The sequence below is a fragment of the Melanerpes formicivorus genome, unplaced genomic scaffold (assembly GCF_026170545.1).
Source record: "Melanerpes formicivorus ecotype bairdi unplaced genomic scaffold, bMelFor1.0.p_v2 SCAF_1, whole genome shotgun sequence".
Lineage (NCBI taxonomy): Eukaryota > Metazoa > Chordata > Aves > Piciformes > Picidae > Melanerpes > Melanerpes formicivorus.
In genome coordinates, this window is record NW_027142353.1 from 56,771,947 (window position 1) to 56,905,423 (window position 133,477).

Consider the following 133,477-nt stretch of genomic DNA (forward strand, 5'->3'; position numbering starts at 1 on the left):
ACTTGGTGGCATGGTTTGGATGATGTCATGGTGTTAGGTCATAGGCTGGACTTGACAATCTCAGTGGTCTTTTCCAGCCTCAATGATTCTGTGATTCTGTGAAAGGGCCTGAGCAGGAGTTGAGACTTGTGCTTATTCACAGCCTGCAGTTCTGGAAACGGAAGAAACTCTTGCACTCTCTCATACTGTTGTTTCCCATAAGACATTCTGCCATCTTACAGCTCTTCTAGATTTATGTTTCCCAATTCAGAAACTTTCTACAAGATGTCTTAAAGAGCTATTTTTTCAACCCAAGAATTCTTTCTTTTCAAATTTTTGTCTAAATCAGTGCATCAAACATGTGACACAACAGCCGGTTGCTGAGGTTCCAATCATACTTTGGTCCATGCAGAGGGGTTTACAGCTGGTCTCTGTAATTTTGTAGAGATGTTCAGCTAAAAATTTCATGATTTGGGTGCAGGGTGATGCAGATGAGTAGTGCAGCTTCCTGCTCCAGAAAGCTGAGGACTCAGGTCTGTTGTGCAGTGCATGAGGCAGGCACGACAGCCTGGCTCGGGGTGGCAGATGGCAGTGGAAATCATGGCACTTCATTTTGCTTCCAACCAGGACTTTCAAGTGGTTTAAAAGACTGCCCAGAGAGATTGTGATTGAGTTTTATTACCAAACTGGCAGTTTGAATTAAATGAGTGCTTGCCACCGATAGTACCCCCTACCAGGAATTACTGCTCTTTCCTAGTCCTCTGAATTAAATTAGGTAAGAAATCAGCTAAACTGGTCATTTAAGGCAGAATATATTCAATGAGGCAGCACTAGGATCTGGATCTAGGATCTGGATGTGTGGGGTGTCCCTGCCCATGGCAAGGGGGGTTGGAACTAGATGATCCTTGTGGTCCCTTCCAACCCTGACTGATACTATGATACTATGACTAACAGGGGAGACTAGGCAAGCTGTCCCCCACACCGGTGACAGTATTGTAACCACAATCTCTCAGTGATGATACGGCACAGGAATATTTCACCACATAGCTTTCCTTCAGGCACAATACTTTCTGACTGTCTTGAACACTGGAAATATTTTGTGATATATGTAGCTGGAAGACTGGGGGGAGAGTTGAAGATGTGTCAAAATTGACAATAGTCTTTTCAGACTCTTCCTCCTACATTTTGGCATAAAGCAAAATCTAGAGCTTAAGAAAACTGTTCTCAAATAACCTCTAGAGATCATTTTAGAACTGGAGCTGAACTTTTTATATGTGCACTTCTAATAACACATCCTGAATTCAATGCCATTTGTTTTTGTAGGATAATAAGCAAGTTTAGTTTTTCACTTGAGCTCAGAGATAGAGGTGGATACTGATGGCACACCCCTTTGCAGAGATGAGTCCTCATGCCCTGAAAAGACACTTGTTCCAACTGAAACCAGCTGCAAATACTCACACTTATTTTGACTTCGTTTTTCCTAGCTATCTAAAAAGATCCCCCTGTCCTTGCTTGAACAAAACATTTTGAAAATGCAGTTGTCATCCATTCTATTCCTCCTGGAGCTGAACACTTTGTTGTTTTTATAATAAATGGTGACATTAGTTCATATCATGTGATTAGAAAGGATTCATCACCCATTAGAGCCCGTAATCGCAGCCTATAGTCTCATTTTAACATTTCTCACTGGCATATCCTACTTGACCCTGCTTACTGCAGCGCTTCTATTATGCTGCCTAAAAGGACCAGAGGACTGCACAGAAACAAAAATGCAGGGGCGAACATTGCTTTCACACTCACAGCTATGTGTGCGGCGCTGTTACAGCTCTAGATGAATAGAAGAAATCTGGAGTCTGGCCAACACCGCTTGATAGAAATCTCCATCTTCCAAAAAAAATGTCCTGATGTGTTTAAAATGAACTGAACAGCTAAACCAGTGAGCAGAAACATAGGGCACCACTCAAGACAACCTGATTTAATATGGTATCAGCTTCATACTTTACGCACTATCGCTGTTTAGTGGCGGTTATTTTCTTTACTGGCGTACTACTACAATATGAAGAGGATAAATATCAGAAGGTTGAAAGCTACTGATTAGGTCTTTCTGTCTAGGCTTGCCATAGGTAATGCAGCAGTGACATAACAAGAGGACACAGTCTCAGGCTGCACCAGGGGAGGTTCAGGTTGGATATTAGGAAGAAGTTCTATACAGAAAGAGTGATTGCCCATTGGAATGGGCTGCCCAGGGAGGTGGTGGAGTCGCCGTCATTGGAGGTGTTCAGGAGGAGACTTGATGGGGTGCTTGGTGCCATGGGTTAGCTGTTTGGATGGGTTGGATTGGTTGATGGGTTGGACGTGATGATCTTGAAGGTCTCTTCCAACCTGGTTTGGTTTATTCTAAATAAAGGTTCATTCTATTGCTTAGGAAGAAATCAAGCTACAATAAAGCAAAAGTGCACTTTCACAGTTACACACAGCATGCTGATAACATGAGGAGAATAGCTTTCATGTCTCTATGGCGTGACACAATCAACCAAACCATGTATTTCTTGGTTTACAGAATCACAGAATCACCAAGGTTGGAAGAGACCTCAAAGATCATCAAGTCCAACCTGTCACCACAGACCTCATGACTAAGCCATGGCACCAAGTGCCACATCCAAGCCCCTCTTGAACACCTCCAGGGATGGTGACTCCACTACCTCCCTGGGCAGCCCGTTCCAAAGGCTAACAACTCTCTCAGTGAAGAACTTTCTCCTCACCTCAAGCCTAAACTTCCCCTGGTGCAGCTTGAGATTGTGTCCCCTTGTTCTGGTGCTGGTTGCCTGGGAGAAAAGACCAACCCCTTCCTGGCTACAACCTCCCTTCAGGTAGTTATAAACAGCAATAAGATCTCCCCTGAGCCTCCTCTTCTCCAGGCTAAACAACCCCAGCTCCCTCAGCCTCTCCTCATAGGGCTTGCACTCGAGGTTTAGCTCTTTCTTTTTTCCTCTTTAAGAGGTCTGTGTATCAAAACAGTGTGAAAATATAAGGTAGAAAGGCGCTGTCTAAAGCTGGACAGAATAAGTTTTGCTAGAGCCAAGCTGCTGGCAGGTTTGTGCCATAGGCTCTCAGGCTCCTGGAGGGGCAGGGAGGTTACTGGTCATGTTGGGGTTTTAAGAGACCAGAGGAGGGCAGACGGTCCTGCTGCTGGTGAGGGAAAGAGGGCTTCTCCTTTAGCACACAGGGCCCTGGCATTCCACTTGCTGGTGCCCCATGAGCTTCCAGATGGGAAAATGGTTAGGAAGCCCAAGCTCAAAAGAGAGTCCAGTCTGAGGTTTACCCTGAACATTTCTATTTCTCTAAACATTTCTATAGTTTCATAGTTTCATAGTTTCATTCAGGGTTGGAAGGGACCACAAGGATCATCTAGTTCCAACCCCCCTGCCATGGGCAGGGACACCCCACACTAGATCAGGCTGGACAGAGCCTCAGCCAGCCTGCTCTTAAACACCCCCAGGGACGGGGCCTCGACCACCTCCCTGGACAACCCATTCCAGGGCTTCACCACTCTCATGGTGAAGAACCTCCTCCTCACCTCCAGCCTGAATCTCCCCACCTCCAGCTTCATTCCATTCCCCCTAGTCCTATCACTACCTGATATCCTGAGAAGTCCTTCCCCAGCCTTCCTGTAGGCCCCCTTCAGATACTGGAAGGCCACAATCAGGTCACCTCGGAGCCTTCTCTTCTGCAGACTGAACAGCCCCAACTCCCTCAGTCTCTGCTACTTGCATTTAGTTATCATTATTCATCATTACTCAGTTAACTCCTAATCAATCTTAATGTTTCCAACCATCAGTTTTCTTTCCTCTTGCCCTCATTTACTCACTAATAAAAGCCTATCTAGAAACCTGCATTGCCCTTTCTCATCTTGCTACAGTTTTCCCTTGTTTTTCTCCTTGTGGCCTGTCTGATGGGGTCATCTGCTGACAAAACTGAAGAGGCAATGAGGGCGAGTGCCAGGTGCCTGATGTCCACACTATCTCATTACAGGTTCTGCTGCCCACTTCTCCATGGCAAACCTGGTTGAAACAGCGCTGGCTCAGAGCACTGTGGGCACTCTTCCCGGTGCCTCAGGAATGGGGATTTTGCCTGGACTTACAAGGGCAGCAGGTCTGAATGAAAGCTGTACGGTGGGTGCACGGTGTGGTTGGAGGGAGGACTGGAGGGAGTAAATTTCCCTCTGTCCTTGTAACTTTGCTCCTGGACTCCAAGCATGGCCACCCGCACACTTCTGAGCTACATCTCTGACTGAGCTAATTTAACTCATCTTCTGAACTGAATCTTTTCCAGCTCTGCTGAAATCCAGGTGCTCAAGGATGGCTGGTGCCCACTCAGTGCCAGGTCTCCTTCCTGCAGAAAAATATCCAAACTAATCTGAATCACACCACCTCAGTTTCTTCATTTTAACCCCCACACTCCACAGTGCTCATTGCTCCTCTCTAAACTGCTCACATTTTCTTCTGGGATTTAAAAACAGTTTCTTCCATTGGCCTGCTATTTAGGCTTGGCAAAACCACACTGTACTCAGGCTTTCCCCAAATCTCTCATAGCCCTGCAAAAAACAGAGAACACAGGAAAAACTGGAGACAACCCACAGTCCAAAAGTCTTTTACAGCTCTCCTGGGGGGGACTTTGTTCAGGTTTTCAAAATCAATCAAAATCTCACTTGCTCATTCTGTAGAGACTGATCATCTTGGCTGGGACATTTTTCACACTGTTTAACATATTTTTCATTTTGACTTCTCAGGCTCAGGTTTCAGAGCTGCCCTATAAATATATATAGAGAGAGAGGGTCGCCTTTATTCCTCCAATGTGACTGATGATATCCTGCCTTTCCATAGCTTTCACGGTCCTATTACAGCTCTGATCTCCTCCTACCTGGACTCAGCATCATGGACATCAGTCAGCCATTGTTCCTTTTTGCTTGTACTTACACTGCAGTGCTCTAACACATGAATAGGGCCCAGTGTGAGAATCAATGTGAACATCCCTACAGCTGTCAGATGCTTCCTCCCCACAAGAAAGGAATCCTTTCTAATCTCCTGCCCACCAAAACCATATCCTCTTTCCAGCTACCACATTTCTTTCAGAATCTATCCCCCAGAGATATTATTTTCTCACTGCATCAGCATTTATTAAGCAAAACTATAGCTAAATGATAATTTCAAGCAGCATTCAAGCACATATGGGGTGGCACTTATTGCCATATCCAGCCTCCTCACACCCTGTAGCACCCAGGCAAGGAAGGGAAATGTAATTACTTTGACTTTCCAGGATTTTTGCTTGCATGTTTGCTTGTTTGTTTCCCTCCCCCTCCCAGATATACAGAAAAGCCATTGTGCAGCCAGCTCAGGACACTCATGTTCACGTGCACTATGAAAACAACCAGATGTGACACAGCTGTTAACACAGAAATGTTCTTCTAACACTCCTCCATGACAGCTTCTTGATTTTGACAGGTTAGGGTATTGCATGTTTACATCTATTACATCTAGAAAAATAAGTACATGAGATGAAAGAAATGAAGACTCTGGGACCTCAGTCATCTAAAGATGTTTGGGATGGAATTCAACTTGTTCAGGTAGATGAGAGCAAATCTGGACTTCTTTATGGTGAGAGACAGGCACTCAAGCAGTATGATTCATCTCATATGCTTCAAGTACCTGCACAGGATTTACAGAGCAGAGAGCCATGCCCCACAACTGCCTGCTCACTTACTGAACTTGGAGGGGAGTGAGGGAGTGAGCTATGGTGAGGGATACTCCGGCATTATGGGAGGGGACTTCCCTTCTCACAGCCCTTAATCACAGCTCTAACAGAGTAGCTACTGACATGCCAGTGATTTAAAACCCTGAGTGATAACTCAGCCTCTCTCACTCCAAAAGCCACCACAGTGCTGTGTCCTGGTGTGAAAAAAACACAATGGTTCTATTTTGCTATCTTCAAGTCACTTAGGGTATCCATTATCCAAGTATCCACCACCTGAGCCTGCAGGAAGTCTGGAACAGGTAAGGCTGAACCTACTGTATGGCTGCTAACAGGCAGCAGAGCACCAACTTTTAGAGGAATTTCTTCCTTCCATTCTTTTGGAATGATCTTGATTTATTTTTTCTTCAGTGCTAGGCTGTCATTGCCAGTACCAAGCTAACGTTGCCAGTACCATGAGTGCTTGGTAGACACCCTGAGACCTGCCTCTGGCTGGAGACCTTAATTCTTCCCAGCCTCCCCCACATCCTTTTTTCCTGGTCAGTGGTTTGGGTGTCCCTGGACCAAACCATTCCTTGTTGCCACTGCTGTAAATTGCCCAAGGCTCTCATTTTCAGTTTGGAGTTAAGAGATTCCATCATAATCTCTTTCTGTATCCTTCTGCCTGAAAGACCCTACTCCTCAGCTGTCCTAGGTATTTGTGGGAATCAAGCAGCGACAACTGAAAGCCATAACCACACAGCTTCAAGAGTGACTCCACTTTTTTTCTCTTAGAGAGAGTTATAAAGGCTTGGTGGACAAGAAAGGATGGGGTGGTGGTGTGTATGTGTCATCCCAACTCACCTGTGGACATTTCCCAAAGCTGCTACAAATGAAGACTATGATCACCACCCAAACCTGCCCACAGCATGGTGCTCCCAGATAGGCTTCTGCGTGCATGTTGCCCCTACAGATGTGCTGTGTGGTCCTGAGCATGGTGTTCATGTGTCTCTGTATGTAAGATCAGCCCTTCTGCAGATGTCCATGAAGGTGGTGTCAGGAAAACTACAGAAAAACTACAGAAACTTTCACACAAGGTGGCAGAGCACTCCCATAGGGTTGCAAACTTTCTAGTCCCAGACCCAGCCATCTCTCCCAGGCCATGAAGACTTGCTGTTATATCCCACTACCTCTCTTCCCAGGCTGATGAAATCACCTTCCAAATCATCACCTCCTGGGGCAGACCTTTTCCAGGCCAGGTACTCACAAGTCCCATGGATAGGGGGGTGGGTGATGGTCTCCTGCAGTGCTCTGCTGCCATAATTTTTCTCTGCTCTGTCAATTAGAAAAGCATGCAGTGTAAAATTCTCACTCCCTTAATTTTTAATTGCATATTTTTATTAGTCTGATTAAAATTTGCTGTGTCTCCTCCTGCTTTACTGTAGCACGAGTATGCCTGGAAAGCGGCAGCAGCACTACAACAGAAACTCAATGAATCATAGAATCAATAAAGTTGGAAAAGACCTCAAGGATCATCAAGTCCAACCTGTCACCCAACACCTCATGACTACTAAACCATGGCTTCAAGTGCCATGTCCAATCCCTTTTTAAACACCTCCAGGGATGGTGCTCCACCACCTCCCTGGGCAGCACATTCCAATGGCGAATGACTCTCTCAGTGAAGAACTTTCTCCTCACCTCGAGCCTAAACTTCCTCTGGCACAGCTTGAGACTGCGTCCTCTTGTTCTGGTGCTGGTTGCCTGGGAGAAGAGACCAACCCCCACCTGTCTACAACCTCCCTTCAGGTAGTTGTAGAGAGCAATAAGGTCTCCCCTGAGCCTCCTCTTGAAATCAGATTGCTGCTTTCCCCCTCATTCTTAGCACAATTATTTAAAGAACATGTTTTGCATGTTAAAAGTGCTATGTAACTAATGTACCTCATTTCACTGAGATGTGAAACTCTGAGACCTGCATTGTTCGTGTCCCTGAGCTTCCACACAGTTCACAAGAATGTGGCTACGCCAGGCTTTCATTGTAGGCGAGGCAGCGATGCGCTGCCGGCTTTGTGAGGCTGCATGTGCCCGCGGGGCTGTCTCAGACAACGCGCACAATGGCAGAAAAAGCCTCTCCTCTTGTCAGCAGCACCCAATTTGTCAGGAGAAGAAAAGGGGGGGGGGGGGGGGGGGGGGAAAGGAAAAATGAAAGAAAAATATTTCAAACAGTTTGCCTCATGTTGCAACAGTATGGATTTTAGTAGGTAGCTCCAATGCACCTTTTTAAAATGCAATTAATACACTATTAATTTAGGTGCTGCATCACATTGTAATTAAGAGCATTATTTTGATTCCCTAAATGCTTACTTTAAAATAAATGCTGAGGGAGTTGGGGTTGCTTAGCCTGGAGAAGAGGAGGCTCAGGGAAGACCTTATTGCTGTCTACAACAACCTGAACAGAGATTGTAGCCAGGTGGGGGGCAACCAGCACCAGAAGAAGAAGACACAGTCTCAAACTGCACCAGGGGAGGTTCGGGCTGGATGTCGTGAAGAAGCTCTTCACAGAGAGTGATTGGCCATTGGAATGTGCTGCCCAGGGAGGTGGTGGAGTCACCATCCCTGGAGGTATTTAAGAAGAGACTGGATGGGGCACTTGGTGCCATGGTTTAGATGATTAGATAGTGTTGGATGATAGGTTGGACTCTATGATCTCAAAGGTCATTGCCAACCTGGTTCTATTCTATTCTACCTCAGTTTGCAGAGCCAGTAAAGGTGTTTCAAAGGCTTGGAATGCCCATTTCCCCTGGAAGTTATGAATCACACAAAAATAGGCTGCAGCAGAGCTTCCAGAGCTACATTCAAATAAGCCAGTTTATGCCGAATTCCCTATCACTCTCATGCATTTATAAGGCCTGCCAGGAACACACCATGACTAGAGGAGCTGCCAGGATTTGGTTGGAGATGTAAAGACCAGGATAAGTGTACTCAGGCATAGCTGGTGGATGTGGCTACCTACTGCAGGACATAGAATAAAAAAAACTTCCACAAAGAAACTTTGCTTTTACTATTTTGCTCTATTAACATTAGGATACAACTCTTGCTGTATACCAAGACACAGGAAAATCACTGCAGGTTCTGATTGTCATACCTGCAGGCCATGATGTCATAAAACCTTGCCAGGGACAGTATGCTCCAGGTCTGCAAGGTTAAGGCAGACCACCTTCTGCAGTTGACATACAGAAGAGCTTTATGCCCAACCTGAATGATCCATGAACATCTGGGGCATCTTGATGCTCAAATGTACCCCTAAGGATTCTGGAAGATCTCACACCCCTCACCTTCTGCAAGACCTGAGGGAAGCTTCCTGGTGGTTGCTTCCACCACAGGAACTCTGTGGGTAGGGTACAGCCATCAGTGTGCGGCTCCAGGGTGGAGCTGTCACTGCTTCACCTCTTCTAGGAGCCTGTTTGAAACCCTGTGTGTTCATTAAGACCTGAATGCACAGAGCCTGCCCAGAGGCAGGATGTCTCAGTGGCCCTGTCCTACTCTTCTGGCTCAAGGCAAGACCTGCTTCTTGCAAATAAATTAACAATAGGCATAGGCTGGAGTGTGTCTTTTCCCTGAGTTAATTTCTTCACTACACCACTGTCAGCTGCACCGAGGAGGTCTATAGTGGACAGTACACTGGAAGGAGCTCATGCAATTTAGCACTGCCTCTCTGCACATCCTAATTAGGGATCCCACCCATACCCCACAGGTATAAAGAGACAGAAACATTTTGATCTGGGATGCACCCACCACTTAAGAACTGAAGATGTGGACTGATCCCATGAGATATTGCTGGATCCAAGGGTGGTGATATCTTACTATCTTACTCTTTCTCTGCCACTATCCTTTCCTCTCCTTGATGGACATAACCTAGCTGTGCCTTAAAGCAACTGGCAAGAAAAGAACTTCTGTGTCTAAACACCTTGATCTGTGTAGCTTATTGTTGTTAGGAAAAAAATTACACATTGTTTCATATTGTTCAACCAAGTCTTTGTTGTGACTTTATTGTCTGTGCAGGACCAGCCTCCTCCAGGGGGATAACAATTCACCTCCCTTATCCACTGAGTGGGATGAGACACCACTTGTGAGTGAGGATCTCTTCCAGTAGGACACAGGAATTGCTTCCTTAGTGAGAAGGAAATAATGACAGAAGCAGCCAAACACAAGAGTAGGCTGGAGAGACATCACCAGGACAGGCATCTCCAGCACTGACAGCTGCACACTGTCTCAGCTCCCAGCCTCCTCCACCAGACCAAATGCAGCTCTCATTGGTGTACCTCTAGTCCATGATGGCAGTGAGGATGCCAGAGGCATCAGGAAATCTTTTTCCTTCTGACTCATGCTTTAGAAGACAAGAGCAACATAAGATAGCTCCCCCTTGACTAAGGAACCTCATTCCTCATGCTGGAAACGGCTGTGCCTTTGGAAAGGCACAGCACAAACCAGTTCATAGATGGTCCTATTTCTCTGTAGCCCTTTGGCTCATGTGTTTCTCTCTGCACTGCAAAATTCTGCCTCAGGGTGCTGCTGCAGGAGGAGAAGGAGCTGGGATACCTGCTACCAACAAGAAAACCCCAAACCCACAAAACAACCAGAAAGGGCTCACTTTCTTAAACAGCAACAACAACAATCTGTTGTTTCTGTGAATGCTCTCCTGATGCAAAAAAACATCCACTCTTACCCAGAAGATTTAGCACTGTCCCATCAAGAGACTGCATCCCAGTGGGTTTCTGCAGAGTAACAAAACACACAGGCATTGCTCTGACTTTGTTAATTTTGCATTCCTTTGCTTGACAGTTCATGGAAGCATCCCTTGTAATTCACTCCTTCCCTACTGAGCTTAACACTCCAAACCCCTTAGTGTTCCAGAAAATCTCTTTCACAGCTTCCTAAGGATCAGAGCCTAGCAATAATTGCAGCACAAAGGCTGGTCCCTTGTTAAACTGACTGCAGATCTACCACGGAACTTCATGGGATTTGCTTACTCTGGCAATGCACTGCAACTTCACACACTGTGCTTCTGGGGATCTAGTTAATGTGAGGAGTTACTTGCTGCTTTGAACCTCCTCCTCCCTCCCTTTGTGGGATTCTCCAGGGAGAACTGGAGGAGAAATCACATTATTTCATGAGGAGACACCAATGACAGATACAAATGTCTTCCCTTGCAGGTGAGCACACTTTTTTTAAACACAGGACATGACCTCTGGGGATGAGGTGGGATTTTATCACAAGAAATACATTTTGCCTGAAGGTCAGCAGAGATGACTGCTGCAGTGTGATGTGATCATTGCTCTGGATGAAGTCACACATTATTTAAATACACAGTGCAATCTACAGATGCCTTGAAGTGTACCAGACATTATATAAATACACAATCTATAGATTCTTTGAAGTGTACCACCTCAAGTACCCTGGCTATAGGAGCAGCCCAGGATACAAGAACAAGCCAGTACCATTGCAAAAGATGCCTGGGCTCTCATCCTCCAATCAACCTGAACTGAACGGACACGCTGGTAGAGAATTACTTCCTTTTCAGTTCCTCCAGCTGACACTAAGCTCATCAAAGACTGCTCTTCCTCCTGCTCTCATTCACACTTTGTCTCTTGTTTTTTTTAAACATCACCTTTAGTCCCCATAAGGTCACTGATGCATCCAGAACTCAGAGGATAAAAGCTGAAAAGCAAAAGCTTTATTTCTTAGGTTAATGGAAATCAGACTAAATCCTTTGGTATTTCTTCTTTTGATTACCACTACAGAATATTACCTACTAGGGTGTCATGCCTGGGGCCAGAGAAACAACAAATAGTAAATGGCTTTAGATGTAATGAGAAAGGGAGAGTTCTGGGATTTTTTTCCTAGAGGTTCTGAGGATGATGATTTTGCCACGACAGCAGGCCCCTTCTTTTTCCTTAGTGACACAGCTTTATCCTGAGAAGCTTCCTCTTGACTATCAAGTATTGAAGAAAGACTATAAATGCAAATAGTACACTTCTATTTCCTTGGATAATGCATGTTGAAAGCAGAATTCATCTTCATGTCTAGAGGAAGCACACTGATAACTCAGCACACGTATTAAGAAATAAAACAGCATTCTGTATGTTAAACCAGAAAAGCTTTTTTAGGGGGTTGGCACAAATAAAATGCTGCTAGTTTGAATCACACAAATGACAAGGACATTCTTGTGGGCTCTCCAGAAAGGGCACAGAGGTTTCAGTTTCATGAATTGGAATTTTAGCGTGAAAATAAACCAGGGGACTTACAAGTGTCTAGGCACAATGTATGACACAACCTACTGAAGCTTTCAACATTCTCTTGCATGGCTGTGAACCAGGATCAATTATTTAAATACATATGGATGAGGCTCTCCAGGCTGGATGAGGCTCTGGCCAGCCTGATCTAGTGTGGGGTGTCTCTGCCCATGGCAGGGGGGTTGGAACTAGATGATCCTTGTGGTCCCTTCCAACCCTGAATGATACTGTGATATATAAATAAAGGAAAAAGAGGCTAATAAATACTAATGAACAGAACTGGCCTTGTACTGGGCAGAGGACCTATCTTTGAGGAGGAGTTCTGAGAGAACAGCTTGCTTGTGTTTGGGAACAACCAGCAGCTAAATTATGTTATTTGTTTTTTCTTTAGGTGTACAAACTCTAACTCAGGAATCACCCACAGCTCAAAGGAGCTGCTTTAATGCTACGTTTTGTTCTTTCCAGACCTCTCATGTCCAGACTCCTTTCCAAAGCTTTCACCTCCTGCACAGCTGTAAGCATCAGGCAGCAGAGGAACCCACATTTTCAGTATCTGCCCTTCTGTCAAGCTCTACCATCTTGGATTCATCTAGGTAAACTCAGTACACTGTAGGTTTAAACTTGGGGCACAACTCTGAGTAGCTCTCAGCATTCATGTCAACAAGGAAAATAGCAGCTTTGCTGATGCCTTGACCTTGCCCTGTGCATCAATGCAGGGTGGCAGCCAGAAATGGCCCTAAGCACCACTTCTCTGAGCAACACTGCATCACAGAGAGCACAAAACTCAGATCATGTCTTACTCATACTTACATCCCTGAGTTTGAAACATTACTTGAATGAGAAATCTAAGTAGAGCTTGAGCTTCTTATTTTATTTGGGGTTTTTTTGTGAACATCTGCAGAAGTTGTTTTGCTCACAAGTATTTCCAGGACTACTACTAGCATTCATCTACCTGGGCAAGACCATGCTTCATGAGGGGAGCTAGAGTTTGGGCAGCTTTTCCCAGCTATAATGAACAAGAGGGCTGTCCTGTGGCTCCCTGCCACATCCTCCTGCCAGTAACAGAGGAAGCGACCCACAGTGTCCTTGAAGGATTCCTTCAAGGCCTCAGCGATCTTCAGATCTTCCCCTTTCATTTTACAAAACAAACACACACTCTTTGTGCAAAAATGGTTGGTTAAACAACGCTGAGATGCTGTGATGCCTCACACCACACTACTTGGGACATAAGACAGCAATTCAACTGCATCTTTCCCAAATTATACACTTGCAAATATGCTGTGACTGCTGTATCATTTGCTTCAGTCCATAATGACAATTACTTCTTGGGTGAAGAAATACACATATTCCCAGAGATATGCATTTGGAAATACCAACAGACTGATACCTTGAAAATGTAACTAGCCAGACTAAGCCCTTTTAAATACATACCTCATTTCTGCATCCAGTGGCAGCATACAGAATTATGCTGGGTGAAATCCTTCAAGACAATTGGAACAGGCGACAGAAGCTCAGCAGGGATGATCAGAGAGTATCAATCAAACCTGTGCTCCTAAACCTTGTTAGTTTTTCAAAACAGATGTAATCACTCTTTTCTGTCCCTTGTGCTCATTCCCCCTGCCCAACAATACCAGCTTGTTCAGTCACTATCACATCTCTCTCTCTCCCCTCTGGAGCTCAGTTACCACACTAGTGTCTCATTCAAATCCCCTCTGGTATTTTGTCATTCTGGGAGATCTGAGGAGAGAAGAGGTATATAAAGGTAACATTAAGTTGCAACTATGCCTTATTGAGGGATAAGGAAGATGTGAAATTATTTCAGTTCCTTCATTGTCCTGAGATTGATTTTGCACCTCAGCATAAAATTGGCTCATGTTGCAGTCACACAATTTCCATCACAAGAAGCCCTGAAGTGACTGGCAGCTTCCTAATTGCACAGGGAAGAGCAAGAGGGAGCACGGGTCCTGCCCTGCCTGCAGGCAGGAGAGGGGGAATGCTGCCTGCCAGCGCTAGCAGCAAGCTGGTGCTCTGCCAAGGCAGAGTTTGCTTGCCAGAGGCTGCCAGCACTGGGTAGAGCAGCACAACGGCAGGCAGTAATCCCCACATCACCTTTGTGCATATGTGAGATGCCTGTTGTGCTTGTGGGTGTCCAAAGAGATGGCTAATTAGTGTTACAGACACTCACAGCAGCCTCACTCACAGTGTTGAAGCACATACCCCATTACACACTGGCTTCAAGCATCTGTACTGCAGCTCATGTTCTGAGGATTTCAGGTTTCAACATTTCAAATTAAAAAGCTGTCAGAGGAAAGACTTATTTTCCACTTGAGAAATTTCAAGTTGCCACACCTAACCAAACCCTTGGGGCCAGTGCATCATGCACAGCAGCCACAGCCCTCAGGAGACTCACACAAACCCTATGGCTCCACTCTAACCATAAACAAACAGCAACTCAGTGTTTTAAAGACTGTTACCATTTGCTGTTATAACCCAGAGACTCATGTTTTATACACCATGATCAAATACTCTCTTAAATCTCAGTAATTTCCTGGCACTAAATGCCTTGATTTTCAGTTTCATTGACAAGTCCTCATGATCCTCAGTGCAAGAGGAACTGAATAGCTCCTACTCCACTTACTTGGCATCATACTTGGTCGTACACGTGGTCCTACACATTACCACATATCACATAATGCACAACAGGAGTGTAATGAGTTAAAAAGTGAATGTTTATAAAAAAATTTAATATATTTAGCTACCATTCCTACCAGAAACAGACAAAAAAGGGAAAGGGAAACAGAAAAACATCTTCTACACGATACAGAAGGCCAACGCAAATGGAAATGGAGTGCATGCCTACCATGCCTTTGCTCTTTTATCCCATATACCTCTTCCTTTTGGGATTGAAAAGTTTATGGGTCACCTTTATTTAGAATAACCTTTATTTAGAATAAACCAAACCAGGTTGGAAGAGACCTTCAAGATCATCGTGTCCAACCCATCAACCAATCCAACCCACCCAAACAGCTAACCCATGGCACCAAGCACCCCATCAAGTCTCCTCCTGAACACCTCCAATGACGGCGACTCCACCACCTCCCCAGGCAGCCCATTCCAATGGGCAATCGCTCTCTCTGTATAGAACTTCTTCCTAACATCCAGCCTAAACCTCCCCTGGTGCAGCCTGAGACTGTGTCCTCTTGTTCTGGTACTGGCTGCCTGGGAGAAGAGACATCTGCCTGTCTACAACCTCCCTTCAGGTAGTTGTAGAGAGTGATAAGGTCACCCCTGAGTCTCCTCTTCTCCAGGCTGAGCAACCCCAGCTCCCTCAGTCTTTCCTCATAGGGCTTGTGTTCCAAACCCCTCACCATCTTTGTTGGTCTTCTCTGGACACGCTCCAGCAAGTCAACATCCTTCCTAAACTGAGGGGCCCAGAACTGGACACAGTACTCGAGGTGCAGCCTAACCAGTGCCATGTACCCCGGAATGACCTCCCTGCTCCTGCTGGCCACACTGTTCCTGATACAGGATGCCATTGGCCCTCTTGGCTTGCACAGCTTCACATAAAGCAAGTCACAGATATTAACAAAAAGAAACTCTGTTCCATTATAGAGTCAGACTGTGAGCATGTTAAAGAATTAACACTGTACACATAGAAATTACTTAACTTTTTGTTCAACAAAATTGCCACAGTTTATGCTTAGCTCAGCATTTTCCTCAATGATTGCACACAACTATTTATAGAAAAAGATTACTAAAAAAGCAGGTTAATTAATGTTTCAGTTTCTCACAGTGAACTGTATTTTCTATGTAATTTGCCTACTGCTGCTGTCTAATTTCCTTAGTATCTTAAGGCTACTAGTTCACCTGTGAATTGGTTCAAACTAGATGCCAAATTGAAGAGATGCAGAGCACATGCTAGCATGGTTTGAGAAGTTAAGGAAATCCTGCCTGAACTAGACTGCACTGCCAGCAGGGCTCCATGCAGACAGAGCAGTACAGTCCCCATGCTGCATTTCTCAGGCGAGCTGTGCACTCGGTCATAGGGACCGCCTGAACAGTCAGGTTGGCAGTTCACACCCTCTAAAGGAGGAAAGGGAAGGCAGATTCCTGACACATATCACAATATCACAGTATCACAGTATAACTAAGGTTGGAAGAGACCTCGAGGATCATCGAGTCCAACCTATAAACACAGACCCCATGACTAGACCATGGCACCAAGTGCCACGTCCCATCTCCTCTTGAACGCCTCCAGGGACGGTGACTCCACCACCTCCCTGCGCAGCTCATTCCAATGACGAATGACTCGCTCAGTGAAGAACTTTCTCCTCACCTCGAGTCTAAACCTTCCCTGGCGCAGCTTGAGACTGCTTGAGACATTAACTTGGAAGCTCTCTGGGTATCATGTGTTTTCCTGCACAGTGACCTGCAGGTAACTCCTTGACACCTATCTAATTCTAGTCCAGCTCCTGACAGCTCTTTCAAAGAAAAAAGAAAATGCATTCACCCTGAACTCCTAATTATTACAAAACTGCATGCCTTTGTTTCTTCAGGACTAAGGCTTTTTTATCACATTCTGTGTTACCTTTCAAATTTAGGAGTAAAACATGTATATTAAATCATGGTGCATTCTTGACTGCAGTACCTCAGCAGTTTGCAACACTCAATCTAAGACGACACCAACTAGTTGAAAAACCTAATTGCTGATGATGGGATAGCTCCATCTTCTGGAATAAAAAAATATCTTCTTGACAGCCCTCTTTGCACTTCTAAACCAAACTTGAATCTTTATACTGATGGAACATGAATCTTGGGTAGAAAATTGAAAACTTTAGGATGATAATGTGGTGTCTGAGAAACTTCAGGAAGCATTAATTGTTTTATGATAAGGCTGGTAACACATGTCCATTGTTTAACACGGCATATTAAAAACTGACCTTACTATTAAAGAAACAGCTGTAATAGCATTTTGAGCAAAAGGCTTTACACTGCTTAAGACCAAGCACTCATTACGAATTCTCAACTTCAGTCCTGATCCAGGGTACTTTGAACTTCACTTAAGTTTGTAGTTTTACAGCAGCGTGTTCGTGGTTAAACACCGACACAATCTTGGAGCGACTGAAGTCCCGGCTGAAATCGCAGCCACAGAGAAGAGACTGCAAGCGATCCTTATTGCTATTTATCAGAACACTTCAATGCATGTTTAAATTAAATACTTCATGTTAAGGACACAACGCTGTTGCCTGGAAAAACAAGCATTAATGAACCAAGTTCTTACACATTCACTGTCAAATGAAAAAGAGCACTGAAGCTGGTAAAGTCGTCTGCTTGCTGGTGCTGGGGAGTATTTCTTCATTTCACAGGAAGGCTAGAGCCAGCAGAACAAAAAAATAATGGCAAATTAAACATGCACATCTACATCTACTTTTGAAGCAGCAGCGTATCTAAAGTTAATACATACTCATGGACACACAAGAATAGCAGAAATTTAAACAAGTTTGCTTAACAAACCAAAGCAACTGGAGCTTTATTTCTCTATATAGAAAGATGCACCCCTATGTGCCTTCTTTTAAGCTAAGGAAAATGAAAAAGCCATGCAGCCCTTGCAAGAAATAAATCTTCAGGTGAAATATATATACATAGATAGTTTCCTCTTTAGTAGATGATTCCTCTCAACAGATGCTAAATGCCATTTAGGAGAGCCAAACTTATGACTACTCTATAGTAGAATATTCTACTACATTTTCATCCAGTACAATAGCAAAACTGTTGCATGAACCACCATATTGCTTGCATCAGTTTAACAAGAGCAAATAAAATGTAAGCAGCTAAACCTGCACGTGGAAATCAGAATCTGTATGCAAAGTTTGCACAATGAAAGGCTATAGAACAAATGCAAGGACTTTTCTTCACAAAAATTATCTTCCAGCTTTCTGTAACTTCACGGCTTATATGGCTTTTGAATGGAGGCATTAGTTAAGAGAATCTTCCCACCCATAGTCAAGTATTGACTGTATTGAAATACAGCAACCTAAGGGCAAACAGAAGGTCAGAATTCACCACACCATATTACCTTAGGTAATACAGTACAAAAATCCCTTTTCTAAGGCTACAAAAGGAGAGATTTACAGTAATATGAGGTACTGGCATTTATGGTCAGAGAAGTAAAGATGGAAAAGAATTATACAGCACTGTCATCAGACATGACATTTCTCTTTTTCCTTCCTTCCCTTTTTTTTTTTGCAGGGTTTTTGGTTTTCTTTTTTACAAAATACATGTCTTGATGACTACATGCTTTAAGCTTATATTCATTTATTTTTTTATATATATATATATATTTCATTTGTAGGGGCAATTGAGAGAGAGTCACAAATAAGGAAAGGACACTAAGGTTTTAATAAGGGCAACCAAAAATAAACAAAACCAAAAAAAAGTGGAAAAAAAAAAAAAAAAGAGAAAAAAAAAGAAGTTTTCACCAGAATAGATTCACATTACAGTACACCAATATTGACAGCATTCTCCTTTTGCCTATTTTTGGTACATAAGATGGAATCTCTCTACATAACCTTATAAGGCTTCAGTAACTAAAAAGTAAAAAAACTATTAGTTTACAATTTATTTAAAAATCCTGAAAGACACAGCAAGTTCTAAACTTTAGTAGTAGTAGTAGTGCTACCCAAACACAACCCATCTGGTTCAAGAACCCATTAAAAGAGCCTCCTTCCAAGGGAGCTTCCGACAGCAGAATTGTGCAATATGGATGTCTCTTACTACGAGGGAAGGGGGGGGGGGGGGGGGAGAGAAAGAAAACCCAACCAACCAACCAAACCCAAACAGCTTACACATGGCACATTCTCATTCGTATTTTCCAATGTAAAAAGTTGCAAACATACCTAGACAAATAAATAATTAAAGAGAAAAAAAAAGAAAAGAAAAGAAAAAGGAAAAGGATCTGAAATGTGTTTGTGATGTATCCTAAAACCACTATGCAGAATAATGGGAAACTTTCACTCATGGACTATTTACACGGTAATACCCAGGGGAGGGTACACACTGCTACAAAACTCATAAAACAAAAGGGTAAACTTGAAATGTTTTCCATAGTAAAGGTCTAGCAGCATGACTATATCTAATGCTGTTCGTTTCCTTGATGGGGTTCTGGGAAGTTTGTTTTAATCAATGTCTTCATCCAGTTCGTAATTGTCTTTATCGTAAATATCTTTCACTAGGAGAACCCGTACGAGCATGTTTTCCAACGTGTTGCGGTCCAGGGAAGTGGCAGTGTACCAGATGGGGCTCTCCACAGAGACAGAGCAGTCTGGTTGCAGATAAAACATGTCCGTCCTCTGATTAAGATTCTGTGGGCTACAAGGGGGAAAACATGGCGGGGTTAGAAAAACAGCCTCGCAGGACAAAACTGTATGTCAGCAGCCCCAACATCCTGCACAGATGAAACTCTTAGACCTACCCTGGCAAATTACTGAAGGAGCTGTGCCAGGTTGGCCAAGCTCAGCTGGTCCTGCCTACTCAGAGCAGCCCAAAAGCAGATGTTTGGGACTTAGCAAGCACGTAAGAGACCAAAGACTCATCCAGCTTTCCAGAATTTGCAGATCTAGGACTTGCTAAACCAGAAAGCACCTTCTAGATATTTAGGAAGCTCTATCAACAGACTGGCAAAGAGACCCAATACTGACATCAGTCATTGCTTGCACTGCTGCCTGCTGCTGCTCTCCCTGAATATAGACTCTGGGGTCCCCCTGAAAATCAAGGACAGTAGTTCTGGGAGAGGGGAAGTAGTAGATTCCCCTACATTGGACAGTTTTAAGACTCACCTTGACAGCATGCTGGGCCATCTCATTTAAACTATACTATTATGTAGAAAGGTTGGATCAGATGATCCTTGGGGTCCTATCCAACCTGGCATTCTGTGTCTTGGTGATCTGTTCTAACCCTGCTACTAGCTGTGTAACTCTCTTCAAAATCCAGCTTCAACTTTTTAACTATACATGCTCTCCAAACCATGACAGTAGATACTGTGAGGGCAAACCAAACCAAACCCTGCACCAACCAGAATTAACTGAGTTTATGAAAAAGGGGTTCTTGCTTTAACACACCACAAGTTGCTCTTTGTTTCTTTCTGTAACATTACATACTTGCACTACTGCCTACACTGTGTGCAAGCTTTCTTCACCTTTAAGTGTAAGATGCTGTTTCCTAACCCATTTGGTCTCACACTTCATTTGATTTACTGCGTTGTAAAGCTTTTCTTTTTAATGTATTAATTTCTGTGTAAATTGGAAGGAAAAATCTAAATGTTGGGTTACTGTTAGATTTTTTTTTCCTACTAAAAATATTTTAAGCAAGCTTTCAAACTAGAGTATTTCAAAAGCATCTACATTTCAGATTCTTGATGACAATATAAAGCAAATCCAGTGTCTCAATCCAGTTCTTACTGAAGAGACAGGGACCTCACAAACAAAATCCTCAGTAGAAAACCTACCAGATCCCTTGCTGGTAATTCTCTGCAGAGATATTTGATGTTTCCAGGCAAAACAACAACAACAAAAAAAAAGATTCAGACTGTTATTCCAGATGGAGTCCCTGACAATTAAGATTGAAGTATTGTGCTGCTCCCATGCATTCTGCACATCTACTCCAGATACAGAACTGGAGATTTCAATGCTTTCATTTTTCAGAAGATCTCAATCCATTCCATTGGCTTAAGTACGTTTCAGGTTACATCAAAACATTTTCTTTTTGTACCTGGTCTACTCTAGACCCTGTATCACACTTACCTTCTGGACAGATAGCACTCAAACATTTTCACAGGGCATCTAGCTGGATCAGACGTGTTTTCAATTTGTTCAAATACTGGCTCATCGTCTTCATGTTTCCTTTTTCCAGTAGTAATTTTATCTTTAAGAAGAAAATCAACAACATCTAATCTATAACTTGAAGTTATTTCACATTTTCCAGCAAACTTTCCAGAGTGGGCAGCCCGCCAAGTACCACAATGTGGTCACCAGGACTACGTAATCAGAAAACTGGAAATGCAACCCGCAGCGTGGAGACCAGTGGGCTCAAAAGGATCTTTTAACACAGAGACCCTGTGGTCTCCATGGACTACACGCTCCAATTAAAAGATCTGAGAGCAGAGAACTGCTAAACTTTATGCAAAGGCAGACCTCTGACTCCTGGCAAGGTGCCCAGATGTCCCTCAAAGAAGTGCAATGTAGATGCTCCTGCAATACTTATTTTGGAACTGCTATAGTACCTTCACTATCAGCTCTGCACAGGGAAGACACTTGATATCGAAGACAAGCTTTGCTTTCCATAGTTAGAGGATTTTTTTTCCACTGTCTAAAAACAGTGCCAAAAGAAAGTCTTAAGTGCTGCTCCACTGTTTTCAGGCCAAAATACTTAGTGTTAAAGTAGAACAGAGTATTCAGAAGAGCAACCGGTGAATGTGATCCTAGCTGTTTAATCCTCCAAAGATAATCTTCTTCAACTCGAGAGAATATTGATCCTTCAAAAGAAAAGAACATTACAGAAAATACAATGAATTAGCCCACAGACTGTCCAGATACAACAAAGTTTCTGTTTATTGTAAATTAAACAAAATGCTGCCAGAAGCCTCTAATAAGCATACTTCATTATATGCTCACACCCCCAAACCCACTGCTTAAAGACACAGACACTGAGACAACCAATGGGAAATACACTGGGAAATAGAGGCAACATCACACACAACACTTTTCTGTTGAATTACAACAGCATTTCTTACGAGGCACAATCATGTTATCAAAAAAATATAAAAAATCAAGGTGCTAATCTTAATTCCTTTATAAGAAGTCTATTTTTGAGTTCATTTTCTTCTGTTCAGCCAAGGCTTCTGAACATCTATACCTTTCTTCTTGTTACTATTAGGTATCTCACTTGGAAAGCACTCCTGGATCATACTAGGATACAGGGAGGGCCCAATACAGAAGCTATACAGAGAAAAGCCAGTCTCAAGAAGAGTAAAGAGGCTGGTAAGGACAAGCTCTCATTCAAGAAAAGAGTGTGAGAAAGGTGGAAGAACAGTGGATTCTGCAGTCAGCACCAACATTGATCTGCTGGGGAAAACTCCTGTTTTCTCCATGAAACTGATGATCTTCCTGAGCTGAAGCCCCATGGCAAGGACTCCTCCCCATCTAGCTGAGAAAGACTAAAATACATAGCTCATTAGCCCCACACATAAAGAACTCAATGCCTGCCTGGCATTCTTCCCATCCAGGGAAAATGAGCAGAAAAGAAATTTAGCTCAGGTAAAAAAAGGTCCAGGCTAAAAAGCCTCTGCTCATTCTTTCTCTCCTCTAAAAAAATGGGATAGTCAATTTAACATTAACAGGTGGTGGCAAAATCAACAGCACAGATTGCCAAGAAACCAGTAAGAACAGGTAGAGTCTTAACTGAACTCTTTAGATGGTATCTTTATGATTAGTAATCAATTAATATTTCAATGCCTAAACTGTTTGCCTGTATCTACAGGCTTAAGAAACCAAAACTATTAACAGATAACAATCATACATGACCAAAAAGAAAATTACCATCTGGAAGTATGCTTGGTTGCCAACTTCTGAGGATTTTATTTAGTTCCTGCTCAAACGTCTGGTAGATTGGATCAATAAATATGTTGTCTTTTCGATTGCTTCCATATAAATACTACAGAAAAGACAGAGAGACACACAATATTTACAGTTCCAGATTAGAACAAATCCTGTGCTATGAAATTCTCTTTCAACACAATGCTTGCACCTTTAGGAAAAACCAGTAGCTAAACCCAAAACATTGACACATTTCCCATGCTCCGCAGTTAAAAGTTACCTCAAATATGATTTATTGTTGTAAATTTATTAACCTGTGATTCATAACCAATCAGACCTGTTCTAACATTTTCTTCTGGAATTACCCCTGTCAGTGAAAGGGGAATCATTAAAAAAAAACCAACTAAATTAATCTTTTCCTCCACCTAGGTATCCAAACAACAATGACAACAGAAAAGCTCCAAACGCTCAGCAAGATTCTTCTATTTCTAAGGAGAACTCTGAACACTACCGAAAGTATCTTCAACACAGAAGTGGGAGCAATGGGTTGTGGTAATGATATGCATCAGTGCAAGACAAAGGACAGGATGGTGCAAGTAGTCTGTCTTTTCTGCAATCTAATTATCTTAACTTTCTTGACCTTACAGACAAACTCTTTCGAACCTTTACCAACAATTCATGGTGGAGGGTTATACTGATATTTGACATGATCCTCATTGAAGGCACTTCTAAGAAATAGAGGACTGGCTTCTAAAATTTTCTACTTCAGTGTTACTTTGCATGAACATGCCTGTTTTTAGTGAATGCAATAAAAGTGACAGGACACAAAAAGTGTACTCACTTCTGGAAACAGTGTTTATTTCTGTACACATACTTGAAGGAATGTTAAACACAGCACTTGTTTATACTAGGGGGTTCAGTCTATCTTGCCTTCCTTATCTTTGCACTTGGTTTTAAAATAAGGAAAAATGGAATGAATACACTTCCTAGAAGTTTCCCACACATCTTCATTTAGATAATTATTTTATCATAGAATCAATAAGGTTGGAAAAGACCTCAAAGATCATCAAGTCCAACCTGTCACCCAGCACCTCATGACTACTAACCCATGGCACCAAGTGCCATGTCCAATCCCCTCTTGAACACCTCCAGGGATGGTGACTCCACCACCTCCCTGGGCAGCCCATTCCAATGACTAACAACTCTTTCTGTGAAGAACTTTCTCCTCACCTCGATCCTAAACTTCCCCTGGCACAGCTTGAGACATACAACACATTTAACTAATTCTTCAGTGCAAAATACTCCCCCAAATGTGCTTGTTTCTACATAGATCAGGTTTGATTTTAGAAAGCAATTCTGAGCAGACAATATAGCTTACTACAACCTTCAGGTGGTTTACCCCTCTGTTTGTGGTCACATTTTTCCTCCATGACTCTTCTTTGTATCTGGTTTGCTCACAGTGGCAGTGAAACTGAAACAAGGCTGAAGGATGGTTCAAAACCAATTCCTGCACAAGCCTGTGAGAGTTCAACTAACAATATTTCCGCCTCCTGGTTAAGTGTTTGGCTAAACCCTGACACATTCTGTGCAGCACCCTGAACCACTAGCACTGTAGAGCCCACATAATAACTATATGTTGCAGTTTCCCCGTCTACACAATACCCCATAAGCATCTGCAAACCTTTATTTCCAACACAGTAATGCTGTGCTCTGCTACTCTACAAACTCCAGCAGGAGCAGGATTAAGCTTAAATTAAACTACCAAAACTGCAGTGAACAGGAAGGAAACAGACCTGCCTCTGAGTCCACAGTGGAGAACAGGCTGAATTACTGTCTACAGCACCTCCAGTTAGACATCCACCAAGCTCCATAAACCTGAATTTTGCCCAAGCAACCCCACATGCTAAAAAATCAAACCAAACCAAACCAAACCCAGCCCCCAAACCTCTCAGTCTGTACTGGGACAAAGAATGAAGGCCATGATGCTGCAGGGGAGAGAGGCAGGCTAACACCACCTTCTAGGTGAACTCTCTCCACTAGATGCTTGCCTATCCATGCAGCAACCTTTACTTTTAAGTGTGGTATTTTTCAGGATCAGTACTTCAAAGTTATCAAAACCATTATTCAACCACTTCTGTCTGGAAGAAGAACAATTTCAGGTGCAAATGAACCTGAACTGAGAAAATATACCATCTGACTCAGGGACCACTTTGATGGAAAAGATTTTCCAAGTGCTTTCTTTAAGAAAATAAATTGCTTTACAAAGTCAAAAGAACAACTTAAAACCTTGAGACTCCCGAGTGCTTTCCCTGTGCTCAAACCATATCACACACCCACGAGGAAAACCTCCAACCTGAGCCTGTACTCAAGACATAGTGAGTGCAGTTAATTCTGGTGGAGGGAAAAAGTGCCTTTTTCTTAGCTGTGGCTGCCACGTTCTCCTCCTTTGAAGGGAAACTTACTCTAAGCAAAATATTTATGATCTCTGGCACAATTAAATAGCATAATTTAATCTCCTCTTGGCCTCTTCTGAGTTAAACAGAGCAAATACCTTTTATGCAAGAGCAGCAGACAATTTATTCTTTTTCAGGAGTACCCATGTCAGGGTTGTCAGACAGAAGGATGGACTAAGGAAATACTAGAAGGCAATGGAGTTTTGTTGCACATTTAAGACAACTATGCTGTATTTAATGTACCACTACACTGTTTAAACTTGCTTCTTCAGAAGGGTAACACATAGGCATATACACACAATTTGCCATTAACACAGGTACTGGATGCAATCCTTGACAGCTCACATGCTTACACATTTCAGTCCCTTACTTGCTGCCTGCCTTTTGTGAAATACAAACTCCTCAGAGCAGGGCATGTCTTCCTACCAGTCTGAATAGCAGGGGCACAACTAAGCCAATGAAATGGGGCTTTAAACATCACCTAAATTAAATACTGGACACAAAATAAAAACAATAAATACAGAAAAATGACCACAAGTTGTTCCTCCAATGTTCCAGCATTATGTATGTGTAAAAGGGCCGTTGATAATAGTGTGGTGCTAAAAAAAGTCCCCACACCTAAAGTTTCACACATAACCAGCTTTCACAGTAGACAAGGCAACACAGAGAAAAGGTGAAAAGAAGATATTAATTGGATTCCATTTTATAAATGCAGACATCACTCTCTGTGTTGCTTATCAGCTTAATATGAGTATTCCAATTCAAAAGAAAGACAGAGAGACAGTATACCATGCAAGTGCAGAAGCAGGCAGCTAGTGAATATGAAACACGCCTCACAGTAGTATTGACTACAATGTCAAACAATGAATGTTCACTTCTCAAATTACAACCATGAGGTAAAGATATCAGCTGACTCCTTAACTTTGCTTACTTGCAATACAGAAAAAATAGTGGACCTACCATTTTTAATAAGATTTTGATTTATGAATTTGCTGTTTGATTCAAATCCTCTGCCTTAAGTACAAAACAGTTTAAGCAGGACTGCAAAGCCTGTGAATAGTTTGCTTTCCAGAGTCCATGTATTTGTTATTGCCTTTTTACTTGAGTGAAATTTTCTGTTCTCATCTCTGAACACTGTTTTTTTTTAAGCTATGATTTTGCTTTATGGACCAAAAATTAATACATTTTCTGCTTAAAAGATTATCTGTGGAACAGCTTTTCTAATTACCCAGTGATACGTTATTGCCCTCACATACAGTACAACTGAGCTGTTTCCCTTCATCTTCACAATACCCTATAATTACAATTCAGGGGCAGGGTTTGTGCATAAGACAGTACAGCAGAATTTCCTGTGCTCTACAAAAAAAGCCTGACTGTTAACAGTCTGCAATATTCAGTAAATCAGAGTCCCCCCCAAAGACACTTCAAATAGCTTATTTCTACTATATATTAAGTAACTGAATTAGTAAAGCATTTAGAAGCTTGAGCCTTGTTTCACTCTGTTTTTATACTAAGTCATCTTTAGCAAACAAAATGAAGTGCAGCATTTGGCAATACTGTCATTTTAGACTGCAAATGTCCTGCTTTAACCCAGCAAGAACATTAAATTATTACACTATACCAGTGTGCATGTGAATTTTCAGGATAGGTCTGCAAACCCATCTTCTATACAGACAGCTTTCTACAATGTGATTTGCACAGCAGTCTCTCTGTGCTCCTGGTTACAGCCATTATATTAAGAATAGCTCATAGCCAATAAATCCACACTATCTTCATTCTTGCACTGAAGTGGGTTACAGTCAGATCAGCAGCTCTGTTTCTCATCTCTACAGCCTCTACTAACCTCCTGAATCCCAAGACACAGATAATAGATGCTGTCAGGTGCATAGCTCTCTCCATTTGGCCTTCGAATTTCATTGACAAAATGTGTCAACCCATAGTTTAGCTCAGCTGAAGTATGTGATAATAGATCTTCCTTTAATTTCACAGACTTTGCTGTAAAATAGAGAAAAAATGCTGCATTATACAACAGAATTATTACATGGTGATTGTGGGGTGGGGTATTTTTGGACTGGAAAATGGGAAACTCGCTTCATGTTCTCCCTGCCAACCAATGAACAAGTACAAATGCACTAAGTAGTTCAAATGCTAAGTTGCTATTATAATAAACAAGGCTACTAAAGTAAACTTGAGTTCACCAAATGCAGTATCACCCACTGAGAAAGGTACTGCCATGCACAGCTGAGGATGACACAGAAGTGGCCCAAGACGCTGAAGTGAAGACACTGCTGTAGAGTTGGACCTCCAGGGGAAATGGCAATTTCCAAGGATCCAAGAGCATAACACAATGGTGCTAAGATGCATGTGAGAGCTGAAGAGCAGGAGTAGCAGCAATCTCCTTTTTCCCTCACAGTACAAATGTACATGCAGAGGAGTGTTTTGGGAAGAGCTGCAAGGCTCCATGGCAGCAAAGGCCACCTTGTGTCAGAGCACCGCAGTCATGTAATGCAGCCTCAGATGATTATCTCTTTCCAGGACAAAGATTAGGATGCCCATCCCTTGCAATGTAGAAGTCCAAAAGAGGTGTGAACTCCAAAGTGAGTTAGAATACAAAGAAAACCAGGATGCAAACAAAACAGTCAGGAAAAGTCAAAAGAGTCAGAAAGGTGCTGTCTTGGCTTGTATGAGAAGTGTGAGGCCCATTATTTCGAACCAAGTAGGGTAAACAAAGGGAAAAAATGATCTGTGGTAAAACAATCCCAGTCCTTGTGGAATGTCAGGGATGTGTGAAAACTTCTACCAAAATTTCAGCTGGAAAAAAAAAATAATCAGACAAGTACAGCTATTCTCCCTAATAAATAAGAATCTGTATGCCAGAATTTTTGAAGCACTTACTTGATTTCAGTTCCTCTAATTCTGGAAGCTCTTCATCTAAACAGCGAGACTTTACCCAGTGCTTCCACGCATTGACACCATAGGCGTATTTGAAGGGGAAACTACACTCTGAGTTTTCAGAGCTGTCATCATGAGACTGGTATCCTGACACCGCTTTCCTCTTCACCCCCTGCCATTGAAACAAAGAGGTTACCACTGCTGACAGCCAACAACACCAGCAACACAGAAGCTGAGCAGAATAAGCAAGCTGCAGACTGAACTACCAACCAAACGCTCAGTGTAAAGAAACAGATGCTTGGTTCAGTAGGTAGTTCTAACTACTTCTGAGGACAGTATTTACTGTAAGATGACAGATGTTTCTAATTCACCTTTCAAATTGGTTCTTAACAGAGTAATTTGCCATACTGGCTATACTGTCATGATCAAATGATGAACCATGTAATTCCATGTATTTATAGGATTTCATTGTGTCAATGCTCGGGAAGTTGAAGAGGCTACAAATCTGTATCAGATGGTCGACTTTTAGGCTCACGAATGGAAAAGACAGCATCAGGCCCATATTAAAGCACATCCAGCAGTGGGTATGTGGATAATATGCACCAGGTAATACCAACAGTTGAGACTCCAAATTAAAAACTAAAAGGGCACATTTGTTCCTAAGAAGTTTTATTAGAAGTTGGTTCTTTGTTCTAAACCTGTGATATGTACTGCAGTTACTGCAACAAAACCATTTCAGCTTTGTGGCAGGCACTAGAAACTCTTATTTCCTGTTAGTTTCCTTCTGTATGAAAGAATATGGCTAATTTAACTAAGATTTTCAACTGGGAATAAAATCTGGAAAAAATACAAGCAAATAAAAATGTTTTTTAAACCCCCTATTTTTTATGGGAGATGCTGTAGCTCCCATCATAAGCCATGGAAATGCCAACATTTTTTTCTAGTCTGCTATCAAATTAAACCAAGACAGCTCTGTTGAAATAGAAAGTGGAAAATATCAGTTCACATCATAGAGATATTATGTATGAATAGGCAGTAACTCATTTTAGAGCAGTATGAGAACTGAAGAATAAACCCAACCCTACCTTATTTTTGCCCACTTAAATGTGAATGACATGACAAGACTACCTTCTTTTTGGGCCGTGGTCTTGGCTGTTCCTCGTATTCTTCTCCAAAAACAGGAGGCAACAAAAACTCATTTTCTGTATCAAGCTCCTCAGTTGCTGGAAATACATTAAGAGAACTTATTTCTAAACACTTAAAAAATAATCTGGGTTTGAAAAAAACAAAACAATGAACTATACCAGTGTGTAGTAATGTAAAAGGTCTGTAAAAGCATACATCTAAACATCACTAAAGACAGGATTTCAGTAAGAGGAAATCAATCTGTTATTTTGAAAGCAAGACAAAATGTTTATTTCTAAATAAATTGTAAAGGACATAATGCTCAACATTTTCAAACACCATTTCAAGCAGCACTACTTACTACAGACCCTTACATAATTTCTCCTGCCTAGGTAGTCTTTGGTAGTAAGAAGTTTAAGTTAGGGTGAGAATGAGGGGCCATGAGTGGATAAAATACCATGTAACTTACTATGTGCACTTTCCTTTGTACATTTCCATAATTTATATTGATGTTATTTATTTCATACAGCACATTATACTTGGTTAAAAACATTAAGAATCAACATGTAAACTCTTTCAGAGAAACTAGTTTTAGCCCGCATTTATACAAGTGGTAAAGGTCTAGCTCATGATGGGGGTAACAGTAATTTTGTTAAATAGATATAAGGCAACAAGTCAAAACACTATTTACTTAACTTTTCAAGGGTATGATGAAGGACTAGTACAGGCAATACAGCAGAATGAGACAACATACAAATGGATTAAATGTTGCAAGTTCCACCTTCATTTATTTTACTGAACATGACTCATGCCTCATTTTAGCCATCTAACAATGTCTTCACTCAAATGTGAATGCCCTTCTAATACTTGCATTTCACCACCTTACTGCTCAAAACATCATTTAAAATGGTTCAGTCCTCTTGCTACCACAAACAATCTTATCTCAGAAGCCCTTAAATATAATCTGCTATTTACCATTCCACTTAGTTTTCTTTCTTCCATGGTCTTTTTTTCCCTTCATGTACCAAGTTCCACTTGAAACAAGGAGTTAAAAACACAGTATGCATATGCCTAATAAACTTCCTGAGACTAAGGTCATGCTAATCCCTAGACTTGATCTTTAAATTAAACATACACTAAACTGAGAAACCAAGTCTGGGCATCTTGTGTGCAGGTTATTGATGACAACAGGCAAAAGGAGACTTCCAAAATCAGAAGCTATCTGGGGGAGGGATGACAGTTTTATGTCCAAGAGAAGCTATGTCGAGGGAGACACTAGCTACAACCAGGAAATTTCAGGGTTCTTGCATTGATTAGTTTGTGTTACAAGGAAACATTTGACACCACTGCCTGCATTCTGTAGAGTGGTAGAAATTGTAGCACATAAAACTAAGACCTTCTCGCTGGAAAGGTCTCAAAGTAGTGATGTTCCTGCTAATTCAAGTAACACTGCCTTTTGCAGATACAGGTATGGACATTAACAAGATACTAAGAGGTAACACAAGTTACATGCAGCATACCAGCTTGCAATTTTCTAACAAACCTAAGTGGGAAATTTACCCTTTTGGCACTTCTGATCTAAACAATCATTTCCCACAGAAACACCTGGTGGATGAAGAATGTGTTTACTAGTCTATTCCATGACACATGCAATCTAAGCCTTTGAGTCTTTCAAACAGCTTTCCTAAATCCACATCCAAAACCAAGTGGTGAGGCTAAGATTGTGAAAGGTCAATTCTCCTTTGTTTTTTTTTGCATTCTGTTGCAAACACTACACTTAGAAAGATGAACTAATTCAGAAGGCCCTAAAGACATGGCAAAGTTTTACCTCATACTCTATCAAGTGGATCTTGCAATCAGATAAAGTTCCTTGCAATCAGATAAAGTTCCTCTGAAAGGATGAGATAAAGATACAGTGCCCACAATGTTTATTTTAAAGTATTTATTACAACGACAGAAGAAATACCTCTTGGAAAGTCTATTTCAATATCAAGGTCTGGTTCATATGGAACATCAGGCAAGCTTGTTTGTGCCTCTGTTTCTGAGTTTAGTAGATTTGACTCAACTATCACACCTGAAGAAGAAAAAAACCAAAAGGAAAGGCAAACCTCTTATTATTTTAACCAACACATGGATTAGAACATTTAGAGGCTAAATGGTTCTAGGGCTGCTTGTTCTGCTCATCACAATCCATTGGTCTTGGAATCTCAGATTTACTTCTCCAATCTGATCTCCTTCAAACAGAAAAGATACTAATCCATCTGTCCTTCTTCCTTAAAATGAGTCAGCAAAGTCCCTGTATAGAAAATAAAATACTGGCACATCTGGATCACGTCAACCAAACAGAACTCAAAACAAGATTGGCAAACCTGTCTGTTTTTCTACATGATTCTGCCCACAGCAGAACAGACTTTCAAGTTTGTGAAAGAAATCCTATAAAAGCAAACATGGCAAACAGGGAGACAGAGAAACCAAAGTTTGATCACTTTCCAGCTTCTGGCAAACAGAGATGTCTCCAAATTCAGTTTTCTGCAAACAAGCAAACTCTGATCCCATCTATCTACTTATTCAGCTACCTCTACCTAGCAAAAGAGAACAAGGAACCACAGATGATAACCATGCAGCACTACCATACTGCACAGCTTTAGTGAGGGAATAGCAAAAGTTTGGAAAACTGTAAGTCTCCTGGGAGTGCAGCACCATGGCGCTCCTATATACCAGGCCTAAGTCCTAAGTTCATGTCGTTTATAAACAGCCTTTGAAACATCTGTTGGAAGAACTTGGAAAAAAAACAAAAAAAAACCCAAAAAACCCCAAAACAATTTAACCCAAGTCAAAGAAAACCCTTAAAAGTTAGCGTTTGGAAGAGAAGGCAAATTCTCCTAGGAGTATACAGAAGAGAGTTGAAAATTTCAGCAGGCAGAGCCCAGGAAGAGGGGCACTGTGCACTGTGAAAATATCTCATGCAGAATTCTTTGATGTTCAGCTCTAAGGCTGTGTCAGACAGTTCTTTGCTTTAAGGTGAGGGGGTGTGATAAGCCCTTTCCACATCAAACCCCCCCAGTGATTTATCAGCTGATGCTTTACTATAGTCAAATAAATAATAAATACAGTTCAGGACCAACCAAAAGCATCATTAAGTCATCTTGTTTTGTTGCCCAGTTACACTTGTGAAATACTTTTAACAGTCCCAGCTTCCCCACACCTAACATAAAATGAGCTGAGTAAGATGTTACTACAAGGAGATCAGATGCCTGTCATATTCCACTTTGTTCAGATATACCTCCTGTGTTCACACAGCTGTGGAGATCAGCTTCCCTAAACTTCCTACTTGACTTTTTCTGGAAGAAAGAATGGATTTGGATGTTTTTTTGTGTTGTGGGTTTTTTTGTTGTTTTGTTTGTTTTAATTCATTATTATTTATTTATTTTAATTTAATTATGCTGCAACAAAAACCTGTGCCTGCGGTCTTGAATGACTCTTGCCATCAGCCAAGAAGCTGGCACAAGCAAAGGAAATGCCTTTATTTTTAAAGACAAATGTCTGGTACAGCTTGCTGAAGTCACACAACAGACTTCAGAACATTTTCTGTATTTCAAATCTGCTGAAATGACCTTTGAAAAAGACTTCAATAATTAAGATTTCAAGTTAGGGTAAGAACTCAGTAACAGCATTGCCATACTCGAACAATCTTTCCTTAAAATAAAAATCCCAACCCTTTTCTTGATTCACAAACACCAACACATGCACCCTAGCACTCCAAGGAGTCAAAACCTCAGTAAGAAACTCACTCGTCACATCAGAAGTTTCATTTTTTCCATCATGGTCAGGTACCACTCCTGACAAGTTCAGTAGCTCACTTTCCAGAGAATTTGAGGGTACCTTCCCCCTCAGGTCTTCTACTGCTGCAAGGATTTTCTCACTGTTATCCAGAGTAGTGGGCAAGAAAACTGGAACTGGCACCTATGCAGACAGGGGGGAAGAGATCATCAGAAAAAAAACCCATGCTGCAACAAAACGGCAGCAGCAGTCAACACAGAAACAAACTATACACATCTTCTGAAAACCAGGGTTAATGTAGATCAGAAAAATATCACTTCACTGAGGGATAACAGAAAGTGCTAGGTAAAAAAACAAACAAACCAAAACAGTATAAATGATTGAGAACAAAAGGAAATCAAGAAAAGATACAGAAAAAAAAAACTCAGTGAAATACAGTGAGTCAAAGTAAAAACAGAAGGGATTTTGGAGCTTCAAATCTGTCTGACTATAATTTCAGTCTAACAGTTTGGACAAATCAGCACCCTGTTTCAGTGGCTTGCTTGTGAAACATGGAATTATAGAAATTTAGAGGTTTTTGCCCACCACTTGGATGAGATTTGGTGCATAACAAATTTAACTCATTTTCTTTTGCTGGCACAAGGTTCATTTTGTTCCTTTTCTTTTCTTCCTTCCTTCTGTTTATCCCACTCTGTCATCTCTCCCCAACACCACAACGTTTCAGTTTCACCCTCAGCAGAATAAATCTTACTGTTGAATGCTCATTCAGGAAACTCAAAATTGTAACTCAGAATTGTTCCCAAGAAGCTTGGCAGCACAAAATTTTTGCACTGAAAGTAGGCAGTAGATTTCCCGATTGTTATTTAGAAACTAAGTGCCACTGTCAAATTTCTAATGCTTTTCAATACATAGTGCCAGAGCATCCTGCAATCCTTTAGACTAACCAGACTAAGAGCAGTCAACAACACAAAGTGGTCCCACACATGCATATGAATGGATGCCCATTTAAAAATGAATCTGAAGTCTCACTTACAGGAACAGGAATCGTTGTAGGAACAGGAACAGTTTGACTATACATGTTCATAGGCACCGGGACATAGACAGGTACAGGAATAGGCACTGGGACATACTCTTTTTTCCAATCATCTTCTATTAAAAGAGAAAAATAAAAGGCAAATACTGCCAGGTACTTAAATGTATTTTATTCCTGCAGTTTATGAAAAAGAAGTAGAGTATCTGCAATATGTTTCAAGACAGTAACAGTTATAAAAGTTTACAAGGAAGAAAAGCCTAAGTTCCACTACAGTTCAAGTTACCTGTCTGACAAGATTTTGTCTGCATATGAGGTTTACAATATGTGGCTTTTGTCATTGTCAAAGGCTTGCAGAGGACTGCCTTGTTCTTCATTTCTCTGTTCGGTGTTGGAGAAGGCGGTGGTGCTGAGCCCTAGAGACAAGCAGATCAAAGAGATTGTGCTGTTGTACCACACTGATTTCAACACAAAGCTCTTGATTTACCATATCGGTTGACACTTTTCATATATGAAATGCTGAAGAGGAAGATCACCACAGCACAATGCAACTGCAGCAAGTATTATTCTTTAATTGCAAGTTATTCTGCATTTTGGGGCTAGCACTTTACCAAATTCTGTGAAAAGAATTCATCCTAAAGTAGTATAACAAACTTCTGGCTCAAGGTCTAACCTTCTTTAACTATGTTATCCAAAGATCACATTCTTTAAACCCAAGTTATTTCTAAGTAAAAATATTATCTCTGAACAATTTTCTAATACCTGACATACAAACTTCGAGCTCCCCCTGCTGGGTCTACAACAGTGACAACAAAAAATATTTTGGGGAACATCACTTAATGCTCAAAGTTAATCATTGCAGTCAGCAGGTAAGAACCCTCTTGTTCCAGCCATGGTTTCTGTCCCCGAGCACCTGCTTTAGAGTCCAATTGAAGAAACAGACTGTCACTTTTATTGGATCATATATAGTAAGATTAGCCTCATGCATCCTTTTAAATATGGAAAGTCAAGTCATAAGAACAGCAGGAGCCTGTAAGAGGCATACACCTTCTAAAATACAGAAAATCCCTAATCCAGCTGTATTACAAATAGCTTTTATATTACCTTCAAAAATTTATGGACTGAATTAACATCATTAGAATTTATCACAGAATCATTAAGGTTGAAAAAGACCTTTAAGACCAAGTCCAACTGTAACCCAACTACCATGACCACTACACTAAATCCTGAAGTGCCACATATACAGCCTCCTTGAACACCTCCAGGGAAGGCAACTGCACCACCTCCCTGGGCAGCCTGTTCAAATGGCTCACCGCTTTCTCAGTAAAGAAGTTTTTCCTAATGTCCAATCTAAACCTCCCTCTGTTACAACAGTTGCTTGCCTGATGTTTCTAGTTACCTAAGCAATCATATTTTCTATGTTTTTCATTAGTGTGCTTTATAGTCCCATCAAAATACTTGCACTTAAATCGAAGATTTACCTCACAGAAGCCTATACATATTAACAAGGAAAGTCAATTTTTTCCAGGGAAAAACTACTGCTGAGATTTTCCATGAGACAAGCAAAATAAAACTAAGTTTCACAGAAAACATACTAAGCTAACAACAAAAAATGGTAATAGTACTTTTGACAAATTGACAAAACCTCAAACTCAAAATGAAGGCTGTTGTTCCACTCATGACCCCCATGCTCCCAGACAGGATTCCTTCAAAAGGTTATGCATCCCTGCTCTGCCACCTGCAGCAAAGTCAGCTTGCTTGGACAGCAGCACTCTGCACTGGGTTAGGAACTGGCTGGAGGGCCAAGCCCAGAGAGTGGTGGTTAACGGTGCCATGTCCAGCTGGTGGCCAGTCACTAGTGGTGTCCCCCAGGGATCAGTGCTGGGCCCCATCCTCTTTAATATCTTTATTGATGATCTGGACAAGGGGATTGAGTCCATCATCAGTAAATTTGCAGAAGACACCAAGCTGGGGGCAGGAGCTGATCTGTCAGAGGGTAGGAGAGCTCTGCAGAGGGACCTTGACAGGCTGCACAGATGGGCAGAGTCCAACAGCATGGCACATCTAAGTGCCAGGTTCTACATATCGGCCACAACAACCCCATGCAGTGCTACAGGCTGGGGACAAGGTGGCTGGAGAGTGGCCAGGCAGAAAGAGACCTGGAGGGTACTGGTTGATAGTAGGCTGAACATGAGCCTGCAGTATGCCCAGGTGGCCAAGAAGGCCAATGGCATCCTGGCCTGCATCAGGAACAGTGTGGCCAGCAGGAGCAGGGAAGTCATTGTGTCCCTGTACTCATCACTGGTTAGGCCACACCTTGAGTCCTGTGTCCAGTTCTCAGTTTAGGAAAGGTGTTGACTTGCTGGAACATGTCCAGAGAAGGGCAACAAAGCTGATGAGGGGTTTGGAGCACAAGCCCTATGAGGAGAGGCTGAGGGAGCTGGGGTTGCTTAGCCTGGAGAAGAGGAGGCTCAGAGGAGACCTTATTGCTGTCTACAACTACCTGAAGGGAGATTGTAGACAGGTGGGGGTTGGGTCTCTTTTCCCAGGCAACCAGCACCAGAACAAGAGGACACAGTCTCAAGTTGCACCAGGGAAGGTTTAGGCTGGATGTTAGGAAGAAGTTCTTCACAGAAAGAGTGATTGGCCATTGGAATGTGCTGCCCAGGGAGGTGGTGGAGTTACCATCACTGGAGGTGTTCAGGAGGAGACTTGATAGGGTGCTTGGTGCCATGGTTTAGTTGATTAGATGGTGTCGGGTGATAGGATGGACTTGAAGTCATCTTTTCCAGCCTGGTCTGGTCTGGTCTATTCTATTCTATTCCTATTCTATCAATTATTCTACTCTTATGAATTATAACTACAGACCTAAGGCTTCATTTTCAGTTTTTTGAATGCTGAGATATAACCTTATTCTAACAGATCAGTGAAATTATCTTCCTTTTCTATACACAATAAATACACCTAAACAGTTCTTTACCATGAGGGTGACAGAACACTGGAATAAGTTGCCCAGGGAGACAGTCAAGGCCCTGTCCCTGGAGATACTCAAGGTCAGGCTCAACAATGCTGTGAGCAACCTGATCTAGCAGAGGATGTCCCTGCTCACTGCAGGGCAGTTGGACTAGATGACCTTCCAACCCAAACTATTCTATGATCCTTTAATAAATGTAAGAGTTTATGGATCAACTTAAACAGTATTTTCATGTGCTATAGATCCCAAATACGTGGCTGATGACTTGATTTCCCAGAAGACAGTGAAAATACGAACATTGAAAGACTTAATTTGAACTTCTGTTATGAAGACTAAAAAACTCAATCCATGAGTTTCATTGAAAGACACTGTATTTTGTTTTCTAATAGCATCCCTTTATGTCACCAGGATCTCACACTTGAAATTATGTTATAATATATTAAATATATGTACTTACTGTTATTTTTGTTCGAGGGGTCTGACAGCCCTGATCTAAAAAATGTAAGAGAATGGTTTTAGACACTTTTTCCCCCTTTTTAGAAACAAAGCAAATTTCAGACAGCTTTGAGTGAGTATAACATAAAACTAAGAGCACTGATTAGGACTTTGTCACAGGTGAGAACTGTACCCAAGGCTTCTCATTCAGGCACCTCACCACTCTGGCAAATGCTAGATCAATGCTCCATCCAGACATGAATATAGCCTCTTTCAGAAAACCAAGTACCAAAGTGTCCAAATATGAAAATGGCCCTACAGAGAAATTGTGTTGCTATCATTAAAAAGCTGATTTATTTGGATTTTGCCTGACTTGCTATTTAAATGATGTAAATATGCATTCAGCTTTCATCAACAGATCTACACGTTACCTACTGACAAGAGAAAAAATAAAATCATGTATTCCTCTTTCATTCCATTCTCAGTTTCCATTTAATGTACTTCTTTCTAATTCCATTTACTTTTTCATTCCTAGTGCATTTATCTGTTCTGGGACCAGAACACACTGTGAAGAGTTTCCACAGAACAAGTAATGACAAAGTGGGGGAGGGGGGCACAAAGGAAATAAACACTTTCTGTCCCCATGAAGATGCAATAGTGAAGCTACTCTTAACCTGAAAAGATCTGCTTTTAAAACAGGGATTACACAACTGTTTGATTACCTGACAATGTTTCAGCTCTTGAAAAAAGCTTTGAAATAAAGAGCTAAGATAAAAAATAGCAAGGAGATCAGTGATGCCTCTGACGATACAAGAGAGTAATCTCTAACACAGTTTATTAAAACAAACACATAATTCATGCAGTTTTAAACTTTCCATTTAAAAGAAAGAATCCTGGTTGCCATAAAGCAGCACATACCATAGTGTAAGTTCTCAGGTCCTTTCTGGGTTGCCAGATTTGGCTCATTTTGTTGACAGTAGAAACGGAGCAAACAGTGCTGATCACAGAAGTGTTTCATTTCGCCACGCCACTGCACTTTCTCTTTGAGAGTTCCTTGAGACTTACAACAGTCACATCGTGCAGCCTTAATGCAAAGGAAGAAAAAATAAAACTCTTTCTATGTTCTTTCTAATTCTAATTCTTTCTATATATATATAAGTACTGAAGAATTATTGTAACCAGTAGTTTAGTCTTGCTTGGCTAGGCTGTGATAGTTATGCCACCTTCTAACCTGTGCATACAGGCACATCTCTCAACTATTTTCAATTGTTTGCTGGGGGTTAACACACAGAATAAATCCATTTTGTTTCACTAACTCCTTAAAAAATGCTCACTTCCTGTCAGAAAAACAAAATATTTAAAAAAGCAATTTTATGCCTCCATTTTAATTAATTCCATTTAAGCATTCTATGAAACAACAGCATAAAGGGACTGAGTCTCTTTAATGACTATTTGAACTAAGGATAAGTAGAGTTGTTTTTCACCACCCAAAGTTTGGTGGCTTTAAGTGGCAAACAGAATCTCTAGGCATCAGAGCCCTCTAATGTAAATAACTAGTATATTTTCATTTAGCAGTTTGACAACAGTCTATATTCCAATCAGATTCAAAGTTTCTCTGTAATTTATAAACAACAGACCTCAAACTAAGGAAGTTTCCACGAAGTGTAGTTAGCATCCAGCTTGAAACTCAAAACTTCTGTATCCCTAGCTAAACATTTGAGTAATATATCTTTCCCTAGCCTACATGTTAATTTCATGAGGCATCACTAAGACATAGTTTTTCTCCAATATATCATATAGAATAACTTCTAAGATAGTTGATGTAATTATCTGAATAGAAGGAGCCTAGGTTTCAGATCTTCAACTGAGCAAACAATTGCTTGCACTGCTGCTCCCCCTGACACAGCTTGCAAAGTCCATCATAAAAGCGGTTCTTAAAAACAAACAAATGCTCAGGAATCCAAAATAAGCCAACCTAATAATCTAGCAAGGAGGAGGAAAGGGAAATTATGGTAATACAGAATGTAAAACATGAATACATAAAATCATACACAACGCTGTAGTTAAGCAAAAGGCTTCAACAGCTAACAAAAAAGGTTCCAACTGCAGTTCTTCCGTGGAAAGTATGAACAGGGCAATTAGTTTAAATTTAATTAAATGTTCCTTCTCTGCACTTGAACAGTCCAGCATCATCCCCTGGCAATGTAGGAAGTTCAGCTCTCAGTTCTAAGAAGATCTATGGAAAGACTCAATTCTGACAGTGTAACCACTTTCAAATGGGGAGCAAATAAAGCTGTGGCTTCAGGATCAACTCACACCAGGTGCCAGGTGCCCTTGGAAAGGCAGGTGGTACTTTTCCCCCTCCTCTGTGAAGGTGTTAGCAGCAGTGCTGATGTACCTGCAGTGCAAATAAGGTCAAGGACCTTGACAGCACTGCATTATCCCCATCTCCCCTCAACTGTCCTTACATTTGTCACTTTGACTTTTCTGCTGATGCAAATCCACAGTTCACTTCGAAGCAGAGATGTTCTCAGTGGGACACAAGAGCAAGTTGTATTCTTGGAAAGGAGTGGGGAAGATGAAGTGTGGAGTGTTGCCACAACAGCCTAGATTCATCAGTTCAGGGAAACTGTGAATTCACACCTTACATGAAAACACACTTTCCAAAGCATCAAAGGGGTGAAACACCAGTAGAAAAAGGATCATGTATAATTCACTAGCTTTAAATCTCAAGCCCACCTAACACTGTTTTTTAAGAATGAGAGCTGACCCATGTACAGAAAGGCCCACCTATTCTGGTCTGCTGCACACTGCTTGAGTATTGAAGCACCACTTTTGGCTCCATTTTCTCTCTCCTTAGAAGTTAGAAAAAGGTGACAAACCTCATCAAATGCAGCAACTACTGCTTTCCTGCAACCGTTGCTTCCCTCTCCTGGTTCTGCTCTTTCATTTAGGCCTTTGAAGAAGTGTATTATTGTCTCTCCTGAGCTGCTACTAAGGTATTTAGGGGATATTTTTTTGTTTGTTTGCTTGTTTGATTCCACATGGAAATTACAATTCCTTAGCAAGCCAAGAGTTCCTTCATACAGGGATGATTCACTTCTAATCTCTATACTTGCTCCACTGTAATTCTATTATTTCCATAATCATGCTTACAGCCAATACTACACACCTTTCCATGCACTGGGATTTCCTACTAGCTGCTAGCTCTCCATATTTTCCTGACCATGAAAATTAACTGAAAATGTGAAGTCAGGATTTCTTTCTGTTTGCTCCTTCCTTCAGTTTTCTGTGTGTTTTCATTTGGGACAGTGACACTCTATCTTACTTGACTCTCAAAACCACCTGCCTCCATATTTGCTCTATCCCTGTGTTTCCATTTGCTCTGTATTCCCTGGGCTCCAATTGCACCTAACTCCTTCGCCACTCATAATTGCTTTTTCATCCAATTCTCTCCCCAGGACCAACCTCAACATCTTCAAGTAGGCATGGTAATTAGTAGAAATTTCTAATGTTTGCCCACACTTGCTTTAAAACCCAAAGTTTTCACATTTTTGGCTTTTATTTATATTTTTAATCCTCTACTGACCTGTTTCTAAACGTTCTACAATGGTCTGGACTGGTATTAATTTAACTTAAGCTCAGCTGTCTATTCTGTGTTCAATCTGCAATAAATAGGAAGCAAAAGAGAAACTTGAAATTGAGATGCCCAACTAAATTCAGTGGCTAAATTCAGGTGAGAAATTCCACAAGGTTGTCTCACTGCCTTTACCATTTAGATTAACGCTAGCTCTATCGGTTCGAATTGTACCACTGTGGACAGTCACTGCTATCTAAACTTACCAGACAATTATTTTTCTATGCCTCAGAATGCAGCTCCCCACCTCCTGCTTGGCCTTTGCTGAAAACACATGACCTCCACTGAATATGCAGTCAGCACTACATGTGCTCAGGCCATCAATATTCCAGCTGAGGCCTTGAACGACCTATATGTACACTTCAGCTGGAGTATTTTCAGTAATGTTCCACAATGTCTATTTAGAAAAGCAGATTTCTCTATTGTTCTCAGAACTTTTTTCGAGGTACTTTCAATGCTCTAGTATAAGTAACATCACATGACTGAAAACTGTCATCAACCATCAGGCTACTTAAGTGTACTGAAATTTCCCAGGCATTTTCCACTTTAATATCCAAACTCCTGCACGCTACTGAAGTTTACAGGAAGAGCACTAACAACTTAGGGAGCTAACCTCCAGACACCAAAAATGTTACCATTTTACTTCTTGTCTTAGAAATGTATGGACACCATACAGTAGTAGAAATTTCCTGAGAACGTGGTTCTAACTCATAACTGTCACCCAACAGATGATTAGAACTGAACTATTCTTTCACATTTCAAACCTTCATATTCGGTTTGAAAAACACTTCTAGATGAGTCTGACGTGATTGTAATACAGTCTGTTGTGCTACCACCTTCTGGCTTTTTGAGAACAGAATTTTGGCATTCAGGGAAGTTCTCCCATAACAATTCTTTTTAAAAGTAAAGATATTTCCAGATAATACTAAATGAGAAGGGTGTGTCCATAAAAAAAGTAGACAAAGAAGATGGAGACAAACACTTGTTTAATGAACACAATGCTGGTGTGAAAACATTTCTAGGTTATTGCTACTTATTTCTCTTCATGCATACATTCACTGAAATTTCAAGGTAACACTGAACATTGTAAAAATGAGACAAAGCTCATACATAGTAACTGTACTTAAAAAGCTAACAGACAAAACACAAAAGAAGTGCAAGTTTGGGGAGGGGTCTGTATCTATTGCGCCTTCCTATATTTTGATCTTTATTTATGGCTAGGTAAGAACATCAGCTAACAATGTACTACCAAATTCATGGTATTTGGAGTGACTTTCATAAAAAAGGGAAAAGTTGTCAGTAAGGATGTGAACTGAACAAAAGAGACAGCTTCAGCAAAACACAATTTTCCCAATACCTATTACACGTCTTCCTCGTGTAATAAATGCCTAACTTTTACAACCAGACTTTAGGCACAGGCTTTAAAAAGTACTTTTTTTGAGGAAAAAAAAAGATAAATGATTCAGCATCATGTAACACTAATTCCACTAACAAGTGTTAAGACTCAAAAAGGTAAAAAAATCTAACACTTCAGTATCATCAGAAGTATCAAAAGTCACTAGTTATCAGTAAGTCTGTTCAGATTAAATTGCCTTCTCACAGCACTGTGTCTAACTCTCCTGCACCACTGTACCAACAGTGTTTCTTATGCAGACTTAATGTGCAATTCAGTTAGTGTCTTATCCCACAGAGCAGAAGGATAACCTGAAGTCAGGAGTTTTCAAATCATTCTCAATCCTGAATTGGTATAAGCTTCCATAGAACTGTATGTACATGAAACTGGTTTGTTATGCACACACCCAGGCTATACTCTTTGCTGAATCACCAAGAGATTGCTAAAGCACACCAAAACTTTATTAAGTTCTCTATCAGAAGGCACTTTTTCTGCAGGGATAAAATTTACCCCACACCCCAAGATTTTAAGGCATATAGACTAAATATTATTGTATGAAGTTAACATTTCACTAAGTGTAAGGATTTTGCAGGCAAGTTTCATCACTCTATTTTCACGTGAGACAGAAGAAACATATTCTGGTCTTCAGTAGTTTACTTTCAGGAATGTCTAACCAGACCCTACATACATTATTCAAAACAAAGACTACCATGTTAGTGGCTGTAACATTTCTGCAACCAGCTATTGAAGACATATCTGGTATTTTGGAGATTCACTTCTTTTATGGTAGGTAGATCATCTTGAGTTACAGAATTGTACCTAGCCCTTTTTTTGTGTGCAATTGCATCCACAAGTGCAGCTCAATGTAGCTTTCCAAGATGTTCACAACAGAAGTCAAATTTTTATCCATGGCACTAACCACAAGTTAAACCCAGTTCAATTTCACCTCTCTCTCTTTCAAAAAATATGGAAACCCAAAACCTCTTAACGTGAAATATATGCTGATTGTGCTTCACAAGGTAGTTAAGCTTCCAGAGATTTAGAAACAGATGCCATCTGTTTGATTTAAACTTATTAGAAATCCATTTGGTCTTGCTTTTCCCTTTGGCATCCTTTCCGCTAGGAAACACTGAACAATCAACGCCTCTGTAGTTCAAACTGTGAAAGAAGGGAAAAGGCACAAAAGGAGGCAAAACAGGAACACACACACGCACAAAAAAGAAATCTCTGCTAACCTAGTTTAACATCAGTCAACTCAAGGTACCATCTAAGCTGCTATTAACAGTGTTTTCAACATTCTGAATACATTTTGACATGAAAAATATTGTACTGACTGAGGACAAAAAAAAAAGGAGTTGCAAAGTTAAGAAATACACACAGTAGTTTCTTTTTCTGTAACTCAAGACTTCCTTGCCATATGAATTAATAAAAATCAGATAGTAAAATGCTGCCTTAGGATTTAAGGAAACTCAAATGATGGAATTACTGGGTTTGCTTATTGTGTAGCAAATGCTCTGCTGGAGTAAGCCACGTTTGCTGCATAGTCCTTGAGACATCCTCACATGTGCATTTGTGGGTTTTTAAACTGTGGAGCTCTCGTCAAAAATTCTGAGTTACTTGCCTTGTAGTACCAGTCCTGAAATTTTTTACAGCACTCTTCACTGCAGAAATCTCTCACTACACCATCAAGTTCCTTAGTTGCTCCCTTTTTGCACAGCTGTGAGCAGTAATTACAAGTAACACATCTCAGTCCTAACCGTCTTGCAAAGTCTTGTTTATATAGCAGCTTGCAGCCTGGAAACAGATTTTAAACATTAGGAACAAAGTAATTTTTACAGAGATCACAGTTAAAGAGTTAAATACTGAAAATTCAATTCATACAACAGCAGCTAACAACTGGAGCTTCAGACAAATTCAGTTTGCATAACAGACTGTATTTCAAGACATTTTTACCTGAGTACTTTTCCTGCACAACTCTATGGTATCATGTGATGTCTGCATCTTTTTCAAAACACTATGCTTGACTCTGTTCTTATCAAATCCCTGAATGAACAGTCAGAAAAAATACATAATTTTCTTTTCATACAGACCCATGCAAAAGCATTGATTTGGAATTACATTGCTCAGTGACACATCCTCAGAATGCTAGATACCCAGACAATGATGTGCAGAAATTCTAAGCTAGACAACACAAACCCAGTATCTACCCTCAGTGATCAACAAGGATTACTACTTTTATTCACATTAATACAATACTAAGAAAACTCATGGTTTTTAAGAACACTAATAGGTACAGGATGACCTAATAACTGAGGAGTTTCTTTAAAAATGTAACCACAAAGTAAGCAGTGATCAATACTGAGAATAATTATGGGATAGTAAGAGTTTACACACATAAGAGTTTGCACACAATGAATTTACTTTTTCTTTTCACATCAGGTGAGTTGGTTGGGTTGCTGTTCCTTTTTCCTTTGCTTTGAAGTCACAATACAAAGGTTGCCACAATAAGAGCTACATATTTCAGTAACCTGATCCTCCCTCAAGCAAATTAGAAGACATTCTAACATACTGCATGCATTCTACAGTATTCATCCTAGAATGCATTTAATATGTTAGAATGTCTTTTCTAATTTGCTACTCTCACACAGGCCATTTTAAGTACATAAAGTGTTCAAACTACCTTAAATCTAGGGTCAATCAAGATGATGCCTAAATCATGCATGACAGGTTGGACTTGATGATCTTTGAGGTCTTTTCCAACCTTATGATTCTATGTATTATGTATCTATGTATCTCTGTAATTGTGGTTAACTTTCAGAGAAGAGAACAGCATGAGAGGATGAAGTAACTGTCTATGTGAAACACAGGAGGGATGAGATAACATCTATATGGACCTTTAATTCAAGGCACTGCACCTGTTTTTATGATCTCCCAAGTATCACAGTACCACCAAGATCAGAATGTACATCTGTCAAGTGCCCGTACTGCTAGGGCATACAGTCTAACACTTGGAGGTTTCTGTACTTCTAGGAAGTTATGAAGTTCAATATGTATCATATTTCCTCTGACACACAGAATATTATAATGTATTCAGTAATGTCAATTAAATTACTTCTGTTCTTCTCTATTAGTGTAGAATTTCTTATGTGTGAAATTGAGATACTATTTTAAACTAACTAACAGCACAAGAATGCAAGAGGAAGCTGCAGCAGACACCACCATCCAAAACCAAAAGCATATTGAGGAATTTTAGCTTACAATGCTAAAAGCTTTTCTAACAAATTAAATTTTCTATCATCAAAAAAGAGAATTATAAAGTACAAATAAGACACCATAGGTAATAACTGTGTCAAGCTTTTTGTTTTTCTAGTTATGTATCTGATTCATTAACAACAATGCATAGAAAATTACTAGTAAAAAACCAGGCAGCGCAGATGCAAAAGCCAAATCAAACCATCATCCTTACAGTGCAACTAATTTGGATGCTATATACACTGCTCTGAAAGAAATAGTCCTGAAAATAGCAGTTTGAGCAAACTATTAATTAAAAGCACTCATGAAAGCACTAAAAATTTCTTGCCAGAATCTCTCATTATTGTATAGGGCACAGAAAGAGTGGTTGGCCATTGGAATGGGCTGCCCAGGGAGGTGGTGGAGTCACCATCACTGGAGGTGTTTAGGAAGAGACTGAAGGGGGTGCTTGGTGCCATGGTTTAGTTGATTAGATAATGCTGAATGATAGCTTGGACTTGATGATCTCAGAGGTCTTTTCCAACCTGATTAATTCTACTCTATTAGATTCTTTAAATTGCTTTGCAACTCCAAAGACAGAAAGCTCAGCAGCACAATGTATCCTCCTCCTCAGTCACATCTCAGTGGAGCCATTTAATGCTGCATCAACATTTTGAGACTAGAGATTAGCAGAAGTACTCTACTACCAATCAGGTAAGCTATATGCACCTGGCTAAATAGCCTACATAAAGCTATAAGGCAAGGAATTTTTCGTTCTATGGTTAACATCTCCTACATTGCTGTGACTCATGGAAAATAATGAACAGTGAACATTAACTAAGAGGAATCAAAAAGTCTAAAATTCCAGCTAGTAAGATTAAATGCCAAAACACTGCATTTTTTTATAGATAACTGACTGTAAGGATTCTTGCTGAAGGAGATCTCTGCAGAAGATAAACATCCACCTTTATAAAACTCTGCACGTTGACAAAAGACTTTCACAATCCTGAAGACTTCTCATATTGAAGTACAGGACTTTCTGCAACATACTGCACAAAGTTCCTCAGATTTGGCTGATAGGGGCTTTTTTATGTCTTTGTAATTGGTAAATTAATCCACCTGACCAGCAAATACTTGGTTGCTTCAAGATCTTGTCACTTTGGCCAAAAGGAAAACAAAATGTCTTTTTCCATGCTGGCTTTGTAGATGTCATCAAGAAGTGGGCTTTGACTGACAGGATGCTGAAGATAAGTAACACAAAAAGCAATGGTTGTCTGATCTTTATGATATCAACACTAAAATGCTGAGGGCTTGGCCAGCCTAACTCACCTGGGTACCTGAGGTTCTTGAAGTATGAGCACTAGCTAAGACAAACAGCTGACAGCACCAACATTTTGCACAAAAAGACATGTATAAAAGCTTAAGTTCTTCAGCATTTCTGCTGAAGTTTGTGTGACCAGACAGAAGTATTTTGTGCTTTCAAGTTACTCTAAGAGAAAAAAAAAGCTCCTAATTTCAAAGAAAAATGTAAGTGCAAATCATTTGGTTGAAGCTCCACAGATAATTCATTATGCCTTCTAGCAAAGTTCTAACAGAATATCACTCCCATATCAACTGTCTCAGAGACCACTAAGAAGCACTGTCAGATGAATTATCTCCAATTCAGTCTAAACTGGGCAAAAAAGTAGCAGCTGAGTTTCTGTTAGATCAGTGTAGTGTATCTTAAATTATGCTATTAGAATTCTGGCTTCAAGGCAAAACCAAACACAAAGCCTATCCCTTCCCATAGCCCTGAACTTTGGTTCCCCACAAACTGTAGAGAGAGAATGCAGATCTGAACACATGCAACAGAGGCTTACTGACAGGCAGCCACGCAAGCAGTTCCTCTAAAGCTTTACTTTGGTCATATTTCAGGTCGAGATGCTTCCATACTGTGGCAGACCGAAAAATTGCCAGGTCCAGCCCTGCAGAACTACCTAGGGTAGGAAACATGCCTCACTCATAGTATCATAGTATCATTCAGGGTTGGAAGGGACCACAAAGATCATCTAGTTCCAACCCCCCTGCCATGGGCAGGGACACCCCACACTAGATCAGGCTGGCCACAGCCTCAGCCAGCCTGGGCTTAAACACCTCCAGGGATGGGGCCTCAACCACCTCCCTGGACAACCCATTCCAGGGCTTCACCACTCTCATGGTGAAGAACCTCCTCCTCCCATCCAGCCTCAATCTCCCCACCTCCAGCTTCATTCCATTCCCCCTAGTCCTATCACTACCTGAGATCCTGAGAAGTCCTTCCCCAGCCTTCCTGTAGGCCCCCTTCAGATACTGGAAGGCCACAATTAGGTCACCTGGGAGCCTTCTCTTCTCCAGACTGAACAGCCCCAACTCCTTCAGTCTGTCCTCATAAGAGAGGTGCTCCAGCACTCGACTGAAGATGACTCAGTGCAAGCAAACTACTAAACAGCTGATGCTATTCTACCAGCAGCACCTACCTGAATTGTGAGAAATTCAGCACATTCACATAATGAGCTGCTGTGAAAAAGGAATGCTGAACTGGAAATACTTCCCGAGTCCTCAACACCACCCTCTTCTGACTACAGAGAATAGCATCTTTTAGAGGAAGTAACTGTTCTATCCTTAAAGCAACAAAGTTTGTATTTGCTAGGAGGTACCTCTGAAATGCTGTACTCACTAGCCTTGTCCTCCTTCAAGCTACAGACAGACACAGTTGCTGTTTTTTCATAGAACGATAGAATTGTCAGGGTTGGAAGGGATCTCAAGGATCATCTAGTTCCAACCTCCCTGCCATGGGCAGGGACACCTCACACTGCATCAGGTTGCTCACAGCCATATCCTGCCTAGCCTTAAAAACCTTCTGGGAAGGGGCTTCCACCACCTCCCTGGGCAACCTGTTCCAGTGTCCCACCACCCTCATGGTGAAGACTTTCTGCCAAATATCCAATCTGAATCTACCCATGGAATTTTTGTTCCATTCCCCCTAGTCCTATCATTACCTGACACCCTATAAAGTCTCTCCCCAGCTTTCTTGTAGGCCCCCTTAACATACTGGAAGGCCACATTAAGGTCTCATTCGAGTCTCTGCTTCTCCAGACTAAATAGCCCCAACTCCCTCAGACTGTCCTCACAGGAAAGGTGATCCAGTTCTCTAATCATCCTCTTGGCCCTTCTGTGGACACCTTCCAGCACCTCCAGATCTTTCCTGTAATAGGAGCTCCAGAACTAGACACAGTACTCCAGCTGTGGTCTCACCAGAGTGGAGTAGAGGGGAAGAATCACCTCCCTCAACCTGCTGCCTGTGCTTCTCTTGATGCAGCCCAGGATGTGATTGGCTTTCCGGGCTGCAAGTGCACACTGATGGCTCATGCTGAGCTTCTCATCCTCCAGCACCCCCAAGTCCATTTCTTCAGGGCTGCTCTCAAGCCAGTCACTATCCATCCTATATCGGTGCTTGGGATTGCCCCGACCTAGATGCAAGACCTTGCATTTGGTCCTGTTGAACCTCATGGGGTTGTCATGGGCCCACCTCTCCAGCCTGTCAAGGTCCCTCTGGATGCCATCCCTTCCTTCTGGCATGTCTGCTGCACCACACAGCTTGATGTTGTCAGCAAACTTGCTGAGGGAGCACCCAATGCCACTGTCCATGTCACTAACAAGGATGTTAAACAAGACTGGTCTCATCTTGTAATAACTTCAACTGTTACCTTTTAACAGCTTAATCTGGAGACGAACAGACCTATTATCACAACCCTGTAGTATCAAATAGCCTATGGCATCTTAAGGTAGGTCTTGAAGATTTCTGGAGCTATGTTGTATGCACATCTTTCTATTGTCTCCCTTTGTATATATTTAAATGCAAAACTCACCTCTTCCCTATCCACATTCTATAATCCACTGTGTCTGGCTTCACAATGAACATCACTATCCTTAGGAACACAGACGTACTGCATCCAATTTTGGGTCCTGCTTGGATTAGCACTAAGAGTCCATCTTCTTTGTGTAACAGAAGCTGTGTGTCCCACTTTCTTGTTTTCCTTTTATGATCTTCTTATTAACTTTTATACATCCTCAGTTTATCCTGCTACTGTCTGGTATTAATGACTAACTCCTCCATTTACCCTACCTCTTATTCCTATCTCAGCTTTTGCTTGTTCTTACATCTTTTAAAGTCAATTATTTTTTCATGTTACTAAGAAATATCTTTATAATCTTTCTTCTTGTTGTGCTCATAACCTCAGCACTTTACATTGCCATCACCCCTTAAATGCAACAGTCAATGTTGTCTTCACTGAAAGAATCATCTCAAACCTCTTCGAAGATACAACAGTGGAAATAACCCTGAAGAACATCAATCTAACAAGGACCACTGTAGCTGATCAATGCTTTGATTTTCATAGAATTGTAGAATGGTCTGGGTTGGAAGGGACTTCCCAAAGGTCTAGCCCAATCCCCTCTGCAGTCAGCAGGGACATCCTCAATTAGATCAAGTTGCCCAGAGCCCTGTCGAGCTTCATTTTGAGTATCTCCAGGGATGGGTTCCCAACCAGCTCCCTGGGCAACCTGTTCCAGTGTTCCACTACCCTCATAGCAAAGAACATGTTCCTAGCATCCAATCTGAATCTGCTCCTCTACTTTGAAGCCATTGCCCCTTGTCCTATCACTACAGGCCTTTGTAAAGTCTCTCTCCATCCTTGTAGGCCCCCTTCAGGTATTGGAAGGCTTTTATCAGGTCTCCCCAGCGCCTCCTCTTTTCTGGGCTGAACAACCCCAGCTCCCTCAGCTTGTCTCTCTAGCAGAGGTACTCCAAATCCCCTGTCCCACTGTAACCCTCACCTACAGCACTCAAAAATCATATTGCTTCAGTAACTCAAAATCTCTCTGCGGCTGACTTCCACTTGGCAAAGGAGTATCTTCCCTCAAAACCAACATGACTCTTGCAATTGTGAAAGGGTGTTTTTATGGATCATACATTTTCCAGCATTTAAGACATTTTCTGCTTTACAGTTGCTCCCTTTTGCCAGGTTATTCCAACTCAACACCAAATAAACCTTCAAAAGAAGCTGAAATACCATGTTAGAATTGATCTCAGAGGGATACTACCAAAGGAATTGGTCAGAAGTAAAACCAAACTATGTAACGCAGCTGGCAATGTACCAGAGCAAGCACAAGTTACTTTAGCACGGTAGACCACTGTCTGAGCTGCAGAGAGGGAGATAAGAGCTCGGTGAAGCACAAAACTGACAGCTTTTAACAGAACATTTTTTCCTTAATGCAAGACATTTAACTGTCATATGAAATTTTACATTTACCAAATTATGTTTTCATTGCTCTAACCACATTCTGTTCTACTTACTAATCTTTGATAGCTTTGAGAGGTCCTATTGCAAAGCAGCACACAATCAGAAGTTGCAGTTAAGGCATAGTTTTTTCATAAAATGGTTGCTTTACTAAACCCAGAAACTCCAGGCCAGTCAGCCTGACCTCAGTGCCAGGGAAAGTGATGGAGCAGATTATCCTGGCGGCAGTAACTGCACACCTGAAGGATGGCCAAGGGCTCAGGTCCAGCCAACATGGATTTAGAAGGGGCAGATCCTGCCTCTCCAACCTGATCTCCTTCTATGATCAGGTGACCTGTCTGGTGGATGTGGGGAGGCCTGTGGATGTTGTCTACTTGGACTTCAGCAAGGCTTTTGACACTGTCTCCCACAGCAAACTGCTGTCTAAGCTGTCAGCTCGTGGCTTAGACCACTACACTCTGTGCTGGGTTAGGAACTGGCTGGAGGCTGAGCCCAGAGAGTGGTGGTGAATGGTGCCACATCCAGCTGGCAGCCAGTCACCAGTGGCGTCCCCCAGGGATCAGTGCTGGGCCCCATCCTCATTAATATCTTCATTGATGATCTGGATGTGGGGATTGAGACAGTCATCAGCAAATTTGCAGATGACACCAAGTTGGGAATAGATGTTGATCTGTTAGAGGGTAGAAGGGCTCTGCAGAGGGACCTCGATTGACTGGACAGATGGGCAGAGTCCAATGGGATGGCATTCAACAAGTCCAAGTGCCAAGTGCTGCACTTTGGCTACGGCAATCCCATGCAGAGCTACAGGCTGGGGTCAGAGTGGCTGGAGAGCTGCCAAATGGAGAAGGACCTGGGGATGCTGATTGACAGCTGCCTAAACATGAGCCAGCAGTATGCCCAGGTGGCCAAAAGGCCAATGGCATCCTGGCCTGCATTAGGAATAGTGTGGCCAGCAGGAGCAGGGAAGTCATTGTGCCCCTGGACTCTGCATTGGTTAGGCCACACCTTGAGTGTCCAGTTCTGGGCCCCCCAGTTTAAGAAGGACATTGAGACACTTGAACATGTCCAGAGAAGGGCAACAAGGCTGGGGAGAGGCCTTGAGCACAAGGCCTCTGAGGAGAGGCTGAGGGAGCTGGGATTGTTTAGCCTGGAGAAGAGGAGGCTCAGGGGAGACCTCATTGCTCTCTACAACTACCTGAAAGGTGGTTGTAGCCAGGAAGGGGTTAGTCTCCTCTTTAGCAACCAGCACCAGAACAAGAGGACACAGTCTCAAGCTGCGCCAGGGGAAGTTTAGGCTCAAGGTGAGGAGAAAGTTCTTCACCGAGCGAGTCATTCGTCATTGGAATGTGCTGCCCAGGAAGGTGGTGGAGTCACCACCCCTAGAGGTGTTCAAGTGGGGATTGGATGTGGCACTTGGTGCCATGGTTTAGTCCTGAGGTCTGTGGTGACAGGTTGGACTCGATCTTTGAGGTCTCTTCCAACCTTGGTGATACTGTGATACTATTGCCTTCAAAAAATTCTGTATGGTAGCACAAATTCTCTACATTTTTACAAGGTGTATCAGTGTCTCTAAAAATAGATAGGTGATAATGTAAACTACAAGCCCTGTTGTCTTTGAACACTTTCTGTAGCTCTCACATTTAACAAAAATGAAACTAAACAACAGGAAGGAAGAGGTTTAAGCAGGCTTGATGGCAACCCCCTTCACCTAGGAAAAACAGCAGCTCAGTGCAGCAGGGCCAGTGAATCAACTTTTCCTCAGTCCTCCACCCATCAGAGAAGCCCAGCAGCTGTAACCACCACAGCAATGCTTGCTATCACACTTCAGTTTTGAAACTTGTTGGTAACAGGAACCACTATGAATTTCAGGTGAAATATTTGTATGTAAGCACCTGCATAAAATTGAACACACTTACGGTTAGGCTATTCCAACATCTGTAATGTTCTCATATAAATCTAATCAACAAAACATTTCACAGCATACTTTATTGATCAATCCACCACGCAGCAGGGACTGGAAAAACACCACTCAAATCTACAGTGCTTTAACTCAATAGACACCTTTTCTAGGCGCACACAGCCCTGAAATAACTTAATTTCCTAAATTCTTTTTCTACTTGTCAGCTCTCCAGTATTTCAAAAGGGGTTATCTCCTAGATAAAACATCAGAATTGCCTGCATTGATTTTCATTCACAGAAGCCCACAATTCCCAAAAATGTTATTAGCATGCCATCAAGATGACTGTAGAGTTGCTAGTTTCACAGCTATATTTTATCTGCTTTATACACTTGAAAGAAACTTGCAAGCATCACATAGCTTGAGTTATTCCCCAGCTTACTGGCCTTCTGAAAAGCAGGCTACTGACTATCAATCTGTGGTATTAACACTCACATTATAAAATTTAAAAGCCTGTGCTACTGAAATCATAACACTTAGTTCTACTGAAAAGATGACTTAAATGCAAAGTAAGTCTACAAGTGAAAAAAATATGGTGATACTCATCCTGGAATAGTTCTGTTGCTGGAATGGCAAAAAAAGGGTTTGTTCTCTTAAGAGCCTCACAAGGGATATATATATAGATATAGATATATTAAAAAACACCACAAATCAGTAACTGGAAGATTTCTAAGGATTAAAAACTTCCACAGCCTATCCTGTCATTCATGTAACTATACATACATAAAAATCCACAAGGAACTTTGATCATCTTGTTTTGTCATATACATCCCTGGAGGTGTTCAAGAGGGGATTGGATGTGGCACTTGGTGCCATGGTTTAGTCATGAGGTCTGTGGTGATGGGTTGGACTTGATGATCTTTGAGGTCTCTTCCAACCTTGGTGATTCTGTGATCTTATTTAATGTAGACAGTGGTATTTTGGAATGAGACATTCTAGTGTCAAAACACCAGACAGTTTAATTTCCAAAGCCTCAGCACCAGGGGAACACATTAGATGCTTTCAACTAGTCCTTTCAGGTTGTTCATCCTCCACATAGCATCCCTGTTTTGGACACTAAACAGAAAAAGCACACTGTACTCCTCTGAGAAGTTAATAGGTGTGTTTAGCACCAATTAGAGATCAGTTTAACTTATACTTTATTGCAATAGAAGTTTCAGCTAGTCACTGTAACTATTTTTAAACATCTCAAGAGAGAATGGAATTGCACAGAAATACTGATCCCAGAGACCTTAATGTGGGTGTCAAGATTTGTGTGTAAATATGTATGCAATGTGCACATTAAAAAAACCCATCAGGTATGAAGAATGGGAGTGGAGGAATGACAGCATCTTCAGTACTCCAGCTAAGCAGGCATAAGAAGTCAAGGGGTATCTGTGGCTGATGTTACATGTGCTTTCCCATCAGAGACTCTTGCAGAAACTTCAAACACCTGTTTAACTTCTGTTAATTTTATCTAGGAGCCTTCTTTTATAAACACACATCTGAAATTGTACAGTGTTTTCCCTGGAGAGTTCAGTTTCTTCCAAAAATGCCAGCAACTTCTGTAACTGAGCCCCCCAAGTTATTTCCTCTCAAATCATAATACATTGTCTTATGGTGACGACTAATTGCACGCCCAATAAAATAATCCACGTTGGTGACATCTCTTGAACACTTTGCAGTATCAGAACCAGCACGGCCTCCATATCCAACAAGTCTGTTTAGTACATCTACTAGTTTTATTGCTTTCCAAACATCTGGGACATTTCTGGAAAAAGACTATGACATCAAGGGAAAACTGTTGGGATGCCTGGAAGAAAGCTAAGAGAAAGCTGTGACCTGTGATGACAGAACTTCTATTTGTTGACCTCCCCTCAATCCACCTAAACACCTGGCCCTCTCTTCTCCACAGCAGATTCTAAACACTCTTTAACTCTCAGATTCCACTGTTTCTGCAGCAATGACAATTGTTGGGTTTCCTTTAAAACACCAGGACAAGTTTATTTCTTACAGAGCTTCTGTCCAGGTCAGTAGTTATTTTTCATTGAGTACCACAGCTTTTTTTACGTACACATGCGCTATGTTATGGGTAAGATCCCAATGTGTGTCTTTCTGAGTCCAGGACTCTTACTGGAACTGTTTGACCAAATGAATATTTGCCTCTTTATTTCCAGTGCTCTAACAAAGCACAGGTTCATAAAGTTAAAATAATTAAATAGTCAAATTTATTAAAAGAACAAATATAACAGATTTGGGATTGCCAGTGATAAATGCACAAACTGCAAGGCTGAGCTCAAGTTAATAAATCCTGAGCAACATCCAACAAAGCTGAAGAAATAAATCTTTGCAATAGATCTAATACAGAGTAGAAATGCAGCAAAAGCTATTTATTTAATGTGCAGTTCTTCCCAGGAAGGCATCCCTGTGTTGGGAAAGGAGCACAGCACATAGACTGTCCTCATACTTGCTAAATCCAGAGTCTTTACCCACCCAGAGTGATGATGTTCTCTCATTTTTTAATGCCCTAACCCTGTCTGTCTCTGCCTTCTACAAGATATTTAGCATGATTTGGGTGGAGTTGAGTAACAGAGTCCAGTATGTTTAGCACACTCCACTTGGCTCATTAGCATACGGAGGGGTGCCAACTTTATTATTAAAATTGCAGTTAATCAGGCAGAGGTCTCCTCTCAGGCACCACAGCCTCTGAAATAGGATTGGAGGCTGTGTAGTTTTGCTGTTTTAACCTTGCTTCATTAGTTTTAGCTGAAACAGGGCCATCTCATATTCACAAGGCTCCCTCCTTCAGCCATCTGGCAGGCCAGCTTTGCAGAGCTTCATTTCCTGCGATAACATAAACATCTCTTGGTTGTGAATACATTTGCTCCTGAAGTGCACTACATAAACTTGCATTCCTGTCCCATGGTAAGCTAAGCAGTTATCCCACAGCATCACAAAGGAGATCTAAGCTACAGCTAATAAATGTGTGCAATCCAAGTTACATTCTACTTAGGGGTGTTTTTGACTACCTTCTATTACTCAGCAGTTCAGATCACCACAGTAAGCCAATAAACTTTATTTCAGTGGTAACATTTGGCATTATTTATCCTCATAAAGATAATCTCTGCTCTTAAGTTGGCAGTCCAACACATGAAAACTCTGGTCCTAGGCAATGGGTTCCCCCCATGTAGTAATTGTATTCTTTCCTTTCTCAAATTTTCAAACAGGCAATACACATATAGGTTGAGCCTCCTCGTACAGAAAGGTCTCTATGGAAATAATAATGTGGCACCACTTGCATTGTGAATTTATCTCATTTTGTTGTGACAGCCACCAAGCTTTAACACAAGGAAGTTGTACGTATTTATAGTAACATCAGCATTTACTGTCATGTCCAGCCCCCCCCCCCCCCCCCAAAGTTTGCTCTTATCTTTGAATAATTCCTGTGGAACTGTTTTATTTATAGAAATGGTTTCTGACTGATTATTGAGCGCTGCAATGACACACTGTAAAACTGGGTCTTGCTTTGTCCTTACCCCCAGCCCCAGGCTACCAGTTTGCAGTCCAGGACACAAGAAGAAAGTAATGATGGTGAAGAAATCTAACCCACCACACTGCATTCATCAGAAACAAGATTGTAGAGTCCAGAGCTATAAGGGAACAGCATAGAGGGAAGGCTACCTCCAGCCCTGCAACTCTACCCATCTCCAGCTTCACTAGATCCTGCTGCTAGCAAACTCACACATGTGCAGTTTAATCTGCTTGAAAAAAGAGCTCTTTATCAGGGTTTATCAAATGATTGTGAAAGCATTATTAGTACAGCTAAAGAAAGAAAATATTCACTATATTCCCCAGAGATAGGTAATCTATACTCACAGTTAAACTTCTAAGATCAAGATTAAATACCAACACCAAAGCACAGCTCACCAGAAGTGGAAATAATGGGTTCTTGGTAAGACCATGTTTTGCTTCTATTAAAACAATATTATAATCAAACTTTAAAGAACTCTATGCCCATTTACCTCCTTTTTAGTTTGTTTTCTTTTTGAAAATCCAAATCAGTAGTAGGGTATATTATGACAGTAGTCAACATGGAATGAAGCTAGAGGTGGGGAGATTCAGGCTAGATGTGAGGAGGAGGTTCTTCACCATGAGAGTGGTGAGACCCTGGAATGGGTTGTCCAGGGAGGTGATCGAGGCCCCGTCCCTGGGGGTGTTTAAGAGCAGGCTGGATGAGGCTCTGGCCAGCCTGATCTAGTGTAGGGTGTCCCTGCCCATGGCAGGGGGGTTGGAACTAGATGATCCTTGTGGTCCCTTCCAACCCTGAATGAAACTATGGAACTATGAAACATGTATCAACAGCCATCACTTGAACTATTGCTTGAATAACCACTCTAAGCCAACACAGGATTTCCACCATCGTACTACTAATCAAAGAAAACAGCTTGCCCAGGGACGTGGTTGAGGCCCTGTCCTTGGAAACATTAGGGATAAGACTTGATGTGGCCATGGGCAGCCTGATCTGGTTGGAGGTGTCCTTGCTCATTGCATGGGAGTTGGACAACATGACATTTGAGGGTTCTTCCCAACCCAGTGCAACCTGTGAAATCTGTCAAACTGTGTGCTCCTCAATACAGGTAGTGTTGGTACAGGCTCTTCAGCATACATTTGGAAAAAACCAAACCAACCAACCAAAAAAGGGCATTTTTGCAAATTTTTTTTGGTGCATGTACATTTATACACACACCTTTGTCCCCTTTTCCTTAACCTGGAGTGAAAGGTGAAACACTCAACTGAAGGCTACAAAAGCAGTACAGATAAACTCATGAGTACACGTGCTTCATTAATAATAATGAAGAAACTTCTGATTTAGCCTCAAGTACAAGAGAATGAGTTGTTACCTTAAAATTTGACATTAAATATTAACATAGCAAGTCAAATGAAGTGAAAGTGCAATGACCAACCTTAGGAAAAAAACAACTAATACATACCTTCACTACAAAAGGGTCTTTTGATGCCAGAGAAATTCACCGTCTCGTGCAGTGTTTTCTCTTCCTGACAGTATTCACAGTATGTCACTATGCAGTGTAGTTTCTTATAATCATCAGAACACGCTCTGCTGCAGAACTGATACACTTTGTTCTAAATGCAGAGTTGCAAAACATCAGGAATAGGGCTTAGGGATAAAAATCTTAAGGTCTGGATAGCGTAACTTCAATAGTTTGCCATTAGGGTAACAAGTTTAACATGCAAACTAAACAGAAGTGCAAATACACAATTAAGGCATGACTTACAACATTAAAAATTACAAACTCACTCAACCTGACAGTGAATGCTACAAATACAATTTCATATGAAAATGCTACAGAGAAAACATGCCAATCATTTTTAGCATAAAATCTTCAGTTACTTCTCGCAGTTCATAAAGATGTGTAACAATGATCTATCGTGTCTACTCATTCAGTAACTGAAGATGGAAGTAGATTTCAAGCTTCCACTTCATCTGAGAAATTACAAGTTTCTTTACATTCCACAGATGCTTCTTTGTTTGTTGTTTATGGGCAAAGCCTTCTGCTTTTATCTTGATGTCTTACAGAACCAGGTAGATTTTATTACCTTGATTTTTTTAAGCTTACAAAATAGCTACCCAGAAAAACTGTATTGAAGATACCGCTTTAAAGCTATACATGTCAGCATTCCGAAAGTAAGAGGAAAAAACAAACCCCAAATGCTTACCTCCCATTCCAGTACTTCTGGCTTTGAACAAAAAGAATTTTTGCAGTAATTACATTTCAACTGAATATCGCTGGGAGAGACGAACTGACCGTTTGTTGAAGACTGCACACTAAGAGTCTGAAAAACATAAATACACACACACATTGCTAAAATATAAAGTTAGCAAAATGTGTCTTTTCATTTAAGCCTATAGTGTTTAAGAATGGGAGTTTATAAAGAAGCTTAGGAGCACTTCTGGCAAAAGCACAACAGGTTAGTCTTTTCCCTTGATATTGCATGTTTCCTCATCTCAAGTCTTTACCCTTGCTTCCACAGCGATTACTTCAGGTTGTACTTTTTTACCTTACCTTTCTAATGCCTGTTATTTATGAGTAATTATAAACACCAACAAAACAAAACAAACTCTCTCAAACCTTGTTAAACATAAAACATGTATTTTCTGATAAATACATTTCCCAACTTGCCTTAGTCACAAAAAGTCAAAGACCTACAAACAGGGTAGATTATCAACATCTTACCTCAGCATGCCACTTGAAAACACAAACAGTAAAGTAAAAGGCCTTCATAGCTTAAACCCTGAATCTACTCAGGTACTAGGCCTTAGCTGGCCTCAAACGCCATGACAGGAAGGTGCAACCATTCAGCCAGATCCTAAATTAAGGTTCTTCATACTGAGAAAAAATACTATAGATTGCATATGTAGGTATGAAAATGTAATTCTGTAAATGCATAATCCACTTTATGTATCTCTGATGCTACCAGTAGATAGAAAACTCCGTTTTAAAGCATCTGTAGTTTTTTTGTATGCCCCCCAGACAGTTTTTCGCATCTTCCCTAGATCAAACAGCAATTAGTGCATTACACGTGTGATGTTCACGACAAACTGAATTAGTAGCAATCCCAGCCACTTGAAGAATAGCAATCCCAGCCACTTGAAGAATCCAGGACAAATTCCTTTGTCTTCAACAAACTTACCCACAGCACTTGCAACAAGACATACGTATTTAAAGAGCAGTTCTCCTCAGACAGATTTGTTACTACTTCTCTACTTTCTAACAGTGAAAAGATTAAACATTTCTGTTACAGGATACTTGTCTTCAGACTCTCATTTTACTAAGGGTTTATGTACACTAAAAAAAAAAAAAAAGAATTAAAAAAGCAATGAGACTACTTACTAATATAAACCCTTATATTAGTGGACCAGAACAGCTGAGTGCTAGCTAGCAATGCAAACAGTATCATTTTACGTAGAGGCACTCATTCTTTATCAGGGCTTTGCAGACATGAAACAGTCATGTGCATTTCCCACCCATGTACAGGACCTGATAGCAAAATGCCATATTCAGCAGTAGTAATGCCACCATTATGCTAATGGTCCTTTGTCTTATAAAAACTTCAACAGTGATGCCCACACAGTACTGTCATATTTTTCCCACTGCATCTAGCAAAATTCCCTGTACTTGAGAGGTATTTACTAGACCTCGGCTGCTCTGAGCTGAAGACTTGTATTAACATGGGAGCTCATCTGTGTTTTTCTGCACTTGCAGGTTTCTTCACAGAGTAAACACCATGTTCAATACATGCTGCCACGTGGGTTATGGAAGCACAATGGAAGTCTAGAGGTTCTGGTGGAAAACAGAAAGAAATCAAGAAGCAAGTATACCCACCACTTCCAGCTCAGGAATGAAGGAAATGTTAAAGAACTAGCAGATGTGACAACTGAAGACAGAGGGAGGAATAAAGACCAACTGTACTAAGTGTTCAGCCAATGAAAATCAGCTGTGACACACCCTATATTGTGAAGGTTACAGGTGAAAAGTGAACCATGTTTTCCAAGTATCCCAACATTAGCTTCTTTTATTTCTTTTCCCAACTGGTCACTAGGATAGAAATTCAGCCCCTACAGGGAGCTGGTAACTGAACAGTAACAAGAGCTAAAGAGGTGAGAATGATGGAGTTTGAGTCTGTTTGAAATCAAAACTTGTTAATTTAAGCATTACAGCTTCTAAAATAAAACCAGTGTTTCTTATCATAAACTCCTATGGTCAACTAAGTATTGTCCCACAGAAATCAGCAAAGAACTGAATTCATATTACTCAAAGCTCTAAAACAAGCAGGAGATGGTTGTAAAACCAGTTGTTAATCACAAGATGATCTCGTATGCCTCTTTAAAGTTTGTATCATCCTGCTTACCATTCAGGACTACCTGTGACAGAACAGAATAGAATAGAACTGAACAGAACAGAAGAGAACAGAACAAGTTAGAAGAGACCTTCAAGATCATTGTGTCCAACCCATCATCCAACTCCATCTAATCAACTAAACCATGGCACCAAGCATGGCTGTGCCTTTTAAGATAGGATCTTCAGCTGGTGTAAAAAGAAAACCAAAGATTGTTCTAAATGAATTTCATTGGTCAGATGAGTGGGATGTCATTTTATGCTCTTACATTTCTCTCTCACTCTGTCTCTTTCTGCTGGCATGCATGCTGCTGTTCTGGACAGAGAGAGACCTCTTATCATCTAACAATCTTGAGATAAGCAATACTAACTTCTTAAAGACACTTTGAGCTAGCTAAAAATCCCTCTAACATTTCTCCTTTTCTATTTTCTTCTAATTAACTAGGGAGGGAAAAGGGAGGGAGAGGTTGGGGGAAAGCAGGGCAGAATCCTCCTGCCCAAGGAGGATTTCTGTGCTGTCTGGTTTTTTGTGAAATCCTGTATAATCTTGTGAATACTGTATCTTTATGCATATATTCATTGCATTCCATTATTGCTTGTAAAATACAGCTTTCCATTTCGCTTCCCAGACTGCGTTCAGCCAAGCTTTTGTTTACTGTCCGTGGGTTAAACCATCACACTACTTCTGTATAGTAAAGAGTGAAGTTGAAGATTATTGCACACAAAAATATCATGCCACTATGAGATCACAAATTCATTAAAATCTTTTACAGGTTGTTCTGAACAACAAGGTTTTATCAATGCTGTGCTTTATCAAAGATAAGTTTGAAATCATCTATATGTACTTGTCTGAATATCTTAAATTCAATCAAAAAACAGTCATGGTTAATCTGATTTTTCCTGAGTCTGTCCTGAACAACGAGAGCATAGAAAGTGTCAAGCAAAGCAAAAAAAAATCATTGTCAAGTGGTTTGTAGCCTTTAATGCAACCACCTCAAATTGTTTTAAGCTGCCAGATTACTAATGAACAGTAGGCAGACACTGCTTAGGGATTCTTCTGAGAAGACCAGTGCAGTAGTACAGCTCCTGGCCTGTGCCTGCCACCAGAACGCTAGCAATAGAGGGGTTATCCTTACCCACAGCAACACAAAATCAAAGTGTCAAAACACTTCAGCACACAACTGTATACATGGAAGGGCATCCAGACTGCAGCTATTTTTTTTTTTCTGTAATTCTTAACATGAAATATAAGCAAACATATGAGGAACCCTTTACAAATGGTCCCCTACCAGGACTGTTCCACAAGCAGTATCAACCGCACTTAATTAACTGGGGAAGGAACCAAGCACTTGCCTTACACTCAGGGAAAAACAGTGACCTTCCAACGTCAGTGTGGAAGTCTCAATTATTTTTATTGTAATCAAATTTGGGGAAGTATTTCTATGAGAAGCATGCCAAATTTCCTTTATGCTTCCTGCCAAAACATACTCCCTTGTTAAAATGTGTGTGTGAGAAAGATGTAAGGTATGTAGTAAAGAACACTTACATACGCCATAACGACAATGAATGAACATCAGCGAATAACCACAATGAGTAACCTGCTAAAACACACACTGTACTTGTAATTCATACATGGATCAGTCCTACAACTCCCCAGCTATAGCCATACACTAACAAAAAAAGGCACAAATTTTGCAAGACAGCTTGTATTTGGAGACACATACACACTTGCTAACTAGAACTACAGCCTCCATGAACATGACAAATAAATTAGCAGTCTCTTTTTCCTTAATAGACAAGTTCAGAGCAAGATCTTCAAGTGACTTAGTAAAGGTACTGACAGCAAAACACTACAACTTTGGAACAGTTCTGTCCTGAATTCTGTAGTAACACCCTCCAAGACAATGAATGCAAGAAGACAAGATACAGTCACGCTATTCTACCACCAACTACCAAACCAAAAAGTCCTATCAAGAAGGGCATTATCCCTCTGTTACCTTCTTTCTTACAAGGATGAATGGCATTGCAGAGTGTCCACAAGAAGGAGATAATAGTTTTGGACATAAGTTGCACAAGCAGCTCAACCAAATCTTTCAGATAATTTAATACAGTAACCAAGAACTACCTAGAAGCAAAAAGTTATTAATAAGATAACAACCAACCATGAACTACTGCAAATAAAGTGGGAATTTAAATATTCTAACTCATTTGTAAACCAAAAGGACTAGAACTTTTGCAGAAGGGAGACACTGAGCCAAAATAGCAATTACTCTGAGAACAAAAACGCTTAACAACGAAAAAGGACAAGAACAGGCACAGTAAGAAAAAGAGATTAATCTCACAGTAGTTACTTTCTGTCACAGTACAACTAAGGTTGGAAATGACCTCGAGGATCATCGAGTCCAACCTATCAACACAGACCCCATGACTAGACCATGGCACCAAGTGCCACGTCCAATCCCCTCTTGAATGCCTCCAGGAATGGTGACTCCACCACCTCCCTGGGCAACCCGTTCCAATGACGAATGACTCTCTCGGTGAAGAGCTTCCTCCTCACCTCGAGTCTAAACCTCCCCTGGCACAGCTTGAGACTGTGTCCCCTTGTTCTGGTGTTGGTTACCTGGGAGAAGAGACCAACCCCTTCCCAGCTACAACCACCTTTCAGGTAGTTGTAGAGGGCAATGAGGTCACCCCTGAGCCTCCTCTTCTCCAAACAATCCCAGCTCCCTCAGCCTCTCCTCATAGGGCATGTAATGCCAGAAAATTAAAACAAAGAGTTATCTCAGTACTAAGCAAGGAAAAATACAGAGTATCTTAGTGTATCAGCTCAGTTTTCAAAATATCATTACAGAAAGCATTGCAATTGACCAAATGGATTAAACCATTTTTCTGGTTCAGGTTCAGTCCCTTCTGTGTCACTCAGGTGTAGCAGAAGCCTGAAGGAAACACAGTCCAATGTGGTTATACTGTTCTTTCCACCTGAACACTGCATGACCCAAACAAATAAGCTGTTCTCATACAATTGACTCTAACCTACTGGTGAATAAAACATTAATTCTTCTATACAGGGAATAAATGAAAACTATCAGAAAGTCAGAATCCAACAGACATTTGAGCAAACTAACTGGAAGCAAGTGGCCACCTACACGTTTTGGGGTCTTCACCAAAAACTCCAGAGACTATGGCTCCTCTAATTAAACTTCACTGGAACATTAAAGAGAAACATCTAAATGTAGCACAAACTGCAAGAGAACCAACAGCAATATACCAACAAGAACAGAAACCAACAACAAGCACTAACTGATCTGGCAGTCATAGTCAATAATGTTGCTTAATGTTGACTTATCTGGTAACCTAAGGCGGCCCAGGCTGTGTTTGTCATTCACTAGCTTTATTTTCCTCACTCAGCAGGAAAATTTTGTTCTGAGAGCTCTTGGGGCTGCAATCAATTATAAGACCATGAAGAATAAAATAGATGCCAAATGAGTTTACAGTAAGTACTACAGATTTGCCATTACATACTAACAATCTGCATCTATTTTGTTAATCAGTTCCACTGGCAGACATCCACTGAACTGGTCAGGATGGAAGCACAGAACAGGACTACATGATGGTAGTCCTATTCAGGGTATATTAAGGAAGCAATTAAGAAATTTATTTGCTTTCCAGATTACAGAAAACAGCAAAGTTTCATGACAAATGGGAAAACCCTGCATGGGTGTAACTGTTTGACAACATGAGGAGGCAATTACCAATTCTACAACACATATCTGGGAAAACAATTTTTACATACAAGAATTGAAACCTATCCTTTTCAAATGTTCCTTAATCACCTAATCACTAGAAGATATTCTACATCATTTAGAACCATGGCATTTTCCACATGCTTAGCAGACTCTCCCAGTGATCCTAGAATTAGACTTTCAACACTCTGGTTTCTGGACAATTTAAAACAACTAGTTTTATCCATAAATGTTCTAATGGATTTGGAACTAACCTTTCATTTCAAAGGCAGTCACTATTCACCATGACTCACTTTTGTTAGTGCAGTATTCAATGTGAGAATTGTTACTGTGTCTAGTAGAATGCAAAACAGCAAGGTTCATCAGCAGAGAGAGGCTATGGTGGTAAGAATAAGATGAGCACTGACACTGCTCCATGTTTTCTTGAAGAATCAAGGAGAAATAGGTTGCTATTATTGGACATAAGGTAGCAGCTAGTGTTATCATTATGGAATAGTACTTTGGTAAACGAAATTATTGTGAGCCAGAAGCATCTGTGTTAATTAAAACTCACAAACAAGGATATACAGGCAAGTTAGCTTAATACGCAAATGCTTAATACAAACACAGGCACACAAAGATTTATGGAGGAAAATTTTAACACAACAGCTAACCTGAAATTTAGCTACACAACTGGAACTGCAAAAGGTGTACAGTTTTCCATCAGGAATTGTGGCTTGATATTGAGGTAAAGAGTTTCGTTTACAAAAGTGGCAAATTATTCCCATACCTAAAAGAAAAACGCATTTTACAAACAAAATAAACACAAAAGAGTAGTGGAAAAAAAAATAGTAATTCTGGATTACAGGTCAGCTCTTCCCACCCTTGCAACGTAAAAAGCCAAGAGTTATCTGCTCTGCAGTCAGCTTCTACAAGTCACAGGAAACAAAAGAAATTGCAGAGGTTTGGCTGAATTCTTCCATTAGGGATCAGCGTTAAACATGACATTGCAACCTTCTACAAAATTTACTGGAGCATTTTCAACTTTGTGTTTGCTAAACTGAGATCTATGCTGCTCAACGCATTGAAGAACACACATTTGGAGTTAGTTGTCAGTTCCCTTCACCTGGAGGAAAATTATACCTAGAGAATACCCATATACAACTACCTCTATCCTTCTCCAGTTGTTGCTTTATTTAGAATAAACCTTTATTTAGAATAAACCAAGCCAGGTTGGAAGAGACCTCATCGTGTCCAACCCATCAACCAATCCAACCCACCTAAACAACTAACCCATGGCACCAAGCACCCCATCAAGTCTCCTCCTGAAAACCTGCAATGACGGCGACTCCACCACCTCCTTGGGCAGCCCATTCCAATGGGCAATCTCTCTTTCTGTATAGAACTTCTTCCTAACATCCAACCTGAACCTCCCCTGGCTTGAAGAGATAAAATGGGGTGGGGTTAGATCACAGACAAGAGAGTATTAATTCACATGCATGAAAATTGTACTATTGTTCTATGACACATCAGAGCACATCACAGCTTAACATTGTTTTCCCAGAAAGCCTTGAGGTAGTTGAGAACTAGTTCTGACATCAAAGCAAAAAAGACCAGTGGGGAAAAAAATCCTTCCTGGGTCCATTTACTAATACTGAATGTCAGATCGCTTTCTTTTTCTTATTCTTTTCCCCAGTAACTTACAAACCCTACAGTCACATCTACATAGCTCAATTCTAAAACGAAACCACCAACTCCAGCCTTCTAACTTCCAAACAAAATAATAAATCTGCTCTTATGACTGATGGAAGCCTATCATCCTTTTCACTTACTTTGTGATTTTGCATATTTTGATTTCTGTGTGTTCATGCATGCAGCTGAGCAGTATAGCTCCATAGATCCATCACATCCTATGCACTGTATCATGTCAAAAAACCTGCACTGGGCCCTGCAGCCACTACAAGATGTTAATTTGCCATATTCCTACAACATAAAGCAAAGCAAAACAATGCATTAGTTAAAAACTCTGTTTGGCTTTTGCTTTTAAATTATGGTCTAACAAACAGGAAAAAAATTACTTCTTCAATCTGCATCCACACCAGGACCTTCCTACATAAACTGAATCTCATGATCATCCATCCTCTCAAGAGCACTTAAAGCACTATGGTTGGATCTCTAGTCCTTGGTAGGAAAGCTGCCTAAAGCTAAACTTCTGTGTAAAGACAAACTCCTAAACATTATCATGTTTTAGTTAGGAACAGCACTTCCTTGCCAACAGCACCATTGAGAGAACCTCTGACTTCACAACTCTCCTAATTCCAGTCCTCCATGCAAAGGAAACACTACAGAGTTTCTGTGCTGCTTATTGCATGCAATGAAGAACTCAAACTCCCTGAATCTGGTAAGAGAACTCAACCGGTATCTTGCAACACAGCAGTCAGCCAAGCAACAGATCTGCACAGAAGGGAACAAACATTCTACAAAAGCACAGAAAGCTGCTCCGAGCAGAAACACCTACATCAAAACCCACAAAACCCACTGTTCAGACCTACTAGCTATATTAAATACATTGTGTTAGACGAGTATCTCAAGCACTATAAAGCAAGCTTCAGAAAAACAAAACAAGAACCAAAAACAGTCCAGGCACCTTCCTTGCCCATAGAACGAGGTTATGGCTGTGACCGTGATCACAGAATTCTTCAGCAGAACACCAATGAGTCTCTTATCAGGTATACTCTCTACCTACTAAGTACAAGAAAATATCCTATTGACGCTTCAGAACTAGTATTTCTTCCCTTCTGTGGGGTAATGATTTGGCAGTACCTCCACCTCCTCTCTTCAGGGTCTAAACGGAGAAGGAAAAGCAAAGCATGTTTCATAGGTATTTCATTTTGTTCAGAGCAACAATTTAAAAGCACTTCTTGAAACAGGGCTAATGGACAGCAGCCACCAAAAAATCTGCATGCACAAGTAGCCTTTGTATCTCTAGAATAAATCAAAATGTAAATTTAAAAGCCCTGATGCAAATATGCTGTCAAACCCCTCAAAGAGCTTCAGGAATACAATGAAAAAACAATGCACAGCTAAACAAATCTTTCACAAGGTCTAGGTCTGAAAGGAAAATCAAACTGAGGCCATAAGGACTTCAAGAGATAAGAATACAGGTTATAGTAGATTTATTTTTAGTAAGCTGATCAGAGCACAAACAGGAAAAGATTCATTGTGTTAACAGACATTTCAACATGAACCCCTTGAAAGTAGAAATAGCTTTGGCTAACCAGCATCTCAAATATCTCATTATTTAACTGACATCAAAAAAGATCGTGTACACAAAGTGATGTGTAGCAGCATGTCCATCACCTCTGAATTTCAAGCATCCTTGTAATACTGATTTCATCCCAGATGTTTCAGACTTAAAAGCAACAAGAAGAATCTATCTTTAATAACTAGTAATAACCTAGTAAACTTAGATCTACATTAACAGTACTGTGAAGAACATACATTTCAAAAAACACTCCCAAGGATGCAGAAGATTCTGTGGGTAAAAACAAAAGCATTAACAGTAAAGTCCTCATTTTCTTGCTGTCACAGCAACTAAGAGCGTTTGAGCATTTCTGCATCTTTAAATATGTTGTTACAACTGAAGGAGATGGAATATCAGCAAAGGGAAAAAAAATCAAACCAAAACTTAAAAGGCCTGAAGCTTCCTCAAATTTATTGCTTCTAAAACCTTTGTAATCATCATCCTCTCCTTTTCTCTTTGTCACTCTTAGCAGCACTCCCAAACTTTTAAGTTTGAATATAGAATAGAATAAACCAGGTTGGAAGAGACCTTAAGACCATCACGTCCAACCCATCATCCAATCCAACCGACCTAAACAACTAACCCATGGCACCAAGCACCCCATCAAGTCTCCTCCTGAACACCTCCAATGATGGTGACTCCACCACCTCCCCGGGCAGCCCATTCCAATGGGCAATCACTCTCTCTGCGTAGAACTTCTTCCTAACATCCAAAATATTTCAACCACTCAAAACCAAGGAGATGAACATTATCATAAAAAGCTTTATGGATACTTACAGGTATGTTTCACTCAGAATTACTTGGGTGTCTCAAACATTTAAGTCTATATAGCTTAATGGCTTCCTCCACTGACAGCATCAGAGAACCTCACATTGTACTATCCTGCCTATTTTCAGATAGCCATAATGCAAACCAGTAATGTTTTCCTGTTCTAAAATGTCAGCTTTCCAGGGAGGCTCTTTCCTCAAGGTTTTCAAGTAACTTGTATTTTTACTAATTCTTGAGAACATGTTACCTTTCATCTCTAAGAATCTGCAGCAGTAATTCCATTTTGTAGAAAATTAGTATTTGAGAATACTTTCTCCATAAGTACCTTTCTATCTGGAATAAATAAACAGAAGATTCACTAAAACAAAGAACTAGAGTAATATGCAGAGTCCAAAGAGCACTGTTTAGAAAGCAAGACTATGTTTGACGTGGGAAAAAGACATCTTAGAGGATAATGACAGCATCAAAGATGGTATCATGTGGGGCACTATAGAGAAACTGCTTATTTCTCATAAAAACTGCTGAAGGAAATCACATTACTATCAACAGAGAAAGCTTCAAATCACACAACAGGAGTCAGCTCGCCTAATAAACAGGTCAGAAGAGTTTCTTACTGAAGAGTGTCATGGATGAAAAAGCTGCTTAGTGTCTTCACAAACAGACTGGAAAAGCACAAATTAAAGAGACTTGCTAAAAATAGTGTACAGGAATATTGCATAAAGTTCAAAAGATCCCCTGAGCTCTAGAGTGAGAAGCTAGGAGACCATTTGGGGGTACCTGCCCTGTTATTCCTCTTTCCTGCATGCCACCTTATATACACTGTATAGTCCCAAATCCTGCTCTGAACCAGAACAGCTCTTCTCATTTTCTTACAACAGATCATTGTTCCTTTTAACTGAATATTTTAACCATCTTCAAAAAAGCTGATGTTCAGAAGAGAAATTAGTTGTCAATATCATCAGTATTTCGTGGCAAGAGACAAAAGTAAGAACTTCACTGGTAAAAACAGAACAAAGAATATAAAAGTCTTCATTACTAAGTTATGAAAGGAGCAAGAACAAACCCAAAAACTTTCCCGACTCTCTAATTTATAAATCACTGCTTCATTCTTTGTTTCAGAATTACAGAATCATGCAGACTGGAAGAGACATCCAGAGATCAAGTAAAACCTCCTGCCAAAAGCAGGTCCAGAGCTGGTTGCCCAGGATCTTGTTCAGGCAAAACCGAGCATCTCCAAGGATATGCATCCCAAAACATCTCTGGAGGATTTCACCACCCTCACAGAAAAAAAAGCTTTTCCTTCTATCTTGGGTTTTGGTTTCAAGTTGTGTCTGTTGGCTCTCTCTTTCATCATGCATTTTGTAGAATTCTTAGTTCAACTTTTTCCTGCATGGCACAGAAATCACTTGCCTTGGCCTGTCTGGCTACAGTCCTTCCCTGCTAATTCTGCAACAGGCTGCCCAAAGAAGCTGCAGTCCCCATCCTTGTAGATATTCAATAGTCAAATGGACACTCTCCTGGATTACCTTCTCCAGGTGACCCTGCTACTTTCTTAGCATTTACCTTTCATTTCAGGTGAAGTAATGGCTTGCACTCCCCATGATATTTCAGTGGTAGGCAAATACTGAGATGCATGCTTCAAATGCAATGGAAACATGACAAAAAGTGATTAGAGCCTAAAACCTGCAGATTCAAACTAGTCTCAATTTCAACTTTCCTCCAAAGACAGAATTAACTGAGAACCAATCCACCAGAGAAAAGCATCAATCATTTTCTGTCCATGCACCACTTCCGGAAAATTCAAATCTACTATATCCTATGAAAATATACACAGCTTTAAGAACTGAAATTGTAACAAAAACTAAGTAAACCCATTATTAAATTAGTAAGGAAAAGTGTATTGAATATGTTACTAAGTACAATTAAAAAAAATAGTAAAGCTAATCCAGAGGCAAAATCTCTAGAGAACAAAGGCCCAATGGCCTTTGAGCAAAAGCTCAACATCAAGTTGTCTGACTACACCTCCACATCACTATGCCATCTAGATTCTCCACCAAGATGACCCAATTTTAGCTTGATGTCTTTGCATATTTGACCTCTTCCAAAGCATTAAAGTCTGAACAAAATACAGAAGCCTAAAGTCTATCATTATATTTGATTCTAAACTCATTCTTTCGTGACTTCTTTTGTATTTCATTAGAACACTAATTCTAGAAATCACCTCTACTTCACAATAGGTATCTCAGGAGAGACAACTGAGAAAAGGCAGATTATGAAGCACTTCCTGAGATTTGGAAATTCTTACAAGTTACTAATTCTAAAGACACTCTGTCCACTAGGACAGTGTTTAACTCAAACTGATGACTGTAGAAGTGGCCATCAAGATGCAAGACAAAACAGATAAACTGGACATATTCCAGAAACAATCCCTGGAAATAAAAAAATTCACTTGGAGGGTTTCTGAGGATTTTTTTGTTCATGCCATTATCAACAACAATTATTTTAACAGGAATCTTGATGTTCCTTTACATCTTCTGGAAAGATCTCAAAAGCTGAAGGCTAGAGCTCTTATTGTATACTTACTACCAAGAAAGACCAAGCCCCAAAGTAAGTATCAGACCAGCACTGTAATTTAAAGGTATTTAAGAAGTTAAGTCTCACTTCTGTTTACAACTGAAACTAACTAAAGGTTCTGCTCTTGAACTTCCTGGGTGCAAGATTATTTAAAGAAAACCACTGGTGCTTTGAATCTAAGCATCTCTTTTATTCCTGACTGAAAAAAGGCTGCTTCATGTGCCTTCAGGATAGAGAGCAGGATAAACACACCTGCACCCTAAGATGCATTCTTGCTGCAACTTCTATGTGCCGACCAGTCGAAGCAGAGCACCAGAATACCAGCTGATGGCTAAAACCCTATGTAGCAGCCTAAACACTTGTTTGCAGTTGAAGGAAACACTTAGCAGTTAAATTCATATGGCCCATGGTAAAACAGATTGGTATGGACCTCTCCATCTGGGCAACAAGCATCACTCTGGTAGCTTCACAGAGTTAACAGTTTTGGATCAGATATAAGATAAAATACCAGGAAAGGTTCTAAAGAATATTCTGGGATAGAAACACAGTCAACTTCTGTTCAAATACAAAAAGTAAAGAAGAGAAAATTTTTTTTAAGTAGAAAAGCAGAGATATTCACTACATGGAATTCTGTGGTAACAGAGATTCATTAAAGCAATCAAGAAAACAGCAACTAAACTACTTCAGATTTATTTCAAAGAAGGATGGTCCAGATGGATCCAGAAGGAACACGTACGTCTAAGAAAAGAACCAGATGTCAGCAGAATCTGTAACAGCAAAGAAAGAAGAAACTGTATTATTTTTTCAGTCTTTCAAAATACTGCACCCAAATCATCTCTCCGTCAAGAGTAACAACTGTAAACCCTTCCCTGGCTCCAATGAATGAGGTTAAGATGAGTAACACCTCGAAAGCCCAAGTCTTAAGAGCAAAAGCTGAAGTAATTGATTACATTCCATCAGCTAAGCTCAGCGAACAGTCAAATCAGTAACACACCTGGTAACTTTTCTTTGGCATCTCCATCTGCCAAAGTTCCCTCTTTTTGCCAGTTCTGTTACTACTATCAAGACACTTGCCTTCTTGCCTTCAAGAAAAGCAGAGCTGAAAACCCCTGCCATAAAAGCATGTCTCAGCTGTTCCAGTTTTGCTTTTTCTCCATGTTTCCCTGAGCTCTGTCCAGATATTCCAGGTATAGCAATGCACAGATGTGTTTAGATCCATTCTAACTCTCATACCTAGGCATATCATCTCCTCGCTTCCTCTTCTCAAGAAGTCTCTGTTTTCCCACACAGATCACAATTTTGATGGTCCTAAGCACTTTACTTCAGGACTACATTGTTGTTTCAATGTCTCTGATGTACCTACCTTACTTTACCTTTCAAAATATCAAGAAAATAACATCCTGAACCTTGCTATGAATGATAATCCTGTGTCTATAAGAAAAAGCTCATTATAAAGTTTTTCCTTGAACAGAAATAAATTCTGCAGTTGAAGAAAGATATTTGAAGAAGAAGCTGTAAAATAAATGGTTCCAGAAAAGAGAAGTAAGAGGTAGGACAGGATACTTTCTAGGAGGTCTTGATTTGCATCAGAGATGCAAGAAACTGAAGGCATAAACACTAAGAGGCCCCCCCATACCATTAAGCAGGAAGGCAAAATGATTACTTCTTGGTTGATAAAGATTCCTGTTATTTCACCACAGCAGATAGGGTAAAAAGCATCTAGCTATCTCCACCTGAAGTCTACAGAGTACCAGATATCAGTACTAATCAGAGTACTTAATACCAAATTAAGTATTACCTGAAACGAGACAGAAGTGGTTTGCCATGCAAGGAAGAGACTCCACTATTAAACTAGTTTGAACTAGCTGAAACCACAGAACTTCTCTTTAAATGTGACCAGAAATTTTAAAAAAACTAATAATAATTTTATTTTTAGTTTAAAGTCAGTATTTCTAATATCTCTATATAAAGCAGCTGCTCAACTCTCATGATTACTGGTTTTGTCAACAGTATTTACTCTTCAACCATACATGGAAATGAGGGTTTACAAAGCAGTAACAGTGGCAGGAAGCAGCGGATTGTGGAGTTACTTTTCCTATCATAAAGGACAGATGCATCTTGATCACAAAGCAGCACAGAAAAAGCACAAATGCTGCATGGGACAAGACAAAGGAGAAAACCCTCAATGTTTCCACTGAAGTAATAGGTAACAAGACATTCTGCCACAGCGATCAATGAGATTTAACCTAGTATGTGGCAGTATGTTTTGTGAGACTAAATACAAAGTCTATATAAGCAATGAATCTCAAGTTGCAGAACCGATCTGCATATCATAGTATACAGGAAAGGCTTCTAAACCACTGTACAGTGAAAGCAGATGAAGTAAGTTCTAAGAGTTCCCTAAAGCAGCTGTTAGACAAGAAGCAGCGTTCAAAACTAAGGAAGCGAAACTGCTGGACAGTTTTTTGGTTATGGGGGCTTTTTTACCCCTATTGCTTGTAAGTGAATAGATTAAAGGGATGGCATAACCTAGTTAGTCTTAAAGCATGTTCAGCAGCAAGTCTTCATGTAAACACGGAAGTCAATCAGATGTACTTTTACTTAGTACTGAAGAAGTTTCACTAGATGAAGAGACACTGCAAGTATCCTTTCCAACTAGAAAAGTACTCATTTGGCTTGCATTCACCAGAGCTATTAAAAAGTCCATGAAGAAATTGCTAGAGCTCACAGAACCACAGATTGGTAGGGATTGGATGGGACCTCTAGAGATCTAGTCCAACCTTTCTAACCAATGCAGGTACACCAGAGAAGGTTCCACAGGAACACATCCAGGAGAGCTTTTGAAAGTCTGCAGGGAAGGAGACCCCACAGCCTCTCTGGGCAGGCAGTTGCAGTGCTTCATCACCCTTTTTTTGACAGTACATGCAGACCATTACTTTTAAGAAGCACCCAGAGCAAGCAAAGCTCAGGTGATAGTCTAATGACTTGCAGGCACAGAAATGAAGGAAAAAAGTTGAAAGGAACATTTTGAACTAGTAAAGCATGAAATCCTTTCATAGAAGAACCAAGAGCACTTTGGACTGATCAGGCCAGTAAGTACAGTTAAAGACTGTATTTTCAAAAGTATAGAGACTCAGTTTTACCTCAAGTGAATAGCTGAAAATTGAAAGGTATGGTTGGTTGCACAAGACAAGTCACAGAATTCACTTGTTCCTCAAAACAAACCATGACACCCACAATGCTGCAATTGCCTTGAAAGGGGAGTCAAGGAATTTGTATGCAAAAACCATGCAATAGCATCAGAAAAATTTAAACAACAAATGCATGTGCTTTGGAGTAATGTCTTCATGGCAGGCATATTGGGGCCTGTTTCAATGTGCTTAAGAGATACTAATTTTTAAATCAGCCACTAATGTAATTTTTATAACAGTTAGGCTATCATTTTAATTATATAAAAATCCTAGTAAAAGAAAATATTCCTCACTTAACACCGTTATTTAACACAATTTAGCCATCTCCTTGTCAAATACGATCTCACTCTTGTTTAGAAATGGTTTCTTTGTTTATGTAGTGTAATTTTAAGTCCCTTTTGCCCTTCTACAAGTGAAAAGTAAAGAATTTAGGATCTAGTACTAGCGTTCTTCTTCAGGTTTAACAAAAAAATAACCACTTTCAACAGGGGGGTTGTTTTGATGTTTCACCTAAATTGCCATGCTTATTTCATTTTTGGAAGAATTGTGTTGTTTTACTATGGTTTTTTTTATAGTCCTAAGCTGTCTCCATGCTCCTCTGCCATCAGGAAACTATCAGGCACTTGCATATAACTACAGTGAGCATTATTTAGTCTGTGTCTAATTTTAATTCTTGAATCAATTATTTTTCATAGCTTTCTAATACAAAAGAAGCCTACACTCTGTAATTACTTAAGTTTTAGGTTAACTATCACCAACCATCACCTCTCAGAAAAGAAAAAACACTGGATGCATTATTCAAGCTTGTTTGTGTCTCAGTTCTAAACCATGTCCTGAAACAGGTATATAGGAAGCTAAGTGCATTCATCACCTTGAAAGGTGACCTAGAGAGTTCAGAAAAAAAGCCTACTCCCCATCCCAGGAATAACACTGTTTCTTACCCCCACCAACAGTCTAAAGAAGAGGAAAGGAAGCTTTTGCAGTGATAATTTGCACTCAGTGGCCACTCTGAAAGCCACAGTAGTTTTAGTTACCTACCACTTCCAATTTTTTTTTATTCCAGGGGGAAAAAAATTGTCCATGATAATTTACTGAAAGTTATTTGTTCAAACCAGTGTAATATTTATTTAAAAAAGAAGGGAAAAAGTCTGCAAATAGGTACAAGTAACAGAAATCAGTTTTCATTTATTACTACTACAATGTATAGCATATTGATAGGTGTATGACATTTACAATGGCAACTGCTTAATACAAAGCTCAAACCAGGAAGACCTATGTATTTTACAACTGTTGGTAAGAAAACATTTGGCACAACTGTTATGTGACACACAATTATCAGTTGAACAACATAACGCTGAAGTCAAATGATACATCAACTTTTCCTGTATAACTCCATTACTTTTATTCCAGTATGTAACAGCAGCTCTCCCATATTCTCTCCTTCATCAGTTCTCCTTTAAAAAGCAAGGCCTAACAAAAAATCTCCAAGAAAACATTGTTGCACCTGAATAAAGCAACCTACAATTTGCCAGTTGTGGCCCAATGAGTTCACAGACCCAACAGAATGGTTTTAACTTGGAAAGGACCCTTCTGTGTCATCTAGTCCAGCTCTCAAGAGATCTTGCTAAAAAGACTGTCCCCATTTTCCTTCTAGGCTCCTTTTAAGTACCAAAAGTCACTAAGTTCTCCTTGGACCCTCTCTTCATCAGGCTGAGAGAATTCAGCAACATTTTCCAAAGTCTAAATTCCCTTTTTAAAAGCAGAACTCCTTGAAAACATTCAGTTAAAAAAAGAACAAAACACCAAATAAACAAAACAAACTTAATGAAAATGGAACTTTAAACTTAACTAAATCCTGCTAGACAACTAAATATTCTCAAATACTTGTGTCCCGAACAACTTTGACACCTGCAACATACACTAAAAGCCTCCTAATTATATAGCTTCAGTTTCTCTTAATATCAAAAATATCCCAAAACCTTACACCCCAAGAACATCTGAAACCTACCAGCTAAGGATTACTGAATCACCACTCCAAACCAGATGCACATTAGCACTTAAGCTTCTCAGAGTTTGAAATAGTTCCTCACTAACAAATACTACCACCAAAGAATTAAGAACGTGCTTAGAAGTCTAGTGGAACTAAATGCACCAAAACAGTGTGCATCCATTTTTAAGGTTCTTTTAAGGATCCTCACAACAATGCACAATACCCAAAGCTACTTGTGAAGGCTCCTGGTACTGCAAACTATTCCTCCTCCCCAAATCAAACAGCAACATACAACTTGCTACCCATACCCTTCTCGCTCTCAAATACATATCTAAACAAACAAAGAAAAAAAATGGTAACAACATCTGAACAAATAGAGTACAGTCTGCAATTGTGAGTTCATTACAGATTTATCATTTGACCTCTCAAAATTCCACGATCACTTCACAATTCCATGTGCAGTGCATGTTATACTGGTTGTGTGGGAATGTTTCAAGTTCAAAGTTAATCTCATGCCTTTTTGTTTCTTCGACAGACAGTATTCAATGTTTCTTCAAGTCTTTCCACGGCTTCTGGGCATGCCTACGCTTTTAGTATCTTGGAAACCTATCCTGTCCCTCTTGGTATAGCTGTGACAAAAGAATAATGCTTATGTTATGTTTTCAGTGATGCTGTTTACATACACAGGTTTCCAGATTTGCTGCTTGCACACAGAATATACACAACCACAGTCATCCCCAAAACGGAACATCCAAGGAGAAAATACAAACATACATGATGCAACATTACTGAACTTAAAACTACTCAGCACTGCAATCCCCTTTTCTCTGGCATTACTTAGTTTCTTAAAAATAGAAAGAGATGAAGAAAGAATCCAAAGCCCAATGTGCAGCACTGAGGTCATTCATATATTCAAGTGTGAACTTCACAGTGGGGTGAAGAAATTTCTTGCTAGTAAAACAGTACTTTCAAAACTCTGTCCCTAGAAACTTGGAGCAGAATGTACCAAGTAATAAAACCCAAAAGAAAAAGAAAAAATCCACAAATTGCATATCCTACCCCAAAATATTTACTATTTCAGAGTTATCCTATTATACCATAAGTGCTGTGATTAACATTTAAACCTTCCAGCCAGCATTAGTAACAGTTCAGAGCTAAGTTGGCTCTGTAATATGCAAGACACCAGTATCAAATTTCATGACTTGGAATTATTTTTAACCACAATTGTTAACTGTCTTGAGAATAAATAAAAAATAAAGATAAACCAAATAATAATCAATATGAAAACATGAAGTTTAACAGATGGAAGAGTGAAAGTAACAGTAAGTTTTGAAATCCCGTGTTGTGCAGTGGAAGCAATGAGACATTGTGCAGGTACACAGCCACCATGCACCAGGAAGCCCATTCTCACAGCAATGTCCAATCTGCATGATCTGCACATTTTTGTACGTTTCAACTGCATACAAGTGAGTTTTTGCATCTAAAAGTGAACATTGCTTAAGGACCAGTAAGTCTGTGTGTGTCAAGTTTACTACTAATACATTCGTGATACACCATTAGAAAGAAATGTAACTAAACACCAGAGGTTTTGTATTGCTAATACAGTGACACCAAAAAAAGGCAGTAGTAAAAGGTCCATTCTGGCTAGTTTGGCTTTGCTGGCATGATTTTCATTTTTAAAAGTCTTCTAAAGAGAAGTAAAATCATGAGTACCAGGATAAATCAAGGGAATAACAATGTTTATTCAATTTCAATTTATAGGTAAAAAAGTAATTACCTGCTTGTATTCACCAACGCAGTTCTGACAGCAGAATCTCTTCTGCTGACCATCAATAGTAAGAATATTGTTTCCAGCTCCTTTACTGGGCAAATACTCCCCACAATGCTCACAGCAATTCATTATTAAACCATTTGCCATCCTGTATCTATTGAAGCAATGGTCACTGCACAGCTTATGAGTCATATTTTTAAAGCTAACTTCATGACGAATCTAAAAGATATGAACAAAAAAGAAGCATTCCATCAGCACACAAGCACAAAGTCGCCTGAAACTACTAGACAAGGCAGAACTCTTACACTGATGTACAATAACTAAAACCAAATCATATTACTTCACTAGTTAAGAGCAGGTATGTTTGAAAGGACCATGAAATACAGAAACAGAAATAGGTGTTTCTGTTGCCTCCCAAGTTCTAGGGGAAAAAAAATAAATCTTGGACCCATTTGCTGTTGTATCCTAGAAGCAAAAATCACATAGGGAAGAATGTGACAACTGTATTATTAGAGCAGAAGGTCAATTCATGCAGTTTTACAAAATATTCAGTTTACATGCTAACAACATACGGGATAGAGATTGGAGTCAATACAGCTGACCAATATGATCGAGTATTGTTCCTTTACTGTTCCAGTATTGTAGGCCTATGGTGCGAGTATAGCACAGTAAAGCAAAGCATAGAAGAAGAGGAGAAAGGAAAGGCAGAAGTGCGTAGCAAGGGAACTTCTACAACTTATATAAACTCAGAGTGCCTTGTTGGCATAGCTTCATTGGTTCCCTATGAGTGACCACACATCACACTATTACAGATTATTGGTCCAACTACTAACGACACACGAGGTTTGTTGATGCAGGTGCATGTCCTGTTGTCCCAAGATAACTTTCTATGTTTAAAGCTACCAGTACCCTGTTTTAGTTACATGCTGCAGGCACAGCACTGTTTTGCTACACTGCTAGCTGGCTCTGCACTTATACTGAGCATGGCCTACCACCACGTCAGGCTCTAGGCCTGCGCTGCCAGATTGCTCACACTGCTCGTCGCTAGCATTGCCATAACAACGTGGCATAGAAAGATTGGCCAGAGACATATGCTGTGTAAAGTAGCAGCCTGAACTACAGCAAGCTTAGTAATGGCATCCAGAGTAAATCAATATATTCATGAGAATTTAAAATTATGTATATTCTATATATCTCTCAAAATAGTTGCATAATCTTTCAAAACACACATTAAAAGAAGTAAAGAATAAGCCCTGACTTTTTTCAGTACCAATTCTTCTATGTGGGAGACACGGGTTATAATTACAAGATTCTACACCTAATAAAATTGTTGACAGTAGCAACAAGATACCTGAAAACAGCACTTCATTTCTGAAACAATCCCCAGATAGAATTCAAAAAGGTTACTTTCTCCATGAATATTAAGCCAGCAGACCTTAATATCTCACTGCATATGAAAACACTGAATCATATTTTAAACTTCCTTATTTTCAGTTTTCTTATTTCAGAATGTGAAGTTATTCATATTATAATTATTGGCAAAGAGATAAGAGAGGGGAGAAACAAAAAGCCAAGCAGACCTCAGTTAGTTTACCACAGATAGTGCATCTTGATTTATTCAAAGCTCCTTTTGAGGGACTCTGTTTATCTTCATAGAAGGATAAGCACGATGTACTACAAAACTCCTGGAAAGACTCACTTGAATCAACTTGAGCAACAATGGTACCTTTCATTGTTGTTATATCCCTGAAAGACAAAAAAAAACCAAACCTGTAGTGTGCTGGCATACAAGTACAGCATGTATTTCAACAAGAACATACAGTACCTTATTCTTACAGTACATTTATTCTTTCTTCTAATGCTTCCACTTCAAATCTGGTTTGTGCATATATAGTGCATGGTTTCACCAAGGGCAAATCCTGCCTGACCAACCTGGTGGCCTTCTATGAGCAGGTGACGAAATTAATAGATGAGGGGCGAGCAACTGATGTCGTTTACCTGGACCTGAGCAAAGCCTTCGACACTGTCCCGCACCACATCCTGGTCTCCAAGCTGGTGACACATGGGTTTGATGGGTGGACCACTAGATGGATAAGGAACTGGCTTGATGGCCGCACCCAAAGAGTGGCTGTCAATGGCTCCATGTCCCAGTGGAGGCCAGTGACAAGTGGAGTCCCTCAGGGATCAGTCCTGGGACCTGTCTTTTTCAACATCTTTGTGGGTGACATGGACAGTGGCATTGAGTGCACCCTCAGCAAGTTTGCTGATGACACCAAGCTGTGTGGTGCAGCAGACATGCTGGAGGGAAGGGAGGCCATCCAGAGGGACCTTGACAGGCTGGAGAGGTGGGCACAAGCCAACCTCATGAGGATCAACAAGAGCAAGTGCAGGGTCCTGCATCTGGGTCGAGGCAATCCCAGGCACAAATCCAGGCTGGGCAGTGACTGGCTGGAAAGCAGCCCTGAGGAGAGAGACTTGGGGGTGCTGGTGGACGAGAAGCTCAACATGAGCTCTCAGTGTGCACTTGCAGCCCGCAAAGCCAATCAGATCCTGGGCTGCATCAGGAGATGTGTGGCCAGCAGGTCAAGGGAGGTGATCCTCCCCCTCTACTCAGCTCTGGTGAGACCCCACCTGGAGTACTGCATCCAGTTCTGGAGCCCCTATTACAAGAGGGATATGGACGTACTAGAATGTGTCCAGAGAAGGGCCACAAGGATGATCAGAGGGCTGGAGCACCTCTCCTACGAGAACAGGCCGAAGGAGTTAGGGCTGTTCAGTCTGGAGAAGAGAAGGCTCTGAGGTGACCTCACTGTGGCCTTCCAGTATCTGAAGGTGGCCTACAGGAAGGCTGGGGAGGGACTTCTCAGGATCTCAGGTAGTGACAGGACTAGGGGGAATGGAATGAAGCTGGAGGTGAGGAGATTGAGGCTGGATGTGAGGAGGAAGTTCTTTACCATGAGAGTGGTGAAGCCCTGGAATAAGTTGTCCAGAGAGGTGGTTGAGGCCCCATCCCTGGAGGTGTTTAAGCCCAGGCTGGATGAGGCTTTGGCCAGCCTGATCTAGTGTGGGGTGTCCCTGCCCATGGCAGGGGGATTGGAACTAGATGATCCTTGTGGTCCCTTCCAACCCTGACTGATACTATGATAGTTGTTCCATGCTAAACACCAAGTTTGAGAGCATTTTTTGCTACTGTGAGTAATATAAGTACCATATCTTCCCTGCATAAAAATTCGGGGGGGGGGGGGGTGGTATTTTTTTCTCTATTTTTTCAGAATTGATGTTAACACACCATTTAGTTTCCAGCTGTGACAAACACAATCTTATAAAAAAAAAAAATAACAAAGCACACTTGAACTAGCCCTTTTGCCACTTTACACAAATGCTGTATTTGTGTTTCATATGAAAAATTCAGATTTGTAGAAGAAGATGGGGTTTTTTCTTTATATAGAAGAAATGGTCTTTATTTGTATGTCTCTCCACCATTTCCAGTATTAATCTCAGGACAATGAGAGGAATAGAGAAGGTTTTCTCCAAAGTACAACCAAATGCTAAAAATTCTACCTCAAACCTGCCTAGAATCTTTATCATTCAAAATCACACCAATGTAATGTGTTAAATCAGAGACCTCACCATCAATAAAATGAATTTGAAAGAGAATAAACCTTTTAACCAGACAACTGTTTTTTCACTGAAATTAATTCTAGACTTGCTTGATTCTCAATTGTATGCTGCACATGCTGCAAAGTTGCTGAAACCATGCTTGGCATTGCACCTTTGTAATCAGTTCTCCCTAGCTTCTGAGGTAATTTCTAAGGTGGCTTCACTCAAACAATAATAGAATGGTTTGGGTTGGAAAGGACCTTTAAAGGTCATCTAGTCCAACTTCTCTGCCATAAGCAGGGACATCTTCATGACCAGGTTCCCCAAAAGCCCCATACAACCTGACACTCTGTGTTTCCAGGGATGGGACATGTACCACCTCCTCTGGGTAGCCTGTTCCAATGTTTCACCATCCCCATGAAAAAAAGGCTTCCTTATAAAAGAAGGCAGATTTAGGGTAGATAGTTTAAAACCATTACCCATTGTCCTTGGGAAAAAAAAAAAAAACAAAACAGGCTGTCCCCATCTTCCTTCTAGGCCTCTTTTAATTACTGAAAGCCACTTTACAGTGTCCTTGGAGCTTTCTCTTCTCCAGGTTGAGACAATTGCCAGTGACATTTCCCAAAGTCTAAATTCCTTTTCTAAAAACAGAACTCCTTGGAAATATTCAGTTAAAAACCCTTCAGGCAAATGGACTTCCATACCTAAATAAATCCTACAAGAAGACATCCAGCATTTCCTCTAGCAAGTGTTTTTCCACAGGGCTGCCATCTCCCATTATACCCTAGCTGGTATTGATATCAAGGATTGCCCTGACTCAAATGTAGGACCTTGCACTTGGCCTTCAACCTCATTAAGTTCCACAGACCCACTCCTTGAGCTCATGAAGGTCCCTCTAGATAGAATCCCATCCCTCAGGCATGTCAATGCCCCACATCAATCAGCTTAGTGTCACCTACAAACTTGCTGGGGGTGCTCTTGAACCCACTGCCTGTGTCACTGATAAAGAAAATAAACAGCACTGGTCCCAGTGAGGACTCCAGTGTGACGCCACTTGCCACAATCTCAATCGGGACACTGACCACTACCCTCAGGATCCAACCATCCAAACAATTCTTTGTCCACTGAACAGTGCATCCATCAAATCTGTAACTCCAATTTGGTGAGAAGGATGTTGTGGGGGATCAAGTCAAAGGCTTTACAAAAATCCAGACAGATGACATCTACAGGTCTTCACTTTACCACTGATGCAATCACTCCATCACAAGGTTGGTCAGACAGGACTTGCCCTTGGTGGCTGTTTAGAATCACCACACTGTCCTCCATGTGCCTTAGCACAGCTTTTAATAGTCTCTACTTCATGATCTTCCCAGGCACTGAGGGGAGGCTGCACAGGTCAGTAGTTCCCAGGGCTCTCCTTTTTATCCTTTTTTTAAATGGGCACAATGTTGCCCCTTTTCCAGTCACCAGGGAACTCACTTGAATTTTAATCCCTAGCTATCACATACCACAAATCAGAAGCAGAACAGAAATAAGAAATAAAAGTCTCCTCCTTGGCCTTGTAAGTTTTTTGGGGGTTTTTTTGTTTGTCTGTTTTAAAAAGTTATGGAGGGAGGAAATAGTATTGGGCAAAATCTTAATCTACTGACATCACAATGGATTGCCAGTTGGAGCCAACACTCATACCTAGAAACCTTAAGATAAGAATGAGCTGAAAATGTTAGAAAAATGTTGTACACTTCCCTAGACAGACACTCTTCAAAATAAACTTGCAAAATAAACTTGTCTTCTTGCAGCAAAGGAAAACCAGCAGATTTTGGCTTCCCCTTTGGCAAGCTAGCAAGGGATTTGTGTTGGGGAGTGTTATCACTTCAATAATGCAAAACAAAGCCAGAACTCCTGCCCTGAGGAGCTTACACCACAACTCATAAACACGATTAACTTACATCAAAGCACATATTAACTTGTATCAAAGGGGACAAAAGTGAAGTCAAAAAGATTAACACCAGCCAACAAAAACTATAAACACTAAGGAAAATACCTTCCTTCTTATAATAAATCCCACAGTATTCATGTGGTTACAAAGGTTCAGAAAATTGCTGGAAATGGTGTATGATAACATATGTAAGAACTCTGAATTTTTAGAGAAGTTAATGTTGGCTTCACTTTTTCCACTTAAAATAGCCTACATGTTTAAACAAAATCTAAGCACTACCTGTTAAAGTCTGACCTGTAAAGAATCACCATCTATCCAACCTACACTGAAGATCTGCAGTGAAAGAATATGGGAACTTTAGCAAAATCCAGAACTGCTAGCTGACAATGTTGGCTGCTTTAGTAGAAAGAAAACACAAAAACATGTATGGAGCAAAGAGCATCTCACTTCCTGCTATCAGGTAACAAAGCTATAGCAATAAAGCAAAAGGAGGCTGACTAAGATTTGGCTTCACAGCAAAGCCAAGCTACAGAGGAACAATTTCATGCAAATGCGGCCCTCTGTTTAACTGTGATTGAGCAAGCAACTGCATATTAGTGGAAGAGGAATGATCAACATAATCTCAAAAACTGCCAAAGGTGACTTCACAAAGGTTCTCTATAAATCAGATATGCTAAGGAAACAGTTTTGAGTAAGCGATAAACATTTTCCTCATCCAAAAATGGAGTCTTTTCATTTAGGACTGTTTTGTATGTATCCTCTTACAATCTCTAAAGTTGCAAGACAGCAGAGATTTCCTCATGAGTTTAAGATTTTGGGCAGAAATAAGATCAGTCCAATCTTCATCGTTCTATGTAATACAGGTAGCTTAATATGGTAGTCACAAGATTGCTTCTAAAAAAAGCCCCGAACAAACCAGTGTATAAACACCTACAAGCCAACAGAAAGAGCAGAGAGCTCTACTGAGACAAGGGTTGAGAAAAATATGTGGTTTTTTAAAAGCTAAACGTGCCAGACTTTCAGTGTACCAAACAATCTGCGTCAGGGGAGGTTTAGACTCGAGGTGAGGAGGAAGTTCGTCACCGAGAGAGTCGTTCGTCATTGGAACAGGCTGCCCAGGGAGGTGGTTGAGTCACTGTCCCTGGAGGCGTTCAAGAGGGGATTGGACGTGGCACTTGGTGCCATGGTCTAGTCATGGGGTCTGTGTTGATAGGTTGGACTCAATGATCCTCGAGGTCCTTTCCAACCTTAGTTATACTGTGATACTGTAATGCATACACAGGATAGCAATACTTTCTAGAGTTTACTTTTACTGAGCTTCAGTAAAATAGGGAATTAAAAAAAATATATTCAGACCAGTAGCTTACATCTGAAGAAAAGCCACTAATTCACCACACAGCACACTGAAGTTCAGCAAAAATTCATTGTTTAACTAGTGTCACTGCAGGGTGTGCAGTGAAAATGTACAAATATCTCAGCACACTGAAAGAAGAAATACAATACAGCTATTTTATATGCCTAACACTACAAGAGTACAATTATGGAAGTCATCTTTGGCAATTTTAAGTTTGGGAATTAATGAACCTAACCAGTAATTTAGAATAAGCCACTAAGCGTGCTTGTCACTTACTCTTTGCTGCCCATTTAACATATCTTTCGCTTCAAAAGTCATCACAGCTGCCCCGAACTATGAGGAAAGTCTAATGCTTCTCTTCTCCCTATACTACACTACCAACAGCAGAAGAGCTCCCAAATTTCTTCCAGCTTCCTGCAAGTATCAATTTCTCCTTTTAAAGCCTCATGACTTTGTATCTTCATCAATCACAATGAAGAGTTTCCGTACAACACAAGGTCTGCTTTTCTGATGAAGAACTTGAGGTATAAAGTGTATCTCGTCATGGCATAAACCTTACTTGGACATCTAGCATATTATTACGTTTTTAATCAGTAATTTTTCATGTATTGGCTTTCAGAGAAATAATCTGCCACACTTCAAATTCAAAAGCTGGGGTTTTTTTTGTTGTTTTAGCAGATAGTAAATTCAACATTTCCAAACAACATCAAAGTGACACAATATATAGTCAGATTTGGAACATTAACAAAGCAGTTATCATAGGTGTATGAGAATCTCAAGTATTACTGGATTTAGCTGCTAATATGAATCAAAATGTTTAAAAAATCCCTTACTTTCTGCACATAACACAAAGTTTCTTTGGAGTGGGTTTGTGTGAGAATGATGAGAGGCAGGTAGTAGAACAAAAAAGGTGAGCAGATCCTTTTCGCTGATAGGCAGTCTGTCCCTTTTGCAAAGGCTTTTTGCAGTTTGCACATGTGACTTTAACCTGTTTAGAAGGCTGCTGCTGGGCAGAAGGCTGGAAAATCTGTTTAGGAAGTGATGCTACAGGTGACAAGGAATCCACACCTGGTTGCTTCTGATTCCTAGGGAAGGAAGCTGACTGGGATATCCAAGAATCTTGAAGAAAAAAAAAAAAACAACAAACAAACAACAACAAACATACATGAACAGACATGTACATAGAGAATAATATTCACGGGTATGATCATGAAATCATTTTTCTGTTGGAACTAACAATTAACAGAAGAAAGCTCACACTTTAGAAATTTACACTTAAAGTAAAGCACTGCTTGATGGTACCACTCTCCATCGTTACAAAGGCTCAAAACATGAACAAATTTCAGGCTGGCCCCATCCTGCATCTACTGACAAGTTCTGCAGACCTCAGTTCACTTGAACTGGGTTTGTAAATTGGCAGCTGTTACCTTCAGACAAACAAAACTGCAATTAAAAAGAAAGAGCAACAGAGAACATGCAGTTTCTAAACTAAAGCCTGAGATGCAAATGTTGCATATTCAAAAGAGTATGAGATTTTCACTAGTACTATAGCTTTAGTAAGCATCATGCACATCCAGCCTCAGTGATAAACCCTAGAATTGATGTTCTCCATACTCATTTTCCCAGCCCAGCCTGCAGCGAACAGCACTGCAGTCAGAGCAAAGCTCTTCATCTGGAATCTGCATCTGTTACTGACTCCTGTAAGAGTTCCTGTTTTTCTCAACAACCTTTTCAATGCAATGAATACTAAATGTGCAAACCGGCAAAGTCATCAGATTTCCAAGTCTTCCCCAGCAGAAATCAATGAACTGAGAAAATAATAGTATATTAAATTCTGGCAGCACATAAATTCATGTCCCTGTATTCCAGATTTTTGGACTACTATGGAACAAAGTCATCTTTGCCCATTCTTTCGTAGCATAGCATCCCAGAGTAACTTGCACAACAACAAACTGGTAGAACTGTTTCCAAGAGAAGCACACCCAGAAAGTCTGCATGCATCCATTAAATCACGTACTCAGTATCCTGGTTTGGAGCAGATTACATAATCCCTGGGGGGAATCCCCCAATAAAATGTTATTTCTAGACTTTCCTCTGGAATATAAGATTTCCTTTTAAATAACTATCACCAGAACTTAGGAACACTGACCTTCTGAAAAATGCCAGGAATGATACATTACTTCAGCACATTTTCCATAGCGTGTGTCAGATATCCCAAGCACTGTCACAGCACTTCAGACTTACCTTTTTATTCCCAGCATCTCAAACAGTACTTTACTCTTATTTACTGAAGGGTCAACACTTGCATAAATAGTACTTGTGCAACTACTTCTAAGTAAAGATTAAACACAGCATTTAATGTGAACTAAATAAAAATACTAAAGCTTTGAATGTCTTACTGCAGTAACTCTGTGTGTTCCTGGAGTCTTATTACAACTAGCATTAATAAACAAAACCAGGAAAGAATATTCTGAATTCTGTAGCTTCAGATAGCAAAAATCTTAACCTGACATCTGCAACTGTCCACACCTTATGCTTAAGGGACATCATCTTAGTCCACAATCATTCATTAAATAGAAGGCACCCTTTCCTTATACTACTTTGTAAAGTTGTCTCTTTCCCTAAGAGGGTTTTATTAGCAACATATTCTGATGCATAGTTTTAAAATTTATTTTAGAGACAAAGTTTCAAGAGCTCATGTTACGGCACCAAAAAATGTACACTCCTTAGAAAGTAGGAAATCACTTCCCAGTGTTACTGTGGCTCTCAAGGATATCCTATTTCTCAAACATGCAAGACAAGCTGGAAATTTACCCGTTGTAATGCTTGAGGGTAAAGCAAACAGCTGGAATGAAGAGGGGAGGAGAAAAAAAGGGCAGAGGAAGCAGAAAAATACACATGGTTTGTGTGCCCTCTTCCAACTTTTCTGTACTACTAGAGGTGGAGGGTTGGTCTCGTCTGGAGGGTTGGTCTCGTCTCCATACTACTAGAGGTGGAGGGTTGGTCTCGTCTCCATACTACTAGAGGTGGAGGGTTGGTCTCGTCTCCATACTACTAGAGGTGGAGGGTTGGTCTCGTCTCCATACTACTAGAGGTGGGGGGTGGTCTCTTCTGCATACTACTAGAGGTGGGGGGTGGTCTCTTCTCTGTACTACTAGAGGTGGGGGGTGGTCTCTTCTCCCAAGCAACCAGCACCAGAGTAAGAGGACACAGTCTCAAACTACGCCAAGGGAAGTTTAGGCTTGAGGTGAGAAGTTCTTAACAGAAAGAGTTGTTGGTCATTGGAATGTGCTGCCCAAGGAAGTGGTGGAGTCACCGTCTCAGGAGGTGTACAAAAAGAGACTGGACATGGCACTTGAAGCCATGGTTTAGTAGTCATGAGGTGTTGGGTGACAGGTTGGACTTGATGATCTTTGAGGTCTCTTCCAATCTTACTGATTCTATGTCTACTACCTCAGATAGTATTTATATCCTGGCAGCACCTCCAAATACTTTGGGATTCTCCTCACTTTCAAACCAGGTTGCCACCTCCATTTATATACTCTGCAAAGGACCTGTAAAATCTGATTTCCATGTCATTGAACTGAGAAGGTGTATCACACTTCCTTAGTTGATTCCTGGGAAGTTTCCATGTCTCACTGCCCTTATGTCTTGATTCTTCAGGTTCCTACATGCAATTCTTTAATGGCCAAGTTTACGAGACACCAGTTTCATGTTCAATTTCTTCTTACTACCATGGCTATTCAGGGTGTTCTCATTCTGTCTCACTTATTTCTGCTCTAAACTGCTATAAAATTCTTTCTTACTCTCATTTGCATTAATATATTTATTTGTGGAGTCATCTTGGAAAAAAAAAAGGCAAAAAGACAGGTTCAATCAAAGGATGTCTTAAAAATCAGCTGAAAAAAATGTATCAGCACAACTTGGAGCAGAGGTGGGGAAGAAAACAGTAGTAGGTTTTAGAGAGAGATGCAGCACTGGAAGAACATTCAGCTCCATCTGCATTAATGACCTGGTCAGATATGTGATATTCTGAACTTCATCCTCAATTTAGTAGGTGTTTGCTCTGACTTTGGAGCAGCATTGATGCACAAAACTGCAACTCATGCAGAAAAAACAAACTGAAGATCCGGTCCAAAAACACTTGACACTCAGCTGCATAGATTTCTGTTCATCTGCCTGGACTTTTCCAAGAACTCAGATATGGTCTCCTACAACATCCTTGCTGCTAAATTTGAGACATGGCTTTGATAGAAAAGGAACTGGCTGGATGGCTACATCTGAAGAATTTACAGTTAACAGCCCAAACAGAAACCAGTAACAAGCTGTGTCCCTTAAGTGTTTCTACTGGGACTTACACTATTTAGTATCTTCATCAATGACATAGAGAGATTAAGTGCACTCCCAGCAAGTTTATACTGAGACTAAACTGAGTGGTGCAGCTGATAAAAGGAAAGGGACACCATCCAGTGGGACCTTGACAGGCTCAAAGAACAGGCTCTCATAAGCCTAACAAGGCCAAGTGCAAGGTCTTTCACCTTGGTCAGGGCAATATTCAGTATCAACTGAAGAATTAATGTATGAGAGCAGCCTTGAAGAGAATGACTTGGGGGATACTGGTGGGTGAAAAACTGGGCATGACACACCAATGTGTGCTTGCAGCCCATAAAGACAATTGTATTCTGGGCTGCATTAAAAGCAGCATGTCCAGTAAGTCAAGTAAGGTGATTCTTCCCACTCTGCTCTGATAAAACTTCACCCAGAGTAGTGTATTCAACTTTGGTGTTCCCAGTTCAAAACAGACATGGGACTGCTAGAGCAAGTCCAGAAGAGAGGCACAAAAATACAAAAAAGACAGAAGGCTAGGACACCTCTCCTGCAAAGAGTGGCAGAGAGTTGTGGTTGTTGAGCCTTAAGAAGATGGCTCCAAGCAGATGGTACTATGATGTTTTAATATATAAAGGGAACTTTTAAGAAAGATTGCAAGATACGTTTTACCTCTAGCAACAAGACAAGAGAATTACTTTTAAACTGAAAAAGTAGATTCAGATTTGACATGAGGAATGTTGGTTTGTCGTTTTAAGATTTTTTAATGATGAATGTAGCAGGACACTGGAACAGACTGCCCACAGGAGTTGCAGATGCCCCATCACTAGAGGTGTTCAGTCAGGCTGGACAGTGCTTTGAGCAACGTGATCCAGTGAAAGAACACAGAATCACCTGGTCAGAAAAGACCTTAAGATCATAGAGTCCAACCAGAACCTGTCATAGTATCAGTCAGGGTTGGAAGGGACCACAGGGATCATCTAGTTCCATCCCCCCTGCCATGGGCAGGGACACTCCACACTAGATCAGGCTGGCCAGAGCCTCGTCCAGCCTGCTCTTAAACACCTCCAGGGACGGCACCCCAACCACCTCTCTGGACAACCCATTCCAGGGCTTCACCACTCTCATGGTGAAGAACTTCCTCCCCACCTCCAGCTTCATTCCATTCCCCCTAGCCCTATCGCTACCTGATATCCTGACCATGTCATCCCTAAGCTCCCCCATACATCTTTTTAACACCTCCAGGGATGGTGACTCTATTTCCCTGGGCAGCCTGTTCCACTGCCTGATGATCTTTCAGTGAGGAAAATTTTTCATAATGTCTATTCTAAATCTCCCCTGGTACAACCTGTAGCCATTTCCTCTTGTCCTATCACTTGTCACCTGGGACTGCAAAAAGACACCTTACTACAGTCTCCTTTCAGGATGTTGTAGAAAGCAATGAGATCTCCTCTCAGTCTCCTCTTCCCCAAGCTAAACCACTCCACTTCCCTCAACCACTCCTCATCAGACTTGTTCTTCAGGCCCCTCACCAGCTTTGTTGCCCTTCTTTGCACACATTTCAACACCAACATCCTTCTTGTGGTAAGGGGTCCAAAACTGAACAGTGTTTGAGATGCAGCCTCCTCAGTGCTGAGTACAGGGGGACAATCACTTCCCTACTGCTGCTGGTCACACCACTTCTGAAACAAACACACAATGTATGCACCAGTGCCTCACTACTGACAGTTTTGGCCTACTATATTTTCAACAGTATGTCACATGTCCAAACACTCTTTTTGATTGGGGGGGTGGGAAAGAAATATCATTTGAAAAAGTACATGCTTGCCATCTTTAAGTGATCAAATCCTCTATATCAGAAGTAAACATGAATAAAAAGGTCTTGTCCAAGATGCAAACTAAAATGTCCTCAGGTAGCAGAATAGTTTTGATATTTTAAACTGCTCTGTAAATTGATGTATTAACTCCTTCCACAAATTTTTGACATTCAATATATGCCAACTAGCAATTCTCTAAAGAAAGTTATGGTATCTGTGTAAGTTTGCTATGCAACTTCTTACATCCAATTTCTGAGCTACAAGCAGTGGGTTTTAATCCACAATCTTCAAATTACATACATCAAAGTGTTTTTAACACCATTAGGCTTAAACTAACTAAAGCAGGAGTCTCCATGTCCATGGGAATTATTTTGGAAATCCTGAAATGAGAACAGATGGAACAATGCTGATCCACAAAAAATACTACCCTTCCCAATCTCAGACGGGAACTGTGTAGAATCTATTAAACATAATCAAGATCAAATGCCTCCTGTCATATTATCAAAGTTGCTGACAAGCAGGGTTAACCTCTACTGAACAACACTGAAACTTAAATCTTGAAAACTTTTCTTTCACATCTTTGTAAGGACCAAAACCTGTACATAATATGCAGCTACCGGATTGCAAGCTTTTTCTTGGTTGGTCATAATTTCCACTACAGACATTTTCACTCTCCCCCTGTTTCCTTCTCACATTCATTTCCATTTTTCTAATGCCTCTCATGTGGTATTTTTCTCCTTCCCTTCTACCTGTGCAGCCCTTCCTGCTTCCTTTTGAACCTAATGCTCTTTGCTTTTCACATACAAAGACTACAGCCATAAAAAAGGAATCCTATATATGTACACCTTAAAATAAATCTCATATCCACATGGAAACTCTTTTCCCCTCTCCCTTCTGAGTAACTCTTTTTCATCAAGTACTTAAAAAGACTTCCAGCTATTCCTGTCACTCTGAGCTCAATCTATTTCAATATTGCTATGGTCCTAGCCTATCAGACTTCTCCTCAGCAAAATTCTGATACATCTCTGTTAGCTGCAACCAAAAAATGGAAGTTCAGTAGTTTAAAGGAAAAGACATCCTGATGTTTTTGAGATGCACTTTCCTCAAGAAAAACAAAGGCACTACTTTTAGGTAACAAATGCTTTAGGTTCTCATCCACAATGACTTGACCATCTACAGTAACACAATTATACCACATGCCTAAGATTAACTAGCAGTAGGGGGACTGTTAGTCTTAAAAGACTGGGAACTGAGTTTCTAGATTATTCACTGAGATATACAGATTGGTTAAAAAAAAAATTGAAGCTTTCAACTTCAGAAATCAAATTTCTAAGTCAGTTTCAAGATTAACACAAAACCCCACAACCTAACACTCAAAGTTTAGCTCCATACTTCTGTACAAATGCATATTACTATATACAAGCAAATTAAAGGACTCTGCTATTGAAACATTCATTGAAAAACAAGTTGAAAAATAATCTATGTTTTAATAATGAAATGAGTAAGAAACTGCATTAACAAAGGGCTACTGCACCTAGATTGCAACTGGTTTAAGTTTTCCATTTAAAATGACCCTAACCAGTAGCAAAATTGGCACTTTGGCTTTCCAGTGCCTCTTCTAGCCAACCAGGGCAGCAGAATACCAGTTTGTTATCCCATGGATAACAACAAATCCAGTTAATTCAAACCAATTAATATTGTATTCTATAAATGCATATTGTCCCAGGCAACTAAATAGCAATAATAAAGTGTGTATAACTTACTGCCAGAACACACAAGCCCACGACTTGGACTCTGCTTTAAGTATTGTCAATACTGATAATTGCTCAGTATGCAATGAATTTCAAGAACCAGCTACTTAGAACTAATAATTAGACATTCAAATTCATTTTTGCAAGTTAAATTACATTCAGATGGCAAGACAACACATCAGTAAAATAATACCTAAACTGGATGCATTATACCTGTCATAGAACACCACAAAAAGATAAAGTTACACAGATATACTGAACTTTTTTTGTGTCAGTTAAAGGGGTACACTAAAGTCATAAAGAAGCTTTGCTCTAGAAACAAATAATTGTTTTTCAAAATATCTGAAGGAATTACTAGCTACTTAACTGGGATAGTTTACCTACCTAACACATTATATCATTGAGCAAATTCTATGCTGGAGTCAAAGATAAGGTTGTGATGAGGATGAAGGGAACCAAGATCTTCCACACAAATTAAGAAAAAAAAAAATAAGCAGTGCCACTACCAAAAATATTTGAATCAAGTACCCTGTCATTTATTTCCCATTTTTAAAGGAAATATGCAGGGTTGCAGCTTACCAGGATTATGATGAGTCACAGATTCTCCATTTTGAAATACATCTCCAGCCACGTTCATTCTACCAGGATTGAAAGGTCCTACACCAGTCTTGGTCTGTGAAGTCAAAGATGGGGTGTATGTTTGCATATTAACACCAAAATTACTTGACTGCAGTCCGTTAGATACATCTCCCAAGCTGGCATTCTGCAGTGATGTTACATGTGTAATCATTAAGTTCATGTCACGCCCTTCAGCATTTTCTAAACGACCATCACTCACAGAGCTCACAGCACCTGATTCTAATGTAGTAACATTAGCAATCTGAATTTCAGAGTCTGGTTCTGTGGTTATACCACTATTACCTATTCCTGAATTTACCTTACTTCTCGAAAAACTGGAAGCTGAGAATTCCAGATCGTTGGTTCTATTTTTACACTCTGGAAGCCTTCGTTCATTAAAACCGGAAGCATTCTTCTCTTGTCCTTGATTCATTTCAATGTCTTCTTCATCGTCAATAATAATAGTTTCACTTATACTCCCCTTCTGAGAATTTAAGTCTTTTGGAGGAGGAAGCACTTTGCAGTCATTCCCCTGAAGTTCTTCGGTTTTGGATGATGTAAATGCAGCGTTCCTTTGATCTGCTATCAGTGATGTAGAATTTTGTGGAGGTTGGACAGGTTCAATAAAAACTACGTCATCATCATCTTCTATAGCCGAGTTTTGGAATTTACTAGGTCTAGAAACTAATGAACTTGGAGGACCACCAAATGTATTTCCTACGTTTGCAAGACCTGCTGCCATGGTGGTATTTCCTAGTAGATCAGAAGTATGTTCAGACAGTTCTAATCCTCCCAGAGGACCCGCATCCATTCCAAATCTGCTGTTTAAAGAAAAACATAAAAGCAAGAAAAAACACACCCAACTTCAGAGTTAAGATGTAACTTCATGGCAACTGTTCTTCAAAATAACTACAGAATTAATAGCTCCAGGTTTTACTTCATTTTCTTCCTGAGATCATGTAAAGTAAAAACAAAGTTTCTCAATGCCCTTTGAATGCTTTAACATTCATTTACTTACTAACCCTATACTAGCAAAAAAACCACCCCAAAAAACACCCTGCCATCACAAGCATTTTCTAAACAAGAGCTACATACTGTAGTTTAGCAACTGATACATACATAGGAAATAGATATTTTGGTGGCATTTATTACATGATCCTGACTTCTCAGCCCCTTTCCTACCCATATCTGCATGCAATCATCCTGTAACACCGCTTTTGCCAGACTGCAAAGCAAGATAAAAAGTTAAGACATGCAGAAAGAAAATTTGAACTTTTAGTGAATTTCACCCTCAGAAAGCTTTAGAGTTTCAGTATCAATAGAGTTACACAGTGAAAGCCTAAGATGCATACTCATAGGAAAAAAAGGGGAAAAAAGGTATAATTTTCCATGTTAATTATTATGAATTTGGACTGATTTTCCCCTAACCCCCACTGCCAAAGCCCCCTAGGTAGCCCCAGTATTACTGGTATATGGAACCACTGCACATGACAAGAACAGATCCATTACTGAGCAGTGGAAGGTGTACAGCAACCTCTCATTTCTAGCCACTACCAGACACAGCAAATTTGAGGCCCAGACTTACTACCCCATGTTACACTGCAGAATTCAACAATTACCTCTTCTATTCTTAACAGTAAAAAATGCTTCCTTCAGGTTACTGTTTGCTTTTAGTAATTGTTCAGTCTGGGGAGTCACTTGAATTCATGGTAGAATTTACAATTATAAACAATCAATTTAAACAGGCAACCTGGATATATGATTTCTGTAGCTGTAATTCCAAATTGATACAGAACTGGTGCCAAAGGACTAAAGAGCTCTCTAAAAAACATCTGTACTACAAATCAGTAAATTAGAGGGATCCTGATATACACAAAAATACAGATGTAACTACATGTAATTTGGTTATGTCTTGGAGTGGGCACCAATGTGTGACATCACTGAGCTTTTGTGAAAGGCCAGAAGTAGCCTTCTGTGCCTTTTGTTTTCTTTATTTTTAAAATAAATCCTTTAGAAAGTGAGGTAAATAGAAAAAGTAGAAATACCCTGCTCATAAATACTTACCCATCCAGAAATCCACTGCAATCTCTTTACCTTAATAAGCTGCTCCAAGAGCTTTTAGTTTCTTTTCTGTGGGGAACCTGCTCTTCTTGTATCAACTTGCTACCCTCCACAAAAGCAGTGTGTTCTGAAACAGGGTTAAAACAAACATTAGATGTCCAAAACCATTTCTTCACCTGAAATCTCTCCTATCAACCATGTTAATTAAATCAATTCTGAATTTTCAAGCCTGAATTTTATCATTATCATCCTACAAAAGGAGACAATGTCAGTCTGTACAACCATTGCCATGAGTAAAGTAACAATACTACTGTTTGCTTCAATGTTCTCCACTCTGACATTTCTAGAATCCTTTCTTTGATGCTTTATAGAGATGGAAAACAATACAGTGTTTGGTAGAGACAGACAGACATAACTACAATTAAGTAATCAAACACTAGAATTAAGTAGTATATTTCCTTAATAGTCTATCACAGATAAATGATTCAAAGAAACCCAAGCAGTAACATTTCTTAGCTTTAGGTCATCCCACTTGATGCCTGTATCAGACTACACTATGTTAAAACTAGGATATAGCAAAGGCAAAATCACAGAATATACATTATAAACCAGACTTAGGATGCAATATGAACCTACATTGTTAGTAATTTCCAAAGTTTATATATGCACTTCAATGACCCTTCACACAGGTTCAGGCATCCATAGCTCATATGAGCACATGTGATCATTCACAAGAGACTGAAAACATTCAAAGTTCAAGGCTATATTTATTCTTAAGGTTTTATAACCTTCATTAGTTTCCCCAGATTTGGCAGCGTTTTTAAAATAGAGAGCATCAACTGATCTACTGTTTGAGGACAGTCCTTAAAATCCCTAGACAGTAGAGGCCCAAAGAATAAAGCTCAAATATTCTTCTGCACATTCACAACATCAGTCAAGCCCTCTTGCCCATTAACTGAGCAGGAGTTGGGGTGGAGTGATGCGGGACAAGCAAACAACAAAGCTGTGAACCAGATTAATCCTAGAAGAGAGGCGACCACCTTTTAATTCCTTCATATGTTAGCCTGACAGCCAAATGCCCTTATGTAATAGCATTTGAAGTGCAATAAAGGTAACATTCAATTGGAATGAAAGATGTTTTCTCATGAGGTGTGGGGGGGAAATATTATGAATGGACCTGACTTGTACCTCCCTGGAAATCAGTCGGTTACACTGATGATTAATTGAATCCAATATTCTCTTTTACCTATCTTATTTTACGCTCTAGGGCTGAGTAATTCTAATTTAGATTTCCCTAGACTTCTTCTTGCTGAAAAGAATTAATCCAGTTCACTGATTCTTTAAGTTTCCCAGGTTTACTCCACATATTTTCTTTCTTGACCAGGACAAAAGCATCACAAGCATATAAAGCTTTTAATACACCTGAACAGATCGGAGCAAAGAAGAGGTGCCAGACGATACATCGGGCCTGACTCAAACCTCTGCTAGCCCTGTTTTTACAGATCCTTAGTAGAAAGACAGACTTGTGCTGGATTATATGATACATGCACATAGTATGTAGCAACAGTAAGATTCAAACCATCTATCTTTTTGCCTAAATATATTATTTTTCCCATTATAGCTCTTTAAAAACCAGGTTTTCATGACCTGTATTATTAGCTATGATGTAAATATAATGAAAGATTATGTGCTTAACTGTTACTGCATAGTGTTAAGTAAACTTCTCTGCATATTTCCTCACAAATGTCAGTTCCTAATTCTAAAAGACTCAGCAACCAAACTACTACATTTTCCCCCCCCCCAAGACTTTGTTTTCTAAAAAGGCCAGTACCAAGCAGAAACACCAAAAACCTACAGAGGCAATGTCCCTACCAGGATTTCTAAATTAATAGCTAAAAATAAATTTAAAGGGAAAAAAAAAAAAAAATTAAAGAATGACCTACAGAGTGAGAAGAACAGGTTGAAAATAGGAAACACTTCACAACTGGTGACAGTAAAAGGTGTTTAACAACATAAATACAATTTCTAGAAACCTCTAAGATTGGACTGATCACCGGATGAACTGTTGAGACTTGAAAAAAAACCACCCAACAAAAAATAAAACAAACTTGGGGGAGCTAGTCTGCAATTAATACATGTTTGATACTGCTGCAGCATGAGCTCAAGGTTTTATGCTAGCACACAAGCACCAAAATTACTGCTGGATGGAAACCACAACAATCCCATGCAGAGCTACAGGCTGGGGTCAGAGTGGCTGGAGAGCTCCCAAACAGAGAGGGACCTGGGGGTACTGATTGACAGCTGCCTAAACATGAGCCAGCACTGTGCCCAGGTGGCCAAGAGGGCCAATGGCATCCTGGCCTGCATTAGGAATAGTGTGGCCAGCAGGAGCAGGGAAGTCATTGTGCCCCTGGACTCTGCATTGGTTAGGCCACACCTTGAGTACTGTGTCCAGTTCTGGGCCCCTCAGTTTAAGAACATTGAGACACTTGAACGTGTCCAGAGAAGGGCAACAAGGCTGGGGAGAGGCCTTGAGCACAAGCCCTATGAGGAGAGGCTGAGGGAGCTGGGATTGCTTAGCCTGGAGAAGAGGAGGCTCAGGGGTGACCTCATTGCCCTCTACAACTACCTGAAAGGTGGTTGTAGCCAGGAAGGAGTTGGTCTCTTCTCCCAGGCAACCAGCACCAGAACAAGAGGACACAGTCTCAAGCTGCGCCAGGGGAAGTTTAGGCTTGAGGTGAGGAGAAAGTTCTTCACTGAGAGAGTCATTTGTCATTGGAATGTGCTGCCCAGGGAGGTGGTGGAGTCACCGTCCCTGGAGGTGTTCAAGAGGAGATTGGACGTGGCACTTGGTGCCATGGTCTAGTCATGAGGTCTGTGGTGACAGGTTGGACTCGATGATCCTCAAGGTCTCTTCCAACCTTAGTGATACTGTGAAACAGAGGCACCACCAATATACAACACACCTTCCTGAACCAGGCTTTGTGTCCTCCTTCTAGATTGGGCTACATCACTTTATGAATGTTTTCATGCTGAAATAGTTACAATCCCATAGCTTCATTCAAGGCTTAATTGCTGGAAGAAATAAAAGGTAAAACACAGGCCCTTCTCTAAAAGTATGGCAAATACTACAGCTTTTAGACAGCTAGGTAATACTTCACAGATCCGGTCCTCACTCCATCACTGAATGATAGAGTTTTAAATTTATTATGAATTCCAGAAACTGAGGTAGGGAGTGTCTCTAGCAAAAAGAAGAAATATTTTTTTTTTTAAATCAACTCCATTTTAGCAAAAGCAGAAACTAGAATTTAAAAGCCTTAAGTAACATTAGTAACACTAGGGATGAAGGTGATGGAAGAGCAGTCATGGTAAAGTACATTTGGAGCAAAGTCACAAAAATCCAAAGGAGTCACTGAAATCCAGCCAAAACGAATTTCCACTGACACAGTGCATCTGAAACACATCCAAAGTAAGACCAGCATATCCAAGTGCTTCCACAAAAAGGCTAGAAGCCTAAGAAACCAAAAACCTGCAAGACCACATCTGAGAGTATACATGACTGAGGCATCTTCAAAACTGAATAGTCGACAAGAATCAGAAGACAGTATTATACTGTCTCAATAAGGAACAAGAGATTCATCTACCCACTGAAGGAATACTATTTTGTGCTAGGAAGGCACAGTATCCTAACTAAATTATTTACCTCAACAGGTAAAGTGCTGTATTAAAAATCCATATCCAAACTAAAAGAAACAAATGTATTAATGGTATACTATCAATCATTTCCACTGAGTGATAGCATCTGTGAGATAAGGGAAAGAAAGACAGACCACAAAAATAGTAACTGAAGACATCAACTACCTCTCTGCAGACTAGGGGAAGAGAGCAGAAAACAAAACCCCCACCCAAAACCAAACCAAAACCACCAACAACAAAAAAAAAAAACCCAAGCAAACCACAAAAACCAAACCACAATCTCTTAATGTCAAGCCACACAACACAGCTGAAGATATAATTATCCAGACATCACATATTTAATGAAATCCCAGGGGAATAAAAAAATATTTTAAAAAATAACAAAAACCCAAATAATTAATGACTTCAACTCCAAACAGGACAATGGAAGTGCGAGGAAACCTATTAAAAAGAAATTAAACAGAACAGCTAAGATACAAAAGCTTCTTAAGAGCATTAAGCCATTTCAAAATTCACCATATTAGGTATAAAACCTATCTAAAAGGCCTCCAAAACTCCTGTCATGAAGTCTCCAAGCTGCAAAGATGCTGGAATTGCATGAGAAGTACAAAAAATAGGGTGAATACATACTAAACTTCCCTTTTGCTGGGCAGTGTTCAAGACTGGCTATGGCAGAGCCAATCTTTGTCCAAAATGTCAATGTTTGCTAACATTATATACACTAACATTTTCCTAAGGAGAACCCAAGAAGCCTGAAACACAGTAGAAAACATGGAAGACATTCTTTGCATCAGTTCTCAGTAAGGAAAAACAGTCAGAGAAGAGCACATCTAAGCTCTCTTTCTAGGGGTCAAGTCAGGAGCAAAATGTCCTATCAAATGCTAACAGAAGAGAAGTTTAGAACAAATCACCAGGGTCACACAGCATTCTCAAGGTTTTTACAGACAGCAATTTTCTATTTTCAGTATCTGTAACCAATTACTTAAGCAGAAGGTGGTAACACCCAATTAATTCAGACTAGAGTCCTCTCTCTATCACTAAACAGACTAATATAAACTACAACTGAAAAACAGTATGTAAGGAGAAATAGTTAACCTGGCTTGTACAGAGAAAAGGTAATGCCTCACAGGACTATTGGAAACTTTATGTATCACAGTATAACTAAGGTTGGAAGAGACCTCGAGGATCATCGAGTCCAACATATCACCACAGATCTCATGACTAGACCATGGCACCAAGTGCCACGTCCAATCCCCTCTTGAACACCTCCAGGGATGGTGACTCCACCACCTCCCTGGGCAGCACATTCCAATGATGAACGACTCAATCGGTGAAGAACTTCCTCCTCACCTCGAGCCTAAACCTCCCCTGATGCAGCTTGAGACCGTGTCCTCTTGTTCTGGTGCTGGTTGCTAAAGAGAAGAGACCAACCCCTTCCCGGCTACAACCATCTTTCAGGCAGTTGTAGAGGGCAATGAGGTCTCCCCTGAGCCTCCTCTTCTCCAGGCTAAACAATCCCAGCTCCCTCAGCCTCTCCTCATAGGGCTTGTGCTCAAGGCCTCTCCCCAGCCTTGTTGCCCTTCTCTGGACACGTTCAAGTGTCTCAATGTCCTTCTCAAACTTGTACTTGTGAGCAACCCTGATTAAACCGGTATACAGTACTGAAGACTTCCAAAAGACATTCTAACATGTTCCTCTTTGAAAACTGCAGCAGAAATGATCTTAATGAAGATCTGAGAAATCCTATGGAGTTGTAATTGAAAAGAAAAAGATGTGGGTTTTGTTGTTGTCACAATAAAGAGAAGTTACCAGAGGGGTTCCAAAATAAAATTATATAGGTCAACATACATAAATCAACCACAGTGATTATCAAAGTGACAGTTTCCTAATCCCACAAAATTATTCACAGCAGCTGCAAACAGAAACTGGTTATAAAGAACTACAGAAGAATATCACAGTACTAATGGTCACAGAGTATGGTAGGCCAAATCACTAGTGATAAATGCAAGGTAATAAGCAGGCAGAAAACAGTAACTACACACATAGTAATTATCCTAATGTGGAAGTTGAAGATCCAGGTTGCAGCTCTCTCAAATCAAAGCTACTCACACATCAGTGAACAAACAGTTTAAAAAGAAGAATCATGAACAATGGAGAACACATTTGTGAACCATGTTATTTTATCACGAGATGTTCAGGTCACTCCCTTGTCAGAGAAAGGGAAAGATGAGTTGCATGAAAAACTTATATGAAAGGGAAAATTCTGGGGTCGGAGTGGCTGGAGAGCTCCCAAACAGAGAGGGACCTGGGGGTGCTGATCGACAGCCGCCTGAATATGAGCCAGCAGTGTGCCCAGGTGGCCAGGAGGGCCAATGGCATCCTGGCCTGCATTAGGAATAGTGTGGCCAGCAGGAGCAAGGAAGTCATTGTGCCCCTGTACTCTGCACTGGTAAGGCTGCACCTTGAGTACTGTGTGGAGTTCTGGGACCCTCAGTTTAGGAAGGACATTGAAACACTTGAACGTGTCCAGAGAAGGGCAACGAGGCTGGGGAGAGGCCTTGAGCACAAGCCCTATGAGAAGAGGCTGAGGGAGCTGGGGCCGCTTAGCCTGGAGAAGAGGAGGCTCAGGGGTGACCTCATTGCCCTCTACAACTACCTGAAAGGTAGTTGTAGCCGGGAGGGGGTTGGTCTCTTCTCCCAGGCAACCAGCACCAGAACAAGGGGACACAGTCTCAAGATGCACCAGGGGAGGTTTAGACTCAAGGTGAGGAGAAAGTTCTTCACCGACTGAGTCGTTCATCATTGGAACGGGCTGCCCAGGGAGGTGGTGGAGTCACCGTCCCTGGAGGTGTTCAAGAGGAGATTGGACGTGGCACTTGGTGCCATGGTGTAGTCATGGGGTCTGTGTTTATAGGTTGGACTCGATGATCCTCGAGGTCTCTTCCAACATTAGTTATACTGTGATACTGTGAAAATCCTGCCATAGAAGAAAGACAACTCAAGAAGATGACAAATAGAAGAAAAAGGGAAAAAAAGATGGAGAGTTATGACCAGTGTGTCTCAAAACACAAAGGCACCTAGCTATCTAAGTAGCTTTAAGAATCTCTCTTTGAGTCACAGCTGTAGAAATAAATGCACTGAAGACTGTTGAACACAGTTGTCCAAAGCCAACTCTACAAAAGTTCTTAGTCAGCCAATTGCTGAAAAACAGAACCCAGATGCAAGAAAAAATATGCAGTAATTGCCAAGTTTCTATTCCTTGATATCACTGTTGCAAACAGGTTACTGAATTGTCTACTAACCTAGTATAGAAATTAATCTACCCTAGTAGAGGAATAGTAGTATTCTTGCATGCAAAAAAGAGATCACTAGCTTCACAGCAGCTTTATTCACTTACCCAAGATCTGAATTCTGGCCTATGACTGTCAAGCTGACTTCAGCTGGGGGATGCATGTCAATATTTACACAAAATAATCAGCTAAGAGACTAATCTGAACACATCCTGATGGTCTGTCAGACTATGCAGATCAATTCCTGACCCCGCCATTTCTTTGACCATAACACCATTTAATTCCTTACTTGGTTGTTTTCAAAGGTTCTTAGCTTTTCTTATTACAGAAAGTCAATTTTCATCACTCAACTCTTTATAAGTCTGATGATCAAAAACTTAGTCTACTATAAAGACTGTATGCTGCTACCAAGAAGCTCTCTAGCTTAATAGTATGCTGTAACAACTTGGTACAACTCAGGAATGTTCACTCCCTACACAACCAGATGCAAACTACATAGCGTGGCTGTCTTCAGGTATGAACCATCAACTGAATCCCAGTGGGTGACTGTCACAGTTCACACCGAAAGTAAACCACTCCAATCAAAATCACCTTTAAGTAGCTCCTTTACATTGTCACTGAGGTGGTCTAATAGCCCAACTATACCCACTTGCAAGAGCTTGAAAGTACTAGAAATGCAAAAACAGTTAAACATTTTTAAAGGGCTGCAACTTAAGCCAGCTCTAAACTAAATCTGAATGCTGCTAGTGCAGTTCAGTCTCACTTTGGGTAGTGAAAGTGTATACAGTGGACAGACTCCTTTTCAAGCAGAACTCCATGTTAGAAAAGGAGCTGGTAGGGCCTTTCTGAGCCATCAGATATAAAACACTTACCTCAACTAACCACTCAATAAAGCCATTTTTGTATGACACTGTCACTACAGACATTCAGCATTTTTTATTGGGTGGGGTATTTTGGAGTTTTCTTTGGACTGAGTTTCCTCCTTGTATTCTTTCTGAGGGATACCTAGTCATCAACCCTAGTATTTCGTGCTCAGGTGTGTGGTAGCTCATTTACTGGCAACTTCTACATCTGACTTTTTCCAAGTGTTTTAACACTTTTAAAGGCCTACAGACTCACTTTATTATGGTATCAGGTGGCACAGCTGCTTCTGCAACCAGACATATATCCTCACAAAAGTTCATCCAGTTGACTGAGACTTTCCTAATGGATCAGTTCCCCAAAACAAAAATCTCTGCAACAATGCTAACAGCTGTGGCCTGAACAAAATATGGGTTGTGCCACAGATCTGAACTTCAGCATAGAGATAATTTCAGCAGACAAGATAGTAGTGACAAGCCAATAGCCACAGACTGAACTGCATTACCCTGTATAGAACACTCCAAAATGCACATGCTAACTGACAAGGTAACAGTGACAGACTGAATATTAAAACAAGTGTATATCCATAGGTCACAATCAGTAGGTTACCTGAAACTTTCAAGACTTTAAACAAACAAAAAACCACTACGTTAAGGTTACAGTGATGCAACTATTTCACTAGTCTTTGCAGACAAACCATGACAGTAAGTTCAACATAAATACTTGCAAGCACATGATTTTAGACCAAGGTAAACATTCATAACATCAAAATAAAAGTCTCGAAATATTATACAACTATAAATATTAACCAAGACTGTGAATGACATTTAACATTAACCCATCAACATATTGTTGTTTTTTTTTCACAACATATTGTTGTTTTTTTCATTTAACAAGTCCAAGTGCCGAGTGCTGCACTTTGGCTATGGCAATCCCATGCAGAGCTACAGGCTGGGGTCGGAGTGGCTGGAGAGCTCCCAAACAGAGAGGGACCTGGGGGTGCTGATCGACAGCCGCCTGAATATGAGCCAACAGTGTGCCCAGGTGGCCAAGAGGGCCAATGGCATCCTGGCCTGCATCAGGAAGTGTGGCCAGCAGGAGCAGGGAAGTCATTGTGCCCCTGGACTCTGCATTGGTTAGGCTGCACCTTGAGTACTGTGTCCAGTTCTGGGCCCCTCAGTTTAAGAAGGACATCGAGACACTTGAATGTGTCCAGAGAAGGGCAACAAGGCTGGTGAGAGGCCTTCAACACAAGCCCTATGAGGAGAGGCTGAGGGAGCTGGGATTGTTTAGCCTGGAGAAGAGGAGGCTCAGGGGTGACCTCATTGCCCTCTACAACTACCTGAAGGGTGATTGTAGCCAGGAAGGGGTTGGTCTCTTCTCCCAGGCAACCAGCACCAGAATAAGGGGACACAGTCTCAAGCTGCACCAGGGGAGGTTTAGACTTGAGGTGAGGAGGAAGTTCTTCACCAAGTGAGTTGTTCATCATTGGAACGGGCTGCCCAGGGAGGTGGTGGAGTCACCGTCCCTGGAGGTGTTCAAGAGGAGATTAGACGTGGCACTTGGTGCCATGGTCTAGTCATGGGGTCTGTGTTGATAGGTTGGACTCTATGATCCTCGAGGTCTCTTCCAACCTTAGTTATACTGTGATAACACAGGTAAGAGCTTTCAGGAATGAGGTACTAAGTTTAAGTCCACAAATTTTACCTATCTATTGTCAAAGTTCCATCATTACAAAAGCCTGAGATCTCATTACTTCTGGAGTAGTGTCTCTAGGCTGAATGCATTTATTTCCCAGTAGGTTTGGAGCTGCTTTAAATTTTATTCTATTCCCAGATTTTCAAAGGAGTTGTACAGATTGAAGGAACCGGCTTACTAATGGTCACTATGTAACATCCAAGCTGTGTCTTGTCATGCGTTTCAGGAGATTTAAGATTAAATTGCACACAAAGACCTGTAATGCAGCAAAGACAGCAACTAAGAACACTAAAGAAGCACGATCTACATAGGGAAAGAAATACTTTGAGGCAGCTGAGTCAGTAAGTTTGGGGTTTATTCCAATGATGAACTACACACAAACTAAAGTTTACTGAAAACATGCTATCTTTCGTATCTCCTGAGCGTTTAAACTGCACTGCATCCACCAGTGTTTCACATCAATTCTGACATCGGATTTCCAGCTGATATTTCCAGGAACATCTGAATACCTTCACTTAACATAGCACCGTTGAGCAGATTGACCCAAGGGATAGGCTAAGAACTGCTCCCCTGTATGCAGGAAAACAGTAAAACTTCAGGGTCATCTCAAACTTTATTCTATTCAGGGTAAACCTTGAATGCAAGGATATCCACACCAAACACCACTTTCAAGATTACTCACAGGCAAATAAGCAGGACTTGGCATAGCAACCCACAGCAAATTGAAACCATGTTGACTACTATGTGTAAGTTTTAGGGCAGCGATACCAACACACCTGTCCTCCTTATACACAGACTTTCAGTGCATTTCATGGCTGTTTAATTATGAAAAGGTGCTGATCAGGAAGAATACAGCACCACTTCCAAGTCTTAAATGCCACTGTGTGTAATGTGGCAGACAGTAAATTTTAACTCTCTACTACAGCAGCAAAACGCTGCTTCAGGATATCCTTCACCATAAATGGAATAGAAAGTTGAAACAAGACAGAGAACCAAAGAACCCACAGAACAAGTTACATCTAAATGCTTATCTATTACTTATATCCAAATGCATATCTATTTCCAGGAAAGTAGGTAACACTAGACCACAGCAACAGACTTGAAAGATGACCTAAGTGGAATGGGAGCAGCACAGCAACAGTAGAGAAACAGTATGCTGAATATATGAAAATAAGGGTAAGTAAAAAAACCTGAAAAACTAACAGAAATAGTAGGAGGTGGATTTAATACATCCAAACTGTCATTTGATGTATCTTAACTTTGAAGAAAACTACATACTTTGAAAAAACTACATACTGAATGGCTAGATCAGAAGCAGACCTGAGAACTGTAAAATTATTTAGATGCCTGGACCAGGCGATGGAATACAGCCCACTGGTAAATGCCAGTGGGTCACAGCACATATATCAAAGCCACAGAATTCAAATCTATGAAGTCACTAGCTTTTGCTTGCATTCAAGAAATTAAATGGACATAGTAATACACCAAATGTCTAATCCTTTTAAAACAGCATTTAATTACAGGTTCTACAAAGTATGGTTGGAAGCAGTCCCTTGCAGATTTATTACAGCAAATGCTACAAATTTAGTATAGGCACTAATGAGAAAAGTCTCTGTAAAGTAAGCAATCATTCTATTTTTGTCTTTGATAAGAGAAGCAGAGTTGCAAAGGCTAGACCTGTATCACGATTATAGTGACTATACTAACCTGTAAGCACAAGCATCTGTATACAGAAGTAGCATGCAGCCTTCTTAGTTTGTAAAGCTACAAGAAATTGAAGGTACAGCAAATCACATATAAACCACAAATCTGAAAAAAAGACAGCCAGAGACAGGAAAGAGGAAGAGATCTCAGGTGCAAGAACAGATCTACTTGATCTAGCACACCATGCAGATATACCTCTCAGAAACAGACCACTTTACTAACTACAATAACACTGATTCTGTTAAGAAGTTAACCAGACCTGCAAAATACACTTTTTAGTAACAAATCAGTATATTTAAGGTAATGTTGAGGAGTAGCTTTTAAACTAGGTTTCACACATTTACATTTTATTAACAGTTTTTCATCAATAGCACAAATTCATAATTTTGATTTAATGGAATGTGGGGGTGGTGGGAGGGAAACAGTTCAAATTAGCTTACAACAAAGTACTGCCCATCAATACAGAGCATCCTCCTGGTCACTAAATGATACCAGACTTAGCCGAAACTCCGCAAGTTTCATTAACAGCTGACATTCAAAGGGATCTCTGGGTAACATCTTATCAAAACCACATCACAGAGCAGTGACAAATTAGAAATGAGATCCATCTTTGAAGTTAAAGTCAGCTTGTTAGGGCCATATCCAACAGAAATTTGAGTATCTGTACACATACAGATTTCCCTGCCTCTCTGGATGCCCTCTTCCAGTATTTGCTTATCTGAACTATACAGGATTTCCCTTGTTGCAACTTAGGCCCATTAGCTGGCATCCCATCAATGTGCATCTCTGAGAAGACCCTGGCTAAATTTTCCCCTATGCTTTCCTATTAGTTAGTTGAAGATGGCTGTAAGATGTTCCTCCAGCTTTCTCTTTAGACTGTACACACCCATCCCTCTCAGTTTTTCCTTCATTGTTACATGCTACAGCCCTCTAAACTGATGGCTCTCCACTGGGCTCACTCCGTTATATCAGTATTTTTATTACAACAGGGTCTATCCAAAACTAGACTAAACACTGTAGAGGGGGTCTCACAAATATCAAACAGTGGCAAACAATCTTTTCCCTCTTACTACTGGCTACAGTCTGGCTTAATTAAGCCCAGTGTTCTGTTTGCATTAACCTCTTATATGTTATCAGTGCCCAGTCTGTGCTATTACAGAATCACAGAATAGTAGAGGTCGGAAGGGACCTCCGGAAATCACCTGCTTCAACTCCCCTGCTAGCACAAGTATGCCTAGAATAAGTTGCACAGGAACATGTCCAGAGAAAAAGACTTCACAAGGTCTCTGGGCAGCCTGCTCCAGTGCTGTCACCCCCCAAAGAAGTTTCTCCTTACGTTTAAGTGAAACCTCCTGTGCTCTAGTTTCCACACTCTGGAAATGAAAACACTTTACTTAATCATCAACAAGGACTTTAAATGTTATTCTTCATAAATACTTCCTCTTATTTGGTTGCTTTGTTGGTTTTGTTTTGATCTTAAACTGGCATGCAGTCTGATTTGTGCATGTACAGCCCATGAAACAAGTAACTGCATTAATAACTGGTAACTGCCAAGTTTAACAGCCCACCCAGTTTGTCAAGGCTTCATTGCAGTTTATGTTTTTTAGTAATCACATAATTGCCTAGGTTGGAAAGAAACCTTTAAGATCAAGTCCAATCATTAGCCTAACGCTGACAAGTCCTTGACTAAACCATATCCCTAAGCACTGCATATACACAACTCTTAAGTACCTCCAAGGATGGGGACTCTACCACCTCCATGGGCAAGCCATTCCAATGCCTGAAAACCCTTTCAAAGAAGGAAGTCTTCCTAACAGGCAACCTAAACTTCTTTGGCACAACTTGAGGCCATTTCTTCTTGTTCTATCACTTGTTAGTTGGTTGAACAGACCAACCCCCAGGCACAATAAGGTCTCCCCAGAGCCTCCTTTTCTCCAAACTAAACCCCAGTTCTCTCAGGCACTCCTCATAAGACTTGTTCTTGAGGCCCTTCACCAGCTTTGTTGCCCCTCTTTGGGCACACTCTTGCACCTCAATGTCCTTCTTGCAGTGAGTGAGGGGCCGAAAACTGAATACAGGATTCAAGATGCAGCCTCACCGGTGCCACATACAGAGGTAAGATCACAATCCCACTCTTCCTGGTTTAATGCTTTTTAAATACTTTATATTTTTGCATGTGCTTAAAGGAAAAGCTGTTCTGCCATAGCTCCCAAATGAACAAGGAGGCTGCAGACAGACCATTTTCCTTGTCTTTAACAATAACTAACATCAACTATTAGTCTCAACCAGATTTTCATCCCTTGTAAGTACTCAAGTATTGGCTAAGAACATAGTATTTTTGGCCCAGTAAGGATAAATTTCTTCAACAAAATTTACCTGCAGTGTTTACCATTAAAAGCATTGAGTAATTCAGAAGAAGGAAAAAAAATCCAATTTAAGTATGTAGGTGAATACCATACTACACATAGGAAGGAAGCCCACACACACTATGACCAAGTACACAGCCAATGAAGCTACCACTGTAACAAAGGAAAGAAAATCTTAGCATTATAAACATAATCAGGTAACAAAGGAAGGTGGGGAAAAGAAAAAGGAACTACAAGGCAATTCAGGTTCTGAGCTAAGATTGTGAGGAAAGAATGGATATGGTTCACTCTGCTTGCTGACTGGGTGCAAGTTACATTATAGAACCAATACTCCAGTTTACCAAACTAGCTTTAAAAAGCAGAAGGTAGCTTTATTTCTAAACAATAAGATGCATATTGTATTTGCAATTCCACAACAACAAACCACATCTGGCCTAGGGCAGGACTACTGTGGTTTTGAATTCCTACTACTCTCTCCCACTTTCTCCAGCACAACTCTTCCTTTCTCTCTAGCTGCTTACAGCTCCTAACACCGAGTCCACCACAAGAGTTAACATGGTAGGAAGCTGAAATACAAAAACCAGAGCAAACACCCAACACCTACACAGCTCCCCCACAAATTTCATTGTGACGATTCCTAACTGCCAAAAAAGAACCATAAACTGCCAGGGCTGGTACAAGGAGACAACAACGACATCTCTAACCTAGGCTGGTTTAAACAGTCATGCAACCATTCATGCTTACTTGAATGTAACCCCACCAAACAGTATTTGTTCTAAGCCAATATTTTGTCTTTTAAGTCTAAATCTGCAAATGGAATAATCACCTGGAGAATATCAAGTGTATTCCACATCTTTAAGAAAAACCCCAAAAGCAAGAACCAAACCAACCAAAACACCCACAACTAAAACTATTTAGCTTTGCTAGTGGGAAGCTTTTCAAAGCCTCCTTTAACTTTTGCCTAAGAAGAAGAAAGTGATGCCTTGGAGAATTATTCCAACCCTTTCGTCAGCCCAACCCCCCTTTCGTCAGCCCAACCCCTGACAGGCTACTCAGCAGTCCCTATCTGAATTTGTATCATTTAGGCAATACACAGCACTTGGAAATTAAGCCTTTAATATTGTGAGGCAGTGGGGTGGGAAAAGCACCCTGTTACCTAGTATGTTATTGGGCATATAGCCTCTCCTAGACCAGGACTAAGTCACCCACTAATCTATTCTCTTTTAATTGAGGAACATACTGAGCTTCTAAAGTCTGTTAATAGAAAGCATGTTTTCCACTCCTTAGGTCATTCTCGTTAGTCTTCTCCAAACTCCCCAACTCTTTTTAATAATTAAGAAATGCTGAACTCTGTTCAGATCATAACTGCTGTACTACAAACTATATTAGTCAGACCAGTTCAGTATTTCTGTTTGTTAATTCTTCAGATAGAAGTATACAAACAATAGACAAAGAGTTACAATGGCAACAATTCCAACACGTATCCACCATTTGTGCCTGGTAAAAAACAACCAACCTTTGTTGCACCCTCCATTTTCTGTCACTTCTAAATTGCAATTATTTTATGTGCTACAGAGAGGACTTCTGGTGTTGGATGATAGGTTGGACACGATGATCTTGAAGGTCTCTTCCAACCTGGTCTGGTCTATTCTATTCTATTCTTACCTGGCCTTTCTGTGTACTACTTGGCTACTCTAATGAGGCACCATCACTAGAACAAAACCTCACCTTCTGGATAAACATATACAAAAAATAACACAACCAACCACCACAAACAAAAGGAAACAGACAACCCTCTCCAACCCCCCACCCCCTCACCCCAACCAATGCACACAGAAATACTGGTTATTAATTCAAAATAGGTCTGGTAAATTCTTCCAACTTAGTAAGAATTCTTAGACTAATGTAAGTTGGTATATTAATCATCAATTTGTGTCCATAATGATTCAATCATTTCAGGCATGACAGACTGCTGGGTTTTCCTCCCCCTTCCACATACATATACCCATAGGGCAAAAGGAAATGAAAAAATACACCAATACCACACCCATATATTGCAACTCTTATCACAGGCTGCCAGGAGCCAAAGTTACTCACCACAATATGCTAGCCACTGCACAGAGGAAGACTTTTCAAAGAGCTAACAACCTAAATATAATGGGATAACAGATGGACAGACAAAGAGGAGACTACAAGGAAACCGCACCACCATAAACAAATTAGAATTAGCTCTTGTCCTATGAATGGTGTGTTTGAGTTCCAAGGTGACAGGCATAGAGGTGGGTTTTGTCTTTAATAGGCTTTGTTTCCTAAAGTTAGCTTCTTTTGCATAACCAGGTTCCAAGTGCTTTAAAGGATGCACACAGGGAACATCTCCAGCCACCAGAAGCATCACAGGATCTTAAGTCCTTAACTGCCCATGATACCACTTTCTAAACAGCACTTAAACTCTCATTAACTACAACAATGTGTAATATCCTTCACAGCTGAACCCTAAAGATAAATAATTTTTTATGTTTATGGTTATAAAAGATGTAAAAAGACCAGACAGTTACAGCAGAACATGAGGAAAGTACTCTTGTTCAGGATTCTGAAACTGTACAGTAGGATCATTTTTGCAACAACCATGAGAAAAACTGTTAAAAGATACAGAGATGAAAGACAAGGTATGAGATTTAGTCATGTCATTGATCAGCAACTAAATAATGAGCCCTTAATTGTCTACCAAGAGACATCTTCCTGCATGGAAGATGGCTGCAGCCTGTTAGTAAAGCAGCTTGTGCTGTATCTAGAGCAAGGGCTGGACGATGGACTCTAACCAAAGATCACGACAATGCTCTCCACAAGTGACAGCAGGAAGAGTATTCCTTTAGGGGAGGAAGAATTGCCTTTGTAATAGTAGCCTGAGCTAAAGGTCAGACATCCACAGAGTCAGAAGCTCACACGCTGAGATTTAGCTAGCATAGGAGGCAGCAAGTTCAGAAGAGAGACTTGAAGATCATGCATACACAGATGATAGCTGAGTTTATGAATGAGATTAGCAAAATGGCTTTTAGAGAAATTTGATGTGGTACTAGGGACAAATGCCAAACTGAAGAGGTCTTAGAGGGATCTAAAGAAATGGAACTCCAGAAGGAACTAAGGTTTTCACCAAGGTGAAACTTTCAAGGAGTGGAAGTTAAAAAAAATAAAAAAATAAGACAGTTGAGTGGGGTTTTGTTTAAAGTTCAATACAGCTACATTGCACAGAAGAGCCTAAAGGAACACAGGATGTCAATATGCTTCCAACAAAAGCTGTTGGAGGAAAACAAACAGGTCCATGTTCCTAACAGTGACTATGAGCCATAACAGGCCTAAATTTGAACAGCATGCACACAGTTGTTCTATGGGATATGCCAAACTTTACCATCTTCTTCTAATGCCATCTTTCACAACAAAATAACTGAGGAAACTGCATGTAGAAACTCACACAAACTCTTCCATAACACCACTGTTCCCTCCTAATTTGAGCCAGCAGTGTGCCCAGGTGGCCAAGAGGGCCAATGGCATCCTGGCCTGCATTAGGAATAGTGCGGCCAGCAGGAGCAGGGAAGTCATTGGGCCCCTGGACTCCGCATTGGTTAGGCTGCACCTTGAGTCCTGTGTCCAGTTCTGGGCCCCTCAGTTTAGGAAGGACATCGAAACACTTGAACACGCCCAGAGAAGGGCAACGAGGCTGGAGAGAGGCCTTGAGCACAAGCCCTATGAGGAGAGGCTGAGGGAGCTGGGATTGTTTAGCCTGGAGAAGAGGAGGCTCAGGGGTGACCTCATTGCCCTCTACAACTACCTGAAAGGTGGTTGTAGCCAGGAAGGGGTTGGTCTCTTCTCCCAGGCAACCAGCACCAGAACAAGAGGATACAGTCTCAAGCTGCACTAGGGGAGGTTTAGGCTCGAGGTGAGGAGAAAGTTCTTCACCAAGCGAGTCATTTGTCATTGGAATGTGCTGCCCAGGGAGGTGGTGGAGTCACCATCCCTGGAGGCGTTCAAGAGGAGATAGGACGTGGCACTTGGTGCCATGGTCTAGTCATGAGGTCTGTGGTGAGAGGTTGGACTCGATGATCCTCGAGGTCTCTTCCAACCTTGGTGATACTGTGATACTGTAATTGATCCCTCTCTCTGATGGCCCCACAAGAGCCAGATGGGTGAACTACGGTGCAAGTATCTAAGCAGTTGCTCTCCTACCAATTAACAGAGTATGTGGCAAGTGCACATCACCACTTGGCAAAATGTATCAAACGAAAGGTAGAATTAAGATGATACCCTGCGCAACTTGTGTCAGTAAATACACATTAGGGACTATGCCTTGATAGACTTTAGTACAGCACTAGGTACATGAACCCAAGTATTAAGTCTTTAAGAAGCTACAGTGATACAAACTGAAGGATTCTCATAGTCTTGTAAGAGTTAAGCAAAAAGGTTTATGAACCTTAATGCATAGTTATGTAACAAAGTGCCTAACATTTATTTTTGGTAAAGCAGTAACGTATTCTTTGAGAGAAATGACACTATCCCGTCTGCAGAACAGGAATGCATGATTACATAGTCTCAACTCAGACATATATAAAGCAAACCAAAAAAAACACAACAATTCTCTTGGGCTTCTGACACTCGTTGTGGCTGGGAAGAGCACTGGTAACACCCAAGTACATTTCAACCAATTACTGCAGCTACTCCATTTGGAGTACTGAACACTTACTTCTGCACTCCTGCTTCAGGGATGAACCCTTATCATCCCCATCAGATTTTCCAGTGCCTGATGGTGAAAAGGACAGACAAAGAGGTTACCATTAAAACGGCTTCCAAAAGCTTGGAAGGACAGAGTGCTTAAGCATTAGGACAAACTGACAAATAGCAAATATCCTCCCAATGCAGAGCAGTTTAAAGATACATTGATGGCAATCATGTCACTGGAAATTCTCAGCTGATCACAAAACTGAATAACCTCTATCAATTTTTGTTGGACTAGCAAAACCTGAATCTGACACCTGTATTATAACTAGATTGAATTAATTTTATTCTGAGAGCAATCTGGTATTAAAAAAACCCAAACACCATCACTGACACATCAAATCCACGAGACATTTCAGGAGAAGGCATGAGAATTCCTCAATGGACAGTTATGATCTAATCTGTCTATATAAAGTACAGCCAGTGATCTCATCTACTCCAAGTGTTGATGTTCTCATCCATACAGACATATAAATGCATATGTAAATTGATTGTGTGAATCATGCTGAACTACAATGACACAGTTTCACAGAATATTTATTATCTTAAAATTAGTAATTTCTGGAAGCTCACAGAGGACAAACACCTTAAACTGCCGAAATTATTTAAGTATAATTAAGTGGCACTGAAATCCTAGAATCATTTAGATTGGAAAACACCTTTGAGATCTGGGTCCAACCACCTATCCAACACTGCCAAGTCCAGTACTAAATCCCATCCTTAAGTATCATATCTACAAGTCTTTTAATTACTTCCAGGGATGGCAACTCAACCACTTCCCTGGGCAGCCAGTTCAAATACTTAACAACTCTTTCCACATACAAAATCTAAGCTTCCCTGGGGCAATTTGAAGCCATTTCCTCTCTCCTATTGACTTGTTACTAGGGAGAAGCCACTGACACCTTACCACAACCTCCTTTCACACAGTTGTTCAGACTAAACAACCACATCTTCCTCAGGTGCTCTTCATCAGACTTGTTCTCTAGACCCTTCACCAACTTCATTGCTTTTCTCCAGACACACTTCAGTGAGGGGCTCAAAAATGAACACAGTATTTGAGCTGTGGCCTCATCAGTGCTGAGTTCAGAGGCACAATCACTTCCCCAGTCCCGCTGCTCACACTGTTTCTGTTACAAGCCAGGATGCTATTGGCCTTCTTAGCCACCTGGGTACATTGCTGCCTCATATTCAACCAAGTCAACCAGAGCAGCAATGAATGCTCCTCGGCCATCTCAGTGGGGATCCACATGGCAGCAAAGACACAAGACTTCTTAACGTACTAGAACCTGAGGACAGTTCCACAGAAATTCGGAGTTCTCCAAGAAAAGCGGCAGGATAAATAGCCCAACTGCAGTGCACCTACACAAATGCATGCAGCACGGGTGACAAACAGGAGGAGTTGGGAGCTATGATTGATATAAACTCAACAGTCACAAGCATTAACTGAAGAAGATGTACCACACAACAGCATTCCAGAAGCCTCACACTCCTCCCTTCTACCTAGAATGTATCTTAGAAGTACAAAACACTATCTGACAAATGCACAAATCTTAGGCCAAAGTTAAGAATTTTAGTATTAGCATCTAAATTGAGCAGATCATTCATATATCAAGATAGCATCTATTGCAAGCCATACTTGACAGCAGTACGTAGTGTAGCCTAAAGTGTGGAAGAAGAGCTATGTTTCCCCAGAACTCTAATGTTGCAGAAACCCAATTAACCTCCTCAACAATTTCAGTGGACAACAAAACTCCTGTATCATACAGAGCTTTATTCATCTCATGAGGCAACTACCACCTCGACTTTCTCAGAATGGACAGCTAACGAGCCTTTTGAGCTGTTCTAAAGTAATTTTCACTCCCTCACCACAGCCGGGCCGAGTTCATTGTGATTTGCATTGTACATGTCTTCTGGAAAAAAAAAAAAAAAAGAACAGTTCTCCATGAACAGTCAATTTTCCATCAGTAATAACACTTGATATCAATTTTTCACACAACTCCTCAGCTGGCTTTTGTTGCAGAATGTATCAACTGGTTGCACACTGAGACAAGACAAGACAACAACTACGGTAATACTGTATTTAGTCATGAAGACCGAAGTGAAAGCTACTGTAATCATGCAAGACTGTTCATGATGCTACTAAAAAATGGTAAGAAAGACAACAACCCCATGCAGTGCTACAGGCTGGGGTCAGAGTGGCTGGAGAGCGGCCAGGCAGAGAGGGACCTGGGGGTACTGGTCGATGGTAGGCTGAACATGAGCCTGCAGTGTGCCCAGGCAGCCAAGAGGGCCAATGGCATCCTGGCCTGCATCAGGAACAGTGTGGCCAGCAGGAGCAGGGAGGTCATTCTGCCCCTGTACTCAGCACTGGTTAGGCCACACCTCGAGTACTGTGTCCAGTTCTGGGCCCCTCAGTTTAGGAAGGATGCTGACTTGCTGGAACGAGTCCAGAGAAGAGCAACAAAGTTGGTGAGGGGCTTGGAACACAAGCCCTATGAGGAGAGACTGAGGGAGCTGGGGTTGCTCAGCCTGGAGAAGAGGAGATTCAGGGGTGACCTTATCACTCTCTACAACTACCTGAAGGGAGGTTGTAGACAGGCTGATGATGGTCTCTTCTCCCAGGCACCCAGTACCAGAACAAGAGGACACAGTCTCAGGCTGTGCCAGGGGAGGTTCAGGTTGGATGTTAGGAAGAAGTTCTATACAGAAAGAGTGATTGCCCATTGGAATGGGCTGCCCAAGGAGGTGGTGGAGTCGCTGTCATTGGAGGTGTTCAGGAGGAGACTTGATGGGGCGCTTGGTGCCATGGGTTAGCTGTTTGGGTGGGTTGGATTGGTTGATGGGTTGGACGCAATGATCTTGAAGGTCTCTTCCAACCTGGTTTGGTTTATTCTAATAAAGTTTATTCTAACAGCAAAATCTGAAAGAGGTTGCACCAGTTTTTGTCCTAGGTCCCTTTGTATACTTGAACAAGCTTTGTAGAAGACAAAGGAACTTGCTTTCACTTTTTCACTGGCGTTTGTACATTCTTGCTAATACAAATCCCTCTTAGGATATTATTCCAGGTTAAGCAACACTAGAATGCAATCACACTAATCCTCTTTGATCCCAAATATAACTAATATAAAGCAAATTTATTAGATGTTTTAATAAAAGAATGTCTTAATTAGACTAAGTTAACCAGTTTAGCAAATAGTGTCCCACCATCACTTTTAGTTCACCAATTGTGGTTGAGTTTGGTGACCTCACAGCAGTAAACACAGATTATATTCCCACATACAACAGTATGGTCTAGCACATTATTTTTTACCTATAAACATGTGCTACAGAGAAGGCTGTACCACCACCATCACAGTTGGAGGAAGACAGTGTGGCATCTACTAGGATACTTCTGTGCAAGATGTTAGTGTAATTCACAAACAGCTGGCAACTGCATATTGAGGTTTACTGAATCTTAGCTATACAGCTGTTCTTGGCATCTCATCTTTTCTTAGGCAGTCTCATAAACCCACAGTAATTTTTTCAAACCAGCTCAAGTACACATCATCATTTTGCACTCCCAACACAACACCCTCCCTCTTTACAAAGCATTATTTGCCTTGATCACTCTTCGAAGCAACTTTAACATGAAGCATCAGAATAGCTGTTAGTCTGGAATGTATGTTAGTCTGGAAACCAGAAGTGAAATTAGATGGTACCCTTACATCCAAGACACTGTAAGAGTCAAAAAATCCTTCCAATTAAATTTTGAAATGATAGCAATAAGTCAAGGTTTGGAACAGGCTACTTTGCTAATAACAGGGCATATGAACTCCCTGCACTTTCTGTGAGGTTGGCAAATCTAGCATCTCAGAATAAATCTAAATCTGACACCTTCCACCAAAGCAATTAGGTTTTGCAGAGAGCCACTTCTTCATTCTTTGTGTACAAGCCATCAAAAAGTGACAAAGAAAGTTGCAAGCTACGCAAATGCGGGAAGTATAGTGCCTAGAATAGCAATGGAGGGGAAAAGAAGAAAACCAGTATGTCAGGATACAAGTGGCGGGGAAGACTGCAACACACGAGTCTCTCCTGTGCCAAGCGAAGAACCCAGAGCGCAAGCCAGGCGCTGCCTTTTTGTTTTGTTCTCCGGCTGCACGTTACCCACCAGACCTGCGGGGCCGCTGCGCTCCCCGTGGCGGCCTCTAGCGGCCACGACCCGCGTCCGCATCCCAGCTCCAAGGCTCCCCAAGCCCATACCGCCTTCCTTCTCACCCTGCCATTCCCAAAGCCTTCCTGCAGCCAAAACCCCTATTACTAAAAGACGCACAATCCAGAGCCAAATTACGTCCCAAATCCTACGGACGCGCTGGTAATCAGCCCCTCCTTAATTAACCCAACAGAGATCATAACCTGCTCTGAAAAATCTCACACAGATGAAACACCAAAATCGCCCACTATTAAAACTGTGGGTTTCCCCAGTGACCTCCAGGTTTTTTGGAGCAAGGGGCAAAGCAAACGGCCCAGAAGCGCCACCAAGGCACACTAATTGGAAATCTGTGGGCATAAAAAAACCTCTCTGAATACACAAAGGAGAGATGCTTGAGTATGCTCCATGAATTACTGGGTTATTTTAAACCTTTCACTCCTCTTCTTAGCTAGAAGGCATACAGGCCATGGATTGGAGAAACATGGGGGAAAATTGAAGACGGCTAAAGATGTCTCGTCAGATTTTAATACACGCTCCAGAACTCTAGAGGGCACCCGAAATATGCCCTCGCCCTCCCTACAGGGCCGGGTAACGTGAGCAGCGGCAGCAGCCCGTCGTCTGCTTGCCGGAGTTGGTATTGCAGGAGCGACGTCTGCAGCAGCAGCGCCCACCCCGAGGAGGCGCCGCCTCACAGCCATTACTGGGGCTTCGCCCCAGGGCAGCAGCTGCTGGACCCAGGAATTTCCCCACCCAATCCTTAAGGCCCCTCCTTCTACCCCTGCCCTCCGAGAATATAGGGGGGTGGGTCAAGCCCTCCTCAAGCAGATCTAGCAGAGGCAGAAACAAATACATAAACAGCACTCACAATGGAGCTCCCTCTCCTTGTTGGTCTCTGCCAAGGCTGCACCAAACTGGGCCGGAGCCTAAGGAAAAGACAGGGGGTTAACGTGGGGCAGCGAGAAGCAGGCAGCGCCCCCAGGCAGCATTTCCTTTGCCTGCCAGGGCAGGTAACGCCTGCATCACCCATCACTTCCCTTTAATCCCAACCCATTAAATAAATGAATAAATACAAATTGCCCTCCTCAGGGGCAGTGGGGTACTCCTCAAGCAAAGCCACACCGCCTGCCCCCGACTGGAGAAGCGGACGACAGGAAGCTGCCCCAGGAATAACGCCTCCTCTGCTCGAGTGCGGGGGGAAAGGTAGCAGCGGCACCCATGGCGGGTGCAAACATTACCTGCTAACTTGCCTTAAGCAGCCCTGAACCAGCGCCCCGAGGGGTGGCGAGGCCCTGAGCGGCGGCGGCTCAGCGCCGGGCGAGAGCCTCGGCCTCTCGCACGCTCTCACAGCAGTTGCCCCCGGCCTCGGGCTTGCCCCCCTGCAGTCGGCCAGCAGCACTGCCGCCTCCTGTCCGCCATTAGAGAGACCCAGCCAAACAATACGGGAGCGGAGCAGCGACGGCGGCAGGATCCGCGGAGCGCCGGGCAGGAGAGGGAGGCACCCGCGGGAGGGGGGGGGGACGAGGGCGGTGGGTGGGGGAGGCACTGGGGCAGAACAACAGTCGAGGGCCCGGTAGGGAAGGCAAGGAGGGAGTTAAAATAGGAGGCGCTAAAACAGACCCGGCCCTTCCCCCAAATGCCCCTGTCTCCCCCCACCCTGGGTTGTCCCCGGGCGCCCCCGTTTACCCCGGCCGCCCACCTTCGCGCCACGATGGTTAAGCGTGGGGCTGCCCCCGGCGGTGCCCGCGCCCCCTCTGCCGCCGCGCGAGGTGGCGGCGCGGCAACAACGACACCGTGGGGTACTTAGCCCGGGTAGACCAAAGACGCGGCGGCTACTCTTCCATCCCCGCCCTGGGGGCAGTTCCGCGCCGCCAAACGGCCGCCAGCCCGCCCCCGAGGTGCAGCACCCCAACCTTACCCGAATCCCCACCGCTCGTAGGCAGGGATAGCACCCCACCTTCCCACCCCCCGCCTCGCCGCTGGGGACGCACACACTCTGCGCTACTCCTCCGGCGTCTCAACTCTAACTCGGTCCAGTCCCGGGCGAAGCGCAGCTGCTGGCGAAGGGGAGGAGGAACCGGGCCAAGCGAGCTCCGGGGAGATCCGCCTTCCTGCCCCGCCATTGGCTACCCCAGAGGGCGGGCTCTCGCGCTGGGCTAGCGGAGTGGGTGGTCCTCCCATCTATCAGAGCCGCCCGCAGCCGGTTGACCCTATAAACTGCCAATCTTCCTCCTGGCCATGCCTGGGGTTCTTCCCACTGAGATCCATCAGGTCTAAGGAACCCGGATTGTTGCCCACCGGTTCCTTACCCCTGTCCGAGGGCTGCACGCCTTGCACAGCGCGTAGACGGCAGCAACTTGCAGAAGTTGGTCTTGCTGTGTGTTGAGTCGGGTCGGCCACCAGCCAGGAGGTTGCGCTTACTATTTCAGCCTTGCGCTCAGTCCCTGTGGGCGCTACAGCCCTCGCTGTGGGGCGCGAGCTCATCTCCCTCTGCGCCCCCCGCCGCCCAGCAATAGAGCTGGCAGGTCTCCTCCGAGACGTGTCCACTTGCTCCTTTTCCCCAGCGGGGCTTTGAACCTGGGGCCATTTCCATGAGGGACAGAGAATAGATAATATGGAAGCGCTCCCACAAGGGAAAGGGAGAGAGCTGATGTATCCCAATGAGGGTGCTTCCTGCGCAGGCTGCCCCCCCGAGCTGCGCCTGCTTGCGGCCCTCGCACGCCCTCCTACCCCCACCCGCTGCGTGGGAGGGCGCCATATCAGGCACCGACATGGCTCCTGGAGGAGCTAGTGGTGGTGGTGGCAGTGGTAGTGGTGGCGTCCTCCATTTTGTCGGAAGCTGCTGCGGGGAGCTTGGGACCAATTTGAACCAACGTGAGGCGCAGCGGGGCGTCCATTTGAAGCGCCTCTGCCTGGTTCCCGCGGGAAGAGGAACCGGGTTGTCCCCCGGCAATGCCGAAGAGTGGGGAGGAGCGCTCCGGCCAGTGACGGCGGCCAGGCGCTAAGAGCCAAGCTCTCCGAGCCAAGCTCTCCGCCCGCCCTCCCCCAAAATGGAGGATGCGCACTTCGCTTGCGCGGCTCCTTCCCGGCGCGCTGGCCATGGCATTCACGCCCGCTCCTTCGAGGACCTTGGGAACCCTGATTCCCATCTTGCGTACTGGTCCTGCCCTGCCCCATTTAGTCATCTTCCTCTGCTCAGAGGAGGGAGAGAAGGGGAGTAAATAACCCACCCTGCCTCTTCTAGCTAGTATCAATTCGTGTCCACCACGCGGAGCAGTATTCCTTGGGGAGAGCCTCTTGCATGCGCAAGGAGCCGGGTTCAAGCCGCTGGCGCCATTTCCAGCCGGGAGCCTCCCGCGGGAGCAGCCGCTGTTGAAAGCTGTTGAAATTTCAACACTGAGTCTCTTATGCTCATCAGATCAGCTGGTTCAAGACCATTTGCTTTCCTAGCCTTGAACGTCTTTTTGGTTGGTAAAAGTCATAATCATGTTAAGTCATCATCCACATTACGTGCTTTTCAACCTTTATAGTTCCGTGTCTCAGGAAGACATCTGTTCTGCAACAGGACTTGTCCACGAGTGTTTATGTTCTGGTGAAGTTCAGAAATTCAAGAGGACCTAAGCACCTGCTTTTGAAAACTTCGATGCAGCCAGAGATAGGTAACAGAAAATCAGTGTTTTTCTAATTTAGAATACATTAAGTGAAACTTATTACTCTGACTAGTCATTTAAAACGTAACCAGAGTGCGCCTTCCTCTTAGCGCTGCCCAAGCAATAGATATTAACTGTTACCCAGGACTTACATATGTAGCAATGTGCCAACAGACCATTTTCGTTAATGCTTTAGTTTATACCATTCAAACACATTTTAATGGTTTTGCTTGCAATTTTGGAACCGTACTGAAATGTATTTATATATAAAACTCGACAACTCCAGAGAACTGCTGTGCCCCTGTAGACATGTAACTCTTTCTTAATTCTTCTGTTCAAACGTAGAGAAAAATAATGGCATTGACAGGTTGGACTTGATGATCTCTGAGGTCTTTTCCAACCTTATTGCTTCTATGATTCCATATACCATGTTTTTTTTCCATTATTTTTTCAACTGGCACCAGGAGCAAGAAGGAAAATGTTCAGCCACCTATGTAAATTCCTCTTCATCTGTAAAGCCATTTGTAACTCAGATTACTTTAAAGAATAATCCTGATAGAGTAATTCTTTTTTATGGTTTGAAAGAGTTAGCATTAGCTCAAACACTAAGCAGTAAAATCCTTTGATGAACACCAGAGTTCTGAAACAGATGTATTTATAGGCTACACACCATTGCTTTCATGGGCAGGCCTGATGTCAGCAACTTTACTTAAAAATGTCAACTGGCAGTAGATAAATTCAACAAAGCTGAACCAACAGTATGCTCAGTGACTTACAAGAAGAGTGACATCCTTCTGTCACAGAGTAAAATTGTCTCAAAAAAGCAGTCAACTGGATTTGAACTGAGAAGGACTAGTCTGTTGTATTTTAAAGAGTTTATGTCTGCACAGGAATTGAGGTTACCTACTTCTATCAGCCATATTTATCTATGTTAAAGAATAGTGGCATTTAAATCAAAGTTAGAAGGAAGCATATTCCTTTGAGTGAAGAACTTGTTCAGCCTGAACAGTGTTCAGGTTTACATTAATCTAACTAACTGGGTGTTTAGAACATAGTTCTGAAGAGCAAAGATGAAATACTCAATCAACATATCTGTGTCTGCATAGATTTAACACTTGGAAAGTAGAGGTTCATGAAGCCCTTTAGAGCAAAGTTTATTATAACTGATTTGAAGACTGGATTGGAAGAAATATGTTTAGAATGCAGATAAAACTTATGGTTATAGAAATGTCTGTGTGTTTCTACCACCTGTGGCTTCTATACTGCCTCGCTCCACACACCTCATAATCTCTACCTTACACAGTTTCATTTATCCTCTTAATTATATTATTTTATCTACTTCCTTTCCCTATCATTTCTGCCAATATTTCTCCTTAATCTCACTACTTTGTCTACTTAGGCTTAATCCTCCTTGGCCATCATGAAGAAGAATAGTTGACGAATTACATTCCTTGATGGTACAAGTTGTGTTTTCATGGTTGTGGAATGATGGAGTTTTGGTCTACTAGTTGGTTGCCCAATACAAGTTCAAGAAATAGTAATGGAAGGAAAAGGATTAGAAAAAATACACAACCCAAACCAAGCAAAAGAAAAATTAGGATCTTAAGTCACCTATAAGTAAGACCTTGATCATTTGGTTTTATAATATTATGTTCCCTCTATCAGTGTTTTGATTTTTTAGTTTTATTAAACATTACAGGTATTCTTACAGATTAAAGCTCTCACTGAAAAGATACCATCTGTATATGTATGTTTGTACTGTACCTAACAGAACCCATACTATAAAAAAATGGGGGAAAAAATGCTTCCTGCAGAACATTACCTGTGGTTTCCATTATGGTCGTTGAACTACCTATGCTTTTCATAATATTTATAAACAAATCAATGTCCTATCTATAAATGAGTTGCATTCAGCTGTTTAATTTGCAGCTTATTTAACCAAAAGTGATCTTTCAAAAGGTCTAATAATGAGACAATATACACTGTCCTGGAAGACTACTGTTCATCACATGAACCGTTGTGCTACATCCCATGTTCCAGTTTTGAAAGAGGAAAGAATAACTTAAGTTCCAAACTGCAGAAGACATTGTAATACAGTAAAGACTAAGAATGTAATGCCCAATATGGTGTTAGTCTGAAATAATTTGCAGTAAGTTTACAACATAATTTTTACTTGCAAAATATTTTTGCTGGTTTTTAAACATTTCAGGATTTTAGTTGGAAAAAATTATTGTCTTTATGGAGAGGAAATAATATGGCAAAATACTATGTAGTACCTTAAGACTGAAAGAGACTTCCTAGATCACTGAGTCCAGTTTCTTGCTATTAGAGGAAACTGTTCACACAATCCTTTCCAAAATTTTTTCTACCTCCATCTTAATGGTAGCTTGATATGTCTACCCCCTACTCCTATTGCAAAACCATTCCAGAACTTCATTGTTCTGGTGGTTAGAAACATTCTAATTTCCAGACTAAATTTATTCAAGAATCCATTCAGTTTTGTGCTATTATTTGTCCTTTGGCTTAAATAACTCTTCTCCCTCCCTGGTGTTTGCCCTTGATATATTTATAGACAGTAATCATATGCCCTCTCAGCCTTCCATTTGCTAGACTAAACAAAGATCTCCTAGTCTCTTGTTCAACAGCTCTTAATCCCAGTGGTCATTCTACTAGCCATCTATCCCAATCTGAACTAAGTTGTCTTGAATGTGGGTTTAAATTCCCAAATTCCCATAATATTAATTTTAAATCTGATTACTACATTGTGTAGTACATTAGCATTTTCACATATCCATGAAATATTGTAGTCTTGGGTGTGCAGTTGCCTTTCTTCACACAGCTACATTAGATAACCACCATCTCTTCTATTAGTATCTGTGTTCCTTTTTGCACTACTTATTTACTGCTAAAGTTCTCTGTTAACAGCAAAATATTCATTAGCCTCCAAGTGCATGACCTTACATTTTGTATTATAGCCATTTGTTTTGTTTCACATAGTTTAATAACCAAGGTCATCCACTGTTTTTCCATACGACATCTCACTGCAGCTGTGTTGACAATACTGCTGAATCCTGTGAAACTAGCCAATGCAATAAGCTTATTTTCTCTTCTTTGCCAAAAAAATATGATCAATCCCAAGAATAACTTCAAAGAAAAGTACTAGCAGACACTCTCCTACTTGAAGCTCTCCTGTTTGGTACTGTCTGCTGCCATTACCTTCATTCTGCTCTGGAAAATACGATGTGCTTTCTCAACATGTAGCAGGGTTTTTTTGGTGGGGTTTGGGTTTTTTGTTTTGTGTCTTCTTTGGTTTTTTTGTTTTTTGGGTTTTTTTTTGGCTAGGGACTCCCCCTTTCCCTGAAAGTGCTCTACTTAATCTCCATTATCCTTTTTGTGCACTGTATTAGAAAGAAACAGCAAATCATTCCTGTTTCAAACTCCTGACCTTCTCAGTTCAGTTTATGTGATTAACTAGGTCCCTCAGTATACCAAAAATTGCCTTATAAAATCAAGATATTTAGACACAGACCTGCTTTTGTTTTCTTTCCAATTAATTTGCACCAAATCAACTTGAGGATAACTTTCTACAACTAACTTTTCTATACTGTCCTCAAACTGTAAGGCCAAGTCTAAATTTGCATGATTTCACATTAGTTTAGTAAGATTTTGTTGAGAAAAGCTGTCAGCTATGACATTCAGCTATATCTGGGGCTTTGCTACCTTAGACAAACTTGTTCTCCAACCTATCAAACCAATGAAGGTAAAAAACTGCTAATAGCTTTTTGCCACTTTATCGAGTTGAAGTGGCTTACGTGTCAGACAGGTACCCACAAAGACAGCACAAAAGAGTGTGCAGCCTGAAGGAGAACAGAATGACTCCATCTATTTCAGCAGGAGGGAGTTGTTGCATCATCTTACCATAACCTATCTTTGGAACAGCATCTGTGTATATATTCATGTATATATAAAGAAAATTCCTTATTCTTTCTAAATCCAGTTTCCTTCTAGGTTTTCACTAGTGGCTCTCAAAAGCTATGTGATCACACATTTTGACTGAGTACTGGATTTGGTAAATCAAGACTTTCTTAGTCTCCTGTTGAACAGATCTTCCCACTTAGCAGATTGGAGGTCTCCTCCTGTGGCATCTCTAACAATGTTGGAAGAAAGGGCTTCAGTATACAGCAGCCCTCAGCTTTGGTTTCTTCGATTACATCTGGCATATGATGTTCCTTTATTTTCCTGATATTTCTCATATTGAAGAGCTTGAACAAGATCTGACTCCATGAGGTTTAATGTGTGGTTTCACCACAGGCAAGTTGCACATGATAAAGCTGCTGCTGAAAGTAGCGGTCCTGGTCCTGTCCTCTCCTCCCCTCAATGACTGGCTGTAAATTTCTGTTGCCTTTCTGTGCTGACAGGAGCATTCATGTGGCTAAAACTGGTGAATTTTCAGCTGGACATATATGTTGATCTTGCTCCATGTGCAATCAGACAAATGACAGTGTCAGAATAAGGGGGTGCAGTGGGAAGCACAGGGGAGCAATGTATGTCCCATTTGTGAAACTGCAGTGCTAGCCTGCATAAATTGGCCACAACAACCCCATGCAGAGCTACAGGCTGGGGTCAGAGTGGCTGGAGAGCAGCCAGGCAGAGAGGGACCTGGGGGCAGCCAAGAGGGCCAATGGCATCCTGGCCTGCATCAGGAGCAGAGTGGCCAGCAGGAGCAGGGAGGTCATTCTGCCCCTGTACATTGCACTGGTTAGGCTGCACCTCAAGTCCTGTGTCCAGTTCTGGGCCCCTCAGTTTAGGAAGGATGTTGACTTGCTGGAACGTGTCCAGAGAAGACCAAGAAAGATGGTGAGGGGTTTGGAACACAAGCCCTATGAGGAAAGACTGAGGGAGCTGGGATTGCTTAGTCTGGAGAAGAGGAGACTCAGGGGTGACCTTATCACTCTCTACAACTACCTGAAGGGAGGTTGTAGACAGGCAGAGATTGGTCTCTTCTCCCAGGCAGCCAGTACCAGAACAGGAGGACACAGTCTCAGGCTGTGCCAGGGGAGGTTCAGGTTGGATGTTAGGAAGAAGTTCTATACAGAAAGAGTGATTGGCCATTGGAATGGGCTGCCTGGGAAGGTGGTGGAGTCGCCGTCATTGGAGGTGTTCAGGAGGAGACTGGATGGGGTGCTTGGTGCCATGGGTTAGTTGTTTAGGTGGGTTGGATTGGTTGATGGGTTGGACGTGATGATCTTGAAGGTCTCTTCCAACTTGGTTTGGTTTATCCTAAAATAAAGGTTTATTCTAAATCAAAGTGATTCTGCATATATGAAAAGGAATGAGTAGGTTTTGACTGGTAATCTGGCTTCTGCCAGTAAAATCCACTATGTAGCTTTTAATTGGTTATTAGCATTGGTTAGAGCTGGCCGAGAGAAACGAAACCATCCAAACCAAACCAAACTGCACAATATTAAGCTGTGAATTCTATTTCATCAGGCTTGGAATGGGACAGCTTTGAAAACGTTCTTCAAGACATGTCTTGTAGGAATTTTAATTTTAAAATCAAGTTATTAAAAACCATAATAAGATTCTCTTCCTGGAAATCTCTGTGATGATAATTTTGACAATATTTTGACACATACTTCATAGACCAACATTGGGAAAAGCATGCATTTTTGCAAACCTTTTCATTTTCAAAGCAAAACCAATTTTCTTCAGCATCACTCAAAAGTGTCTGAGCCTGTTATAGCAGTGAAGAAAGTTGCCGTTTTAGGCAACTTGTCCTTCCATTCCTGTTGGATGAGGACTATGCCATGCCTATCAGTACTTTCAGACTGGATTAGTGCTTTGCTGGTTTATATGCTAAAAGGCCATTTGGAAAAATGATGTATGGCAAGAGACAGGAAATTTACAACAGAATCTTTCCACCAGGGCTTCATTGAACTATAAGTTGGATGGGGGAATATGCTAAAGAGCACAGTCTTTCCCTTGCCATAAAACTCAAAGTATCTGCTGCATGGAGCCTTGCAAATAGGAAAGCTCCAACTCTAGGAAAGATCCAACCCTACTTTCCATGAAGATAAGATTGTGTAATGAGACTCTTGTAAGAGTCCTTACCAGCCTTACCATTTCTTCCTTTAGAATGAGAGCAAAATGGGACTTTTTACTTGTGTACCAAAACCTAAAATCTGTGATCTTTAAACATCTGTAATGATATTGCAGTGTATTTTCCGCATAACCAAAACTTTCCTTCCTTCCTTCTTCATTGCATTAAGCAGTGCTTGATCCACAAGTTCAGTCCCTTCACCAGTGTACCTCCCACCCCCAGTTCTGAACCTTTCGTGGTCTTCTCTTTACCTCTGTGGTCTTCCAAAGCCCCAGCATTCCCTCTTAACTTTCTAGTGTCTCTCAAGGTCTCTTAAATCTCTTGCTCTTACCCTTAAACTGTAGTCTTATTTCACAAAAATTACTTCATTTTGTTCTGAACCATTCTTTTGCTCTCTGTTATAAATGAACATGTTATACACACACACACACAAAAAAGAAAGTGATTGAAGCAAGACTAAGTTTGCAAAGTCAAATGTTTACAGGTTAGGAAATTCCCCAACATTTCCATGCAACTTCAGTTCTCAGAAGCCAACTATGAAAATTACAACCAATTCTTGACATGGCTATTGAGAAATTCCTCCCATGCTCTTTACTCCATGGAGCTGCTGTCTTCTAGAGCAGTCTTGTTGTCTATGTTCAGCTCAATAGGCAGTTCCTCATCCCACTCTGTCAGCTTATGCTGAGCCAAACTCCTCACCCTGTGATTCCACCATCAGACTTGCTCCTATGCTTTCCACCCCTTGAACTAGTAATTAATTGGCAAAGTACATTTGAGCATATGCATTATGTCATATTCCCAAATTGTACTAATAGTCATTTTCATATCACCTCTCTCGTTCAACATATAAAGTGAATGACATCCATGAATACCCTTCAACATTTCCTTTTATTCCCATATTTTTAAGAAACACTATTTCATGCTCTAAATTGTCCTTGGGATTGTGTAATCCTGGATGTATGAATGTTCTAGGGCAGAAGAACCTGGGGTGCAAGCACAGCCCTGCAGAAAGGGTTCTGGGGGTTTTGCTTGATGGTAAGCTCAATATGAGTCAATAATGTGCCCTGGTGGCCAAAAGAGCCAGATGCATTCTGGAGTGCATTATGCACCATATAGTTAACTGGTCAAAAGAAGCAACTGCCCTTCTATTAGTGTTAGTGTGGCCTCACTCTGAGTACTGTGTGCTCTGCAACATAAGAAAGATATTCACATATTTGAAGATATCCAAAGGAGGGCACCAAAGATAGTGTCGAGACTAGAGTCCATAACTGACAAAGAATGGCTGAGGATCTAGGTTTGTTTAGCTTAGAGAAGAGGGGACTGAGGGGTGACCTTATTGCTGTCTACAACTTCCTCATGAGAGGGAGCAGAGATAGGTGTGCTGCTCTCTACTCACTGGTATCTGGCGATAGGATGTAAGGGGATGGCTTAAAGCTGCATCAAGATAAGTTCAGAGTGGATATTAGAAAAAAACTCTTCACTGGAAGAGTGATCTAGCACTGGAACGAGCTCTCCAGAGAGTGCTCATGGCCCTGAGCCTGCTAGTGTTCAAGAAGAATTTGGACAACACTCTTAAAGACATGGTTTAACTTTCATGCTAGAAAGAGCCTCATTAGATCCCTTCCAATGCAGGATATTCTGTGTTTCTTTTGATGCCTATCACTGGCAAACATTAGCTTCACAAACATTAGCCCATTTATCCCCATTTTATGCACAGAGAACTGAAGTACAATTACATTAATGCCAAAAAAACATTGGTTTATCTGCCTGTTTTGGGTGGCTATGTTTGTCAAATATAGAACATTTACATTTAATTTGGGAGTCACATCTGACATAAACTTCACTTGCAGTGGAGAAGCCTCCAGTGCATGAGGCTGGGTATCTAGGGAGTAAAAAGCTCTCTTACCTATCCCAAATCTGAATTAAATCAGTTTCAGCTCCACGCAGGATTCATTGAAATGAGACAAGGAGAGAGATGTTCAGGAGATACTCTTCTCTACAAAACACATGACCAAACTTTCCTTCTTCAAATCTGCCTCAGTCACTGTAAACCATTTATTTAGAATATTTAGAATAAACCAAACCAGGTTGGAAGAGACCTTCAAGATCATCACGTCCAACCCATCAACCAATCCAACCCACCTAAACAACTAAACCATGGCACCAAGCGCCCCATCAAGTCTCCTCCTGAACACCTCCAATGATGGTGACTCCACCACCCCCCCAGGCAGCCCATTCCAATGGGCAATCTCTCTTTCTGTATAGAACTTCTTCCTAACATCCAACCTGAACCTCCCCTGTCACAGCCAGAGACTGTGTCTTCTTGTTCTGGTACTGGCTGCCTGGGGGAAGAGACCAACCTCTGCCTGTCTACAACCTCCCTTCAGGTAGTTGTAGAGAGTGATAAGGTCACCCCTGAGTCTCCTCTTCTCCAGGCTGAGCAATCCCAGCTCCCTCAGTCTTTCCTCATAGGGCTTGTGTTCCAAACCCCTCACCAACTTTGTTGCCCTTCTCTGGACTTGTCCCAGCAAGCAACATCCTTCCTAAACTGAGGGGCCCAGAACTGGACACAGTACTCGAGGTGTGGCCTAACCAGTGCAGTGTACAGGGGCAGAATGACCTCCCATCTCCTGCTGGCCACACTGTTCCTGTACTCTGTAGTTTTTTTACCAGATGAAGAAAGGGTCATACAAACAACAGGCTACTTCATGACTTCATATCCTGAGCACTACATATCCTGTGTACTGAAGGGGGGGATGGCCTGTGATAAAAATAGTATGTGATCTCTTAAATAAAAGACTGTATCATAGTCCATATATTCCAGGAGTTTGAATTAACTTTTCACAAGCAGCTTGAGTTCTGGTGCTTTCTAATTTTTTAACATTTTAGTCTCTGTAATCATTAACACTCTTCAGATTAATTTTAGGAGATAACTTCCTAAAAAGCAATCTAAAAAAATAACCATTGGAAGTTCTATCTTGTTGAAGCAAATACACATCCCTCAGGCTAATCCAAAAAGTTCAGGACTTAGAGTTTGTAGAGTAAGTTCTGGTGACATGAGCTAATAGCAAGTAAAAGCAGGAGAAAACTGTCATCATGAATTCTGTGCAGCTCAATCATTAGAGAGAAATAAACTAATATTTTATGGTGTCTCTTTACCAACCAACTCAGGAATCCTGGATCCTAATCTGCACTCAGAAGGACTATGCATTCCTTTGTGTACTCCATCACTGCCTGCCCTACAGTTTATGTCTCATCTTTCCTTTTTGTCACATACATTCTAACTTCCAATCTGAAGATGCACATTCTGGCACATGAGTCTTACATTCCTGTTCCCTGTCTTTTTGAAACCTGGTTCCAGCTTCCATCCTTTCCTTATCTCAGTAATCATTGAGTCCCCTCAAGCATATCCCTTCACTTTCCCATATTCTGGGACTGCTTCCCTGCTTTCAGTTCTTGGCATTACAGCAAACTGTTCAGGAACAATGAGAGTCTGCACCTTGCACTGGAGCATATCACTATGGATGGAATCTAAGAATTTATCAGTTGCAAGCTAAGTTGTATAACAGCATCTCTAGTTTACAGGAACATAGAAACATAAAAGCAGTCAAACTAAAGGTCTGTTTAGCTCAAGATCCCCTCTCTTGCAGCTGGCAATAGCGTGATACCTCCCTGAATATTCTCCCAGCCAGCTACTTGAACTTTTTCATATGTAGGCTAGTGGATAGGAATCCTGAAGGACAGAGGTGGAAAATGAGTTGCATATATTACCATGGATCATAGCAGCTAAATACATGGATTTCAAGGTTTCTGTGGGTTCTGCTGTGACTTTTGGATAATGTAATTATCCATGTGCCATGCATTTAAAGATTCAGAATTTCAAGATCCCTAACATTGACCATATAGTCAAAATGACCCAAACCAGCCCAAAGTTTTTGTTCTGCTAGAGAACAAGTGACCCACTGAGGCTTCTTTCTCTACTCAGATAGAAGTGAGAGACCAATTGTTAGACAAGGGAGAGGTAGAACTTTGATATCACACAAGAGAAAGGAAGCTCACAACCAGGAGAAAGCTTCACCTGAACTTAAAAAATACATTACTATAAATCCAATTACAGCAAAGCCAAATGTCATAAATTTTAACTCTTTGTAATTTATAGACCTTTAGTTTAATGGGGAAATGTCAACAGGTACATTTTGCTGAAAAAGTTAAGAGTGTTTGACTCTATGTCAAGTTATGTTAGTAAAACAGAAGTAAAGTTATAGAGCAGAAGTAAAGCTACAAGGAAACTTGTGAGGGAACATCCTGGGCTGGAAACTTTGCTCTGCAAAAATCACTTTTCAACACACATCATTCACATCTAGAATCAGTCAAGAGAGAGGACACAACAGCACTTCCTGGCTTTCCAGTTGCTGCAGCCATCCTGGATATTCTTTCGTTAATTAATGGGACCCAGGTAGCTTAACCATAATCAAGGCAGAAAAATGGAAGAATAGCCTATGACACTGAAACTGCATGTGGTGTAATCCATTTGTCAGAGGAAGACATAAGTTTTATATTACTATTCATTTAGATGTGAGTAGATGGCATGTGAAGGAACTGGAGAGAAAGGAATTCAGAATCTAGAACTTCTGGAGAAGAGTTTCCATCTCTTTGTGGTTCTTCTGCTATGAAAGAAGTATTGAATAATCTCAGGTATAATCCAGCTGACAAAGTGTTAGTCTTGTACATTTGGCATTGGCCCAGGGACCCATGATTACACTTCTTTGCTGTGAAATGAAGGAATCATGTATTATTTGATAGTAAATGATTGAAGAATATCCAACTATGTTCATAATTAATATATATATATATCTATATCTCCAGAGAGAACCAGAATTAGTTAACCTTAAAAAAGACACCACAACACTATGAATTTTTCTGCATAGCACAGGACTTTTAAAAGCAGGGGGGGTGATACTGGTTGGATATGGAGCAAAGCTAATCCAGTATATTTTTTATTATAGAGGAATAAACATAAAAGTTAAGCACTTGTAGAGTTCTCATTTCATACACAAGGTTAATAACACTGTCTTGAGATCAACCTTCTTTGCCTAAAATACTGCATGTGTTTTGCTTATTATCTCTTGTCAAAGCATTATTCCAAGATAAGTCTAGCCCAAGCCAGTGGATATTTGAAGCAGTTACAAGTAGCATTTTGAAATTAAAAACACTTTAAATCATTCATGTGGTAATACCTGAGAATATTTGCAGCTGCAATTTCATGACAAGCAATAGATCCTGCAAAATAGGACACAGCAAAACCCACAGGTTTTCATTGTAAATGGAGATGCTGGATTCAGGAAGCCAGAACTGCCAAAGGATTTGTCAAATTAAGTAGTGAGTCATGAGCATGTCCACTGACAAAGCTCAAAAGAACCTTAGAAAGGTCTAGTACATGCAGAGAGTTGGGGAGATCTGGTTGAAAACAAGTGCAACTACTGGAGCAGAAGGGGAAACAGTATAGGACCAGAAGTCAAATCTCAAGAATGTTAGTAAGGACTCAAGAGCAAAAGTCAGGAGCATCATTACAAGTGCAAAGCAAAGAACAGGAAAGAATTACAGTGCAGGTGACATGTATGGGATAAATCTCCTTTAAATATAGGAGGCAAAAGCTCTGAGACCACCTTGT

At 41.2% G+C, this 133,477-nt stretch overlaps 1 protein-coding gene across 13 annotated transcripts; it reads right to left on the reverse strand.

The window, feature by feature from the left end:
* Positions 1-18,133: 18,133 nt before the first annotated feature.
* ZMYM2 (zinc finger MYM-type containing 2) lies at positions 18,134-120,122 on the reverse strand. Of its 13 annotated transcripts, XM_068144433.1 has the most exons (26): positions 119,975-120,065; positions 118,925-118,982; positions 113,839-113,895; positions 95,522-95,615; positions 93,389-94,248; positions 85,749-86,034; positions 79,606-79,771; positions 78,032-78,244; positions 66,260-66,410; positions 65,102-65,217; positions 58,526-58,642; positions 57,781-57,931; positions 43,926-44,098; positions 38,193-38,358; positions 37,297-37,331; positions 34,152-34,281; positions 33,869-33,984; positions 32,847-33,018; positions 31,022-31,129; positions 29,059-29,153; positions 27,934-28,102; positions 26,882-27,033; positions 22,589-22,703; positions 21,274-21,525; positions 20,795-20,915; positions 18,134-19,364 (listed from the first exon to the last, which is right to left on the reverse strand). In XM_068144433.1, the coding sequence occupies exons 5-26, from the start codon at positions 94,236-94,238 to the stop codon at positions 19,172-19,174; spliced, it is 4,047 nt and encodes a 1,348-aa protein (XP_068000534.1). In that variant the 5' UTR covers positions 94,239-94,248; positions 95,522-95,615; positions 113,839-113,895; positions 118,925-118,982; positions 119,975-120,065; the 3' UTR covers positions 18,134-19,171. The 13 variants fall into 13 exon arrangements, with proteins under 13 accessions (XP_068000534.1, XP_068000525.1, XP_068000521.1 ...); XM_068144424.1 differs by lacking the exons at positions 65,102-65,217; positions 66,260-66,410 and having other exon boundaries at positions 93,389-93,482; positions 93,747-94,248; XM_068144420.1 differs by lacking the exons at positions 65,102-65,217; positions 66,260-66,410 and having other exon boundaries at positions 120,048-120,122.
* Positions 120,123-133,477: the final 13,355 nt, after the last annotated feature.

Bases quoted from the DNA above. Each gene is read 5' to 3' on its own strand.
- ZMYM2 (XM_068144433.1), bottom strand. From the start codon at position 94,238: ATGGATGCGGGTCCTCTGGGAGGATTAGAACTGTCTGAACATACTTCT. The intron at 44,099-57,780 runs GTATGTATTAGT...ATCTGTTTCCAG, and splicing joins AAGACCCTTTTGTAGTGAAG to GCTGCAAGCTGCTATATAAA. The intron at 19,365-20,794 runs GTAAGTGTGATA...TCCCCCTTGTAG, and splicing joins GAGTGCTATCTGTCCAGAAG to CCCACAGAATCTTAATCAGA.